A 144,179-nucleotide genomic window follows, 5' to 3' on the forward strand; every position below is an offset into this window, starting at 1 on the left:
AACCTGCTACCATTCTCACAGTAATAAAACCAGGGTCCCCAAACTTTGCAGAGTTAGGCACCAGGTAACTGTTGTTCAAGGTAAGAAAAAGTGGGCGGAGCCACCAACAGCCAATGGGTTTTAATGGGGAAATCCAACCTGCTGCCATTCTCACAGTATTAACACCAGGATCCCCAAACTTTTCACAGTTGGTCACTAGAGGACTGCAGTTTTAGATTTGAAAAACTAGACAAAGCCACTAACAGCCAATCAGATTTCACCTATGGAATTTTATTGATTTGATGCCAGGGCTTGCAAACTTTACACAGTCAGTCACTGGGTAACTTTGTACTCAAGGTTAGAAAAAGTGGGTGGAGCCATTCTCACAGTAATAACACCGGGGTGAAGCCACCAACCGCCAATCAAGTGTACCAAAAAAATGGTACGGTCTGACCCCCCCTCAAATAAAATGGTACAGTCCGATCTCCCCCCTCAAATAAAATAGTACAGTCCAACCCCCCCCTCAAATGAAATGGTATGATCCGACCCCTCCCCCTCCAAAAAATGGTACGGTCTGACCCCCCCCCCACAAATAAAATGGTTTGGTCCGACCCCCCCCCAAGAAAATGGTACAGTCCAACCCCCCATCCCTCCAACAAAATGGTACGGTTCCCTTTACAATAAAATGGAACGGCCCCATCCCCCCTGCCAACAAAATGGTACAGTCCAACTTCCCCCCCATCCACCAAAATGGTATGGTCCAATCTTTAGTCATAGGGGCTGTCATGAAATGGTATCATTATGTTGGGTTGAAAAACCCAACCTACTGTTCTTCGACTTCAGTTTATTTCTTCCTCTTTTTCTTCTACTTCATCATATTAGCACCCCCCATTTTCTAAACGCTACACTTCTTCCTCCTATAGCAGAGCAGGTTGCTTGTGCTTTTCTAACCGATCCTCCCCCCCGTCTTTTTTTGGCGCCGCTCCGAACACCCTAATTTTCCCATTGACTTTGACAGGGAAGATTTTCAAACTGCTGCCACACTTACAGCTTTGAAGCTGCATCCCCCAAACTTGAATAACATAATGAAAATGAAAACAGCAACATTTGTTGGATGAACCCAAAGTGGAAGGGGCTAACAACAGCCAATCAAATCTAAATTGCTGCCATTCAGACACTATTAAAACCAGAGTCCCCTAACTTTGCACAGTGGTTTTTACTATATAACAAAATGGTTTGGTCCAACCTCCAAAAAAATGGTCCGTTCTGACCCCCCCTCCCCAAAAAATGGTAGGTCTGACCCCCCCTTTCAAAAATGGTATGGTTCCCCCCCTCCAAAAAAATGGTACAATCCAACCTTCCCCCCTCCAAAAATATGGTACGGTCTGACCCCCCCACCAAAAAAAATGGTATGGTCCAACCCCCCCCTCAAATAAAATGGTATGGTCCGGCACCCCCCTCCAAAAAAATGGTATGGTCCGACACCCCCCTCCAAAAAAATGGTACGGTCCGACCCCCCCTCCAAAAAATGATACGGTCTGACCCCCCCTCCAAAAAATAGTACGGTTCGACCCCCCCCTTCCAAAAAATGGTACGGGCCAACCCACCCCCGTCCAAAAAAAATGGTACGGTCCAACCCCCTCTTAAATAAAATTGGTACTGTCTTACCCCCCTCAAATAAAATGGTATGGTCCGACCCCCCCTCAAACAAAATGGTACGGTCCGACCCCCCCCTCAAATGAAATGGTACGGTTCGACACCCCCCCTCAAATAAGATGGTACGGTCCGACACCTCCTCAAATAAAATGGTACGGTCCAACACCCCCTCCAAAAAATTGGTATGGTCCGACCCCCCCCTCCAAAAAATGGTATGGTCCGACACCCCCTTCAAAAAAATTGACCGGTCCGACACCCCCCTCAAATAAAATGGTACGGTCCAACAACCCCCCTCCAAAAAATTGGTACGGTCCGACCCCCCCTACAAAAAATGATACGGTCTGACCCCCCCTTCCAAAAAATGGTACGGTCCAACCCCCCCGTCCAAAAAAAATAGTACGGTCCGACCCCCCCTCAAATAAAATTGGTACTGTCTTACCCCCCACAAATAAAATGGTACGGTCCGACCCCCCCCAAACAAAATGGTACGGTCCGACCCCCTCCTCAAATAAAATGGTACAGTCCGACCCCCCCTCAAATGAAATGGTACCGTCTGACCCCCCCCTCTCCAAAAAATGGTACGGTCCAACCCCCCCTCGAAGAAATGGTATGGTCTGACCCCCCCTCAAATAAGATGGTACGGTCCGACCCCCCCCCCACCCCCGACTTCAGCTTATTCTTCCGCTTTTTCTTCTTCGTCGTCTTCTTATTCTTAGCGCCCCCCCATTTTCTAAACACTACAGTTTTAGGGGTACAACACCCAAACTCCCCACACTTCTTCGCCCTATAGCGGAGCAGGTTGCTTGTGCTTTTCTAATTGATCCTGTCCCCCATCTTTTTGTGGCGCCGCTCCGAACCCCCCGAATTTTCCCATTGACTTTGACAGGGAAGATTTTCAAACTGCTGCCACTCTTACAGCTTTGAAGCTACACCCCCCAAACTTGAATAACATAATCATGGGGTCACCCCAAATGAAACAGTGACTTTTGTTGGATGACCCCAAAGTGGGAGGGGCCAACAGCCAATCAAATTTCACCCATTGACTTTTATGTGGAAATTGAAACTGCTGCCAATCTTACAGCTTTGTGGCTACACTCATCAAACTTTAATCACATAGTTATGGGGTCAGCCTGAATGAAAATATGATGATTGATGGATGCCCAAAAGTGGGCGGAGCTGTGAACAGCCAATCAGATTTTACCTATAGACTTGCTGCCATTCTCACAGTAATAACACCAGGGTCCCCAAACTTTGCAGGGTTAGGCACCAGGTAACTGTTGTTCAAGGTTAGAAAAAGTGGGCGGAGCCACCAACAGCCAATCAGATTTTACCTATTGACTTTTATTGGTTTGATGCCAGAGTTCCCAAACTATGCACAGTCAGTCACTGGGTGATTACGTAGTTGGTTTTTTTTAAGTGGGCAGAGCCACCAATAGCCAATCAGATTTTACCTATTGACTTTCAATGGGGAAATTCAACCTGCTGCCATTCTCACAGTTTTAACACCAGGGTCCCCAAACTTTTCACAGTTGGCCACTAGGGGACTGCAAGTTTAGTTTTGAAAAAGTTGGCGGGGCCACCAACAGCCAATCAGATTTCACCTATTGAATTTTATTGGTTTGATGCCAGGGTTCCCAAACTTTGCATAGTCAGTCACTGGGTGACTACGTAGTCAAGGTTAGAAAATGTGGGTGGGGCCACCAAAAGCCAATCAAATTTCAGTGGGGAAATTTTAACTGCAGCCATTCTCACATGTTTAATGTCAGTCACTGGGTGACTATGTTCCAGGTTTACAAAAGTGGGCAGGGCCAAAAACAGTCAATCAGATTTCACCTATAGACTTCAGATGTTTAAATTTAAACTGCTGCCATTCTTCAAATATTAATACTAAGGACTTTGCAGAGCTAGTCACCAGGTAACTGCGGTTCAGAGTTAGAAAAAGTGGGTGGAGCCACCAACAGCCAATCAGATTTTAACTATTGATTTTAAATGGGGAAATTCAACCTGCTGCCATTCTCACAGTATTAACACCAGGGGACTAGATTTTTAGGTTTTAAAAAAGTGGGTGGAGCCACCAACAGACAATCAAACTTTACCTATTGAATTCTTTTGTTAAATTTAAAATGCTGCCATTCTCACACTATTTATGCCAGGGTGCCCACTGTTTGTCACTGGGTGACTTTGACTCAAGGTTAGAAAAAGTGGGCAAACACACCAACCACCAATCACAATTTACCTATTGACTTTTATTGGTTTAAATTTAAACTGCTGCCGTTCTTTAACTATTAATCCTAGGGCCCCTAAACTGCAGAATTAGCCACTGGGTAACTGCAGTTCCAGGTTAGAAAAAAGGGGTGGAGCCATAACCTCCCATCAAATGTCACAACAGATCAGATTTCATTCAGTGACTGCAACTATGTATTGAGATTGGCTAGTTGCCAGAACCATAAGGGGTGGAATCCAATTGCCCCACTATGTGTGTATCTGTAAAACAACCGCTGTAGGTAAGATGAGTAAAGAAGCCCTTGCATGGCAGATATTGGGTGCTATTTCAGCCACTTTTAAACATGTCAGTGTGTGGATCCAAAGTGAGGTGGTTATTTCTATTCTCTATATTTCTAGTTTTGGGGGTATTCTTAATTGAGAAGGATCTGGGGATTTTTGTGGGTAAAGTGTGTAACTTTAGGAAGTGTCTATTTCATCAAATAAAGTACTGTCCTGTATAAGAAAGGCCATTCATTTGAGGGATGTAAAAATAATTTTGCCTCTTAATAAGTTCCTGGTAAGGTATCACCTTGAGTTGGAGTTACTTTCTGTAGAGAAAAGGCATTGCAAAAGGATATGATTACTCTTTACATTAGTGACAGATTCAACAATCTGTCAGCAAACCAGAGGGCACCCGTTTAGACTTCAGGAACAGAACTTTCATTCAAAGCAGTGTAGGATGTTCTTTATGGTGAGAGGTCTGGTGGTCAGACACAGTACACCTTGAGACTTAAAAGGAAGTTTATTGATTCGGTGCACCAAGCATAGAATAGCAATACAGCATTCAACAGCTTCGGACAAAAGTCCGATCCCCACCCAGTTACATCATCTTTTATACCCTTAAGTAAACAACATTGACATTTTGTGATTACATTCTAATGACTTTTTTATCTCATTGGTTAATAGATTAGTTTAGATCATAAAACCATTAATTATTGGATTAAGCAGTCAAGCGTCACTTGTGGTATGAAAAAAAGGCTAAAAACATCTTTTATCTCCTACTTCCTTATTTATAACCCAATGTCCTTGAAACATTGCATGATCATAAGACATAATATCCTGAACAATTTCAGGGGATTTCCAAGCAACACAATACCTAATAGTAAGCATTTTATGTAAAAGGTCATATAAACCATTTATTTAAAGGAGAAGGAAAGGTAAAAACTTAGCAAGCTTTATCAGAAAGGTCTATCTAAATACAGTCACTCACAGAAACGCTGCACTGAGTCCTCTATCAAAAGAAACACAGGATTTCTTATGTCCTTTTTTTTGTTCCTTCATTCCCTTGGGCCAGAGTCTGCACAGCTCTCCCCCCTCTCCCTTCTCCTGCTCCCCCCTCCCATAAGAATGTGTAATCTGAGCTATCAGACTTTAGATCTACAACAGGAAGTTATAAACCCAAGCTAAAATGGCAGCTACAATCTTAAACAAATAGAAAAAGCTTCTAGGGCACTTTAGTCAGGTATTATAAAGCTTTCTGCAGAATAAATATATTGTTCTAGGTGGCACTAATGTGGTAAAATGCCAAAATGACTTTCCTTCTCCTTTCAGAGAGGCAGGGTAGTAAAATGGGTAAACCCACTGGAATTCCTAGGATTGACCCCACAAGGCATTCACTCCGACTTTTCCCTAATAACAGGGTAAAAGTCTATAGTGTAATAGTTTAATGTCTACTAAAATATTGATGGTTTCAAATAATTATTTTTTCCAAGTTTTAATATTTGTTTATAGAGACTTAATCAATGTTCTACATACTACATTATCTCTTGACTACATTATTTCTCACTGCCTGTTCCACCTACCTTTTCTTTGTTATGGAAGCCAGATCCTACGTGTCTATGATTTTAGCCAGTGACTTTTGTTTTTTGTGTGCTATATGAGTTTGAAAATAATATCTCTAATACTGGGACACACAATCAGTTACATTTTGCAACAACACTCACCTTCTATATTAGAGGGCAGGAAATTAAGTAAATCATGTGGAAATATGGGATGGCTTGATATCTGGCGAGAACTTCACCTTCAAGGTGTTAAACAATTTACACATTACAAACTACACGAGAAGTGATCACATTTGGATTTCAGAAGCATTAGTCTCCTTGCAACAGTCTTCCAGAATCTTAACAACCCCTTGGTCGGATCACTCTCCATTATCTTACAAGATCACATTACAACATGTACCTAAAACATTTGATGGTGCATGAACGAACCTCCTGAATATTTGACACTTTCGCCCTATCTAAGTACTTAACATCGATATAAAATTTTAGCTAAAGCACTAGCTGGTCAAATGGGCTTTGTTCATGGGAGACAGACAGCAGATGCAATAAGTACGCTTCTCATACTATCAAACTGGGCCTTAAAGATTGAAACACCAGCTATGCTTCTTAAGTTAGACATAAGAAAAGCATTTTCTTGGCCCTATCTTTACTATACAATACCGGAATGGCGCTTTGGCTCAAATTTTATCACTTGGAGCTCAATACCATAAACCAATAGGCAGAATCACAATAGGCCCTCACTCTTCTGTATCCTTTCCTATAGAGAGGGGCATACAACAAGGCCGCCCCCTGTCCCCTTTGCCATTTGATCTGATTATAGAGCCCCTAGCTATTGCCATAAGAAGTTGAGACCTCATGAGCACCCACTTAGGGGAACATTTACTAAGCAATTTTGAGAAAAGGGCAATTAGATATTAGATATTGGATATTAGAAGTTTTTCAAAAAATCTTCCATAATTTGTCGAGTACCATTGAGTCCTATGGAGGCTTAGAATAGTAGAGAAATAGAATAGTCAGTGACAGCCTGTCCTTGACACATTTTCAAGGGAAAGTGTATCCCATCATTGTTTTCTATTTCACACACTTTAAAGGGGAAGTTAAACCCATTATTGTTTTCCAAGAATGAACGCCACTGCTCCTAAAATAGCTGCTGGAGCAATACCTGTTTGTACTGCCAGTAAATTCAACAGAATAGCTCATTTATTCACAGTAAGGGGACCTTAAACACTCATTTACTTGACAGAAAACTATAATGTCCCTACGATAGAACACTATAAGGCATTTTAATTACTCCATTGTGTTAAAAAAATGCTGGGAACAGAGAAACCCAGAATTAAACACTCAAACATATTTCGAGAGATGGTGCACAGAATGAATAACACCCCACCTCTTAAAACTATATCACTCTAAACTATTTCACCTAAGAACGCCACAGATATAACATATATCAAATTATGGAATAAGGACCTGGGCACTAATCTGACAGAGGAAGAAAGGTTTAAACTGTGGGATAACTTGAAACACAGTTCGGTTAACATGGTCCTATCTGAAACTGGCTATAAGGTCCTTTTCCTTTGGTATTTAACTCCAGTCAATTAGCAAAAATACATCATGGACTTAATAACTATTGTATTTCGAGGCTGTGCAGCTCCAGGCACTATGGCCCACATCTGGCGGACCTGCATGGGGGTAGTTAGATTCTGGGTGAGAGCATACCTCCCAACATTTTGAAAATGGAAAGAGGGACAAAAAGAAATGCTGCGCACAGTGCGGTGAATTTTTTTTACACACCCCCTAAATACCAGGTTAATTAAAGTTTGAACACATTTGTGATGGATTTGGGGTCTTATTTTATGTGTTATTACAGTTTTGTTAAGAAAGCTGAAATTGCCCTTTAAGCTGCGAGTCTCATTTCCCCTCAGAGACCTGTTTACCTTATTAGTTACAATGTGTCTCAGTGCAGGTGGGCCTTTCTACTTTTCTGAGCTCTCTGCCTAAAGCTACGTTGTAATTAAATGTGAGAAACAATGTTTCTAAGTGCAGCTGAAGCTTAACTTTATTATTGGGGATTAAACCGGTCCATATATGTATCAGGTTAGAAATGATACATAAACACATTTGTTAAAATGGAAATCACTTCACTGTTAAAACTATCATGCTAAACAACAATTATATTGTTACAACTGCAGATGTCCTTTTGAAACTTAAAAAAAAAATAAAAAAATTCAACAGCAACTAAATGGCAATAATGTGGCTTTGTATGCGTCACCAGAGACTCAAATATTATTTGTACACAAATATGTATGAATATGTACAATGTATCTTAAGACTCAATCCTCCAAGCACTGTACACAAGTGAAAATGTACTGTACACTGTGCTCTTACGAGAGACCTAATGGGAGACAATTTATTGATTTGCGAGTCCTTGTAGGCAAGGCTGAAAAACAAAAGCTTAGAACAGAATGTTCCGACTCCTACACAGCTCAGGTAGATTCAGATAATCCTTGTCTGTGACACAGCTTCACAGGGAATTGTAAAGCAGTAGATAGAGAAAGCCTCTTGTTTAACCCTTTAATTGACGCACACTGTAGAATCTATGGTGCTGACCCACAAGATCATTGTACTGAAGATTCTACATTTCTGGGTTTCTCTTTGATTTTATTTGGACTGTCTGCTGTCAACACATAGGGGCAGATTTACCAAAGCATGAATTCGAATCCCGAATGGCAAAAATTCGGATTGGAAACAAAAATTTTGCAACTTTTTCGTATTTGTCGCAACTTTATTGTATTTTGCGAGACTATTTTGTCGCCGTCACGACTTTATCGTATTGAACGTTCGTAAACGGCAGAAAAACCTTTCCGACTTTGCATGATTTTGGAAGCCTCACAGAGGACTCAATGGCACTCTGCAGCTCCAACCTGGCCCAAGGAAAGGACACGATACTGAAGCTTGAATTAACTTTCGTACTCAGCGCAACAATACTTTTTTTTCGCGACGGCGACGAAAAAGTCGCAAAAAATATACGAAAAAGTTGCGGAAAATACTAAAAAGTTGCAAATATAATGATCATTCAAAAAAACACCGCATTCGGACCATTTGTGGATTAGTAAATGTGCCCCATGGAGTGGCACCATTAAAAAATAGATGGCACCAAAGATGTCAGCTAGAATGTGTGAGCTGTAAACTTAAGTGCTGAAAGGCTTGCACTGCAGTCAGTAGGATATGAGCCAATACCTGTATTGCAAAATGTCATCAACTTTCTAAAGAGGAAAAACATTAACACTGTTCACCCATGTGTTTTCATGCTAATGATGGCCTAGTTATACCTCGCTAGAATCCAAGCTAAAGACAATTTAAATAAAATAATAGAATTAGAAACAAAAGAAAAGGTTAGTAGTTACATCAAGTAGGTAAAATGTGTCTTCCAGCTGGGGAAGCAGGCCCATTGACTGCTGGGAGCTCAGAAGTATAGAGGGCCCCAGTGACAGTCAGACTGAAGTGCAAATGTAATAAATGCATGTAAAACAGGTCATCTTTTCCAGACCCCTAAAATGTTTTGGTTTTTTTTGTTTTTGTTTTTGGGAGCACAGAAATTTGCATGAAGGAGTGTATTTTGACATATATAAAAATAGGGAGGGGCTTCATTAATAAGGGCCTTATATGTGTTAGTAATTTGAATTTGATTGTATAGGAGAGAAGAGATATGCATAGGCGAGTGGCTGATGTGGCCTAGCATTAATAATTATTAATAATTAACAGATTGGAGTTGTGAAAGGTGATGTGTTGGAATGCCAGTAAGAAACAAGTTACAATAGTCAAGGCAGGAAATAAGAGACTGGATTAAACCCCATTAATAATGATGCTGTGACTGAATGGGCAGTTTGTTTTTTGCCTATGTACAAAAAGGGGATACATCTTACATACAAATACTGGCCAATACAAAAGGTAAAGATGGCTCTGCTCGTTACAGCTTACAATTTAAAAGATTAAGTTTATGATGTGCAAAACAGGCAAACTAATGGAGATATTTGTGGGCAACAGTATATTGATGTTGACTCGTGGTCACAAGGGAAGCATCTGCATTGTTTGCCCCTTAGTCTGGCCATATGCCAGCAAACATTTTCTCAGTTTATAGACTAAACTATAGATAAACTGATATTATGATGCCTATTGGAACGTGAATTTATGCAAAGCAAGTATTGTCTTTTCCTACCTTCCCTGGCAGCAGTAACCAAGAACATTTACTAAGCAAAATATAAAAGTACAGATTTCAAAATTCATTTCTTAAACCATTGTACTGGGTATGTGACCCGTTATCCAAAAAGCTGCAAATTATAAGGCGGCCATCTCTCATAGACTCCATTTTATTCAAATAATTACATTTTCCCCTGTAATAAAAAAGTACCTTGTACTTAATCCTAATATATAATTAGTCCTTATTGGAGGCAAAACAATTCTATTGGCTTTAATGTTTCAACAGTTTTTTTTTTTTTGTAAACTTAAGGTAATGAGATCCAAAATATGTAAAGATCCCTTATCTGGTAAACCCCAGGTCCCACAACTACAATCATTGCAGGACAGTTCAGCAGCACCTAAAATGTCAGATTTTGACATTCCTGCCATAGTTGTTGGCCTCTTTGCTATTTCTTCTATAACCTACAGCCTGTTCTAGTACATTAAGTTGTGTGAAAATAACATTTTCCTTATATGTGGTTTATAATTTTGCCATAAAATTATTTGCCCAATGCTTTTAAATTACCTATCCAATTCCCATGTTAATCTATAAGGGGGGATGACATATTTGCGCTCCAGTATTCCGTTAGTGTTAGAAATTCTAACTGGTTGAGAAAGGACAGTCGGGTTTAGTAACCTTCAGTAATTATTACTTACAATAGATGACCTATCAGCAAACATGACAAAACAGACCAATACTATGCACTGCCCTCACAATGAAATCTGTGATCTGTCCAACTAGTGAGTATCCAGGGGATTTTATCTCCCCAGCCTGCTCAAGGGCTCAATAGATTTGATTTACTTCTGTACACAAAATAAACATTTTTTTTTATTTTCTTCCCAACAGTTCTGCTAATTTGTCAATGTGTTAATTAAACACTGAAAATATTTGTTAAAGCAAATACCTGTGTTAGTTTGTCATAGTGATCTTTCAGCTCTGAGCAATAGAACCCAATTCTGCTTTATGGGGTGGTAGTGTTTAGCAGCAGCATTGAGCACATTTCTAAAGCTTTGCTTCTTAATGCAAATCACACATGGGGGGAATGGATTTGGACAACAATTTCAGTGCAGAAATTAATTGCTTAAGACAAAGTAATGGTAATATTTTTATGAAGCAGTAGCTGCCATTAAAGTTATCATTTTCAGACATTGAATATATCAGCTCCAAATCAATGTTAGGGAAAGCAAAATTTGATGCAATGTTCAATGAAATAAATAAGCACACTATCAGAAATTTCATAAGACTTTTATTGCTTTTCAATTAACCATTTCTGACAATACAAAATATATTTGTTTTATTTCTTTTTTTTTTTTTTTTTAACCTAAGCTCATCAACATCTTATAAAGGCAGTTTTTCACATCTCCAATAGAACACAGTACTAACATGTTTGCATATGCCATTAAAATAACCAAAATATAATATATGGTTCTCAAACTTGCTTTGGATTTGTTAAAGTAAGAAAGACAAATCATACTTGTTACAAAATCCCATTCGCTCCCTAACCGAGCAACCCCCCTCCCCCCCCCCCAAAAAATACAAAAAAAAATTAACAAAAAAACCTCTGCTAATGTGCTGGACATTGCTATGAGTGAAATTATGTATTATACATATATCCTAAAGGTCTGGCTTTGTCCAGAAAACCTCACTGAACAATGGAAGACAACACTTATTTATTTTCAAAACAGTAAAAAGAGAAAAGAAACCCCAGTACATTTTATACGTTTGAAAACAAAGTGGCCACTTCTTTTTAATGCTAAATTTTCAATTAAATTGACATTTTGCTAGAACTATTGGAAACAATATGTATCTCTCTTGCTTTTTGTGTCAGAAATATGCAACTCCATTTCACAAAGGCAACAAACAGGCAAGTTATTGAAAATATCCTAAATAAGAAAGGTGGTGGGGTAAAAGGCCGATTGACCTTTGGTTCAGGACTGGTTGTACATTCTGGTTACACTGTTACTAGATTTCACATGGATATTCCCATATGCATATACTAATCCTTATATTGTAAACAGCACTTGGGAAATGGGGTTGCAAATGCCTTCTTCAATATTCATTGACTTAAGCTCTGTTATACTTTATCCAGCAAAATAAAAAAATTACTGTTTTTGGTAAAAGCAATTTTCTACAAAATATAATCAAACAACTATAAAGGTGTAAACAGACAAATAAATTATTGTTCATTCAATACATACACAAATTGCACCTTTAAGTTATCTTGAAATAACTATGAAATACAGGAGAGATAAAACTGCAGACACAGCTTGCATATGGTGTAAAACATAAAAGCTTGGAACACTTTCAAAAAAAGAGAAATACTAAAAGACTCCATTTGAGTTTTAAAGAAATGAAAAACATGCAGGCAAACACCAATATATACCACCTCCAGGAACTATTTTGTGAATAACAAATTGTGGTAACCATAAAAAAATCAAATCTATTTATTGGAAAAGATGCATTACATTTAAACAGTAGTAGTGGTGGGGGGCCTATAAACTTCTAGTTGGGTGTTTTTTTTTTGTTTTTTTTTACTTCTCCTACAGAAGTTACAGTTTTGAAAAACTGATGAGGAGGTTTGGCATCCCTGTTAAACAGCACATATTACAAAATTAGAAAAGTGCCTTGCAGGCTGTTGTGGCATGTATAATCAGACCATATACAAATAAGAGAACTGGGAGATTAGGCTGGAAAGTTTGTTGCCAAACCTTTAAGACTGCTCAGTTTAAGGCTAAAGTCATGATCAAAGACTGCCACAGGTAAATTTTGCCCCTAAAAGGATTTCTCTGCTGGTGAGAAAAGGATTGACATTAGCCTTAACAACCTAAGGAGCATGTTTATAAATGTGTAAGAAGTGGCACAGAAATACACAGCCAATCACTGTGTAAAACACTGCCTATTTAATACACTTGGATCCAAAATAAACTGAAAGCAGCGCTAGTAAATTTGTTCTATGCAAGTTTGTATGCGACTACCAGTTTCCATACACTTCAAATTAAGAGCATACTTTTAGCAAAAATACTTTTAGAATCAGTGCCCCCAGAACCCTTAACTGCTGGAATTTACATACAACAGAAAGCTTAGCTTTTATCATACAACAGCTATAGACTGATGTCCCACGGAATGTGTTAGTCACCTGCGTCATATCTCCGATATCATGGGAGTCGCCAGTGGAAAAGCCTTCCCTTCGGTTTTGCAAAGTTGCCTGCAGTCGTGCGCAACTAACACACTCTGGGACATCAGCCTTATAAATAAATAAGTTGAATGCACTACTTTATACCGACGCAAAGAGTTCTACTTCGACAGATTAGAGTCACAGTAAAGGATCACTTACTTTTTCAAACATATAAGAACTAAAAAATTCCACTAACTTCTAATATCTTAAGAATGTTTTTCCACAACACCAAAATTGTACAAATACAATGAAATTATGTAAAAGTTATGCAATACTGTTAATGAGAATCACTTTTTTGAAAATATATTGCTAAACTACAATAGTGCCCCATTTTCTACTCAGTTTTCCAATCCAAAAACTGCACGATAAAAAGAACTTTGCAAGTACATTATTGGGTATTTTAGGATCTGTAAAATGATGGGTGCAGAGTTTTGCTTTTTGAACAACATAGTAAAAGCCAACCATGTTTTAAATGATAGAAGCATATCCTTTCAAAAACCAAAATTGCCTTTCTTTTTATGTAAATGCATTGTACCAGTTGCAGAAAAGTCTATGAATTATCTTTTTCATTTTTTAACTTTGTTGGTTCCTTTTTCCAAAACCACCTTTAAATCACTAGACTCATAAAACCCATCTGAACTAGTCTATCATATATAAAGGATTCTGTAGAGAATACCCAGATCCAATATCCAGAATGAAAAGGGAAAGATTGGTCATTCCCTCTAACATTGCTGCCAGTCTGGCAAAAAAAAGCCTATTCTTGTAGTGTATACAAATCATTAGATTTAAGATGTTTTTGGCTACCACAGACAGTAAGAATAAAATGTAAAATATGAATGTGTTCAGAAGAATATTGCTTAGGGCAGAAATAAACACTGTGGATAATCCTTGCAGCACTGAGGCAACTACAAACTTGCTCCATGTTTGCAAAGCATGTAGTAGATCACAGAACAGGAAAATAGAGAGAAATAGAAGACTATCTTCCTTAGCTTGAATTTGAACATATATTTTCTTATTTTCCTAATATGGGCGACCATCAGGAAATGTGATTCAAGATAACAGAAGGGTGTAGTCACAGCTGTGCTATTTGCTCATTCTGTCAGGCAAGCTAACAGTTGAGCAGTTGCACATTTTAGCTACTCATGTGGCAGACAAAATCAGGCTGATCCTATAGTCTGGTCCTTATATGAGGTGCAGACTACATACTGGGACCAATGTAGCCCCTGTGCAACGGGATTTCTGACCTAAATGATGTCTGGAGAAGCCCTGAGCACATAATTCCTGATGGCTTTGGGATGAACATGCTGCTGGAATTCTTGGCCGGGAACAGACAGACAATTTTCAGGGAGAACTGAATGGAATAAGAAGCAAAATGCAAACCAGGCAAACGAAAAATCATGAAACCATACACTACTGAAAAGACTCTGTAAAGTACAAATAGACACTAAAGGTTTAATGTATTACATGTGTTGTGTCAGCTACACTTTATCACTGACACGTCTGAACACAGACTAAAAAAAAAAATCAGATTAAAAAACGTATAATGGTAAAATAGTTTTGTTATGGAAAGAACAGGAATGACAAGTCAGGTCATTTGTGAAGCGCTTCCTGTCAAAATGGCCTTGAAAAACACTTTGGCATCCTGACAGGCTTTTAAATACACCATAAAATCCATTAAAAAATTATATAAAAGTTCCTAATGAATAAATAATTTTTGAGTGTTCTTCCTGTGCCATATTATTACAGTATGAGAGCCTGTCAACTTCTTATACAGTATTTACAGTGCTAATAATTTATGAGGTGTGCATACAGTATTTTGGGTTTTTTTCTTCACTCTGATATTTACTCATCACACATATAGACACTACAATCATACTTTCTTACACACACACACACACACACACACACACTTTGTCTTTGCCCAGTTCTATAGGGAAGTTTCAGCATCCACGTATTTCCGGGATGAGGTGTCTTCTAGGGTGATTTTCACACTCACGGGTTTATCAGGGCTGTTGAAAGTAAACATCACATTAATGAGCAATACAAATAAGTTATTAACATTAACATGCTAACTAAAAGAAAGTGATACAAAGGAACACAGCTACACAGAGAGGACTGAAAGGCACACACTTATGCATACCCTCAAATCTACCTGTTATGAGAGATAAGAGTTATTAAAGGGATTCTGTCATGATTTTTATGGAGTACTTTTTATTTCCAATTCTAAATTACATTGGTGTGTAGGCGCCATCTCAGTGCATTGTACCGGAGTCTGAGCCAGCGATACACATTAGAACTGCTTTCAGGTAACCTATAACTTAGATTTCTTACTATTGAGTGCTATTCTAGTATCTACTGGGAGCTGCTATCTTGCTACCTTTCCATTGTTCTGCTAGTTGGCTGCTGAGTGGGAAAGGGAGGGGGTGATATCACTCCAACTTGTAGTGCAGCAGTAAAGTGTGACTGACGTTTATCAGAACACAGGTCATATGGCTGTGGTGCCCTGGGAAATGAATAATATGGCTAGCCCTATGTTACATTTTAAAATTAAATATTAAAAAATGTGTTTGTGTTTTTGAAAAACAGATTTCAATGCAGGATTCTACTGGAGAAGCTCTATTAACCGATGTGTTTTGAAAAAAACATGTTTTCCCATGACCATATTCCTTTAACTGAGGCTAATATTTGTATTGTAAGTCAGGATGTGAATTGAGTTTGTGTCATTAAAAAGAATCCACCATAGCTGGAGCTCCAAATTCATTTGTCATGCTCATTTAATGGGAGAAACAAACTGATGATAGGCTGAAGAACAAGGTTCAAGAAGAGAGTGTCCCCCGATCATGACAACACTAATAACACCAAAACACAACACCTGTAGGTATTCCTGGGTCGAGGGGAGGATAAAGAAGAACAAAAAGGCACCCATGGAATTTGTTTTAAGAGACACAGCTAGGAATGTGTCAATATCAATATGAAAGGCCTATATTTACCACTTTCCTTCTCATTATTGATCTTTCTAAGCGACTTAAAGGGGACCCTAAGAAATAAATCCAAATTCTATTTTATCATGTTAGTTGCACAAATAAACTTAACTTCCACTATAAAAGTTAATTAAATCGAGCACCAGAAAGGGGGACCTGATGGCCATGCTACACAATTATAGACAAAAGGAAGTGCATTGGAGAAAGTCAGTGACATCTCAGAACTGCAGAGCTTAAAGTTACTGCAGTGCCTCACTCAGACAGAGAACAAAATAAATATATTTAGAAGTTTCAGCTGTCAATCATATATAACAGGTATGTATGTAATAAAGAACAGGATTTAAATTTCATGTTTAATTTGGAAGGGAGTTTTTATTATACAGCTTTTTGTCTGGATGACAGGTCTTTACTTCTCAGAGGTCATCTATTCAACCTCTGAGAAGTAAAGATTAAGAAGGGGTAAGAACCAGACATGGGGTGTCCAAGTCAAGGGACTCTAGGGCTACAGCTGGATTTTCTGAAATTACATTTCTATTAAATTATGGCCCCAAACATGTGCTGTAATACATAATCTACCCATGACAAGGAAAAGGTTAGGCCAAGGCAATTCTGCTAGCATATGTTGGCTTCCACAAAAAAGTCCAAAATGCTTGAGACCTGGGGTTTTCCGGATAATGGGTCTTTCCGTAATTTGGATCTCCATACCTTAAGTTTACTACAAAATTATATAAACATGAATTAAACACAATGGGATTGTTTAGCCTCCAGTAAGGATTAATTATATCATATATATATTATATAATATTATATTAGTTGTGATGAAGTACATGGTTTTATAATTATAGAGAAAAGGGGAATCAAACAATTCAGATATTTAAAAATGATTAAAATGGAGTCTATGGGAGATGGACCTCCTATAATTCTTTTTAGATAAGAGGTTTCCAGATAACAGATACCATACCTATACTTTATATTATATTTAAGCAAGTTTAAAGAAAAAAATCTTAATAGACCAATTTCATCCTTGTTTGGTGATTTTTTTTTTTATCAATTCCATTTCCTACAGTATTGCTAAGCAATGTAGCTTACTGGAGCTACATTTATACATAAAATGATTGAGACAACGAATTAGCACAAGAGTATAGCATAAGAAGAAATAAAAAAATGCTCTAACTGAGCAGCAATACTGAACTTTTCTTCTTTCACTTGATTAATGTCAAACAAGCAAGGGGAAGAAAATCCATTCTGCTGCATGCTGTGCTGTATTTAGGTCTAGGCCATTAAAAATGAAAGGGTGCCCCCACACTGTGAACCTTGTGGCTTTCAATAGAATATTTCTATTTATACTTTGACAGCTGAAAGCAGATCCTGCTTATTTGAAATGGCTTTTATAGTCCAAAACAAAAAAAACAATGTTTTTTTTTTTATTATTATTGTGTCTCTTTAGGAAATGCTGGCACCGACAACTGAAAGTATCGTCTTTTTGGGTTGTTCTTTGGGTTTTAGGAACTATACTGTATTTAGATCAGTTAGGGATCAACACAAAGCCTTCTTACATCTGCAATAAAGAGATATTGTATGTCCAAAACTAACGTATACTTGTAACTCAATAAAGGTATGGGATCCATTATCCAGAGACCTATTACCAAAGTGCTCCAAAGTCAGGATGGCAATCTCCCATAGACTCCATTTTAATCAACCAATTTGATTTTTTAAAATGGATTTCCTTTGTTTCTGTAATAATAAAACAGTAGCTTGTACTTGATTCCAGCAAAGATATAATGAATTGTTACTGGTGGCAAAACAATCCTACTGGATTTATTTAATGTTTCGATAATTTTTTAGTACCCTTCAAATATGGAGCTCCAAATGCCTTTTATTCAGAAAACCCTAGGTCCTAAGCACACACACACTTGGCATTCTCACTGACTGGGTAATTCATTGGGTTTAAGTCCTGTTAACCACGTTAATAGATGTTAGAATCCTTAAATGGACAACTAATGCACTACCATCTATTAACATGGTTAACAGAAAATACACCCAAACACAGCATTCACTAAGGCATGCTGTTGCTGTTTTAAACACGTAGAATTTCTACTTCTATATAACAATAGCAATAGTATGAAAGGGCATAATTATCTAGCAGGCCCTTGCTAAACTTTTAAACATGTATACCTAAGGTAATAATTGACTTTTGGCTATTTATTAAAGGGATATGATGTAAGAGAACTGCAGAACTACTAATGTGTGAAGTAGCATACTATTCATGAGTATACAAATAAATGAACCCAAGTGAGCCAGCTTATCAGTCATGCCAATTAGCGAACATTCTGAAAGGGGCATTAGAAAACAGACAGGTAAAACTTGAAGCTACCTCAGGTTAGGTCTGGTTACTTTGGCACTCTCAGGATTCATGGAAAGAGCCTTCCATTGAGCCGTTTTGGCCATTTCATCTGATATGTTTACAACAGAGGGGTCAAGGCTAAAGGACAAACATAGGATTTGGTTAGTAGCAAATAAAGCATAAGCATTAAAGTTTTTGTTTGATCCCGAGGAGAAAAAAAACAAAAAACAAAAACAGTTCTTGCTACTTGCTCAGCCAAAAAAATGCTGTTAATCAGCTCTGAAACAGAATGAATGCTTTTATGTTGTTAAATGCAGCCTGTAAGTACATCTTTATAAACAACAATTTTGAGCATGATGTTAGCAGAAGTTGCAGATGCAAAATAGTCTTGTCTATCTAGGCATTTAGCAATACTAAAGAATAATCTGTGACCCTGTACAGGATAACTATCTGGAACAACTGTGGAGTCAGATGCCACATGCTACATACCATAAACAATATTGATTACTTGTGGAAACTGCATGCAGAAGCAATATTGCTTACACCACCACCATTTTGGCCAGTTGCCAATATTTATATTCTTAATATATTTTAATAGTGTTTTGTTATAGTCTGTAATAATAAAGGCACAAATATTTATATAGTATATAGTTTACCATATCAATTTAGTTGGCTTCAGCTGAGCCTCTTTACTCAAAAGCTTCCTTTTACTCACAATATTAAATTACCCACAGGCATTCCAAATTTAATGGTAATAAATCTCTTAGATATAGAGATTTATGTAATAAATGGTGCCAATGATGGTACAGGTCAAATCATCTATGTCAAACAATCAGCAAGTAGTATTTACAGGTTAGCTTTTATACTATGGTTATATAGTTTATTGGTTTCTATTGGCTATTGCTCAAGATTAAACTTTTAGTACACATGGTGGGGAGCATATTTGATCCTGCTTTGTCTTATAAGGAAACTAAAATAGTCATCTTTACCTAAGTAGCTTCTGGTACTGACAGGAGTTAATAATGCACAAGTTTTCAGAAACCACACCTGTATTTCAAGTTCTTGACTGGAATCTGAAGAAGGTTCCTTCCTTCATAATCAATTTGTACATCACTCTCTTCAGCCTGGAGCATTCTTTCGGCCTCCTGAAAACCCCAGAAAGAGCTTTTAACTACTTCATTAGCAAAAGTTCAGGCACAAATACTTTACATTGACAACAGGTGGTTTAGAAAGTAGAATTCCAAGACAATTAACAGTTTGTCTTCATTTTCAATTTTGATTTAAATGTTTCAACCTCTCAGGAGATGGAAAAAAGTAACAAAAGTATATATTGCTATACAAAAACATACACACACAGGAAGCCCCTTTTATATTAAATAGGTACCTTGCTGTTGGTTTGAGAAGTATTTGAAACACAGATAGGCATTTTATAAAAAGGGTTTTTTCTTTTTGTTGTTCTGCTGAGCTTTAAAAATATTTGGGATTTAAAACAATAAACAATATTACCAGTACAATCCTCCAAAGAAAGTCAATGGCCCTAGAATAAGGGGCAACCCCTAGTGCAGTGATCCCCAACCAGTGGCTCGTGAGCAACATGTTGCTCCCCAACCCTTTGGATGTTGCTCCCAGTGACCACAAAGCAGGTGCTCATTTTTGAATTTCTGGTTAGGAGGCAAGTTAGATTGTATAAAACCCAGTGTAATTGCCAAACATAGCCTTCTGTAGGCTGCCAGTCAGCATATCAGCTATCAAATAGTCAATTATTGCTCTCATTGGCACCTCCAGGAAATTTTTTCATGCTTGTGTTGCTCTCAAAAACTTTTTCCATTTGAATGTGGCTCACGGGTATAAAAGGTTGGGGATCCCTGCTCTAGTGGAATAAGGAGGCAACTGGTAATGCACACCAGATTGTGGTCACTTTCAGGGGTGAAAGGTACATTGCAAAGAGAGGTGAAAAGGCACCGAAGAGGATTACATAAGCACAAATACTCTATTTCAGTTTTACTTCTTTTGCCTTTTTCTTCTTATCATCTTCTTTCTTCTTTTTACTTTCAGGCATCAGATCATCTAACCAGCTCAATTCTCTTTTGGTAAAGATAAAGTCCAAAAGCTTGCGGATAAAAACCAGAGCAAGGACCTGCGTAAAAAAAAAAAAAAATGCTCTGATTTCATGTATTTCAAGCACCAAGCAGTGCCCAAGACACGAGAAATACAGCAATCAAAAAGTAAAAGAATGGATGAGATTACTTTTCCCTTATACACCTAATATCTTACAACATTAGGAAACCATGGAAAGATGAGTATAACTACTTACCATCATTGGGAACACAACAGCAGCTGAAGATGCTTTAATAACCCACAGAAGTACAAGGCAAGTAAGCTGAATAACTGTAAATACGTGAACCTTCCAGAGGGGTACATAGCGCAAGTAAATTAGATCAGGCTGATGTTTGGCTGGCATTCCAAACAATTTGATTCGGTCAAAAAGCTGAAACAATAACAGATCATACATAGACAAGGTCTTCATTAAAGGTCGACGTACAGTAGAGCTAAACACTATGGCAGGCACTTCCCATATGACAGTAAGTAGAACTTTATAGTACTGAAGCAGAGGGTTTCTTTAGAATGGTCCATACTTAACTAATAATTATTGTATTTTTTTCATACATTAGCAATTCTTTAACTTGAGCTATATTTATAAAGGCAGTATGCAAAGATGTGTTTTAAAGTATTACAGCTCTGTTCTCTTTGAAAAGTATTATTAGTTGTCATAAAACTGAGCAGTGCCGGTGAAGCCTTTAAAATATATATAGATCAGAAGCCAAATAATCATGGTAAACGTGCATAAACAATAGTATAGAAAGTAAAATTGCATAAAAACTTTCATGGATTACTCTTGTTTCTAAGCACATTTGCAACATTTAAGCAGGTTTGTTCTTATTAATGTCACTACACAAATGTCCAGAGGTGTAAAAAGTATGCTTTTAAATCTGGTGTAACTTCATTTCACACACCTTCTAAATAGCTGCACCACACCTTCTGAATAACTACTCAAACAACTTGTTGCTATTTAAATATTTACAAATATTCTGTTTCTTAACAACAGTTATTGCATTTATAACTATACCCACTGACTACGCAGAGTTCACTAAAATGCACACCCAAGAATTGTGGTGTTTAATTTCAATGGCTTAATATACAATTAGTATTGTATAAATGTCTGTTTGTTTTTTATAGCACATTTCGTTTTAAAGCAGACATATAGGATAAATGAAAACGCATACTCTAATCTTGTAGGCAATTATGAATAATATATGGTACTGGTTTCACTTTGGTCTAAAAATGAATACTATCTGTTAAAATTGCCCCTTTATTGGAGCTCCCTATCCTCTCAGGTCCCGGTTTCAAATGAGGGGTGGGCGTGTCCTAACATTCCCTGCCAGAAGGCAGGCCACCAATCACAGCCCTGCAGTCACACAAGTAAAGACAGGCTTCAGTTCCCTGTCAGGCCCATCTAGCTGCTGATTGGTTTCTATCCTACAGTACAGTGTGCTGAGTGCCACCAGCGACCCTGCACAGCTTGGGAAAGGAGGCAGCAGGAAGTTGAACAGATGGGCAGGACTAGTGGGGAGAGAGTGAGGTTTTGGAGATATTTTCAATAAATCAGCCCAAAACACTTCATTTTAAAGCACATTCCTTCTATATTTGGGAGGAGTACAATTCATTGGCACAATATTGTTTTTCACACAATATGTCCCCTTTAAGAAAACATTTCTGGAGCTGGATGAAAATGTCAAACATCAAAATAGTTTCAAATGCAGGCTTACAATACAGTTTCAGAATAAAAAGTGAATTATGCCTTGCTTTAATGTACCGTCTCAAACCATTCAATGAAAAATGTATATCCACATCAGAATATTGCAAACAGAAACTGCAGTTACCTGAATGCCTTTGAGCGATGAAGCACCCATGTAAAGGAAAACACCATAAAGGACTGGCATTGGAATAAACTGTAAGGAAAATACAATATTGTTTGTTTATGTCCCCATATTAAATGTTATGCAATCATGTCCCCATTACATCATGCATATATAAAACTTTTTTGTTCATTTAACCTTTCTATTGTATTCATTCAAGAGTCATTAAAGTAAAACTTCAAAAAAAGGAACTAAGCACCAAGAGAGCTCTCCTGTTACGCACACACAGTACCCCTGCAAAACTTAAAGTATACTCCATTGCTCGTGTCTCTGCGCCTGCTTGGCAGGTGTATTTACCATACTGGCCAAAGAAAGGATTAGGAGATTCAGTGCTCTTTATTTAGCTTTATCTTTCTAGCTTCATGATTGATTATATACCTATTATGGAAATGTCTGTGGACTTAAAATGGGTGGGGCAAATATATGGGTAACACATTACCCTAAAGTTAAACATGCCATATTCTGTAATGGTTTTGTGCAGCAAATGCTATAAATACAGTCCTGAATATAGAGCAGAGGACAACATGCCAGTGGAGTCTGAAACTATAGTCATAAATGCTTACCTTTAAAACAGATGTCATGAAAACGGAGAGCCCCATCAAAACAAAGATCAGAAGCCCAGTTACTCGCTGTTCTCTTATTCCCAAGAATTTTGGCTGCTCTCCGGGGGCAGAGCATTCAGATTCCACTTTCAAGCTGTTAACATGGCTGATGGATAGAACAGTTGCAGCAACAAACCAGGGTAGCCCCATAATTGAACACACTCCAAGCATAATGGCAACCATAAAAAGATCAAGATGGTATCCACCGCCTTTCTGTAGAAGCAAAATACAAAAGAACATTAAAACAAATCTGTGTGTAGGTTCTGTAACACAAATTTCTACAGCAAAAATTTCACACAGGGTCCATAAACAAGAACTGAAGCTCAAAGGTGTTGTTCAGTTTTGAGTTTATTTTAGTATGATGTAGAGCATGGGTGTCAAACTCAATCACATAAGGGGGCCAAAATCTAAAGCACAGGCTAAGTCGCGGGCCAAAGTTTTTATTAATATACTTGGTAAGATACTAAGGGGTATATTTATCACAATGTGTAAAAAGTGGAGTAAGACATTACCGGTGATGTTGCTCATAGCAGCCAATAGATACTTTGCTACTGTTGAAATACTGATTGGTTGCCTTGGGTAACATTACTGGTAATGCTTCACTCCACTTTTTACACAGCATGATAAATATACCCCTTAGTCTTAGTTACTATGTGAGGAAAATGGAAATGATCAGGCTGGATGGGCAGACACACTCACCAAGGGCCACATAAAACAGCCAGGTGGGCCAGATTTGGCCCCCGTGTTTGACATATATGATGTAGAGAGAAAGATTCTGAGAAAATTTGCAACTGGTCTTAATTGCAATTTTTTATTTGTATTTATTTTTTTTACGTTTTGTTCAGCAGCTCAATAGTTTTGAATTTCAGTAGTTATCTGGTTGCTAGGATCATAATTACCCTAGCAACCAGGGAGTGGTTGGAATAATAGACTGATATAGTAATAGGAAAAGACATGAACAGAAAAATAAGTTATAAAAACTAACAATAAACTTGTAGCCTCACAGAGCAATAAAAAAAAAAAAAAAAAAAAAAAAAGATTTTGGCTAAAGATGTTGCACAGGTGTGGTGTCCCAGAATGCTCGGGACCCAGGGGTTTTCCGTAATTTGGATCACCACACTTTTAAGTCTACTACAGAATCACTGAACCCTTTAAGTGCCACAGAATGCAGAATCTGGGGCTGGCAGGGGGTCAGGCACTTTACTTTTTGGTAGTAAAATTTACGCCATGATATATGTATGTACTAACAATTCTGCGGTCTCTAAATGCCAGATACTTGGCATTAGGATGTTTTCTTTTGGTGCCTAATGCTATGTGGTAGATAAGGTGCTAGAAAGTGGGAGCTTTGAGGCGATTTTTAGTTATTTCATCCAAACTGCCAATTTTGGTAAAGCATTGCGACCCAGTAGATTGGAGTAAAAGGACATGGCTACCCATTTTGAATTTGTCCAAATGTGTATTTTCCACCCTTGTACGATATATGTCCATTCGGCCTGAGGGCTGATCAGTCAAATTCTGTGCCCATGAATGGCCACCTTTGCTGTACCAACCCACAGGTTCAATAACCCTATAACAATAATGACTCTTCAAAAGGAAGTGAAAGGAGATATCTCTTCTGAAAGAATGGAAGAATGCAAATTTTTAAAATAATCCAAACAACAGAAGAAGGTATGGTTATATCTGTCATAAGGGGGCATTCACAATCACCCACACGGTGTGCAACATGCAAAGAACAAAATCATCCTTTTTTTTTTTTTTTGCACTTAGCCCACTGTGAGCATAGTATCTGCAGATTGCACTCTGAATGGAACTCTGCCTGCAGTAACCAAAAAAAAAAAGCAAAACGCAGGCGAGCTTTTAAGACACAACCACTATGGCATGTCTTAAGAGTTATACACAGAACTGTAAAGGCATGTTATGCCTGTTTGACCTGTTTTGTAGAACTGAAACATCACTTTGATGTAATTACAGCTTACAGCTTGCAATTAACACATACATAATGGTGCAATATTATACAGTTTGTTAACTACTAAACAAAAGATACCTTCAGCTTATGTTCTTTCCGGTTTATAATGACTGCAGTGATCTGCTGATCCATGAAGATAAGAATTGTACAAAGCAAGGCTGGAATAGCCGCTGCTAGTAATGTCCACCAAGGGTTTTCACCCAGAGGATCAATTATCCAGCCTCTGTCTTTTAAGGTAGGCTTATAAAAAGAACAAAACAAATTAGAAGTATTATGTAATATTAATTTTACTGATCTCTCCACCCCTGATGGTCTGTGCCAATTTTCAACAAAATATGTGATTATTTTTTACTTTATAAGAATACTTTCAGCTAACCAGAACAAGTAGGAAATTAAAACACCTAGTTGTCAGTAATGGGTGGTACCAGAAGGAGGCAATCAGAATACTGATTAAATGGTTAGATAATTGCCTATAATTCTGGCTTAAGTTTATTGGCAATATTAACTGGTTGTACCAACAGAAAATAGATCTGCTTCCTTTTACTGGAAGAGATTGTGATTATGTTCCTTAAAATAAAGGTAATCAAAATAAGGCAGAATACGCTGTTTTGTTTTTTTTTTAGAAAAAACCCAGAAGTACAAACAGTTTTACAGTATAATATGTCAGATTGTATGTCATTATAGTAAAAAAGAAGACACTACTTAGACATACTGTGCAACATTTACATTTTGATACCACACCCCTGTATAGTGCAGTATGGGGCATAAGCCTTCTCCTGAATACATACACACACATTATAAAACTGAGATTCCCCAGTTCCATCTGTCTTTTTATTTTTAACACCTATCTGGACAGGCTGGCAAACTGTAACAATCTGAGTGGATACCAGTCTCAATTCATCAAAATGTTTTTGAGCCCTTCCTATGGTGCTTTTCTGCACAGTTCAGATGCAGCACAGAGCACAAATACCCGTTTGAATTGTGACTCCTGATGCATTTGTTTTTCCAAGAGCAATTACTACTAGCACTACAGTTAGTAACTGTGACCACACAGTACTTGCACATAACATCTGTTATACAGTCATACATTTCTATCTAAAATAAATCAAGTTGTATAAGCTATAGCTGAACACAGGTGTTCAGGCCAACTTAAATCTGTTTTGTAGGTAATAAAAGTACTGGGACGTACTAGTACTTCCACTTGTTAATTTTTACTATGCACAATATGGCTTTAAAGTTAAACTAATAGTGCAGGCAATGCAAACACCCTTCTAGAACCCTAAAACTACCATCATCTCAGAATGATAAAAATGATGATAATAATAATAAAAATAATAAAAAAAGAGGCAGAAAACACCACCTACCTCAAATTTCTCAGGAACATGAAGTTTAGGAGAAGGAATCCCCACCAAAAAGTCTACAAGAACCATAATCACTATTGTCAGAAACACTGCAAAGTCACTAATAGTAGAGCGCACCTGAAATGTAGAAAGAAAGAAAAAAAAATAAATAAAGTTTAGCAGTAAAAATTACCACATAAAGAAGAATATATAAATAGAATAAGCAATCTTGCAGAAGTAAAACAAATGTTTTTAAGATAAAGGATTTAGCTAAGAATTTTAGATGGCATTACCTTGGTTGGAAAGTAATTTTTAGTCTTGAACTGCTTCAGGAAAGATGACAGGAAGAAAGTTGTGAAAAATAAAATAACGGACCAGAAAAAAACATCTGGTATATAGGGGCCGTGGTGTCCACAGGCAGAGCCAATAAAGGTACCATTCAAACTCACACAATCCTGTTGGTAAAATAAAACTGTGTATGAGGACATGAATAGGAACTGTACGACAAAAATAGCTTTTTTTTTTATGGATATTAGTATCACTTTTTTATACTCAAAATGAAGCTCAAACTTAGGTCAGGGGCATACATTCTATAACCCACTTCAGTAACAAAACTCAATACTTGACATACATTTTTTATTCCATCAAAACACTGCAGACACCTTCTCTCATTTGGTGAAAGGAAAGGGAAGTGCTAAACACAGAATAGTGTGAAGCCATTTTATTAGAGATATCTGCTGACTGCAAACATGACAGCAAGCTATACAACTGCTGTGTTTACAACTCAAAGGATCTGTTTTAATATTTCTGTCAAGAAACAGTATACCTGGATTTGCAAACAAACATTGTTTATCCTAACTACCCTGCAGTTTCACAAGGTACTGTGACCAACGCTGGCTTTATATAAAATATGAATAAATGTTTTCAAATGCATGCATACTTACAGCGACAGTGAGGTTGTCCCATGGTACCTCGCTTGCTGTGATATTAGCTTTACTCCACAAAGCTAAAGTTTCATTGTTGGGGTCGAGTGGCTCAGAACACACACAACTAGGCAGATGTAACAAAAAAGAAATTATATAATATTTGTCATTTACGGTTTGGATATTTTACAAAAATTACACTTTTTTGTCAACCTTTAAGATACTTTCCTACCCAGGAACAGCACCATGCTTTCAGTTTGCAGGAAAGTTCCAAAAGAAACATTGTACAGGTATGGGGTTTATTATTCAGAAACCCATTATTTTTTATCCCAATAATGAAATTCCAATAGAGCCCTGCTTAAACAATCAAGTCACCATTTTTGTGTAACTGACTAAAAAACTATGGAAAAATGCCAGAGTGCCAAGGTAAACGTTGGAAATACAGAGGACTCAGCACTTGCAGGTCTAGGTGAAAAAAAAACAAATATATTCTTTAATATAAATAAATAAATATATATATATATATATATATATATATATATATATATATATATATACACACTCAAAAGGAATCCTGATGACGATCCTATTAGGATCGAAACGCGTTGATGCGATGAGCAATATTATATATTATATAAACACACACACACATATTTAATTTAAGTAATCTTGAGCAACATTAAAGCCCCTTATCTAGAGACCCCCAGGTCCCACGCATTTCAGTAAAAAAGAAATCTCATTCTATCAGCGCTGCGGAATATGTTGGCGCTTTATAAATAAATGTTAATAATAATAATCTAGATCTGCCACTAGGTTTTATGCAACACCTAAATTTATTTATTTGGTTACTTATCTAAGTAACCAGGACACACTTTACCTTAAAAGAGGAAATTGTGGTCATGCATACTTACGAATATTTTGTCAAAAGGTCTAGATCATTGTGCATGTTGAACGCATATTTCTCTCCTAAATGGAATAATTTCTCCAAAGCTTCATAAATAAATATAATGCAAATGAGTGCAGCAAATGCTTCTTCCGTAAATCGAGTGATGTAGCACACTAAACTGCTTGCATCAGTTGCAACCAGCAACAGACATAAGAACGCTGTCCAAAGACCAATACTTGTACGCAAGGACAAGTAAGATAGCCCATAATCTCTATTTAGAAATGTAAAAAAAAATACAAACACAAAAGGCAGTATTTTAAAATTTGTGTAAAATATTTGCAGTTATTTAACATGCCCACAGCACACCCATAACAAATCTAGTACTATTTGACTTAAAGTATTTACCAGCTTACATAATCACACACTGTACAGGAATTGGGAAATTGGTCCAAGTTTGCCCTCATTATGGTTTATCTTACAGCAATCTCTACAGTTACCTGCACCAGAGAGGCCTGTGGTCACCTAGATTTAAAATCTCCTTAGCAGCCTGGACCAAGACACTACTGACTCATTTCAAGAGGCCAAATGTGGCAGTACCAAAAATGGAAACTGATGGACTTCTGATATGCAATAGCGAAAGGGTGGACCAACGGGTGTGTTTAATAACATTGGGAGATAAATATCACTGATGATGCCCATATCAACCATTAGATTTAAAAGATCTGATTGGTTGCTATGGGCAAAATAGCTAGTGATAATATTTGAGGAGTGTTTACTAATATTGAAGATAAATATCACTGGTGATGATGCCCATAGCATTCAAACAGATCTTTGGTTTTGTTTTGTAAAGCTGGCCATACACGCACCAATATTCTCATACGAAACCAAGCTCACTCTTCTTTCACTCTACTTATAGAAAAAGGAAGAGGATTGCCCTCACTCAGCTTCCCCCAGGCTGGTGTGGTTTCTCATAACAGGAACACCAGCTGGGGTATAAAGTAAGTGACTACAATCACTGGGGGTGCCTAACATTTTGGTAGCCCCAAGTGATTGTACCTTTCCTTTAAAACTAAAAGTTACACTAGCAATCTGGGCAATACATCACACACAAACGGAAAAGAGCCATGAAAAAGTAGTAAAAAAGCAAAAGTGTTGTGGAAGATGGTATTAGATGGTGGAATACAACATTAAAATAAGAAATATAAACTTGATAGTGAGACATATCAGACAACCAGAAAGAGGTGACCAAGGACGGGGAAAGCATGAACTGCAGTTTGTATCATGGAAGCACAAAGGGTCTGATGTAGAGAAAGAATGAAATATATGGTGTGAACAAAAGTTTGGCAAAACAATGTTACTCTAAGCTGTGCGCTTGTGTATTAATATACATTTAAAGCCAGACAAACAAACTAAAAATAAAGTATATAAATAAATAAAAAATAAAGAGCCTTTAAAGGCCACTAGATTGAAGGTTTTGCCTTATTTATTTTGGAACCGTATTCAAGAATACATCATAGGAACTAAACACAGAAGTGCTGAGGCCTGGTTGTTTCATGTCAACCCAAGATACTGAAAAGTTCTGTGTACTGTGAGCCACAAAATCATAAAGAGAGACACAAACAGTACATGTATTATGCAATTCAAATTGTAAGAATGATCTCTAGTTTGAGTAAAGGTCCCCATACACGGGCCGCTTCTAGCTGCCGATATCGGTCCCTTAGACCGATTCGGCAGCTAATAGGCCCGTGCATGGGCACTACCGACTGGCCTGCCTGACCGATATCTGGCCTGAAATCAGCCAGATCTCGATCGGGCAGGTTAAAAAATCTAGTCAGATTGGGGACCGAATCGGCTCGTTGATGCGGTCCCCGGACTGACTTTGCCTATACCTGCCATAATAATTTGATCGAATTAGCCTGTATTCTCCCGATATCGCCCACCCGTAGGTGGGGGATATTGGGAGAAGATCTGCTCGCTTGGCGATCTTAAGGTGTATGGGCACCTTAAGAGCTAGTTATAATGTTTACCACATTCTCACAGTGTCTATTTATTAAAAGTGTGCACGTGCATTTACAATAAACATAGCCACACCATCCTAAATGTGGATTATGCATCTAAAATAAAGATTACTGGCTTCCAATATTTAACACATTTATCGTTAAGGGCAAAAATAGCCTGCTGTTTAGCAATAAAAGGAACAAATGAAATTTCAGAAGATCCTACTTACTTGCAGAATTTGAACAGAATCTTTTCAAAAACAAGGACAGGCCCCGTGCTGCCCAATATGGTAAGCGGTTGACCAGCAAACAGAGAATATGCAATTCCCGTTAATGACGCTCCAAAGAGAGACTCTATTGCACTCTGGGAGAAAAGAAAAAAAAACTGTTGTATTGTTTTGAAACTGCACAACAGCAAAACAAACTCACAAAACAAGAGAAAATGAATCACACGTTGTAAAGCATTTAGCTACAAATCACAATCTTCATGAGAAAAAAAACCAAATGCCACTCATACCACAAAAACTTATAAAGCTTCAGAGAAATGGAAAAGTCTTATCTCAATCAGTTATGGATATATTAAAGTAACTAGTTTAAAAATAATCTTTTGTATTGAAATAATTACTAGGTAGCTAAATTGAAAGATATTTTGGGTTTGTTTTTTGAGAATTCAATTCCATACTAGAGTGTTAATTTGTGTGTAATACAGAGAAAGCAAAGAGCTGTTAGGCAGTAAAGGCCTGTGCATTTATCACTGTCAATAAAAGCCAGCCTACCACTTACTGGAAGGCAAAAACTGCCACTCCCCACATACTACTGTTTGTTGTTCCAAGCCTTGCACAAAGGGTGGTTTGCATAAAAGAAACAGAATCTGGGTTCATTCAATAGCCAGAGAGATGCCAGGTACCTAGCAGACAAATTCTACAATAGATATAAACTCAACAGATACTCAACTCAATATTTATAACTCAGAGTTATAGAGAGCATAACATGCTATGGCCAAGCAATTAAATGGACCAAACTACTGCTTATGCCTGCAAATTAATCCATTCTGCTGCACAGGCTGAAAAATTACACAAAGCAACAAATACAAATTTGCACTACGGGCAATTTCCAGGAAAATTGTGAATTACTGTAGCCAAAATAGGGATATTAACAGGCAAAACAAAAATAAGCAGGATTCAGCAATGGCAATAACATATATAAGGGAATCTATGGTTAAACTGTACTTTGTTTTTCATTAATAAATTACACACAAAAATCCTCTGCATACAGAAAATAATTATATGTTTAATGTTTTTCTCTTTTTTACTTAGGAATTAGGGGCAATACATTTTAGAATAGACCAAATACTCTGGTGGAAATAGACAAAAAATACACACTGTAAGTCACACTGATGACCTAGCAGTGTGTAATTGCTTAGGAAAGTTTCTCAAAGCACTACAAGTGCTGCTTAAAACAAAAGCAAGGCATGAAAATGTGACAGACACAAATGAATAGAGATGACAGGACCTTTTGGCCAACACAATTGCACCACATGAAAGATTTTGATATCTTGTTTTGGCCTGTCAGTCCATAAGCTCAAAAATAAGCAATTCATTTCCCAGAGAGCAATAATTCACATTGAACCTTCCAAGACAAGTAATAACGATGCGGGTCCACCAACAGATCACCATATGCTATGACTAAAGCTTAAAATGTAAAAGACTTCAGTTATAAAATAAATGGAAATCTGGACTTGAATAATGACATTTATTCACTTTTCATATCACATTCAATATTGCTTCTAAAGCTATAGCACTGACATTTTAAGTGCTAAAATCCAATTTTGAGTTTCAGCCTATATATTATGTTTTAATTGTTGCTTTCACAAAACACTGATTGATAACGGCAGGTCTCTTTAATAGACAGCTTTCAAATGACCAAGGAGAAAAGATCAGGATGAAGTAGAAGATTTCTTTCTAAAATGATCAGTTTTATTATTTTATTTACAAAATGTGTTGATTGAAAACTATAGCTGTAATATGAAGAGCGCTGCAGAAAAAAAAATAAACTTGTTAATGAGATACAGTAACATAAAATGCTAAATATATTTTTGCTTATCCAAACAAGTATACAAGCTGATATCATGTAAAGCAAAATATTGAAGACCTTTGCAGAACTTGGTCACAGATGCCCCATTACTCACGGAACATCCTGGAATCCAGGATAAATTAGTTTTACCTCAAACCTTGTATCTTCTGTTCTCATGGGCTCCCTCAAACTTTGCCACAGCAGTTAACCTGATCTTTGGAGGGTCAAATACGGTGGGGTGGACTCTCTGAATCAAGCATGAACACATGAGACAAATACACAAGGATACCTTCCATTGAAGGTCTAAAGCCTGACCACTACCAATCTTTCTTTGTACTCACTATTCTGTTTTGTGTTGCTTCTCCCAGAAGACCTCCAAAAGTGATTACAGGAGACATACAGGCACAGTATAGGAAAAGAACGGAGGCCAGGCACTGCAGGTTTAATGCATCCTTGAAGTCACTCAAGAAAAAAGGTGCTTTCCTTTTGATGTCAAGCATCAAGCCACCAAAAACCCTAAATAGGTGAGATGAAACTCGTCAAACTGAACACGGCAGGAGTCTAGCTAATTCAGATTTTCAATTTGTAAACCATGGGAATCAAACCTTTGGGAATCAAAATTTTGCGTACATTTCCGACTTTTTTTTTGTAATGTTTTCTTAGGTAAAGTTTAAAAAAATTAAACGTTGCTAATATAATTGCTATTCTCAGCCTTGACTATATGATGCAAATGATGAACCTTAATACCCGGAGAACTGCATCCACAGTTGGAGCATTATGAGCCCAGCTTTTGAGATATATCAGTTTCTATCCCTATGCCATTTCTGATGCAGCTGTAATACTTAGCGGTATCAGTGTATCCAGCTACACAAAGTAAGAGGCAAAAGTCCAGATGCTAAAAAGTAATCTTTATTTTTCCATATTTTAGGGTTCCTTTATAATAACACTATTCAACTAAATTAAACTTAATCTCTCCCTCTTAAATTAAGGCCTACATTTGGGACACCAAATGCTTTCTTTTATTTTTGCCAGAAAGGTAACACTTCAGTATAAACAAAATGTATACCCAAGTGGTAATTTGTGTTTTAAATCAGTTTAAGCAGTATCTGCTACATTAGCCAGACAATTAGGGATAATGGCATAAAAGTAAACTATTTTGAACCAAGTCTAGTAAACTATAGCAACCAATAAGGTAACATTTACTGGTCACCTGTCTGAAAAGCAAACATCTAACTGGCTTCTAGGGGTTTCTAGACCTTCTGCCAGATTTCTTGCTCTGATTACACTACCCCAGGCGTTTCTATGCTCAATGCCACAGACACAACTCAGTGAAAGATTTACCACATTTTTTTGGTATACAGAGCTGCTGTCACTATTTCTCTGCAGGCACAAATTATCTAGATAGGACTACCTACTTCTGGCAACTGAATTGTGAATTGCTGGGACACATCATGTTTGGTTGAGAGAGAACACAAAGAGAGAACACAAAAGCTTTGATTTGTGGATTTTTATCTACATATATAATAGTCCTCCTTTAAAGATTAAATTTGTTTTAATATTTGCAATCAGCATTCCAAAATTCCCCAAGCTTCATTCAAAATAAACAATGACCTAGCCTGCTGTTTCTGCTAAGTCATCTGTTTTTGAAATGGTGAGAGGAAAGGTAATGGCACATGTAATAGTGTATGTACTATTGCTATCTTGAGCAGAAATACACTGAACTATATTGATTTGTATTTAATTTTTGATAGAATTAAAAGGTCACCATAACTACGTTTATCAAAATGCAAGAGTAGAGCTCACCACAGAAAAATTCACACATTTTCTATTCATTCCTAAGGGATTATTAGAAGCGTATTTATCAGTGGGTGAAAGTTAAGAGTTCAGCTATTTCATATTTATATTGTTGATAATACATGCCACAATGAACCCTGAACAAACTGTGTTCTCTCTTAAGTCCTCTCAAGAGGACTAGTCTAACACGTCCGTGCATGCTAGTGCATGGCCAAGATTAAGCATGTAGAGTCGGAATGAAAACTGCAAATATGGAATTATAATACAAGTTATCCATATTAAGTTTGGTTTAGTTGTAAGGCATTAATGGATGGTATAATGAACTAAGCTTTTTATTAGGATTAAAAGAAACCTATAATACAGGTTTGTCAAGGAATGCAAGATGCCTGAGCCCTGTGTACCAGGGCTGGTAAATATAGCAATAATCTAAATGTGAAAAATTGATTTTAGAAAGGTATATTCTTTGGGATGACACAAATGAACAAACTATAAAATAAGCACTTGGAATGGGAAAAAAAGACAAATTTAATATTTGTGTTTAAAGTGTTTTCCTTTTGCATTTTACTCCACACAAAATTATCTTCTGATGAACTGGTAGTACATTTGGTTGTAGTCTGTAATTTTAGACTTAAAGGAAATGTAACCCAAACACAAAAATGTAATCAGTGAACAGCCTCTTTAAAATCTTTTAATACCTGCCACTCTGGTTGTCCAGAGGTTAATAGTAAGGCTGCAGCATCCCCTTAAATCACATAGATTTCCTTCTCCTCCTCTAACCCACTTGACCCCCTCCCTCAGGAATTTGCTTTGGCAGTTGGCTACTGGGCATGCTCAGTTTTTCTCAGTTTAGTAATCTGAACACACCTTCCATTCTAGCAGCCAATGAAGAGACGGCACTGCTGGTTTCTATAGAAACTCAGCTCTAGCTCTCTGCTCCTATTTTTTTCTCCTAACCTCCCCTACTGAGTTCAGCTTAATCATTACAGTGCTCAAACAAAGCAGAAATGCCTATGTGAGCCTGCATTCTTGATGAAATGTATGCTGAATAAGGGTCTGTGTGTGTATGCGGTTTGCAGATTTAAATGTAACGGATTATGTGTCAGAGGAAAAATGGCCACTGGGTGGAAGCTGCTATTTGCTTTAGGAAAATGTGATGGTGCTGGCAAACTGAGGAGATATATGGGTGGGGGAGACGTGCCCACCTTATATACATTGTAGGACAATGTAGGCTTTACATGTTTAATGCTAAGTGACTATTCTCTACATGTCATTTTTAAATGATCTATACTATAGAATGCTTCTGTTACAATTGTGTATATACATTGTTTTATCCCATTAAAAAAAAATACAACTTGAAGGTTAAAATTAAGAATCAGTAGGATCCTGTAATAGTAAACATACCTAATATTCTACAGACAAGCCCTTAGCATATTATAACAGTGAAACTCTTAAGAATGATAAAAAAAAAAAAAAGTGGCAACTGCTCTTCTGCAAAATAAACTTAAAATGGGTAGTTCACCTTTAAGATAACTTTTAATAGGTTAAAGAATGCCTAAATCCTAGCAACTTTGCAGTAAGTCTTCATTATTTGTTTTTATAGTTTTTTTTTTTTTTTTTTTAATTATTTGCCTTCCTTTTCTACATCTTCCAAATTGGAGTCACTTACGCCAACAGCTGAAAAAAATATTGCTCTGTGATGCTACAATATCAATATTACCGTTACGATTTATTTAACTTTCTATTCAGATCCGCTCCTAATCATATTCCAGTCTCACATTCAAACCACTGCCTGGTTGCTAAGGTAAAAAAAAGACCCGACCCTAGCATCAGATAGCTGCTGAAATCCCAAACTGTAGAGCAGCTGAACAAAAAGCTAAATAAATATATTAATATTACAACGATAATGATATTAAATTTGTCTGCATCATACCAAAAGTTAATTAAAAGGTGAACAACCCCTTTAAGGGAAAATCAAGCATCATAACATAATTAGAGATATATTTTGTGCTTATGACTATAGTTGTTTAGCATATTTATCTTTTACTTTGACATGCAAAAAAAAAAAATGTAACCAACTGCAGAGATGGCTGTCTCAGTATAAGGTGCTTCCTTGACAGGGTAAAATAATGTGTGTGTACTGGCCAAGTGCATGGAGCGCAGAATTTTCTTCAATGTATAAACATTCTTTTCTTTTGGCTCATTATTAAGCAGCATAATTTTAAAGCAATACATTATATAATATAAATAAGATAACGTATGTGTAAACAACTTCAGAAAATAGTAATAAAAAAAACAAAAAAAAAAAACTTTCCTCAATACATCAAACAGGTTTCTACAGTGTACATACAGTGTTCCATGTTTAATAATAGTAATGAAAGTACAGTGGTGCTTGTAATTTCATGAAACCTTTTGAATTTCCAATTTTTCTGCATAAATACGACCTAAAACATTTTCTGCTTTTCACTTAAGTCTTACAACTTGATTACAAGGACCCGGCCTCCACCCTGAAACTCGTTAGTAGGTTTAAAAGAGCTGAAAACGGCACCCCTATGTTTGTGAAGTTGTACACATACAGTTTTTATATGTACGGCAGAAAATGCTGGTATTTTCGTATTTTGAGCTGACAAAACTCTTGAGTTAAGTACAAATGCCAAGTAGAGGCTTAGTGCCAAATTGGCATTTGTGGGTACAAAGCCTTATTCCTCACACTACTCTATATCAAACAAGTGTACAGTATGTAATTCAGTAGCTGCAGAAAGAGAACTACAATTTTTTTTTATTATATGGTCAGGAACCAGCTTAATGTTAACGAACTCAGAGTTCCTTTGACACTTGCATAAACTGCTGCCATGTATAATGTAAAGTTTTAAAACAATATAATATAGGATATGACAGAGATAAATGCACTTATTGAACATGTACATCTAGCATATGAAACAAGTCAAATATCACACAGAATCTGGAGTGGCATTTAGCAAATGGTATACAACCATAAATAGCCAGAGACTTAGGATATTAATCTGTATTTTTAATAAAATTGCATCTATCAAATAAAATCCAAATACACACCTTCCAGTCCTTTGCAGCTCCGGACCTGTGTGATGTTGCTCTTCCTTAAATGTTTCACCTACTGGAGTAGACCCATTTGGGATGGTTGGTATCTTCCTTTTTTCCTATATAGGCAATTTAAAAAAACGGTATTACATTCAACCAATTTTATCCACCCACCCACATTGGTGTGTTTGATAGTATAAGTTATTGGGCATTTCAATCATGAGGCACCATGCAGAAAATTTAGCATGCACCTAGTTTTAACCCAGATTTATTAGAACATGGAAACGTTGCATTTGCTTCTAGGTATTAAGAATAAAACTCTCTCTTGTATATTATAGCACATAACTATCTAACATGACATGAGTTTCCTGTAATGAAAATAAAATAGTACATAGTCCTGACCTGGGAGGGAACACTTTTTGGAGGCTCAATACGAATGGATGGATCCCACTCTCCTGGAGGCAGGACAGTCACCTGGTCAAGAAATTCATCAATTCCAGCAAGAAGGTCATTTCTGTCCTTTGCTTTATAAGCAACGTCATGAAATATCTGCAAAAAAAAAAAAATAATATTTTGGGGATACCTAAGGAGAAAACATTTTAGAAAAGAACATGCAAGAGTTGTTGGTAGAGCTGGACTGGACTAAGAAGCATACATTAACCAGAGAGAATGGGTCTGGGCAATATTTAGAGAAGTTCTAAATGACGGTAAGGTCCGGAGCATGTTGTGCCCAAACATTGTCACAATGTAGGTTTGTTCTTAGGTGAGAGGGCACCTTGCCCAGTTTCTGCAGACAGATGTGAATATAAAACCAAACTGCAAAAACTGGAAAAAATGCCTTTAGGTTCACATCGCCATTTACAGAGAACTATAAGAGAGGCAAAAATAGATGTACCTTAAATAGTTTCATGTGACACTTTGCAGAACCTACCCAATTAATTTATGGGTATTAACAACAGATATATCCAATATTAAACCTTCCACACAAGCACATACCTCATCAGTCATAAGGGTAGCAATTGATCTTCCGATCTCATGGTACTGTCCTCCTTTTCCAGTTGGACCCAGTAAAATAAACAAAAAACTGTCGAGACAAAGTGGGGCATAGCTAGATTAACTGATCATAATCACTGGCACAGGTTTCACACAAACAGATAATGCTAGAAAAAAATCTAGCTTCCAACGCTTAAAGGACATGTAAACCCCAAGCACACAAAAATGTAATCAGTGAACAGCCTCTTTGAAATCTTTCAATACCTGCCACACTGGTTGTCCAGAGGTTAATAGTAAGGCTGCAACATCCCCTTAATCACTTTGACTTAGATTTCCTTCTCCTCCTGTAACCCACTCGGCCCCCTCCCTCAGGAACTTGCTTTGACTTCTGGCTTGTGGGCATGCTCAGTTGTTCTAAGCTCAGATTACTAAACATGCCCTCCAGTCTAGCAGGCAGTGAAGAGATGGCATTGCTGGTTCCCATAGAAACTTTGCTCTAGCTGCATGCTTCATTTTTTTTTATCCTAACTTTCTCTCCTGTGCTCAGCTCAAACAAAACAGAACTTTTATCAAAGTTCTGCCTGTGTGAGCCTGTATTCCTGATGAAATGTATGCTGAATAAGGGTCTGTGTGTGTGTGTCTGTGTGTGTATGCTGTTTTCAAATTTAAATGTGTCTGATTATGTATTAGAGGAAAAATGGCCACTGGGTGAAAGCTGCTAGTGGCTTTAGTAAAATGTGATGGTGCTGGCAAGTGGAGGGGATATATGCAGTACAAATGATGCCATTTGGGTGGGGGAGACGTGCCCAACTGATTTACACTGTAGGCAAATGTAGGCTTTACATGTCCTTTAAAATGAATGAGAGTGCAAGATTATACTTACAATCTCTTAGCTAGTTTAACACAGTAAAATAACAGCAAACTGCAAAGTGCCTCACTACAGAAGTGGAGACCTTTGCTATACGTACACATCTTATAGTACTGAAGTGTTTACTTTACAGCTGTATTTAACTGAACCATATGCATAAGTAGAAACATATGGTCTCAAATTGTTCTTTAAGTACTGAAAGAATTAAAGAGTTAAGGAAGAAATTACCGTGTAGGAATTGGAACCTCTGTGAGTCCAGAAAGCAAAACTGCAGGACATAATCTTACAAATGCAATGATTGGCCGATCCAAAAAATCTACTTCCCCCACTAAGACATTTGATGCCTCAGCTCCAGCTGGAATTTTCCTCATGAAGTTCATGTCAACCTATGAAATACATTTTTTTTTTACCATCATACGTCAAAATCACTTTAATTTAAAGATAACAAAGAAAGGGAGTCTAAAGGTAAACTACAACTAAAAACAATTTGCCCCTATGTGAAAATGCCATCTGCACCATTTACGAGATATTGTGTGAAATACTGTACTTCATACGCTAAACTTACTGTACAAACACAGAAGTTCACAGCTTGAGTGGTGTAGATAAAAAAAGTTATAACAAAAGTGAGGCACAATGGACTGCTGCTGACATAGAAAGCACTGGGTGCGTTGTTTTGTTTATATACTATTGATGCAGAAGAGGATGGAGCTTTATAAATCTGTGCTAATAACAATGGTTTTTGATAATGCTCCAATTAATGAAAGTTAATTCCAATTAATTCCTAAAGTTCACTGGAAGTAAGGCAGTATTATCTGTCTAATTCCACACTCAACCATTACAAGCCCTATCCAGGACTTAACACCTTGTAATAGGTTTCAGTCTCCAAGTATTTGTGTTGGCTTTGAATTCCTTAAAAGCCTCCCATTTTTAGTGACAGTGCGCGGCCTTACAATGTTCATACCTGACAACTTGTATGTGATCTCCCATATGACTTTACACTCTGCCTCGCCATACCATGATGTAAGTAAGGAATGCTACTTGTCCGACATGCAACTGCCTGTCTCCTTCTGGCCCACTCCTAACCCACCCTTGCTTACCATACATTATACATATATGTATACAGGTATGGGACCTTTTTTTAATGCTAGGGACCTGGGGTTTTCCGGATAAGGAATCTTTCCATAATTTGGATCTCCATAACTTAAGTTTGCTAAAAATCATTTAAATACTGAATAAACCCAATAGGATTGTTTTGCCTCCAATAAGGACTCATTATACCTCACCAAGGTACTGTTTTATTATTACAAAGAAAAAAGGAAATCATTTAAAAAAAATTAGAATTATTTGCTTATAATGGAGTCTATAGCAGATAGCCTTTCCGTAACTTTCTGGATAACGGGTTTACGGATAAGGGTAGTGTGTGTGTGTGTGTGTGTGTGTGTGTGTGAAACTTGAAGCTAATGTCAGATGACAGTATTCTTAAGCTTAATGACACATGGCAGCCCCTCTCTACCATTGCTGTCAAGTCATAAAAATGTAAATATTGATCTACTGTTTAAAAAAAACAAAACACTTTCACATAGAAACAAGCTGCATTTCATACTAGGGCTCCTTCACAATACAGACATTGTCCAATTCTAGCACATAAATAAAATCTGTCTGTTTTGTCATGCAACTACATGCAATTTTTATGCAAGTCAGCTGAATCAACAAAAAAAAAAAATAAATCACCAGTATAACGTCAGTCTCACTATTCACAAGCAAATTTGTTTTATTTATTTTTCTTTAAAAAGCATGGCAGTCAGACTTAGTCATGTACAAAAGTTGCAGTGTGCTGCAGCTTCTTTCAAGACTCACTCTGATTGCATACTCAGACTGTAAACAGACTGTATTAAACAGACATACAGTGGTTCTTGAAAGTTTGTGAACGCTTTTTCTATATTTTAATATGAATGTGACCTAAAACATCATCTGATTTTCAAATCCTAAAAGTAGATGACAAAAACCTAGTTAAACAAATGAAACTAAAAATGTTATTTAGTCAACTATTTAGTAAAAAAAACCATCTGTGTGTGGCTAAAGTAAGTGAAACCTTATAATATAATTTAAAGGTGAAATCAATGGTGTTTTCAGTCAATGTAATGACGATCAGCTAGACTGATGAAGACTTTTTGACATTTTAAAAAAAAAAAAAAAAAAAAAAAAGGCATACTTGGAGAAAGAAAAACTGCATTCCAGCATAAAAACCTTCCCATCTGTGAAAAATGGTGGTGGGAATGTTTTGGTTTGGGACAGTTTTGCTACATCTGAGCTTGGATGGAACAATGATTTCTGAACAATACCAGAGAATGAAAGGAAAATGTCAAGACATCTGTCCATGAACTGAATCAGTGGGTCATGCAGAAAGACAACGATCCATAACAGACAAGTCGTTCTACCAAAGAATGGTTAGAAGAATAAAGTGAAAGTTTTGGACCTTGGATTGGATTAAAGTCCTGATCTTAATCCAATTGAAATGTTGTGGAAAGACCTAAAAATTGAGTGGTTCATGTGACATCCAAGAGCTGAAGCTGTTTTGATCAGTGTTGCACATCAATTTTAGCCCATTCCTCCATACAAAAGTTACAGCAAACGTTTAGTTGCAGGTATTGCTGCACAAGGGGCTCACACCCAGCACAGTGGCAGCTCTCCGTCCCATGCACCTCCTTCCCAAGACCTTGCAGAAGAGCATCCTTTTAGCTCACACACACAGAGCACCGTGGACAGGATGAGCAGAAATCTCCAGCACGCCTAGACCCCAGTAGTCTCGTTGTGAGCAAAGTCTAGGTGTGGCTGGGTGGCATGCACCCCTAAATTTGTGCTGCCCTTTGTGGCCTTGCCAGAAATCTGGGCCTGGTCACATCAAATACTGAGAGCAGGCAGGCACTCCAGATCACAAAAATAAAGTCTTTCTGTAGCTCAAGTATTGTAGTAAAATCACTGAGGTTTATTTAAATTTAAACATAATGCTATAAAGCCTTACACGTACCTAGAAGGGTACTTATTCATAGGTTCCCAAACCTTTAAGCACCACTGTATTTGCAGCGCTAGGACAGGTAAGAGATTAATTAACAAAGATGATTAAAATCTGTAATGCAAACATCATACAGTCCGTCTTCAAAATCATTAAGAATTATATTTTAACATGTGTTATATGTGGCTGTCTAGCAACCCACAGCAACTAAACAGCAGTTAGACAACTTTATTGTATTTAGGATAAAGAAAAATTCTGATTTGATTTTGGTTTTTGCGAGTTACTGGACTGGGGCCTATATTCATGTTACAAACCCTAAAAGATTAATTAATTACTTGCAAACATATGTCGGAGGGAAAAGGTTCATTTTTGCAGGAGAAGTGACTGAAATGTTTTTGTCCTGTACAAGATTCACATCGAGTTTCTTACCAGAGATGGCAAAAAAATGACATTGCAATGACGGGCAGATTTCCTAAAACATTGCGAAACAGTCTTACAGACATTCACAGCTGACTAAAATTAAAAGGAAGAACACACTTCTGGAATTATACACAAGCATTTCATTGGGTTTAAAAATGAGAGGAGTGTTACATAAAAATGTTGGTCAGAAATGTTGAACAGAAATGATTTCTGTATAAGAATTAGGTTGGCCTTTTGCGGATTTGTGTATAATAACAGAGGAGCTACAACACAAATGAGTTTTTAAACAACAAACAAACGATCGGCATTAGGTAACACCACTAACACGGCTATCTGCTGGAACTTACAGCCGACCTCTTGCGTCCCATTATTATTGTGCCACAACTACAGTGCCAGGAGGCAGGGTCCTGCCCATGGGGAAATAAAGGGCCAAGCAGAAAACAAAAAAGTTCATATAGGTAAACAGAGCTACATGTTAGAGCAAAACACTATTGCAAAGCATGTTGGGCAAGGTAATCCAATAATACACGTCACAATTTGTCATAAAAGGTTATTGTCTTTACAATGGTAGCAGTGATCTTTTGCCGGCTTATTTCAATCACATAATGAACAGGAAGTTTATCTGCAGCTTCATACAGAAACAAAATTATACATTTAGGCCTATGGCATATGGGGCATGTTCTTTATTGCCCCAAACGCAAGTGCATTGATTCTGCATGTTGCCACTAGCAAAAGATGGATTTAAAAAGCTTGCATTGCTAAATTCCACCGTACTAAAAATGCTGGCGGATAATGCCTTTATGCATTTTAAAGCAATGGCTGTCTGAGCCACTTGAAAGGCCAAACATTTAAATCACATCCAGACTTTATTGAAAAACATTTAAAAAAAAAAGTACTTCCAATTCCCTAAATTCAAAGGAAACAAAAACCATATTGGAGGACATGCTTCCTCAATTGGCAAAGTTTCTTTACAAAGTAATACTTCGCATTGGACTCATTTTGCCAGGAAATAACCATGTTACTCTTACTCTTACTATCCCCCCCCCCCCTCTTCACACAGACTTTTTTTTTTTAGACAGCTCTAATACATCAGTTATGGTATTAGAGCAAAACCTCCAAAAAAAAATAAATTTAAACTTAAAAATGTAATTTGAGTTTCCATGAAGGTTTCCAAAAAGGTTTAAAAAGTCTATTGGCAGTTGAGCTACCAAAGCCAGTGACCTTTTTCAAGCTAAAACATCACCTTATAATAACACTGTTATTACATAATGTTAGCCCAGCAATTTCTCATTTTTCAAGGCTCCATTTCATACCTTACTGAAATCAACTGTACTGTTCTCCAGACTTCCTCCTGTTGCATTCCGCTTCATCTCTGCTGTTTTGTTTGTATCCATATTTCCTGCTACAGACTGTGGAGAGGACAGAAGCCCTACAAAGACAATCGGATAGTTAGAAAAACATTATAGATTCTGTGCAAAGTGTGATAGCTCTGCAGATGACAGCACTCAGAGAGCCAATACAGGTACGGGATCGGTTATCTGGAAGGCTTGGGACCAGGGTTTTTCTCAGACAAGGGGTTTCTACACAATCGTACAGTGTTTGTGATTTAACCAAAAACATGGATTCATGCTAACTTAAAATTCAAAAGTACTACATTATGTATGACAAAAAGCAAATCAGTGAAAACGCAGGATTTTTTGCTTAAATGTGCTTATATTTCCAGATAAAAGATACCATACTTGTATATTATATTATCTTATAATATACACAGACACACATTGTAAATGGAAAGGAAAAACACTGCAGATACACATTATAAAATTTATGGGGAAATGTGAAAATAATATGGATATGGTTAATGTAAACTCTACTAAAAATTACGCTCTTGTTAAATCCAAAATTATCATACTAGGGCACGCTAGCAATGTTGACTCAGTAGCAGTGATCATAATACTTGGGATAGGAAAGGGTGCTTCCAACTAAGTACATTTTTTTTCTGCCCACAAAGGCTTCTTATTGTAAAAAGCTTTTAGTATATATTCTCTACCTACTTTTGAAGCAATGTGTGGCTAATGTTCTACTGTTTGCATATAGAGGGCCAGTTATTCATTACACAACATATTACAAAATACAAAAAATTATATGTCATCAAAAGAGTTCAGATGAGCTTTTGACATGTAGGGCCAAAAAATATAATAAAATAAATCTTTTGGGCCTAATCCAGCCTGTCGGCCTCCAGTTGGACAGCCCACAGCTAGTCTGTGTAGATATGCCAATTACTTTTGTTACAAAAACGCTCATTGTATCTGTACAAAATCTGTATTTTTTGAGAGAGAATTCTGAACTGCATCACTAATAACCCAATTCCATAAAGAGAATTTTCACCTTATTAACAAATTAATAGTCTGCAGATGGCGAGCCTATTGGCGAGAAGAACTAAGCATGCAATGTAAATTGGGATTTAATAAGGGAGGGGCTGAGTTGGTTAGAGAAGGAGAAGAAAATTCTTAAAGGAGAAAGAAAGGCAAAGTCACTTGGGGGTGACTTTAATCGCTTACCCCGTACCCAGGGCTGGTGCCCCTGTACGGAGAAAACAGCACCAGCCCGGGGTACCTGCAGCGCTTCCTCCTTCTGGGTTCCCTGCGCGCGCATGCACAGTAGAGTGAAAAGCCGAACTTTAACAGAAATGGCTATTCACTCTACTGCGCATGCGCCGACCGCTGGCATTTTCAGAAAGGAAGCAGGAAGCGCTGCGCTCCAGGTACTCCGGGCTGGTGCTGTTTTCTCCGTACAGGGGCACCACCCCGGGGTACGAGGTAAGCGATTAAAGTCACTTGGGGGTGCCTAACATTTTGGCCCCCATAAGTGACTTTGCCTTTCCTTCTCCTTTAATGATTAAGGGAATTCTGAAGCTTTACTATAAACCTTTTAACGCCCAAAATGCTTTCTATTGCATGAAAGCATCTATTCAAGTTAATTTTCTTTTAATTTTTAAGAATATTAACAACAATTAATTAACATCAACTGTGAAGTGTTTTAGAACGTCACAGTAGTCTACATCACCCAACAAAATTTAACTTTAAGGTGAACTGCCTTTCAAGCCTAAGGAAACCTTAATTTACTGGGGGTGCCAGCATGTAGACTTTAGCAATACACTAAGGGGCAGATTTATCAAAGTCCAAACGAGTACGATTACATAAAATTTGTACGTTTTCTGAAGTTTAGAACTGTTCATACTGTTAACGTTAACAAAAGTTCGACTTTTTTGTGATCCATTTGTTATTGCCAATACAGGTACGGGATCTTTGCGTAACGATAACGAAAGTTTCAGAATTCATTCAAGCTTTGGTATCGTGACTATCTTTTGGCCAGGTTGGAGCTGCACAGTGCTTTTGAGTCCTGTGTGAAGCTTTCAAAAGCTTTACAAAATGTATTGAAGTTGCAAAGTCAGAAAGGGTTTCGCACCATTTACGATTGTTTGGATACGAAAATTTAGTAACTTTCGGATCACTCCACGATATTTTCATATGACCACAAAACAAATTTTCACGCAATTAACGCACATCAGAAATTATCATATTTACTCAAAATTTTGGCCAATCGTACTTTTAAACATCCGAAATTCGGACTTGGAAACATTTAGGGGCAGATTTATCAAATTTTAATCCACTGATCAGGCACAAGTGTACGTCTACATCTAAAATTATAGAGTAAATGTTTCCTTGTTCTTTTAATTATCTATTTGATAGAATGAAGTACTGGAAGATGGACAAGAAGGGACCTGAAGAGAAGCATAAGCAAAATAGAATACATCCCATACCTGTATAGATATTTATTTGTTTTCTGGTTTAGATGTTTCTGACCCTGCCTATTAGAAAAAAGGAAGGATGGAAAATGACCAGAAAACACAGTAGTGATATACATGTGTATACATGAAGTCATTTTAGGGCTGTTTTAGAGATTGAGAGAATTTAAATGACATCCAAAAAGATAAATGTATGCACCCTGCTTTTTTTTGTTTGTTTGCATATATCTAGAATATTTGCCAGTTATGAAGAACCCATAAATTTCCTAAGAGGGAATGAATGAAAGGTTTGGTGGGTAATAGTTGGTTGTAAATTATGATACACTGGGCTGCTGGTTAAGGAAATAGAGGCTCAGCATCGCTGTGTAATAATGCTAATAAAAAAACCTAAAAAAAATCAATAAAGGCATTACTATCTTACATACACTCATATTTAGTTAGCCATTACTTGGTCCTAATCTTCACGCTAAAGAAGTTTATTGTCTATACTGGCATTCCCCCAGGAACCGGTACACCACACAGGACAAGCATAATACCCAGGAAGCAAGGGGAAAAAGCAGGGCAAACAAGCTCATAAAAAATGGATTTTGGGTGGGATAATAGCTGGTATGGCTAATAACATACAGAAACACTATATATTATATGACTATTTTTAGCAGGTATTTATACAGTACAACATTTTCTGCAGCACTGTACAACAAATTAAGCTAATAGCAAATGCCAGTTCTGGATTTTTTATTCCTCTTTATACCTAGGCAATAAGTGGTTGAAAACACTTAAAATTCTAGAATATACTATGGACAACAGCAAAATCTACCTCTGATACACAAACCTGGCCACCTACACAACCCCTGTTCTATCGCAATAAAATAAAGGGTAAAAGCAAAAATATAACTGTTAAAGTATGGTGTAAAAGACCCAAATTACTCCCATATATGGTAAAAAAAACCATATACACTTTTTGTAGAATGGGCTTGCACAAAAAAAAACACTCATCAATTCACAGTGGTGTTATCAAAAAAAAGTCTCTTTTTAGGATGAATCATGAGAAGATACAGCTTATGCTTCTTTTTCCTGTGCACATTTTGGTGGTATGTATTTATTTTTTTCATTTATTTGCTTTATTTAACTAAACTGAGACGAATCTGTATTTTCCTGTGTTTCATTCTATAAAGAGACTTTTTTCATAATACCACTGTGTTTTGACAAGTCCTTTGTTGTTATTTACCCTGGGGGGTGCAACACCTGGACCACAAATGGGGGGCTTAAAAACAAAATTGAAAAGAGCTCTTTAAGAGAGAACTAAAGCTTAAAAAAAAAGGCTATAAATGCCATATTTTATATAATTAATTTATTGCACCAGCCTAAAGGTTCAGCATGTCTATAAATGTAACGGTCCACTAATTTATCTTGAAACCTGTTAGAAGTGTCAATGCCTCACATGCTCAGTGTGCCCTGGGCAACTGTTGAGAAGCTAAGTTTAGGGGTTGTTGCTAGCGATAAGTGAATCTGTCCCGACGAATCTTTGAAATGATTTGCAAAGTTGCGAAAAATTCACAAAACAGCAAAAATGACATGCATCAAGCAGAAAATAAGGTTTGTCCATTATAGAAGCTGATTTTACAGGGCTAATTATTAAATTTGATGCTAACTGCACTGGTTGCAGAGCTGCCATGTACTAATAAATCTGTATTACTTACTAATCAGTCTTATGCGCTTATATTTTATATACACAGTGCATCGGTCCGTAAGCTCAGTAACTCACAGCAGAACAGAGCATGTGCAATAAATCAGCAGAAAAGAACATGGGGAGCTACTGGGGGCACAAATATTCACTGCTAAAGGGCTGTAATTGCCTTAAGCTGGTATAGTTAAGCTTTAATTCTCCTTTAAACTGCACATTCTTCATGACCCCCAGCAGTTAGGTATAATATTGAAATATATGAATGCTAAAATGCATCCTTTAAAAGGACTAGTGTTCATTTGCCAAGGTTTCTGAAGTGTCCTTCCATAGCAGAAAAACTTGCTTGCCAGTTATCCATTCCAAAAGCTAAACTAAAGCCTGATTCTATTGAATCAAGATTTTAATTTGGATAAATAAAAGTTGTTTTTATAAAGATTCCAGGCAGGTGTGCCTAGACTTTAGGTGTGTCTTTACTACTTTCAAGGTATATAAATTTTACACACTAGCGCACCCTGAGAATATACTATTGTGCGAGGTTAAATCGTTTCAGTATAAAGCCTGATTCTATTGTTCAGAGAAATAAATGCCTCTCTGCAGTTTACCAGTCCAATTCAACACATTTTACTTGTACATGTAGCTCTTAAAGATACATGGTTGATATTACCTGAGCAATGCTGATCCTCAGCTGTATATGGAGGCAGTAAAATTTAGGTTAATGCAAACGCACACAGGACAAAGTTAGCACAGCAACACATCCACCCCATGCATTTTGCGTTAGGCTTAACCAAAGCTGTGTGGTAACCAGCCCCTACACTTTAATGAATGCTTTGTAATACTAAAGTGAAGCAATAGATGTTGTGCACTACTTTTAATGGAAACTGCATTTATGAATTTTTGTTTTTCTTCACCACACGGTCTGAAGTCTGAGTCACATGGCAGCGTGGGAACAGATACTTGTACTGCATGATCAGCTATTAACCGACTGTGTGGGAAAAGTCCATTTGCAGCGGGACCTTGCAGCATCATGTCCTGGTTTGCCATATAACAGGCTAAGAGAAGGTTTGTGCACAGTAGTACCAGGAAAGGAAAAGCAAAGGAAGAAAATAAAAAATGCTTCTGGTCATGTAGCTTAGAAACTAGCTGAATGGAAGGAGAAAACATTTCAGCCAAGCAGGCTTCTTGGTGACGTGAGGAAGACACGCACCAATGCACCTGTGCTGCGGTTGCCATGACAGCTCTTTTTAAAGGACCCGATGGATGTTCTACCTTGCTTGTTTGGTGTGACTATCATTAGAAGCCACTGTACAGTCCGCTTCTTCCTATCTGAACAGATCACAAATCCCTGAAAAATACAGAGGCTGATCTGCAGATAAAAGCCAACATGTAAGTCCTGATTCATCTCTGTTCCCACCACCCCAAGGAACTATGAGGAAGGCTGTGCATCTATGGAAGGGGAAGGGGTCTGTCACTTCCATAAAAGTTCCCTGTGCGCAGATGGGAATTTCAGAATGAGATGAAACAATGAGTATACATGGCATTAGCAAAGAAATGCTTTTGTAGGAGGCAGTTTGATGTCTGCACAAAAAATGCATGCATATTGAGGCAACTGTGTAAGTTGGTAATAAATGATGCCAATTACTTATGCTTAAGCAATGTGCTCAAAAGCATTCCAGTGTGAGTGATTCACTTGCAATGTGCACCACACAGGCAGAGGAGCAATAGTTGCCTGAATCAATGTCACCATCATCTTGCTTCTTCATGTCCAAGCTCTCCTGCATCTCTACATCCTCCTCTGGTGGGTGAATTATGACAGTAGGGATAACATCAATAGTGGGTGGCTGAGGTTTTGGGACACAGTGCTCAATCTCCTGAGAGCCTGTAGAAGGCAGGCGATTGAGGGTAGGGCTGGAGGGTGGTGTGTTTTGTGGGGTAGGCACAGGAGTTGAACGCCTGGAGCCTGCCGGGGTCCCAGCTCTCGAAGGAGGAAGAAGGTAATTGAGGAGGAGAGAAAGGCGAGATTCTGCTCGCAACGAGTTACGGGAGGCAGAAAGGCCTTCCCCTGAAGTAAAACAAACAAAAAAAAATAATCTATAAAAAAAAGAGAGACTTTAAAGTATTTTTATACTTCTTTACTTATATTCACAGACATTGAAATCCCATGCAAAACCCTAGAGTTAGGCACACACATGCAGAGGAAAATGTATAAAGCACAACAGATCTCAGGAACCTTTGATACAGCATTTGAAAAAGCTATTTGGTTTGGTTAAATTATTCAGAGTCAGGATTTAAAATAAAAAAGAAATGTTAACATTTGTAGTGTCCCTCTCCAACACTAACATACAAATGCTAGTTTAGCTGTACTGCCATGTCATCAGCCACTGACTGACTGGCTAGCACAAGATAGAACATATTTCTCCAGTAAAGTACTTGCTAGCTATTGTGGGTATCACACTTGGAAGAAAGTACTATCTGCATGGCTGCTGAGGAGAAGCACTTGGTCAGAAGCTATTTTTTTGGTGCCTTGGCTGTGGTTCTAAGGTTCATGAATAACTTCTAGGTACTAAGGAGACAGAACTGTGATTGGGAAATAGTATACAGGTTGTTGGAGACTAACCATATTGTACAGTATGGTCAGTTCATATTGATCCAGTTAGGATTAGTGCCTCTGTAATTGTTACCATGGTGAATGGAATGAGCTGCACTTAAAGGGACAGTAACACCAAAATATTAAAGTGTTTTAAATTACTTAAAATATAATGTACTATTGCCCTGTACTGGTAACTCTGGGCAGTTTGCTTTCAAAACTAATGCAGTTTATATAAATACTCTGCTGTGTAGCCATGGGGGCAGCCATTCAAGCTGGAAAAAAGGAGAAAAGGCACAGGTTACATAGAAGATAACAGATAAGTTCTGTAGAATACAATGGTGTATCACCTGTTATCTGCTATGTAACCGGTGTCTTTTCTCATTTCTTCCACCTTGAATCGCTGCCCCCATGGCTACACATCAGGGTATTTATATAAACTACAGCAGGGTTTCTTAAGCTAGCGCACAACTTTTACCAGTGCAGCGTAACAGTACATTTTAATTACTTTGACACATTTTCATTTCTTGGATATTGTTCCTTTTAGCTAGTATATAGTGCCAAGCACATTGGCGTATGGCAGAACCAGAAACATACTGATATATTTAGTACCAACACATAAAAGCCACACTACTGTCTTAAAAGTTAGAAAAACCTTTACCTAAGTATCAGTATACCCCATAGATGAAACCTGTAATATTAAATCCAACCATAGTATGATAACAAATAGGATAAAAGTATGCCTGATATATTCTGGCTTCAGCTGAGAATACAGCCCCTGGCTGGCATTCCAACATTTGAGTAGGGTTGTCCTTAGGTAATCTAGCAGTAAATGGACTATCAGTGACATACAACATATTACGTTTTTAATTTATTAAAAACAAAAATATTTAAATGCACAAAGTAAAAAAAAAAAAAATTAAACTAAATTGTCTTTTAGAGTTTAGATGCTTAAGACTGGGGGCAGATATCTGAAAGCCATCATTGCAAAGTTATACTATAAACAAAAATCACTGGCCCAGCGAGACTGTTTTATTGGATCACCAATTATACAACATCAAATGTTATATCTTCTTATCATAGAACCCCTTTTGGCCATAACATCTTCTCCCCTTGTATGTCAGAATAAGAAAAACTTTAGTTTTCCTCATTATTTATTATTTAGTGTTAGAACAGAGGTGCTGTGTTGCAGTTGCTTCTGGCCCCAGACCATTTCTGTACATATTACACAGGGTACAGACAAGGAAACCGTAAAAAAAGCCAGGGACTTAGCAAGGTACATTGACTGCACCCCCTCCCCCCACCCCATATTCTTTCCTTTGTCGTGGCTAACCTCAAGATAAGCAAAGCATGCTGCAGATCAGTCATTTAAGAGCTTTAAGGTGGCCATACACGCACCGATATTATCGTACGAAACCTCGTTTCGTACGATAATCGGTGCGTGTATGGCATGTCGGCGAGTTGACCGATATCGCAGGAAGCTGCCGATATCGGACGACTCGCCGATCGGACAAGTTTGAAAATTTTGATCGGGCGCCATAGAAGGCGCCTGACCAAAATTCTCCCTTCAGAGCTGAATCGGCAGAAGGAGGTAGAAATCCTATTGTTTCTACCTCCTTACCTGCCGATTCAGTCCTGAATGGTGTGTGGCGGATCTTACGATGTTTCGTGCGACCGATGGTCGCACGAAACATCGTCGGATCGCCACGTGTATGGCCACCTTTACAGACCAAGTGGAAGTTAGGAAATATGGAAGCATACAAAATATTTGAGAAAACACTAGTTCCCTCACAAATACAGAGTTAAGGCAGCCATGATTAGGAAGGTATTAAGTTACAGTACAAAGATTATAAATAAAGAAAACGTATATAGTGCCAAATTATTATGCAGCTCTTTGTAGTGAATGTACCCACTACCATCAGTTCTGGTCCCAGAAGAACCTATATTCTAATTTACCTATAAAGTCACACACACAAGTGAATTTTAACAGGAGCCAAGAAACCATAGCACCCAGAGGAAAACAAAGCAAACCCAAGGAGACCATGCAAACTGCAAGTATAATTTGTGTTCTAGGTGACAATAACACCCACCTCTGTGCTACCATATCATAACATGTATAAGGCACATAAGCCATGTGTACTTTCTTGGTTTGGGTATGCCTTTATCCTCTACAATGTAAGAAACTAAGCAAAAAGGAGCTGTCTTGCAAACACTGGGCAAAAGTTAATCAGTCTTTTTTTTTTTCTAGAACAGGTGTTTTGTTGTTTTTTTTCTTCTTCTTTTAAATGCAAACAAAACAAAACAGTATATATATGAGTGTGCAAGCAAAAGTCCTCTAATTCCTCTAAAGTTCTAATACCAAAGGGTAAGAGATGGATTCAGCACTATGGTTTAAAAACCCCTAAAGTGAAATTCAGTTTAGGGAGAAGCCATTACTTTAATAGGTTTATTACTTTAATCAGTTAACAATTAATGCAATGTAGTTGTCAGAATCACATTAATACATCATTCAGACAATTACCATAAAACAAAAATATTATTTTCTTATATAACAGCATTAGAGTCATGCTAGGCAAGCTTCCTGCAGTAGAAGGTTATAAACAGATAAATCCATGTTAGAATACTGCCATCAAAACATTTTTTACTGGTGCGTCAAAAAACATATTTGAAGATAATTATAACAAGATTTCTCTAGAAAAAAATAACATTTTGCAAGCAGCAGCAATTTCAACTTGTGACTATTTTTAATACTTATAATTGTATAACAGTCAGCTCTTACATTAGCAGACATTTGCACTGCACCATGAAAGCCTGTAGTAAAATTACATTAAAAAATGTGATGACAGTATCTCAACATTAAGAGCAAAGAAATGGAATTAAAAGCCGCAGCCCAGAATTAGTAAATATAAGCACAGTCTTTGGTAAGCCATTAAAATTATTTGATTATCAAGACCGTTTGAATCCGAGAAGTTCAGGCCATAAGCTACAAGGCTGAAATGATTAGCATGTGTAAGCAATTAAATCAAAATATGAATGTAAGCAAGTTTATAGATGTCTGCAAAATATGGGCTGTTGCTTTAAATTGAAACAAAATTGGCAAGAAAGATTGTGAAAGCAAGGCAGGTTAGAATAAAATGCTTTTCACAACTAATCTCACCGTTTCGTTCATGCAAGTGAGTTTCAGAATGTTTCTTGCCTATGTCAGCGAAGGATCGCACCAATGGAATGCGGTTACTTAGCTTCTTCTCATTTTGGTGGTGATGCCTTTTTAGGAGAGCTTCTCGAACTGGCTCTCTCATGGATTCATCCATCTGACCAGACGCAGTCATGTTATCCAACAGCATATCTGCCAGACACCATTAACACAGAAACAGAACAAGGGGAAAAAAATGGAATGTTATGGATTAAATGACACAGCATTATCAGGTTCCTGCCTCAGTTCTAAAAGTCATTGTGGAAGGGGATGTAATAAAAGTTCCAAATAGAAAAATATGCGCATAAATAAGAATAAAAATATATCTTAATTATTCTCCTTTACACAGCAATTACATTGCAAATTTTAATTGTGCATAATGCACTTATAAGGAATGCTAGAAGTGGGCATAAACTTTGGAGCAAAAATAACTTTTTTTTCCACAGTTTTTATTTTGTAATTTTATTAAACAAATTAAAACAAAATGAAGTAAATGAATTCTGCTAGGTATATAGTTTCTGCTGTATAATTTACACATTATTTGTGTCAGTATTTTGCAGGGCCACAGTGGCTGTTGTAGATTAGCTTATCACTCAGGTATACCTAAGTGGGAGGTTAGTCTGGGTCTCTTGCAGAGCCTATGCCCACGCCTAATCAACTCCCTCCACCATCTCGGGTAGTTCCAGCCATTGACCCCATACATTTATGAATTTGTATGGGCATCCTCTTGCCAAGTAGACTGCCTTGTACAGGGAAAGGATGGCATTGATCATTTTTTCCATTGGGTCAAGTTTAGGGGTCTACTTGCTTTCAATGTTAAGAGGATTGCTTTTTTAGCACAATACAGCATTTGCAAATAGAACAATCTCTGGTAGGTCTTGAGAATGAGTAGCTCAGTAAGACCCATTAAGCATAATTCCAGGGAGTATATGTTGGGGATGGCAAACCTAGTGTGTATGAAAACATGATACAGCATACCCACATCTGCTTCACATTTGTTGCAAGTATCTGAAGTACCTGGGTATATTTTAGCTAGTCTATAAGGTGTTAAGTGTACTCTATGGAGAAATTTTATTCGTATCAGTATGGAGAAATTTTATTCGGATCAGTCTGTCTCTATTTGAAATTGTTAGTTTGTGGACTTGCTCCAGTATTCCTTACCAGGCCTCCTCATCCACGCCTAGGATTTTTGCACCCCATTTCAAGTGTACTTTACTAGTGCGTGCATCAGGGGACTTAACTAGAATGGCATAAATCATTATGTTCCAGTGTACTCTGCACAAAATACTCTGGCCTGGAACGGAGTCTGAAAAGCGTGCTGTAGCTGAATATATTTGAATTGCACATGGGTTGGTAGTTGATATGTAACCTTGAGCCCCTGAAATGGCTTCAGTTGTTGCCTATCCACCAAGTATTAAATTCCCACAAAAGCCAAAAGTCTTGCTTCTGGGACTGACTGTAAATGTGGGAGCTTTGAATTTCCCCAAAGGTGTGTACCTGGGGAACATGTATCTGCCCTGGGCTAATATTTTTTGAGATATATCCCAAAGATGCAAATGACTGCATTCATTGTAGTAGTCTTAGGAAAGACTGAACTCTCCCCTCTGTACAAGTGGTTGGCATAGTCCACTTTCACAAGGAGTGCCTGATTATCAATCTCTAGTGGCAGCCATCAATGCGCATCTGCCAGTTGGGAGGCATGATAATAAAGTAGAAAATTTGGCAATGCTAAGCGCAAAGGGATAAGTGTTTCCACTGTGCATATTTCGCCAGAGAGAATGCTGGGACAAAGGTAGGTAATTCTGGAGGCTGTTTAGAGTAATTTTACTGATTAAGTTAAGTTATGTTGCTTCCTATTGGTTGAAATCAGCTTGAACCTTTATTACAGGACTTGCAGCAATTCTAATGCAATATAAATCAATAAGGCATTTGCAAAAAACAGTAAAATGTTTCACTCATTACCAGGGATGCACTTCTTTCTGAAATTCAACAATTGTCCAGAACTAGAGGTACGATACAACAAAGACTTTTTTTTTTTTGCTGTAAAATTAGAGTTGCACATCTGTTTGCCAAAGATACATACATTATAGTGAAGTAATATGTGATTTTGCCCCATATATTGGTTTCCCCTTTTGCCACCCTCAGTTTAGGTGCTATTCCTTTTGTAACAAACACTCTTGCCAAACATGTTTTAATTGGTAACATCTCAAACTCACTGATATCACCCCTACAAGACACCATGAAGCCAATTTAGAGGGATATGGTCATGATTTTTATGGTATACTTTGTATTTCTAAATTACACTGTGTACATAGCAAATAATTCACTCTACAATTACAAAATGTATTCTTGAACCAACAAATGTATTTTTTTAGTTGTAATATTGGTGTGTAGGCAGCCATCTCAGTGCATTGTGCCTGAGTCGGAGCTTTCAGAAGGAGCCAGCGTTACATATTAGAACTGCTTTCAGGTAACTTATTGTTTCTCCTACTCCCATGTAACTGGAGGAGTCCCAAGCCAGACTTGGATTTCTTACTATTGAGTGCTATCCTAGTATCTACTGGGAGCTGCTATCTTGCTACTTTCCGATTATTCTGCTGGTCGGCTGCTGGGAGGGGGGTGATATGACAAACTTCAGTCACACTTTACTGCTGAGCTGTACTTTGATCAGAGCACAGGTAACAGGCGGTTGCACCCTGGGAAATGAAAAACATTGCTAGCCCCCTCTGAAATTTCAAAATTAAATAAAAAAAAAAAATCTGCTTGCATTTTTAAAAAATGGATTTCAATGCAGGATTCTGATAGAGAAACTCTATTATATGTCTTGAAAAAAAAAAAGAGACATGTTTTCCCATGACAGTTTTCCTTTAAGAATATGGCTGTAAAAAAATGCACCAATGCAGCTGGCGACAGAAAATCATATTAGATCAGTCTGCTATTAGAAGTTGTAGCAGTCTGATAAAAAAAATAAATTCTGTCAAGTGCACTGGTGCAATACACGATTGATCTTTTTTGAAATAAAACTCTGTGTTGCTGGTCTTTTTTGGATATATATTATACACATACATACACACAGTTACAGACAAAATAATTTCAATATCTACCTGACATTTCTTCAATTGTGTTGGCTCTCATATCCAGCATTATTGTGCCATTAAGTATGCAGCTTCTTAGCTCAAACAGACTGTGCAAAGAAAGAGTTGCCACATATGGCTTGCTCCACCTGTCTCCGCCATCTTCTACATCTTCTTCAAATTTGAGCCACCTAAAACAACATTTTACCAAATATTTTTTAATGCGGAGATTACCAGAGTGTGTTAAGATTTAGTATGTAAACCGTTAGTGTGGAGACTAGCCCCTTTGCTGCTAGGCTGGCCCAAGCACCTGTGTTAATAGAGTGCATCTATTGAGCAAAATAGTTCTTCAAATTAGGTGCAGATGTTTACTGACGGAACAGAATGCATTTCGCAAAAACTACACTGCATAGCATCTGTATGAGGCCAAAACACTGGCCTCGACCACTGAAATTTAGTGGGGCTCATCCATATATCCATCAGGCTAGATAAAAAAATCCCCATCAGGCTCACATTTTTGGCAGAGGCTTACTGGTCACTGCAATAGATTACTACAAAAGCAATGTCAGGTGGGCAATGGCGGAAAGGTTTTCTTTAAACTCCACATTTTAAAATACATTTTAAAAGTATTTACTATACAGATACAGAACTAAAATTGCAGTTTAGATTGTAAAAATAAATAGGCCTTATTACTGTTAGATAGAGCTTGGCAAAAATTAACTGCATACACAAATTTGTAAAAAAAACAAAAAAAACAAAAAAAAACAAACAACTTTTTCTTGGTGTACTCATTGGCTAGCCTCCTGAGATTATTTCCAAAGATGAAAGCCAAAATCTCAGTCAGATGGCTCAAAAAAAGATAACATGTGAAATGATAAATAGGCTAAATTAATGAGAAACTGTAAGGCAAGTATATATTTTTAGGAATGGGGGGTATAGTGTCTTAGGGGATATCAAAAAGCATGGGCACATATTTCATTGTTGCCATTTTAACATTTTTTTCCTAGGTTATTAGAAAAACTGGCCTCTAGAAACACATCTTCTATGATGCTGAAAAACTAATGACACGGTAGTTATTTCCTATTCAGAAATGTATATTCTTTTAGCGATTCTTTAAGAAAACCAAGGAAATAATCTTATCTGAGTAACATATATTAAATTAAGACTGGAAATTAAGAGGCCTAACACCATCACCTTGCAGTTTCCTTCCATTCACATTCCTCACCATCCCGGAAACACAATTCATCCATTTCTGTGAAAAGGTCATGAGGAATGTGCTCTTCATCATCATCTTCAGTGCCAAGAATAAACTGCACACGCTGGGAAGGGGTGTCTGAAAAGCAGAAAAGGATGAGCATTAAGAAAATGGATCACTTGTGAATTTGCTTGTAAGTGTTTAAAAGTATTGTCACATACATACAGAAGGGAGGCATTTTTTATTCATATAATGAAACACACAAATTTAGCATGGTGGGCACCATTTACAGAATATCTGAAAAGTCTTCCAATGACATACACACGGGTAAGAGAGGTTGCAGAGCGTAGTAACATCTACAGTACAGGATACTCATGACATCACTTGATTATGCAGAAGGACCAACTTTTTTGGCTTGTTAACAACCTGATGATATGACCTAAAATAATGCATGGGATTCCATGGTGTTTAGAAACCCAAAATGAAAGAAATACTAACATGTCAATAAGAACCCTTAAACCCAGAATGGCTGCTGCAGCTGGCATATACTTACAGTGATGCTTGAAGTATAAGTAGAAGTTCATGAACCATTTCAAATGTTCTATATTTTTATATGGATGTGACCTAAAACATCATCTAAGTCCTAAAAGTAGATGAAGAAAACCTAGAAAACATTGGAAAAAATGATCCAATAACGTGTGTGTGGAAAAAGTAAGTGACCTGTGCTCTCAGTATTTGGTGTGACCTCCTTGTTCAGCAATAACTGCAACTAAACATTTACGGTAACTGTTGATCAGTCCTGCACTCGGAGGAATTTTAGCCCATTCCTCTATTCGGAACAGCTTCAGCTCTTGAATGTTGGTGGGTTTCCTCACATGAACCGCTCGCTTTAGGTCTTTCCACATTTCAATTGGATTAAGGTCAGGACTTTGACTTGGCCATTTCAAAACACTCCCTATGTTCTTATAACAATTCGACTTTGTGTTTAGGATCATCGATGAGTTCATGGACAGGTGTCTGACATTTTCCTTTACATTTCTCTGGTACAGTTCCCAATTCATTGTTTCATCAATGATGGCAAGCGGTCCAGGCCCAGATGTAGGAAAACAGGCCCAAACCAGAACAATCCCACCATATTTCATAGATGGGATAAGGTTCTTATGCGGGAATGCAGTGTTTTTCTTTCTCCAAATGTAACACTCCTCAGCCAGATCTATTTTGGCTTCATGGGTTCACAAAACATTATTCCAGTATCATCCTAGTTTGTCCACATGGTCTTTAGCTAACTGTAGACAGTCAGCAATATTTGGGGGGGGAAGAGCAGTGGCTTTTTCCTTCTACCCTGCCAAACACAAAGGGGTATATTTATCACACTGTGTAAAAAGTGAGGCATTACCAGTGATGTTGCCCAGGGCAACCAATGCAAGGCATCTTATTGGTTGCTACGAGCAACATCATCAGTAAAGCTTCACTCCACTTTTTACATAGCATGATAAATACACCCCATAGAAACATAGTTAAGTTGGGTTGGAAAAAAAAAAAAGACCAACGTCCATCAAGTTCAACCGCAAACCCAACGCGCACACAGACTCATACTGACCTAACTATATATACAAACATCAATACTAATTGTAGATTTCAGTATCACAGTAGCCTTGAACATTATATAAAGCATCAAAAGAATCTGCCATCATACAATCCAAATTCCTTAGAGAAAGTCTTAGTAACCTATTCCAGCTTTATGGGCATCAACAACTCTTTTTCCCCGAGACCTTTAGAAACCTTTTTTTGTTTGAGCCATGATACACATCCAATGTGTTGTATATGTGTGATCAAGCTTTGCTGGATACCCTGTTCTTTAAATAAAACAGGGTCTGTTACTCACATCTGATTGTCATCCCATTGACAGAAAACACCAGACTCTGATTTCCCCTTCAAATATTTGTATATGTACATATGATAATCCTATGGATTCACTTACTTTTGCCACACACGTTATTGGATCATTTTTTTTTTTTCAATAAATACAAGACCAAATATAATCATTTTTGTTGTATTTGTTTAAGTTTTTTTCTTCTACTTTTAGGACTTGTTTGGAAATCAAATTATGTTTTAGGTCACATTCATATTTAAATATAGAAAATTGAAATGGTTCACAAACTTTCGAGAACCACTGTAGAGTCAGACACAAACAGGTAGAGAGGGCTATGAAAAGAAAAGGGACACAATGGGGAGAGTCAAGATTCCCATTATGAAATGGCAAAATATCATGCTTAAACAAGGCAAAAAAAATGGTTACCAACAAAACAATCAATTATGGGTCCTTGTCAATAACTTACATCTGCTAGTGGGAAATGCAGTCACCTGGATATTGGCAAGTATTTGTTTGGAACTGATGTATTAATCAGTAATAGGGGCCTATGTACGTTATCAATGGGAACCAAAAAATGCAGGTTCGATCTCTTTTTCTTCAACATTTTTTTTTGTAGTGCTCAGGTTCACAAATTATGTGACTGTGGTATTTCACAACCTTCTAGGGCAGTGCTGTCCAACTGGCGGCCCGTGACCCCCCTCTGTGTGGCCCCTCACCTGTCTGGCTGCTTGATGGCTTACTTTTGAGTACAATTTAAATGGTATCAGTACTGAGATAAACTGGCCCCCTGCATGGTTCTCACCTCAGATTCAGTCTGTAATCCCCCTGTATTGTTTAAAAATGTAATCCCCTGTACTGTTCACACCTTTTAATCTCTGCATTGTTAACCCCCTGCAGTTTTCACACCTCAGGCTGTAATCACCCACATTGTTCACCTGTACACACACCTCAGACATTGTATTTACTGTATGGCACACACAGGCAGCATAGGGTAGGCAGAGTATGGCACAAAGGCAACATAGGGCAGTGAGGGTATGGCACACACAGGCAGCCTAGGGTAGGCAGAGTATGGCACAAAGGCAGCATAGGGCAGGGAAGGTATGGCACACACAGGCAGGGTAGGGCAGGCAGTGTATGGCATGCACAGGCAGCATAGGGCAGGCAGAGTATGGAACACACAGACAGCATAGGGCAGGCAGAGTGCTGCCTATGTGTGCCATACTCTGCCTGCCCTGTGCTGTCTGTGGGAGGTGAACCTGGCAGGGGTTTGTTCTGGGAGTTTGTTAGCAGTTGAAAAGTTTTACCGCTTGCGGAGAAATTGTAGTACGGAGTCGGCCTTCTTGGAACAAGCTATTCTATTGCGTGATAGATTTTTAAATCGTGGCTACAATATGAAGTCATTATCTACGGCATTTGTTAAGGCCTTACAGACAGATAGGTCGAGTTTGTTTCTCGACAAAAACTCTAGTGGGGCTAGGATTAGGGATGACAATTACTTACCTACCTTAACAACAGCTTTTAGCAACCAATTTTACAAAATTAGGGATATATTAAATAATCTCATTCCAGTCCTGTTTAATGATCCGGATTTGGCTATGGTCTTACAAAGAGGTTGTAGATTTGTAGCACGAAAAGCCCCTACATTGGGCAATATGCTTTCCCCTACTTTATGGAGATCACAACCATTGAAGACTACCTGGCTATCTACGACGGGTACATATTGTTGTGGGGCTCGGAGGTGTGTGACCTGTGCCCATATAAAACAGTCTACCACTTTTCAGAGCACAGAGACCCAAAAGTCTTATGATATGTATTTTTATGCCAACTGTAACATACAATATGTTATTTATCTTTTAACTTGTTCGAAATGTGGAGTCCAATATGTTGGCTGTACAACTCGCTCCTTGAAAAGTAGGATACGAGAGAATATCAGACACATTGTTGCAGAGAATAGCAGTAGTCCTGTGGCTAGACACTTTTCACATTGTTGCAGATCAGATGTTTCATTTGTGCAGATTCAGGTAATAGATAGGATCTTTTCAGATGAAAGAGGCTCAGATATGTATGAGAGATTACTGCGCTCTGAAGTTTAGTGGATATTTATCCTTAACACACGTTATCCTAGTGGGTTAAATTCTATTTTTGATGTTAGCTGCTATACTTAAATTTATGGATCCTTTTCTATTTATTCATTTATCTATATATTTCTTGATTTATATCTTATCATTAAATGGTTATTTACTTCTATGTTGACTTATTAATTCATATTTATACCATATATACATGTTTTCAATTATGAAAGGGGTTTGTTTATTCTATATATCATGCGGTTAGGCTGTTTATGGTCTTTTTCCATTAATGTTTTAACATGGAGGGAGGTTGTGGTTTCTTATTGACATGATGTGTCAATCACTGTGATTAGCTATTTAAATCATCCTATGATTATGTGTTTTTGCCTATGAAGAAGTACGCATGTGCACAAAACGCGTTAGGCGTTCTGATTTTAAATGGAATAATAAAGACCTGCTTTTAAGCATACCCCCGTGTCCGGAGCGTTTGGAGTTCTTTTTCGTTTTGAGCAGTTGGAAATAGCCATTAAATGGTCCCTAAGGTGTGTAATTATGTGCTGGGGGTTGCTGTGCTATCTACAGGGCAGGTGGAGGAGGCATATGGATTTAAGGCATATGTCTTAATATGACATAATATAATTAAATCACATATCAATCATGGTTGATATCCCCGCAGTGAGGACCAAGCATTTGGGTATTTGCTGCACTACCACCATTGGGATAAAATGGGTGTGGTTAAAAAGGGGGAGTGGTCAAAACTGGCTTCCATTAGCAGCCCTTCACCATGTATGCTAGAGAAATTCCAGCCCTCGGCACCACAGAAGTTGGACAGCACTGTTCTAGGGACTCAACCCCACAGTATTCACTTATACAAAAAATGATGTTTAAGTCCCGGAAACCCCAAAAATGTGGTAAAGGGAGGACTAAAGCATCAGGCACGAGATTTGACATCTTCTGCATATAGAACATAATAATAACAAAAATAAATGTATCTGATAAAAGGAAAGCCTTGCAAAAATTTTATTTCATTTATATTAATCACAAATATGCATAGGAAGGTTAAATAAACATAGGAGATGCAAAATATATATGTAATATGGGAGATTGACCCTCAAAAGGAGGTAACTTCTTTTATACACTGTACTACCTTCCCAATTTAACTGTAAGCCATACATGGGATAATATTGGTTGCAGACTAAGCTTTGCACAAAAACAGTTTTTTTCCTACAGGTGGTGCTTACACTCACCTCAAGAACAGTAAAGTATATATAGTATAACTATATCTCAAGGATTAAGTCCCAAATTAAGTTTTACAGCCCTAATGAAATTTAACACTAATTAAATCAGGGTTTCTTTTACTTTGGGGATGGGACTCAAACAGAAAAGAAGCTTCATGACCCAACATTTGATTAAAGGAGAAGGAAAGCTAAACCTAGTAAGAGCTAAGTAAGCTTTATCAGAAAGGTCTATGTAAATACAGCCATAAACACTCACAGAAATGCTGCACTGAGTACTCTACACAAAAGAAGACAAGGAATCCTGTGCTTCTTTTGATATACATGTACTTTGGTATCTAACTTCCTTTCTCAGAAAAATCCTTCATTCCAGGTCTGGAGTCTGCTTAGCTCTCTACTCTCTCCCTTCTCCTGCTCCCCCCCCCATAAGAATGTGTGATCTGTGCTACCAACGGCTAGAGCTGCAGCAAGGAGCTACGAGACCAAGCTAAAATGGCAGCTGCTATCTTAAACAAATGGAGGGAGCTTCTAGGGCTATTTACTCAGGTATTGTAAACCTTTCTGCAAAATAAATTTAAGTGTACTAGCTTGCACTAATCTGGCTAATCCATTGGCAGTAAAATGCCAAAATGACTTTCCTTCCCCTTTAAAGTGATACTGACAGCCAATTAAAAAATTTTTTTACACCTGCTGTTGAGTTTTAATTTGTATCAGCTTTAAATTCCTTATAAACTAAATCTCCAAAGTTTTTTCCACTTCATAATTATGGTAGCACGAACTACAGACCCACGGAGCAGCCATGTTTGTTCCCCTCTTCCGGGTTTTAATTGAAATGCCTCCCAAGTGAATAAATATGCCCAATCACAAACCTGCAATGCCCCTTCTGCTTTCTGCTGGTGTGTGACAAGCTCAGCTCCGTTGTCTGTGTGTAATGGGGGGGGAGGAGCAAATGGGCACAAATTGAATCCCTTTGGATATCCCCTACACACCCCAATTCTCTTCTATGGGACACTAAGAAAAGGGGGCAACCGGTGGCTCTATCCTCGATGCATTTTACCCTGACAATTTGTAAACAATGCAAAGCTAAATATCGCTTAGCCAACCCACATCCACTGCTAATACCTCTTTTGGCCAACCCATCTTTCCCTCCTGGTATGTCAAAATAGTTTAAAAAAACAATGGGGCTCACAGGGGCTGTTTAGAATTTATGATTTCATAAACCCACTAATGCATAAACAGTGGACATTTATGGAGATTCAAGACAAATTTCATATATAAATCCATGTACATTTGGTACGACACGCCCATGAAACTCAGTCGCATGTTCCCGGGTACATCCCCACTATGCTGGAGAGGGTGCAGCCAGATGAGCACTCTATAACATATATTATGGCAATGTCCTAAAATTATACCACTATGGAAAGTGGAAAAGCTACTATCCCACATCTTTTTTTAGGGACATCCACTTAGATATTTATAAAACATTAGTTGGCAAACCAATCTCTGATAAAACCTCATCAGAGCAGCGACTTGCAAACTATATCCTAACAGCATCTAGGCTTGTCATTACATCACAGTGGAAAAATCTGCACCCTCCCAAACTAAAAAAAAAAAAAAAAAAAGATATATTAATCAAGGTGAAAGATATGAGGGAAATGGAATATATGACTGCCAATATCAGGGGCGCCCAAGAGAACTGGAAAAAGGTAATGGAAAGATAATGGAAAACATTGACTAAGGGGTATATTTATCATGCTGCGTAAAAAGTGGAGTGAAGAATTACCAGTGATGTTGCCCAGGGCAACCAATCGGCAATTAGATTTCAACGGTTAGAAAATCAAAGCAAAGCATCTGATTGGCTGCTATTTGCATCATCAGCGGTAATGTATTCTCCACTTTTTACACAGCATGATAAATATATCCCTAAGATGCAAATACCAGTTAAAGAGATCAAAAAAATGTTTTCTTCATTGGTGCACAGCAACAACCTTTCCTGTAAAGTGCAATAGTTTAAAACAATATTTACCATAATTGGGAGATTCTCTTCCATCCTCCTTATCGTTCTCTTTCTCTCTTCTTCTTCGATGATGCCTGTGACCCCTATGTCTATGTCGTCTACGACTTTGTCGGGCAAATGGCACGTGAACACCAATGTAAACAGCTCTGTGACCTAAATGCAAAAAGGTTTGTAAAAAGTTTTATTTAAAGAGATACTGACACCAGAAATGAAACCTTTTTTACATCTGTCATAACATTGTCTTTGCATGCTATTTATAATTTTGCCATAAAAGTATTTGTCCAAGCTTTTACATTCCCTATCTGATCCCCCATGTTCTTCTATGAGGGGGCGGCCATATTTGTGCAGCAGTAGGCTGTTAGCATTAGAAGCTATAACTAACAAGCTGAGAAGGGACAGTCAGGTTTTGGGAATTCAAGTAACAATTACTTACAAAAGCAAACCTAGCAGCAAAAAATGATCAACACAACCTATAGGCAACTTTTTATGTAGATTCATATTTTAAAATGTTGTTTTTTTTTCATGTCAGTTTCACTTTAAGAGTAGAGGAAAAACTCTAAATGCTGAAAGTTAAGCAAGCATCAAATTTTTTTATTTTACAAGTACACACAGTACAGTGTGTGTGTATATTTACAGTATAGTGACTCAATCCTAAGCAGCACATTATAAATTAAGGATATGTGCCACCGATTGCACAGAAAACATCATTGTAACCCACCTAAAGTTCATTGCTATTGAATAGACCCTTCAGTCTAACACAAACTAAAAGTGCAACAGCTGCACATTAATGCAATGTGCTCTGAGGCCTGGAAAACCACATGAATGGAGCCATAAGCAGACAATAAATTACAATATGTTTCTGCAAAGACACTAAACAAACACTACTAGATTTTGTATATGGGACATATTATAATTAGGATTTTAAACAGCTATGTAAGAGTTTTAATGATCTGCTTGCTTGTTGAGGTCACCATGTAGTCAGACTTTGCCCTTTTTGGATACCCAAGTCAATCCCCAGTTCTGTATCTGTGTATGGCCAGCATTATCACTATAGTGCATCAATTTGCATGAGAGTATAAGAAATTCTATTATAGAAAGAATGGAAGATAAACCAGTGCCTCTCATTTCATATATTGAATCAGTTATCAGAGACTGCAGAATTCTACCTAAAATAGTCTCTATCAACAGTACAAAAATATAACAGATATCAGGTTATAAATCACAGTAATCAAAACAGTTTTGGAAATGCAGTACATTCTCATATCAGGAGCTTGTGGGAATGGTAAAACACTCGTATAAAATACCACTTTCTCTTTTGCATTCATTTCAGGCATGCTGTTCTACCTTCAAGAGACAAAACTTAATGTGGCATACTCAATTGATACCCTATCACATATATTTTTTTGAGTATAGACTCATTAAGCACTGTTCAGTTGAACGATTTCATGCTTTCTTGGTCTGTGTTAAAATTCTCCACAATAACTAAAGCCTTATTTAAACATCTAGAAAACAATTAAAGGAAAGCTGTAAAAAACTTTTTTGCAAGGGAATGTTCCAATCAGATTAGAAAAGTGAAATGGCCAACTGAATAGACAGGATTATGCCAAGAGTTATGGCACTGACGATATATTAACTTACTAGATTAAAAAAACAGAGATAAGGCTAAGCTACCCATATTGTATTGCCTTAGAAAAGTGATTCTTTAAAGGTCTGTCAGTACCATGAAATGAGTGTCCACGCTTTTCACAGTCACCCTTTAATACAGTAATACTTCTTTTTGACACAAAAGCTGGTTATAAGTTTTCTGAGAAAAATGTTAAAAGCCCTTACTTACCCTTCTCTATATTTACATTCCTCAAGTCCTCATACTGCAGGCCTAGCAAACTAGGACAAGCTTGATGAAATCAAATCAACCAATAAAATTATTGTATGTACTTTCCAAGGGGGTCAGAAACTAGACTGAGGAAAATGTATATTCCACTGTTAGTAACTGCTGTAGGAAATAAGACATGTTCTCATTCAGCTCCTCTTAACATGAAGATACACCACTTCTAACTACTCCAGAATATATTAGCTGTCCTGAACTGCACTTACTTTCCAGCTCCTCCTTCTCAAAATTGGTGTTTACCGTAGAACTGGTCTTCCCCAAGTCCACAATAGCTTCTTCATCATGTCCCTATAAAAACAACATGGTACAAAGTCTGTTAATATATGAAAAGACTCAGAAAAGCAGTAAATTAGACTTAAAACAGTACTATATGGAAAAAATTTTTATTCACAATAATGAATAAGGAAACTTTCTTTGCAGCATTGCACCGTATTGTTTCATGATAACTGAAACAGATTTTGCTCTATAATGTAAATTAGTTCAGCCCATGGCTTCATTTTATGAAAGTTCAATCACATATTTTAGAGAAAAAGCATAGAATTTAAGAACTATAGCAATGATATATTTATATATATGTATGTGATACAAAGAATTAATTATCAGATCTATGGTATATGGGGTGTTTGACAGCCGGTGCACCAAAGTAGGAAACAGGGAAGATCAAAACACCCCCGTCTGGTACATCATCTCTTCCTGCAGAGCTATGTGGGAAAAGTATTTTCTACAACTGGCCATACACACACCAATTTAATTGTACAAAAAGTTGTGTTCCGTGTGGGCTCCAAACTATGGCCTCAATTTTCATGCCATGGGGATTGGTAATTTAATAATATCTGTGCATGTATTGCCTACTTGATGATATCCATTGTGAGTTACAATGTGTTTCTAGCACATACAACTTTTGTACAAATTGTTGTCTGGCATTTATTAATGGCCAAAACATCATCAGATTTGTTATCATACTTTAATTTTACAATTTCAATCTAAATGTTAGTTTTACAGTTCCAAGGTCCATAAATATTTGAACAGAGACAACTTTTTTCTAATTTTGGTTCTGTACATTACCACAATTAATTTTAAATGAAACAACTCAGATGCAGTTGAATTGCAGACTTTCGGCTTTAATTCAGTCGGGTGAACAAAACGTTTGCATAAAAATGTGAGGCAACCAAAGCATTTTAGCACAATCCCTTCATTTCAGGGGCTCAAAAATAATTGGACAAATTAAATAACTGGAAATAAAATGTTCATTTCCAATACTTAGTTGAAAACCCTTTGCTGGCAATGACAGCCTGAAGTCTTGAACTCATGGACATCCCCAGATGCTGGGTTTCCTCCTTTTTAATGCTCTGCCAGGCCTTTACTGCAGATGCTTTCAATTGCTGTTTGTTTGTGGCCCATTCTCTCCGAATTTTAGTCTTCAACAAGTGAACTGCATGCTCAATTGGGTTAAGATCAGGTGACTGACTTGGCCATTCAAGAATTTTCCACTTCTTTGCTTTAATAAACTCCTGGGTTGCTTTAGCTGTGTGTTTTCAGTCATTGTCGGTCATCTGTATCACAAAACACCGCCCCAAACAATTTGACTGCATTTAGCTGGATTTGAGCAGACAGTAGGTCTCTGAACACCTCAGAATTTATTCGGCTGCTCCTGTCCTGTGTCCCATCATCAATAAACACTAGTGTCCCAGTGCCACTGGCAGCCATGCGCGCCCAAGCCATCACATTACCTCCACCGTGTTTTATAGATAATATGTAAATATGTATAGTATGCTTTGAATAATAAGCTGTTCCTCGCCTTCTCCATACATTTTCTTGCCATCATTCTGGTATAGGTTGATCTTGGTTTCATCTGTCCAAAGAATGTTTTTTCCAGAACTGTGCTGGCTTTTTTAGATGTTCTTTAGCAAAGTCCAATCTAGCCTTTCTATTCTTGAGGCTTATGAGAGGCTTGCACCTTGCAGTGCACCATCTGTATTTACTTTCATGCAGTCTTCTCTTTATAGTAGACTTGGATATCGATACGCCTACCCCCTGGAGAGTGTGGTTCACTTGGTTGGCTGTTGTGAAGGGGTTTCTCTTAACCATGGAAATGATTCTACGATCATCCACCACTGTTGTTTTCCGTGGACATCCAGATCTTTTTGTGTTGCGGAGTTCACCAGCTCTTGCTTTCTTTCTCATGATGTACCAAACTGTAGATTTTGCCACTCCTAATATCGTAGCAATTTCTCAGATTGTTTTTTTCTGTTTTCGCAGCTTAAGGATGGCTTCCTTCACCAGCATGGAGAGCTCCTTTGACTGCATGTTGTCTGTTCACAGCAAAATCTTCCACATGCAAGCACCACACCTCAAATCAGCTGCAGGCCTTTTATATGCTTAATTGATAATGACGAACTTGCCAACACCTGCCCATGAAATAGCCTTTGAGTCAATTGCCCAATTACTTTTGAGCCCTTGAAATGAAGAGATTGTTTTAAAAAAAAAAAAGCTTTAGTGGCTTTACATTTTTTATGCAATCGTTTTGTTCACCCCACTGAATTAAAGCTGAAAGTCTGCACTTCAACTGCATCTGAGTTGTTTCATTTAAAATTCATTGTGGTAATGTACAGAACCAAAATTAATGGACCTAACTGCATTAAAATGTACAATGGATATGCGAACGTTTGTCCTAAGACAACTAAAATCTAAGCGTGTATGGCCAGCTTAAGGCAGGTATGGTGTTGACAAGTGGTCCTCTGCTCATAAACACTTCTAAAAACTGTGGCGGAAAAAAAAAAAAGGAGTCCAAATGCTGCTACCCACCAATGATTGCTTCCTAGTGACATGGATCAGAAGTGCATTGGGTCACCACGTATTAAAACAAATCTCCTTAAAGGACATGTAAACCCCACACACAAAATTTCAGTGAACAGCTTCTTTGAAATATTTCAATACCTGCCACACTGATTGTCCAGAGGTTATAATAGCAAGGCTGCATCCCCTTAATCACTTCCTTCCTTCTCCTCCTGTAACCCACTCGTCCCCACTCCCCCTCGGGGGGCTTGATTCCTGCTAGCTCAGATTACTAAACACGCCCCCCAGTCTAGCAGCCAGTAAAGAGATGGCATTGCTGGTTCCTATAGAAACCCAGCTCTAGCTGTCTGCTTCAATTTTTTTCTCTTGAGCTCTGCCTTACCATTACAGTGCTCAAACAAAGCAGAACTTTTATCAGAGACAGTTCTGCCTGTGTGAGCCTGTATTCTTGATGAAATGTATGCTGAATAAGGGTCTGTATATGTATGCTGCTTGCAGATTTAAATGTAACTAATTATGTATCAGAGGAAAAATGGCCTATTTGCTTTAGGAAAATGTGACGGTGCTAGCAAGCGGAGGGGATATATGCAGTACAAATGATGCCATTTGAGTGGGTATCCAACTGATATACATTGTAGGCAAATGTAGACTTTACATGTCCTTTAAGGCCTTGTTTACACTCAGGCATTTCAGCCCAATAAGTCAGTATGGCCATCATTTCCTCACTGTTTTACAAGCAATACAATGCATATGTGAAAAGCAACCCTTGGTATAATAAAAGCATATTGTAATAAAAAAAAGTTTAAAATTACACCTTTAAATTAAAGAGAATGCAAAGTAGATCCCATACTTGTATCATAACTGTATGCTATGTCAATCTAGAATACTCCAATACTACAGAAATGACATATCCTGTTCTACTTAAACCAATAATTAAGTGTACATATATGTATACATAGAAATAGACTGAGCAGAGAAACAAATGCAAGTATAAGAGATGTTGCCACATACTGTTTTTGTTTGGGTTTCAGACAGAGGCTGGCTTCTGAGTAGAATATAGCTCACTGTGCACAGAGCCAGCAAGTTTAAATATATCTTGCATGCTATGGAAACTGTTCCTCTGTAAATACTGGGATTCTCAGAATCCTGTTCCCATTTGAAATACTACTACTGTGGAATTTGTACGTATAACTACAATGGGGAAGAAGAAACACTGCTCAACACCTCACACTACTGTAATCTTCTATTCATATATTTAATAGATAACATTACTAAAGTATGACATAGTGGAGCCCTTTTAAGCCTAGTCTCAAACATACAGTTCTATAGTGCTATCCAACTTCTGTGGTACCGAGGGCCAGAGTTTCTTACCTACATGGTGGATGGCCAATAATGGAAGCCAGTTGTGACCACTCCCCTTTTTTAAACCACACCTACTTCTATACCCATATTAATGCTGGTAACACACCAAGATGCGGGGCCATACAGAGGGCTTCGGGTCCCCCGTTTGACAACACTGCTATAGAATATTGGCTACATCAACAGAACAGCTGACCTGGCATTAGCAATCTGTTGCTAATCTGTTTTTTTTTGCTTTTAAAAACCTAACAATGGTTTTCAACAGAAGATCAGACATGCTACCCTAAACATAATAAGCAATGGTAACAATTACCCAAGTTCACAACTATACACATTTAGTTCAGCTAAGCTCTAATGTTGATATTTACTGCCAGATACCTTTTTTACTGAATATTCTTAACTCTGGAGCTGACTGACTCCCGTAAATACTCTTTAAGTAGATTCGGAAACAGTTGGGATTCATTTTCCAAAGCCCGGTTATCTAAAAAAATCTCTGAATGTGGCACAATTATCAAAAACATACTCAATTAGATGTTTTTTCTTTTAATGTCTAAAAGTTTTTTTAGGCATGGTGCTCCATGTTATGGAAGGACACCTTATTGGGCAAAAAAAACACATCAAAAGCATTCTGGATAATGGTTACCATAGGTGTATTTCAGCAATCTAAAAGACTTCTGATGCAAAGTTATACACAGAAATTAAACTGAACTGAAACCCGCCTGTTTCACTTCCTGCAGCCTCCTTTCCCAGGCTGTGCAGGGGAGCCAGTGGCACTCACCACACTACAATGTAGCATAGGAACCAATCATAAGATAGGTGGACCTGATAGGGAACTGAAACGTATCTTTGTTTGTGTGCCTTAAGGGTTGAGATTGTTTTCCCCTTCTACTGCGCCTCTGGCAGAGACCATTAGGACATGCCCACGCATCATTTAATACATGGACACGGACCATATCAGATCTATAGGATGCTCCAATAAAAGGGCCAATTTTTTAAGTTAATGATCATTTTTAGAGGGGCTCATATTTTACATTATTGCCTTGCCATTTATGATATACTGTAGGTCTCTTAACAAAGAACCCTAGTGTCACAGGGAATGTTCCTCTAACACCCTTCATTACCAGGTGTTCGTTACAATACATTTGGCTTTATGCCTGGTGCACTGCTCAGTTCATTTCTGGCACTTGTAATATAGCACCAAGGCTTTTGGAGGGTTATTCTAGCTGATGATCTTTAGATGGCACTTAAGTCCTCTTAAAAATGGAATTTCACCTTGTAATTTAGCCCAGGGTACTAGACACAAGAGCACAAGTGATGTTAACAAAAGGTCAAGGAAGTTGGATATGATTAATGTGCACAAATAAGGAGAATATTCTTGTAAAACAAAACAAAAAAAAAAAGTCCAAAGTAGTTTTAAAAGTTGTTCTTGATTTGCAGCCAGTCTAGAGTCAAAGAGCTCAGCGCCACTGAACCACCAATTACGTTTTGGGCATCTGTACCAGCAGCAGCATCAGCTTATATGACAGACAAACTTCATTTTCTGCTTGATAATTTGCAACTACCTCTAAGTTCAACGTCTCAACAGCTGCTCAGAGCCCACTGAGCATGTGCACTGTCCCGGACAGTTCTAGCACAATTTAAGATGAGGCGCTCCTGTGACAACTGTAAAGACCTATATCATTACTACTATAGATATGCTGAAACTTAAGCCAGTGCAGTCAGTTTATTATATGAAATATGGAATTTCTAGCCACATTCATTTTTAGAGTTTAGTTCTCCTTTAACGAACTAAACTGAATATATGATGAAGTACAAACACATAAACAAGGGTGATAAGATAATCACATAAAGAAATATGTTTCTGTGTTTTGAAATGTAAAGAGCAAAAACACATTTGAGGACACATCAGTGAGAACTTGTGATCTTGACACTTGCACACATGAGTATGCTGGCAATAAACCGTTCACTGCAGAATGTAAATAATCTATTACTTGTGATATGAAATTAAGTAAATTACAATGGTTCACTCAATTATTATTGGGCATCTGTTTGTCACAGCAATATTTCCTTATGGTACAGGACATTATACCAGGATTAACGCTAATCATTGCGCTTTACATTACAAAGCCTTACATAGGCCGTACCATAATTACAATGGTATTTTTTTTTATAGTTTGCACAATTAATTTCTTAGTTGTGAGTTCTTCAACCTAACATTTTTTCCCCCGCCACTCATACTGTGTGTCAATTACAGATTTCACTTTGCTCTAACTGGCCAATACCAGCATTTGTCAGCAATTTGTAATGAACAATCAAGTTAGCAACGTTAGGCAATTACGGCAACAGATTTCTATCGAGGGAGGTGAAAATTGTTGTTTAGTAACATCAAAATTATAATAAACTTAATAAACGCCAACCAAACAGACTAAGGATTCTAGAATATGCAGATTGTTTAATGTTTAAACATTCAAGCTAAAATTAATGAACTTGTGCAATATACAACATTAGTTATTAAATAAGGGAAGTAGTTCACCACTACTATCCACCTAAATCACTCCTGCTTCTCACTTATTCCATATTTACAAGTAAGCAGTGCATGCATACTACCCAAAACAAACTGGAAACCAGTGTCATTCTTTTTTCAAAAATCTTAAGCAATACTTTCAAATCAAGAAAATGTTAAAGAAGAAAGGGAAAAAAAGAGAACCTGAAGGAAAATACCTTTTTGGTACAAAGCAATGTCGTGAGCTAGGCATGTAATACCAGATTAATTCCTTTGTACTTAGCGGTTGCAAGTAAGGGCAGCTATGGAAATAAATGGTGATACACTGGTGTTAAGTGAATGGCAACCTATGTGCCAGGTTTCAAAGCAAAATGTCTGTTCACGTGGAAGCTGCATGTATTTAAGTATAGGATTACCCACAGGAATGGCCCTGTAAATCTTGCTGTCACTTATCACTGTTCACAAAGGGTATGCAGGAGACTTTCCAAGAATAAACCACTTGCAATCACAGGCATCTCTCAACATGGGGACGAAACCATTCAGAACTGGCACAGCGTTCTATTGCATCATTGTTTGGAGTGCAATTTGAAAAAGAAAGAAAAAATTCCCTATCGATGTGCAATCATCCAGCTCGCAAACTCGGCTGGATGCAATTCACTTCACTGTAAGAAAATTCTGCCCCAGAGGAATAAGATTTCTAAATAAATCCATGGATGCGTGCATGCACTAAGATTCTGATTACAGAAATATAACAAATTATCTCAGTGATTGGTCCTTTAATCACATTTGCAGGAAAAGGCAGTCATGTCAAAAGATGAAAGGGTTTTTGTATGCATTTAATGTACTGTAACCATGCAATTATAAAAACCTGTATGTTTGCTTCAGTTTTTATAAACAAGCTGCTGTGTAGCCATGGAGGCAGCTATTAAAGCTGAAATTAGGCTTTAGGGCACATATTTACATAGAAGAAAATGGTTTCTCATACAAAAATGTAATATTTGTTGTAACGTAATAGTTTATTTGTAGATGCTGGATGAACAAACATTAAGGGGCATATTTATTATAGTGTAAGCCAACGTCACCGGTCATGTTACCCATAGCAACCAATTAGATTTAAATGGTCACCTAAAAGTTATGCTATGGGCAGCATTACCGATGATGTTGGCATACACAGTATTATAAATATGCCCCCAGATGTATAAACAGTATTTTCCATTTATGCTGATGTTAGTGGGCCTTTAAAGCAGCCCTCTGTAACACTTTTCATTAAAGGACCAGTATCACTATAAAGCGAACATCCATTTATCCAGCATCTACAAGTTTTCATGCTATAGTTTTAAAAAGAGAAATGAATGACATTCTATATAGCTAACCTGATATGTACACGTGCCCTATTGCCCAGCTTGAATGGCTACCCACATGACAGCACACCTTATTCACATTAACTGAAGCAGGCTAATGTCAGACTGGGAATTTTAACGGCTACTCTTAAGGTGAAGACACACAGAGCTACTGGTAGCAGCTACTTTTCCATGGCTAGTAAACACCAGAAAATATAGCCATAGACAATACTGAGAATTGCCTCTGCTAAAACACACGTAGAGACAAATTTTAAATTCATTTTTAAAAATTCATAATACAACTGCCACAAACTGTTAAAAAAATCATTACAACAGCAGCAAAGTATTTCTGACTACTGCCTTTATGCCCATTGCCAGTCAGCTGACCCATCTTTACTACGAATGATATCTCTAAGATAGCAGCCTTCATTTCAGTGAATCATTGTTCTGCATGCCAACCATTTGTTGGTTATACAACCATTATTTCCGACTATATGAAGTCAAGAAAAACAAAAGCTTATTTATACTGGTTGGTTTATGGCTTGATAACAGATATACATACAAGCTTATGTGGCGAGTAAAGACATTTGCTTTATTGTCTGGTTTACGTTTAAATTCACTGCTGCTGTAAAAACCTACATGCCAATAAGGAACACAAACTGTGCTTTCTCAATTGAGTCAGGATTTCCAAGGATGCCATTTAATGGATTTTTGAGAGTACCATTAAAAAGTTAATGTCAGCATATACCTGCAATTTCTTCAATAACAATCAAGCTACTGCACTTTTATGATAGCAATGACCATCTCTAAACATTTCTATTTAAAGGAGAACTAAACTCCCTACAAACAAAAACCCCTATCTCTTGCACTCCATTTGCCCCCTTTATGCTTCCTCCCAACAGAGTTTATTACATGGAAAAGTGTCCCTGTTTGTTGCACTATTCTGCATCTAAAGCACAGGAGCCATCTAAAAGCACAGGCGCCATCTTCTGTATCTTCAAATTTTTCAGTTCGCCAACACAGAGCTTTCTGCCATGTGCACGTTGGATCTAGTACAGAACCAGCACCAAAGATAAAGAATATTACATCTGCTACTCTGCAACTATATGTAATGTTTAAAAACAGGGATGATTTTCCATGTGGGGATTTTGCCTGTGGTGGGGTTTAGCTCTCCATTAACTGGATTCCATCATAATTATACCTTTGTTTAAATTAAAAGTTCTGTAAATATAGCAAATGAGCACAGCTATCACCGCTCTGTGTTTTCCATCATAATCCTACCTAATATACACTTGTGGCAATTTTTATTTAACAGTGTTAAGCAACCAGTTATTGGAATTTCGTCTCAAACAAATTTTATGCAAAAAAATGGAAAGACAAAGCATTAAAAGGAACAGTTCAGTGTAAAAATGAAACTGGGTAAAATTGTTAGCCTGCACAAAAGAAAAAAATGTTTGCATTATAGTTAGTTAGGCAAACATGTAATCTATAAAGGCTGGGGTGGACAGATGTCTAACATAATAGCCAAAACACTACTTCCTACTTTCAGCTCTCTAACCTCTTAGGTAATCTGGAGGGCTGGAGCGGGCAGATGTCTAGCATAATGGCCAGAGCACGACTTCCTTCTTTACTTCTCTTTAAGCTGTTAGCAGTCGGTAAACAATCAGTGACTTGGGGGGGCATATGGGACATAACTGTGGAGTTTGTGAGCATGCAGGTCTGATTCAAATGCAAACTAACTGAACAGTTATGTCTGTTATGTGCCTCCCCCCTAAAGTCACTGACTAAGGGCTCTGGCACACGGGGAGATTAGTTGCCCGCAGCGGCGCGATTTCAGTGAAATCGCGGAAGTTGCATTGAGAGGAAACTTCTGTGATTTCACTGAAATCGTGCTGAAGTCGTGCTCTGGCCATTATGCTAGACATCTGCCCGCTCCAGTCCTCCAGATTACATTTTTGGCTAACTATATTGAAAACCTTTTTTTATTTTGTGCAGTCTATCCATTTCACTCAGTTTCATTTTTACACTGAACTGTTCCATAAGACAGCAACATAACAGCAATAAAAAGGAAAAGTATGCCCACTTATGCAAGGATTGGCAAGTGTTGACAGTTTAGAAGGATTCTGGGGGTGAAGATAAAGTAAATAGGAATGCAATAAACAGGAATTAGTAAGGATAGAGTGGGCTGGATAGCAACCATATATCATAATTTGAAATATTTGTTCCATCACTGCAGTGACACTTCTTGGCTGTTTTTTTTTTTTTTTTTGAGACATCGGACATTTGAAAGTGGCAGTAGCAGTTTGGGCAGCCATGCTTAACATGCAGCTATTGCATTACTTATCAAAATGCATCCCAGCATGTAGCTGCAGAAAGCTTTTTAAATAAAGAAGGCCATAGAAGAATCACAAAAAATACTATATGCTATAAAAGGTGTATATAACCTCACCACTCACCAAAATGGACTATGAAAGCCCCTACCTGAAGTCTGTGTATTACAGACATATTGCACTAAAAACATGTAAAAGCACATTTACCAGGCATAGTGCAAAGTGCTGTTTTCCAACTCAGTTCCAGCTTTATTGTGACCTTGCACAGAGTTGTATCTGCTGTAATTGGTCACAACACATGCTACTGCATGAGAGTTTGCTTTCAATTAGGTGCAACAGGCTAGAATTTTTAGCGTCAGAATTGCAGAACCTAAGGCACTTGTGTTAAAAAATGCCATAACCATCCAATGTGAGTATTTATCAACTGCGAACTCTTAACTTTCATCTATTGATCTATAATGCCATAGGGTACACAGACTGCAGAGAAGTGTGGGCAGCATTGTAAATAGATTTTTTTTTTAACACAAAAAAAAAAAGCACATTTTCTTTGACAAGACAGATGCAGCAAATCAGTGACAAACTAAGTACAAGCTTTAACATAAACTAATTCTATTAAATGAGACATAGGGTTAAAAAATAACCTTGGTACGGGCCGTGTCAAATGGGGAAAATCAGAAGCACCTAACATTGGTGCTATGTGGAAAGCTGTAAACTGATTACACGTAGCATCAAATCAGCTTAGCTTAATTCTAAAGCGGATGAGTGTCATTTTGTAGTACTTGCACATGCCAATAGCAGTTAGTTCCCCATCTAGTATTTTGCCCTTTGTTCTTGACTTTGGAATAATTCTGATAAATCAGGTAACCAAATCACAGTGCAGATGCAACATGTCTGTTTCAGACTGAGATTATTCTGCAACATGATTTTTGTGGTTATGGTGATGGGCAAAATCACAAATGACCTGGGAAAGGGAGAAATTCTTTGCTTGTATATTACTCAGAACACAGACATTCTGTTTTCCTTTGCCTTTTAAAGAAAAGCATGCAGAACCTTTACAGAGACCAACAGTCGGTTCTGCAGACATGACGATGCAAAGAACATCAGGTATTTGCATATAAAACAGGTTTTGCACATTTGTTTTTCTTAGAAATGACGGCAAGAAAAGACTTACAGACACCATCTCTTTGCGAGGGTAGCTCCTTTCCATGCTGTCTGCCTAAGCATAAAACATGTCCTTGACTGCAGCAGTGTAATGCAATCCAAGTCAAGCCGATCTGTGAGACAGAGTACGTGACTGCTTTATGATGGGACGCTCACACAGATGCACACTCCAGCTCTTGTCCAATCCCTGAGCAGTCACATACCCAGCCTCACTGAACTGAAAGATTCAGGAAGCCTGGAATGCTTTCAAATCCTAACTTCTACAAATGCCAAAAAAGGAGTCGGAAATACATGACTTTGCTATTTTCCCTCTGTTAGAGAACAGATCTTTTTTTGCATTTTCCATTCGCTATTTTATTTCCTAGAATATGCTTGGGAAATGACAAAACACATACAGAAATACAGAGAATTAATAAACAGAAAAATGTTGCAGGCATAGCTGTGTGCCTATTGAATCAGATATCTAAAAAGCATACTTATAATAAACAGATTATACAAGGAGCATTTGTTGATAATCTGCAAGAATTTTACTGTGGGCACACTATTTTAAAATCCACATATTCTTACCAAATAGGGAATTAATGAATCCTATTTTTAGTTTGCTGCCAGTTACTCATAACATAGCTCATCAAAACTACTCTTACACATATAAAGTATGCAGTAACAGCTGAGGGCAAGTACATGACCTAAACTGAAACCTGTTCTTTCTTAATATACAGGGTTCTTGGGATGTAAATCAGGTGGAGATATGAATGAGGGCAGGCACATTACAGAATCTGACTGTTACTGATTCATAGTGCACTCAATACACTAGATTGTTAGCCAAATACGAGCAGTTAAAATGCACTTCAAACTTCCATAATTCCAAAACCAAAGGTACTCAATAAAATAGGAATACGGTATTGGTATTCACAGGATGTATTCTTTTGCAACAAAAAAAAAAAGGTACTAAGAAGGCGGTCAGATGCATCCAGGGTGCATTGCAGTGGAGCTTTTACATCCACTTTTTTAACATTTTAAGATATTTAGAGCAGTTTAACAAGGAAAGTTAATCTAATTGCTTCTCCCTGATCACATAATACTGACTCTCAGACCCACTAAGGGGTAGCAGACATTGCAGTTTTCTGTTTATTTATAAGTACCTGCTGTTAACAACATGCTCAGTGTATGTAACCCTTCCCTTGTCATTTACTTCTGCACCTGCTGCAAGCACAGGAGATTTCAGGGGGCACAATATAATACCCCTTGGTGCTCATTCATACTAAGCCTGTGGCAAGGGCATCCTTGTACCTAACGATGGAGATCACAGTGCCAGTGGCACAAGGCAGTCATGACTTTACTACTTGCCATGCAGGGCATCTATGCACCCTTCACTCACTAATTCTTCCAAACATATGCATCCCCAATTCTTTCCCATTCCCATTCTTAATTTGTCTTTCATTCATACAGCTTGCACAGGGCATAAAAGTTTAGTAGGCTGGCCTCTAGCTCTTCCCTTCCACGTGGTTGCTACTGTTTTTTTATTGAAGCTAGAAGGGGACAAAGCAATAAGTACAGGAAGTACAACACAACATCCCTGTTTTGCTGGCCATGCCCCCAGTGATTGCATTAATTGCACTTTTTATAATGGACAACTCCCCAGGTCCTTGCATAACCTGAAAAACTGTATGCCAGTGGAAAAAAAATCCCCAATATGAAGCACAATTCTTCTGGAAATCTTAATAGTATTGTGTCTATTTAATACTCATAATAACTTCAAAAGTACACACATACCACATATACATTACTGAAAAATACAATTTACCTAGAAATGAGGTTTTAATATTATTGTATAAATCCCATTATACATGCAACACACAAAGCCAAATGCAGCTCAATCAGTTGAAAAATCATAAATCAGTAGAAAAATCATAAACCCAAAATGACACCACCATGATGTTAATTAAGGTCAAAATCCAGTGTAAACTCAAGACAACAGTTTACTTTGTAATGTTCCCTGACGTCTAATGTAACACTGCCAGCACAAAATCTTAAAGGACATGTCAACCCCCAAAAAAATGTATTTCCTAATAAAAGAAAACATAATACTAAGCAGCTTTCCAATATGAATTTATTAAAAATTAATAGTGCAGTAAATATAACTGCTATAGAAAGCAGCACTTGCTGAACTTCTGGTTGTTACTTTTTAAACAATCTACAAGTTTTCTTTTGTTGGCAAAAAAAATATTTTTGGGGGTTGACATGTCCTTTAAATTGCCCCTAAACAATTTAAACCATTACAATATTATACCATAATAATCTTTTTTGCCGCCTCAATCAAACGGTATCAGTCCTTTTAAAGCTAAATATATAGAGTTTAAGGACTTATGGTAAATTGGATGCTCCAGACTTGACTTGTTTCTTTATGCCATGACATTTTTCCTTTGAAAGAAAAGCAATGGCTGCCAAAAAAGTATTTGCAGTCCTTCACAACATGTGTTTTGTTGGTTTCACTGCCACCCAGTCATTCATGCGTTTATACCTCCTGCTGTGCCACAAAATTTGCCTTGCCCCTTTAAAAAGTGTCATGAAACTTTATAAAAAGTCTTTATTTTAAAAAAAAGTAAAGAAACAGCAGTATGACACTGATTAGGAAACATAACAGGCTGTTCTAATCAAGGGACTGAGATACTTCTAACTGCTATACTGCAGTTCCTTATGTTTGAGAAATAGGCAGGCAGCATATTTTCCACACACTTCTCCCACACAGCAATGCAATTAAGTACTAAAGAGGAAGTTTAAACATGCAGAGCTGTGAGTTTCATTGTTTCTTTTAGCATGTCCATATCAAAGCCCTGGCAGCCAATGAATAACAGCTTGTGTTATGTTTTCAGCCTCATTCAACATCAGGGACCTTGCTGCCTCAGTGGGATTTGCAGTGTGCAGCATGAAATGGGTTACTGCGCTGCAGAGTTACTGATGGCAAAACTGCCAAGGCTGGAAGAGAATATAACACAGCAGAGCAAGATCTGGATGCTATTTTAAAAGGGTGGTATTCCTCATGTACAGTACATACAATAAATATAATGGTCTATGGCTGTAATCATAAAAAATGTATCATTTGTTACTTCATGAGCAAACCAGGAAACTTGAAGCTACTTCATGTTTGGTCCAGTGCACAGATATTCCCCCTGTATAATGAACTGCTAATAAACATCACAAAAAGGGGGGAAGGGGGGGGCTGTACACTAGTTATCATCTACCTCGCAAGGATCAAACATGGCGTAGCTTCAGCTAACCTATTTTGCCTGTTTAGCGCAACAAATCTCAGTAGGAAAAGGTTTGTTCAGAAGAATCCCGATTCGTTTGAACTCAATTTGAACAAGGTGGTATACTGCTCCTTAAATCTAAAAGATTCCTTTCTGCAGGGGTTGCTGATTAATTAACAATTCATATCAGCACCAATTCAAACAGCATGTTCAGACAATATAAACATATTTATGGTCACAGTGATCCCTGAGCAGTTACACACAGATCAACACCAGGAATTCTGAGAAACTTTTCTTTCCTACCCTTTCCTAAATGAGAAAAACAGACCACAGCAAGGACTTTGCCCTCCATCTAATGTCATCAGCTACATGTGATGTTTATATGCAAGTTATACAATATTAAACTAGCTGTCATCAGAAACTGTTCCACTATAGACAGTTTGTACCAGTTTGTCATTGTGACACCAGGAAGATTTTCACAGGAGCCACGGATGTTTCACATGCAAAGATAGCAGCTAAACAGTTGTTTTTTTGGCCATTTCACAAAGATAAAATGTGCCCCTGATCTAGTAACCTACTGAAACCATGTTCTAGCAGACTTCGTACCAATTATTCCATGAAATTAAATTTTTGCCACCTGGCTATAAAGGTGGCCACACACGTGGCGATTTTAGATCAGTCACACAGTCAATAAAAAAACCTCAACCAGAGACAAAATCTGCAACTGTATAGGTTTAATTAAATCTATGGCAGTTGCATGATCCAATACAGTCACTGTAGCACACAATTCTACAACATTGGCATAGCTGGGGAAATTGCATCAAACATCAGAAGTTGTCAAATTATTTTAATGCCACTGTTTTTATCTAAGCAACATCTGATATACAGTAGAGACAACTGGTTTATATACACAGCAAGCAGGCTCACAGAATTTGGATAAACACAAAGAAAAGAAAAGAAAATATTCTATGCACACAATAACTTGCTTAATATTTACTTTTCTTTCTTGATATAAGAAATGTTCTTCTAAAACAGGACCGTTTTACCTGAATGTTAATAGAGCTTGCCTGTGACTATGCCAATATCCACCACAAAGGCAATCAATTACCCCTATTTGTTATTTATTCTGCCTTTACTATTTCAATTCCCAAGCCCCATGTGCTGATGCCTGGCACATTTCCAGAATGCTCTAAGCTGCAGAAATACCCATGTCAGAGTTTAAATGAAACTGTAAGACCCCCTCACCATCAAAAAACAGAATTTTTTTTTTTTTTTTTTTTAAAAGCTCACTATTCATCCTACACTCTGCCTGCCTTACAACCAATGATCAAGTAGCATAGAAAACAGCCAACCCTAATGAATTTCTATTTGTACTGAATGATCCCAGGACCGGCAATTAGATTTTATTTTCAGCATTGTTCTGCTATATTGTTTAGCCCAGATATACTTTGTGTGCCAGAAAGAGCTTCTGGCTTTTTAAACAGTAAAACCATATGCAGTATTTGTAAGCTCATCTTCAGTTCACAGTGCCTTGTCAGAATTGGTATGACGGTAATCAGATTGATTAGTGCTGGTGGGTAAATGAGATTGGAGTTAGACTGCGAATGCTGCAAGTCAGCCTCAATATTGGCACAATTACACAGAGATGAATGATCAAATTTCTTGGATACTAAATTAATAAGAAGTGTTATTTTATGCATTTAAATAAAAGAATGTAAACCTGGATATTGTACTTTGTTTACATAGGTTTAAAAAAAAAAAAAAAAAAAAAAAAAAAAAAAAACCACACACATTAGAATGCTTTTTATGCCATCTTGATTAATCTAAAACCCGTGTCATAAAAATCAAAAGCCAAACATCACTTTCTGATCCCATGTGAAATACATGCAAGCAAGCGATAAACCCAAACACATAGCCAGGACCTTTTTGAAATAGATTTTTTACACTGTAGGCATATCAAATTCCATTTATAAGAGGTCACAAATTAAATAAGCTAAACCACAATGTGGGCAGCCATAATTCTAAAGCAGGACAGTCCAAAGAATAAAGTATACATTATGTAAAGCCCAACCTCCTTTCCCTACAGTTTAAGGTTATAATAGACCGTTTAAATAGCTGCATTTGCAATTTAGACTCAGTAAAGCAAAGTTAGCTATTGCAAATATTTGTTGAGAAATTTTAAAACTGCTTACTCAACAGTAAATTATATAATTGCACACACACACATTGGCTCATCGGTGCAGTCTTCACTACAACTTTTTGTATGCCCTTCACTGCAATGCAATTGTTTGGCCCTAGAGCCAAATGACTGCATTAGCATGATATTGCCCACCCTAGATGGGCATATCGGGGGAAAGATTTGCTTTGTTTGCCAACCTCGCCAAAAGAGCAAATCTTAACATGTATGGCCACCTTGGGGCTAATGCCCCACGGAGAGATTAGTTGCTTGCAAACTGCTATCACGGGTGACTAACCTCTCCAAAATGCCTTTCCACAGGAAAAAAAAGTGAATTGCTGGTGGAAAGGCATATGTGTATCTTTGTTTATCTGCGCTTCGCAAATTCGTGTAACTTCAGAAAACTGAAGCGATAAGTAGACCTTTCCACCAAAAGCAGAATGCTGCCACTTTGCAGACTGATTTGACAAAACTGGAAAACTAGGCAGCAAAATGGAAAATGAGGTTCAATATTGAAAATTTCAAAACTATGCACTTTGCTAGAAATAATATAAATGCAAGTTATACACTAAATGGTAGTGTTTTGGGGATATCCTTAAAGTGGACCTGTCACCCAGACATAAAAAGCTGTAGAATAAAAGCCCTTTTCAAATTAAACATGAAACCCAAAATATTTTTTTTATTACCACATCCATACCCATTATAAAAGCATTTTAAAATCCCAGCTGTCAATCATATAATGCCTGCCCCGCCTCTATGCCTTAGGCATAGAGGTGGGGCAGACAGTTACTTTCACTTTCAATTCAGAACTTCTTAGATGTCACTGCACTCCTGACATTCCCCCTCCCTCCTCACCATCTAACTGTGTAACCAGTGCATGGACATGGGTATCAGGTCCCCCCCCATACTGGCACAAAAACAAGATATTGGCAGGATGCAATGCCTGCTTTGATAAAAGTGTCCACAAAATGGCCCCTGCCTGCTTGCTGCAATTGTGAATTCAAAGGCTAAAGAAAATAAGATTAAAATAATTTATATAGTGTAAGTAAAGTTTATTTTGCTTGCCAAACACAATAGAAAACAATTTGAAATTATTTCTTAAGGTGACAGGTCCACTTTAATGGAGAAGGATCTGGGGTTTTTTGTAGATAAAGTTGTCTAATTCCAGGCAGTGTCATTCTGTGGCTACTAAAGCAAATAAAGTGCTGTCTTGTATAAAAAAAAGGGCATTGACTCAAGGGATGAGAGCATAATTGCCTCTTTTTAGGTCTCTGGTAAGGCCTACCCTAGAGTATGCAAAGCAGTTTTGGGCCCCAGTCATTAAAAAGGATATTAATGAACTGGAGAGAGTACAGAAACGTGTAACTAAACTGGTAAAGGGGATGGAAGATTTAAACAATAAGGTTAGACTGTAACGGTTGGGGTTGTTTTCTGTGGAAAAAAGGCGCTTACACAACTGATATCAGGCCTATAATTGGCCAGATGTCAATCGAGCAGGTTTTGATTTTTGGAACGGGGAAGAAGGAAGAGGATCGCTCACTCACGGGTGCCCCGGGCTGGTGCAGTTTTCTGATAACAAAAGCACTGGCCTGGGGGATCAGGCAAGTGATTACAATCACTAGGTGGTGCCTAATATTTTGGCACCCCCCAGTGATAGTACATTTTCTTCTCCTTTAAAATATATATTTTCTTCCTTAGCTTTATAAAAGCAGCAAAACACTACTGAAAGGTAAAACTTGAATATAATTTGCACATACTTAAATATATTTGGCTCTTTGGACGCCAGAGAGATCTTCTAAACAGCAGTGAATTTGAGAGCTTGGCATCTAAAGCCAGGGAGAAACATTAGCACACACAAAAAAATATCTTCATTGTATAATTACCATCCTAGTCAGGTTCAGAAGTTCATAGTTTATGGAACATGAGCCATTCATTTGCAAGCCCTCCACTCTGCGTTTTCAAAGCAAGAAATGGATTACATCAGATGAGATTTCCTTTATTTTGCTTCCTTGCCTAGGAACTAAAATGGGGGCTCGCACAGTAAATATGTCATAAGCATTTGCCATAAATCAGGCTCTGTACAGGAAATCACAAAAATTTGTTTACTAGTCATGTCAATTTATAATTATAGAATATGGTCCATACTGTTCTATACTGGAATGGTAACCACCGCAATGCAGAGCATACTTATACTTACATATTTACAACATATTTATTTCTGCTAAAAAACATTTAAACATGAAATACACCCAAAAGGATTGTTTTGCCGCCAAAGCAGAAATGCAATTAGCTCTGTATATTTACTAACACAAAAAGAGGTCTCCCTTCATAGCACATTTTACACCACTGGTACCAAGAGTGTATCGCATGAGCGAGAATTCTGAAGGAACTAAAGGCTTCAGATAATTTAAGTTTTAGAATGCTAAATTTAGCTTTGTTCTTTACTTCTTTCCCTCCGAGTACAGTTTTGTTTACAGTCTCCCAGGTGATGGATTCACAAGAGGCTACATAACAAATGGAATATTGAAAGTTGTAAAACAATGTTATTTAAAAGAGGATAAGAGTATTAAATCATTTTTTATTTATGACATAACTGTTAAATTAAGTTGGTTATTTTTTTTTGTTGCTGAGAACTGGTGGATTTTTTTCTTGCTCCTCAAACTTTTTTTAAATTGATCCTTATCGTCTAATGTCTACCTAACTGGGTTAGTCATTAAATGCTGTAGTATCCAAGTGGAGTGAGACACATGAAAATGACCTTACTCTACAACTTTTGCTGAGCAATTAAATGTAGTAGGAAGGAATCCCAACAGGAGTCTGTTTGCATCCTATAGGCCATTTAAAGCAACAGCCACACAGCTGCATCTTATAATATTACCAACTTAACCATAGCACTGAGGTTGGAAAACTAAGGGCAATGAGGAGATTAGTCGCCCAATATAAATCTTTACCGCGGGGCAACTAATCTCCTCCAAATACCTTTCAAACAGTGATAATGTAAATAGCTGGTGAGAAAACATATGTCTCCCTTCGGCTTTCTGAAGTCACGCCAAAGTTGCTCTGTGAGGAAACTTCTGGCAACTTTTCCTATTGGTGTTTTACATTATTGCTGATGGGAAGGCATTTGGAGATTAGCCGCCCGCAGTAGAGGCAATTTATTGTGGACAACTAAACTGTCATAGCCCCGCACTGTTACACTGACCAGTTTAATAAATTACTTTATCCTCACTTGTGTTGTTGGGAAGGCAACAGTGTTAAACTGTTAGACCTCCATACCTGTCAGATATACAAAGGCTGCACACTTAATCCATTTAGGCTTAGAGAAAAAACAAAGGAGATCAATCCTATTGCGCATACATTTTCTAACCGTCATTAACCAAGCCCTTGCAAATTGCCTGCAAAACCACATATCACTTATTATACGCCTATGTACATAAGTGTATAATAAGATTGCTCTAAGTGAAATGATAACAGTCATAAGGTGATATTTACAAGAAGAGTAGTGGAATCAAAATAAATACAAAAAAAAAAAAATCTGGCCTCTTGGGTCACTAGCAGGCCTACGTTCATTACTCACACTAATTGTGTATTTCCTCTATAAAAATATTAAATGTTAAATAGATAAATATAAATGAAGTTCCAAGTATAACAACTGTACAAGATTTAAACAGATGCAAATTACAACTATATCACTGTTCCTATAGCTGTTCTAAGCTAAACAAAGTGGTGTATGTTTCACACAAGTAGTATTTCTAAAGTTGTCAATGATAGCATGACTTATGATATGTGGTTGTCTAGACATGTAACCATTCTAACAGAAGGATTAGAAATTTACAGTGTGTACGTAAATTAACCGTGGTTGCTGGTGTGTGTGTGTGTGGAAGTAGTAGAACTATCCCTCACTGCAGTAGGAAAGTTTGTGTATGAAATATTTGGGTAATTAGGTTTCTATCGTCTGTTAATGATAGATGGTGGCAGCGAAATAGTTGTATTTGAGGCGGTGGTTTGTTTGGGGGTGCTTGATGTTAGTCTAACCTGTGTGAAAGTCCCGTCCTGGTGTCAGGCGCGTCTGAGTGGCGTTTCCCTGACAGTAAGGAAGGCAGAGTATGGCACACCCAGGCAGGGCAGGGAAGGCAGAGTATGGCACACACAGGAAGCATAGGGCAGACAGAGTATGGCACACACAGGCAGTGTAGGGAAGGCAGAGTATGGCAGGTTTTTGCTGTACTACCACCATGAATATGGCTATGGTCATGCGATAACATGAGTGTGGTTTCAAGCGAGTGTGGTTTTAAAAAGGGGATTGGTCAAAACTAGCTTTCCTTATCAGCCCTCCACCATGGAGGCCGGAAAAATTCCGGCCCTCGGTGCCACAGAAGTTGGACAGCACTGATCTATAGTAACCAATAGGAGCAGTCACTGGTCGTCAAATATTCAGACCCTTTATTAACGTTAAACTCAAAACTACCTCATGGATGTTGCTCCCAGTGACCTCAAAGCAGGTGCTTATTTTTGAATTTCTGGCTTGGTGGCAAGTTGGTTGCATAAAAACCCACTGTACGGTCTTCTTTAGGCCGCCAGTCCACATAGGGGCTACCATATAGCCAATCATAGCTTGTATTTCTCACCCCCAGAATATTTTTCATACTTGTGTGAGGAAGGATGTACTTGAATTTGTAGACTGTTCAGGAGTGATTTTGGTCTATTTTTCCAGGTAGCTTTGCTATGGGTTGTTCAGGTTGCTGGGATGACGTTTGTTCACTGTGATTTTAGAACACTGCTAAAGATCCTTAAGCTGGATTGAGATCAGGGCTTTGACCGAGTCATGGGAGGACATTCACCTCTGTTACATTGGCTTTGCTTTTGCCATCATTGTCCTGTTGGAAGATTAACTTTTGCCCAAACTTCAGCTTTTAGTGTCCTGAAAGAGGTCCCCTTGCAGAATTTCTGCAAGTAAATGTCATATAATGGTCCAGTCAAAGCTAGGACCTCTATTTATCGGAGAATACTGAGTAACTTAAAGCAAATCTGCCTGGAAGTATGGGGAGGAAAAGAAAAAAAAAATCCTTAACAGTGCGTATACAGTACAGAAAAAGCGGTTAGTGCAACAAAACTTGGCTCTAAAAATTGTTAAATTATGAGGTTCTACTTCTAAAAATGTTTGTTTTGGTGCTTTAAAATAAAAATCACAAAACAGAAATTTGGTGTAATTTGTTATTCAGTAAAAAAAAAAATAAAAAAAAAAATTTATTGGTCAAGGGTTGGAACACTTATGCAAGACACTCACATTTATGTCTCTCTGCAACTGATGATCAGGCTATGATTCATATTCAGTAATAAGAGAAACCTGGGACAAATAATGATATAACTGCTGAGGTTGTGGGAATTCCCACTAGTAAAAGGTGATTAGTCATCTACCTTGCAGCTCCCTGAAGCCTACACTAACATATTAGTGAACAGAACACTACAGTGCATTGGAAATAATTAAAATCTGTTGCTGTTGAAATGTGAAAGTCAGATCCTTCCGTTGTTTACAGCACATACCTATTAGTCGTCAGTGATTTCTTCTGGCTGCAAACAGCCCAAGTGTATTAATCACCATAGCAAAAATGGCTTGTGTAGCATAGCCTAAAGCAAATATTTAAAAATGATGTTGAATCCATGAATGCTGTAATCTCTAGGTTTTTTTCATATTTACATTTTTCAAATAGTGGCTAATCAAACTAACTTACTATAAAATAAGGCTCACTGTACAGAAAAATAACTACCGTATATACTCGAGTATAAGCAGAGTTTTTCAGCACGAAAAATGTGCTTAAATACTCATGCTCGGCTTATACTAGAGTATATAGGCTGTGCTGGCATTCGCGCACGCCGCACCCCCCCCCCCATGTGTACTCGAGCAGTCGCATGTGTGCGAGCAGGCGCACATGCAAGCGGCCGGGTACAAGCGCAGGGGGGGTGCGGCGTGCACCGAATAGTTTCACCATCAGCCCCCTAGTGTCATCTGCCCTGACCTCAGTCCCCTACTCCGGCTCACTACCTACTGCTCCCTCCTCACAATGCACACAACAAATACACACCTGTGTTCTGCTCAGGGGGAACAAGGAGTAGATAGGCAAAAGAGTTATGTGCCCAGCACTCCCCTACTGTTGTGCCATAAATCCTTGCCTCTTCTGCCTACCCCTAGGGGAACATGCGTGCGCACATGCGAACGGCCGCTTTCCCATATTCATTAGTGATTTGCTGGCACAGCTGCACAGCTCCCCCACTGAAAGCCAGATTGATCTATTACAGTGCATTTAAGAATGAGCATGTATCAAGTTGACTGTATATAATGAAATGGAAACCTGCCATAAGCATACTTACATTGTATTTGTAAGGTGAGCATCATGGTCTTTATTTTATGCGTTTGTGATCACAAATCTAGTTATAGATTATAGAAGAAATATAACTTAACTTATTTTTTGTTCTGCAATATCAAGCCATGGCTCTGTTTGTCTGAGGCTGCATTGGTCTAAGTAGAGCCATCTTTTCTTGTCTGGGAACTTTTCTTTTTGTATACCCAAGTACACACTAACAAGCATGGTAGCTGACTGTCAATGCACACAGGGGGAGAAATTCAGGGCATACTAAAACTCAGGGCAGAGGGCAGCAGATCACACACCAGTGGAGAAAACGCCTCCTAGCCTAAAGCTGGCCATACACGTGGCGATCTGACGATGTTTCGTACGACCATCGGTCGCACGAAACATCGTAAGATCCGCCACACACCATTCAGGGCTGAATCGGCAGGTAAGGAGGTAGAAACAATAGGATTTCTACCTCCTTCTGCCGATTCAGCTCTGAAGGGAGAATTTTGGTCAGGCGCCTTCTATGGCGCCCAATCAAAATTTTCAAACTGGTCCGATCGGCAAGTCGTCCGATATCAGCAGCTTCCTGCGATATCGGTCGACTCGCCGACATGCCATACACGCACCGATTATCGTACGAAACGAGGTTTCGTACGATAATATCGGTGCGTGTATGGCCACCTTTAGCCATCATAGCTGGTACAAATTGTACATAATCAAATTACCTTGCCTTGAGGCAAACAAACAGCTCAATCACAGGGAATCAGTAGCCAATGTAATTAATATTGTTATATTATATATATGAGTTAATTTGCACGTGCGTGCTGAATGCCAGCGCAATTCCATGTATAACAATCCAGGAACTCATAGCCACAGTAGCTGCTGCATTTCCCACCCTAGGCTTATACTCGAGTCAATAAGTTTTTACAGTTTTCTTAGGTAAAATTAGGTACCTCGGCTTATATTTGAATATATATGGTATGTTTTGTTTTTTTTTTATAAATAGTAATTAAATAAAAATACATTGAACTTGTCCTATATATAAAGTGCACTTTATTCTTAAGATGGCATTGAGAGAGAGAATATACTCTAAGGGCCACCATTTTGGGGGGGGGGGGGGAATAACAGAAAGAAATTCTGTCAGGGGCCCAGACAGACACAGAATTCTATGGAGCAGGTGGTTTCTGGGCCAGATCAGTTGTGCTGTGGTAATAACAGGTGTGGTCTACATAGAGAACTTTTTTTTTTTTTTTTTTTAAACGGACACCAAAATAGTTAGTTAAATACTTATTTGGCACATCCCCCGAGTGGCGCTGATTATTAGCCCACTGCCTGCAAGGGACCCCAGGGATCTGCCCTGCAATTTCTGACGCAGGCCCTGCCTACTATTTTCCATTGAAAAAGCAGTTACTGCTTCTACTCAATCTTGATGTAAATTACTTAAAATAGTATTTGCCTGTCACTGTAAACACTGGGAATAATTTAATCTAGAAAATGACAGCACAGAAAATGTGCATACCCACTAGCCTTATAAATAAAAGCATAGTTTACGGTGTGCTAAGAGCATATTGTATCCATGGGAGATGTTACATCTATAATACCAGGTTATAAGAGGCTCATGCCTCATACCTACATATTTTGTATGTACAGGTATATAGATTTAATGATATTTATGACTGGGGTCATAAGTGGGTTGGACTTTAAAGGAACAGTAACACCAAAAAACGAAAGTTTATAAATGTAACTAAAATATAATGTGCTGCTGCCCTGCACTGGTAAAAGTTGTGTGTTTTACTTCAGAAAGTCTACTATAATTTATATAAATAAGCTGCTATGTAGCCATGGAGGCAGCCATTCAAAGGAGAAAAGGCACAGGCACATAGCAGATAACAGATAAAACACTATTGTACTCTACAGAACTTATCTGTTATCTGCTATGTAACCTGTGCCTTTTCTCCTTTTTTCCAGCTTGAATGGCTGCCCCCAGGGCTACACAGCAGCTTATTATATAAATTATAGTAGTGTTACTGTAGCAAACACACCAGTTTTACCAGTGCAGGGCAACAGTGCATTATATTTTTATTACTTTAAAGCGGTTTCATTTTTTGTTGTTACTGTTCCTTTAACATTCAGCCAATATGGAATGTGGAGTGAGAGTTTGCCTTTGGTGCTTTAAGTCTTTGACAAAATTATGTAGAAATGAAAATGCACAGTTAAGGTGGCCATACATGGGCCGATTGTAGCTGCCGATATCGGTCCCTTGGACCGATATCAGCAACTTACCGGCCCATGTAGGGGCAACAACGACTGGCCTGCAATTGGGCAGATATTGATCGGGCACCACATCGGCTCGTTAATGCAGTCCCAAACCGACTGCGCCCATTACAGTCGTTATAATTTGATCGTTTGGCCTCAGGGCCAAACAACCAAATTAGCCTAAGTTTCCCCAATATCACCCACCTGTAGGTGGGGATATCGGGAGAAGATCCAATTGCTTGGTGACCTCGCCAGGTGAGCAGATCTTTACCTTTAGTTGCACAGTTAGTTCTTTTTTGTCTACCTGTCTTCAGACAGGCCATCAATGCAGAAAGCCCCTGAAGATGCACATAATCTAATTTCACTGCATCTGTTTAAAGCTTAAAAATATATATAACGTAGAAAAAAAAAAATGCTTTACAATATCCACCTTCTTTCTTTAGCTCTAGTTCCAATGTATTTGCTCTTTAATTTTTGTTTCTTTTTTAAATATTGTTAGGGGGTTTGCAGCATCAAAAGGTTATTTCACTCTGATTAAAATGTAATGTCTGTACTTCAAACATTAGTCCTTCAGTCTGCCACAAATCATAGATAGCGGTATGTTTCTAGTACAGCCCAATAAAAAGATCTGACAACACATCATACAAAAAAACATGAGAAAAATAATTAAACTCAAAAACAAATTCATAATAGAAATTGTTTTTTTCTCCAAGCCCTGCTTTATTCAGACACAGTAAAATATTTTTCAGAACAAAAACCATCCATAGCATCCGATCACGTACACACTAAAAAAAATTATGCATACATAGACGTGTTTGAGGCTCCAATGGTCAGACGCAGGATTTGTTTCTCCATTGCCTGTTAATCCCCACATACAGAAGTATTTAAGTGCAAAAGGTGGCTCAGCAATCAGGCAGCAAACCAGAGTTCAAATGTCACTAAACAAGTAATATTATCCAAAAACAGTCAGTAGTAGTACAGTGTACCATAACCCCAAAACACAGCTAATGATCCCTATTAACTTTTTATAACCTACTTATTTTAGTACAAATATTATATCACATAAATCACGCCTCATCATAACTCAACATACACTGTTTTTACAGTGATAAACATAACTAAAAATAAAATGAAAATGATACATGTATTGGAGCTCCCAATAGATTGTCTCTGTTCCAAGTTACAAATGAGTGGTGGGTGTGTCCAATTGGTATTTTCCCATTAGCAAAGGAGGAAATGGATGACCAATCACAGCTCTCCTGATCAGGCCCTCCTACCAGCTCCTATGATCAGCCTGGGAAAGCTGCCAGCTACAAATGGAAGAGCTGGCTGTTACTAGCAAGGTGAATAAAATAGCACAGACATGTTATTGAATGTCCAGGCATAGCTGAATATGTCATAGATTAATGTTTTTAGTGGCAGAAATTATGTCACTTAAATATTGTCACCACCTATACATTTCCTATAAGTGATGGTTTAAAACTTAGCACCAACATCATCATTATTTGTTTATATAGCAACTTTGTACAAAATTACAGATTCTGCATTTCTAGTTCTACTTAAGGCACTGCTGTTTCTGATTTTTGAAACAATGACGCAAAAGCCAGCCGATTATTATACCTGTGAAAAAACACTAACAGCATTGTAGAAAAGTGTCTTGTACAGAGAAGTGGTGACTTTTGCTACACTGTCTCAGAAGTGCATATAGGAAAGATAACATTTAACATAACTAAAACCACTGCTAATTTTTTATAAATGTATATTGGAAAGTTGCTTTAAATTACATTTCATTAGGCAATATTTTATTTTTGGGTTGGTATCCCTTTTAATCAAGTAGGTTGGACATTCCTGAGGTAGACTACACAAAGACATGACAAATCTGGGCAACTTTTTTCCCATGCAGAATATTTGTATAACTTCTATAATTTCCTGCTGACCTGCACTAATTTGGCTCCTTTATCTGATCTCTAGTGATATATTATTTCTTATCTCTAAAGACATAATATTTGCAAACATCCTCGTAAACTACATCCTTTATAAAACCCCCATACACTATAATATATGTGTAAACCAAGCTGATAGACTGTGTGTGTGTGTAATATATATAAATTTCAATCCAAATAGTGTCAGCACACACACACACGCCTTCCCATTTATGTGATACAACATGGATAGGATGTGAATTGAATAGCTAAAAACAAAAATGATTACCAGTATGCATACGTACTGTGCCATGTCAGTAGACAGCAATGCCTGGGCTGTGAGAATAAAAAAAAAAAAAAAAAAACGAGAGGTGGACGAGGAATATTTCACTGACTGAGTTTCCACATTCATCCTATGCTCCACCTGTCTGAACATAGGCAAAAGAACAGACAGTAAAAAGTAAGCTTTCATCTACAGACATCCTAGCAGGAGTGGGAGGGGACTTCTCTCTACTCCACCAATTTTTCTAGCAACACCCAAAATGTGGTTTTTAACTTCCGTGTTAGTCATTTCCATTCAAATGCACTAGCTGTTCACATAAGCATACAAATTACCAGTACCAAGGACCCCACCCCCATACTACTTGGTGTACTTTTTTTTACCAGCATTGGTATAAACCACCACGTTTAGTCCACTGACATTGAAATGAATAAGCCATCTGCATATGTATGAGAGGCAATTCTAGCGCTCTGTTCAGGAGACAATAGAATGCATTTTTTAACATAACCAAGGCATAGGCAATCTGCCACATGTTGCTTCAAACACAGCGCAACACTTATATATATGCCTGGTTAATGTTAAAGCTTATATGATATGGTACAATGCAGACACACACACACACAGAGGATGTCGCATTCAAGTGGTGAAAGCGCAAGATAACTAGTTCTTTAGGAAAATGCTGTTCTAACTGCACACCACCAGTAAAAGCTTATTGATGACTGCTTACTAACAGTTACTAAACCAAAGGAAAAAGTTTACCAACTTTACAAACATAACTTGGGTTTACAGCTCCAGAATCATTTCTACTATGCAAAGTTAAACTAATGTGCATTTCTACAATTTTCTGCTAGTCCATCCTTTAAAAATGATAAGCGCAGTATCTCTCAAGCAAGCTCTTGGAATTTCAACAAGCCCTTCATTCAGAGCCAAGGCCTTTGGGCACTGCCACCTTCCCTACCACTGGGTATATTCCCTTCAGAGTAAACACGCCACACTACCCCTTAAAAAGTTTAGCTTGTACCCAGTATGACATCTTGCTCCTTTCCATTGCATGTTTACCTGAGGCAATATAGTTTTTTCACCCTACTATCCTATTCCAGTGTAATAAACTCTGTGGTACAGAGTTTATCACCACCAGTTTCCCCACCACATTATATACCTGCCATATGTAATAGTGTAACCACACATTTGCTTCCTACAGATTTTAGGAGTGTTTGGGGAAAAATACATAAAGTCGTCTCTTAACCCAAAGCCAATATTCCCAAATCCTAACGCACTATTTACAACAACCTCAGAGAGAGCAGCCTAATATCCCCCAGGCAACATCCAGCCAGTGAAAGAGAACAATGAGAGGGCCTTAATGAGTGCTGTGGAACAAAGACTAACACGCTAGTAGAGACGCTTGTAACTAAGTGGCAGCGAGTGAGGGACTGGCAGCAGCGGGGTCACGTGGCACAGGGAGGCTTGGGGCTTCCCACACTGCCCGGGAGTTGGGCAATTCCACAGGCTTCATACAGGAAGCGTCAGGGGTTCTCTATAGCACATGTCTGGCCAAGAGATACCGCTTGGACCGTAGGCTGCCTTCCTCTCTACTTGCAGTTGCGTGTATTATTATGTCAGTATTGGGATGGGGAATGGACTCTTTATACGTGTCCCTACGGAACAATAAAGGCAAAAGATAACCGCAACAGCTGAGTCTTTTGTCTGCTCAGCCCGGCAGTATGATAGTATCTGGTGTAGCAGCTCTACAGCCGATTCAGGAGCACAATTCCCAGCAACAGCTGGCAAGGCTACAGGTTACACATCAATCTCCATACCGTGGTGAGCAGAGGTCTCATTTGTTCCCCACTCCGGTCTTCATCCATGGCCCTCAGTGTAGAGTACAGAGCTAGCCGGCTCCGGATTTAGCAGCGGCTGAGCGCAGACAGGTCGCTATAATGGGGGTGGCAGCACCGGGTCACGTGCCAGGGGAATCCTTTCTATCCCCAAAGATTGCACCATCAGGTTACTAGTACTCTCAGCCCCTGCTTGGGCTCTTTATCGGAAAGAAAAGCTGTGTCGTTGGCTTTCTCCGCCCCCCATCCTCCCTCCATTAACTCGCTCTACCCCTCCGTTGCTAACCCACTCTTTCTGTCTATATGGCCTGCGTAGCTCTTCCTCTGGCTGGGCCCGCCCCTTTCTTTCTCGCTGGGTGTCTGTGTCTCTTGGTGGCGGCTTCACCCTTCCCCCTCGCCGAGAAGGGGAATTTCATGGGTAAATTGTGTGACAGAAAAAGATGGTACTTATTGGAGTATGGTTAATAAACACAGTAGAGTTTATTCTGTTCACACGAAAACTGACAGTGTCAATCACAGATCTGCGTGCTACGCTCCAAAAATCGCCAGTTTGCGGCTTGTGTTGGCACAGACTTTTGCTAATTGCGCAAAAAGTTGCTTTTGCTTCTGATTTTGCTGTGGGAAGGAGGTGGTATGTCAGGCATGTTAGTGGCATCATTTTTAGCTGGTATCTGACTGACAGAACAACCCAGGTACGGGAAACAGGTGTCTGATGCTGCTGCTGTCAGGGAGTGTGAAATATTGCAGCTCCGGCTCTGACGCGCACAGCGATTTATTCATAGTGATATGTGTTTTACTGTGGGGAAGGCCTTACTCTAGGGGGTGCAGGGCCAGTGAGAGAATGCACTAAACCAGCGGTTCTCAACCTATGGGTCGGGACCCCTTTGGGGGTCCAACGACCCTGTCACAGGGGTTGCCTTAGAATCATCGGGAAACACATATTTCCAATGGTCTTAGGAATAATTTTATGGTTGGGGGTCACCACAACATGAGGGACTGTATTAATGGGTCGCGGCATTAGGAAGGTTGAGAACAACTGCACTAAACAATGGAGAGAAAATTGTAATTAGAATACAGAGTCAGAGATGTAGAAACAAGCTGAGAGATATATAGGTGAATGCAGAGGAAGATTTAAGCAGTTGGTTGAATTGCCAGGTGCTGAGAAGCTGCAAGACATGAAACCCCAGAAGTGATTTGCTCTGAGTCTGGGGTTGCTCTTTTAGTCTTACTAGTGTGTGTTAGTGATGTGCAGGTCAGGAGAACCTAAACCCATAAAACCTTAAAGGAACAGTAACACCAAAAAATGAAAGTGTATAAAAGTAATAAGAATAAAATATGCTGCTGCCCTGCACTGGTATAACTGGTGTGTTTGCCTCAGAAATTTATATAAACAAAGCTGCTGTTTAGCCATGGGGGCAGCCATTGAAAGGAGAAAAGGCACAGGCACATAGGAGATAACAGATAAACACTATTGTATTCTAGAGAGGTCATCTGTTATCTGCTATGTAACCTGTGCCTTTTCTCCTTTTTTCCAACTTTAATGGTTGCCCCCATGGCTACACAGCAGCTTATTTATACAAACTATAGTAGTATTACTGTAGCAAACACACAACTTTTACCAGTGCAGGGCAACAGTACATTATATTTTAATTACTTTAAAAAACTTTCATTTTTTGGTGTTACTGTTCCTTTAACTCCCCACATAAGCCCAATTTGTCATTGTAGGACTTAACCCACGCCTTTCCTCTTTCTACGCTACTTCTGTCAACACCTTAGGTTCCAGAACAGGAAAACTTCGGGAGCAGACAAAAAGCATACTTCAAGACCAAAAATGAGGAATAGAGAGCACTCTGGTAATCCAAAAACAGGCCATGCCAAAAGTTAAAAAGAATAATTCTTTCTATACCTTTGACCTGAAAAAAATCTAAATTCCCCATAGTACAGAACAAAAAATGACTGGATGCATTTGTCTCTTTTCTTATTCCAATGTCAGAAACGTGTTCTTAAATACACACAAGGTCCAAGGTATAGAGAGAATTTGTGCATCTCGGATGGGTGGTGATTTAACATATAAGATATTAAAACAAGAAGTTTTTTGGCTATTCACCCTTCATACTAGATTACCAAGAGGAATGGATTCTGATTTTGACATTTCTTGTTACTGTTATTAGATTTTTATTTTTCCATATTGATATCAACATGTTGATGTATCCAAGCTTCTACATATTCAAGTAATAGATTAATCAGCTTGTTGCATTGTCATATCTGGTCTGGGAGCCAAATAAAAAAGCTGAATAATAAAAGATTTCAAATAAAAGGTGCCACATTATAAGGGAGTAGTTCTACAATACCTGGGGCTGCTGTGGCCAACATACATTTTACTCTGTCCACAAAGCTTTCTCAAGGTCATCTGAGTATACTGGGCAATCAAATGTATAGGTATAGGAGTGATTTACATTTGTATTTATATATAGGTTCAACATACCATATATGGGTGCAAAATACATATATTGACCTGTTATATCCTGCATACTTTCTAGATGTATACCTGCCAACTGTTTTTGAAATTGGCAAATATAAGTAAAGCTGTGTTTCTTCCACTGACCCTAAAGGTGACCATAGACAGGACGATTGTAGCTGCTGATATCGGTCCCTTAGACCGATTCAGCCCGTGTAGGGGCAGCAACAAGGGGCATGCCCAACTGATATCTGGCCTGAAATTGGCCAGATATCGATCGGCAAGGTTAAAAGATTTAGTCGGATCCGACTGCACCCATTGCCACCAAGGGCCAAACGATCAAATTAGCCTACATTTGCCCGATATCACCCAACCATAGGTGGGGATATGGGGAGAAGATCCACTCGCTTGGCGACCTCGCCAAGCGAGCAGATCTTAATGTGTATGGCCACCTTTATTCTGCATGCCGTATAAGTAATGACTCACTTTTCAATTTAGTGAACCACCAATGCAGAAGTTTGCAAAATCAGCTAAAGGTCAAACAAACAAAATAATTAAGGTAATTATTTTCTATTTAAAAATAAACAATACAGCATGAACTTTAATGTAAAAAGGTTGTAACATTGTGGGTGGCACCACCTTTGTTGGTACATTAGAAAAAAAGTTATTACAGTTAGAGACAGTGCCTCCCCCTTCGTAACAAAATAAGACATCTACTCTCTAGAACAATCCTATTAATGTTTGGCTGAACTTTGCTGCCAGTCATAGGGAGCAAATGCATGTTTGCCTGTGTGGTTAGGACCCTATAAATAGAAGTGTTACCAGGTCATTTTGACATACACCTGGGGTCACTAGGTGGAAAGTTTACTGTCATGGGACAAAGGCCAGCCATATCCTTACCACCTACCCCAGGGGGCAGTTTTCTCCGCTGCTCCTTGGCTTGTGGGTCTAAATGATGAGCAATTTAGGGGTCAGATGGCGGATATTTATGTGCTTTGCTCATCCTTCCCCTAACCATACAAATGCAGTCAGCACAGTATTCATAGGGGTATGAATATTCTGCAGAACATAAAGAAAGACATTTTGCCATGTCGATGAGAACATCTCACACCCACAACTTGCAGTCATACTACTGCCCATAGTTATCACGTCACAGTGCAGACAAGTCTTGGAAGTAATCTGGTGAATATTATCCTCTCCAATATCTCCCACATGTAAACGGCCACTGATGGATGAAACAGGGCTGCTACAAGTTGAGGAGTGGCAGAAGTGTAGTAATCCAGTCATCTCAGCAAATTCAAGAGGCAGGAGTACAAGGCAAAAACATGCAAAGTCAGGACAAGATCAGAAAACAGAAATCAGGGATAAGAATAGCCTCAGCATCAGCACACAGGTAATGATCACTTCACAAAGCTAGAAGGCCAGGGCATGCTTTGTTCCACGGGGCACATGCACAAAGCATCAGTCCAGATGCAAGTCCACATCTCCATGTTCCATGCAACAAAGTTGATACATGCCTGCAACGAAACCTGCACATCTGAAAACCAAATATTTCTGAGCCCCTGCTGAAAACACCAAAGTCTGCACCAGCACAAAACATCTCTGGAGCGTGCCCAACAATAGTCCATGCAGATTATCAAACTGTGTGCACACAAAGGCTCATATACATGTGGTAGGTTTTTGGGCTTTTAACCTTTGTGAAATTTCTGGCATTATTTCACAAAATGCCACAATGGACTGATTTATTAATCCTCGGCTTGCTCCAGTTTTTTTCCAAGGTGGGTTTCTTAAAATAAATAAAAAGCTTGGCACCTAAAACCTGCCAAGCTTTTTATTAAAAAAAAAAACAATTGGCAGCAAGCTAAGGTAATCAGATACAGAAACCACACATGAATTTAGGAACTTACACATGGTTTCAATAGCCAGTTGCTTGAGCATAAATAAATCAGCCCCTAAGGGTGGATCTAGAAAATTAAATATAAATGAATGTAAATTTTGGAATGATTTGGCAATAATTCTGGTGCTAGGATTAAGTAAACCATGCAAAACATTTTACAAAGCATGGATTCAGTGGGCAACTGGATATATGTGCACCAAAATATCTGCAATGACAGGAGAAATTGCCAGGTATGGCAATATTTCTGGTGCAAGCAGTAATCGCATGCTATCACATTTTAGTAGAAGCCTAAGGGGCACATTTACTAATCCACGAATCCGAATCCCAAATGGGAAAAAATAAGATTGGAAACAAAAATTTTGCGACTTTTTCGTTGCTGTCGCGTTTTTTTCGTATTTTGCGAGATTGTTTTGTCGCCATCACGACTTTATCGTATTTTGCGCAACATTTTCGCCGCCGCCGCAATTTTTTCGTATTGAGCAATTGTAAACGGCGGAAAAACCAATCCGATTTTTTTTGCGACGGCGACGAAAAAGTCACGGAAAATATATGATAAAGTTGTAACGGCGACGAAAAAATCGCGAAAAAGTCACGACGGCGTCAAAAAAGTCGCAAAAATACCGATCATTACGAAAAAACGCGTTCGGATGCTTTCGGTCCGTTCGTGGATTAGTAAATCTGCCCCTAAGTGTGGGTCCTGTAAAGCAAAATGAAACATGAAGCTTTGCTTCCCTGGCGAAGAGGGTCTCATCGATGTATGATTGCCTCAGTGGTTCATCATTGCCAAGGAGGGCAATAAAATACTATAGATATTCACTTTAGATAATTAACATTTGTCCTTTTCTGTTGACAAGCACATATCGGTTTTTAAAACATACTCTCCTGTTCAGTAAATACTGTAAAAGGAACTGTGGCCCAGCTTGAGAAAAAGTCTTATCTTTCAGCATGTCAGTCTTTCAAACACAAGACCAGGGCTGGAACTAGGGGTAGGCAGATGAGCCTACATGCCTAGGGCACACCAGTGTGGTGCGCCCTAGGCATGGTACATCTACCTGCCTTTTTCTAGTTTGTTCTGTTTGAATTTCCAGGTCTGGGTGCACAGAGAAAAATAGGCTACAATCACCCCAAAACTGTGCTGAAAGCTAGTGCATATTTACCTCAAAAGCTTTAAAGCTGTTATTGCTGCAAAAGGTAGTTCTACACAATATTAAAGGGATTGAATACTCATGCAAAGATCATATTTTAGGGACTGAATACTTATGCAAAGAGCATATTTTAGGGACTGAATAGTTATGCAAAGAACTGGGTAAGGGGTTTAATAAATTTACAAACCATTGTAATGCTGCAAGTACTGTGTGCACACTCTGAGAAAAGGTACATAATGTGTAGCCATGTAGCCAATTGGGGGTGTTACTTTCTGTTATAGGATTGCTGAACCTATTGTATGTATGCTGTTGATAAATTAAAGGAGACATATCCTATAAAAAATAACAATGTACCAATGAATTATACTCCTCTAGATATAGAAGGATTGTGCTTTAAAAAGTTGTGTTTCTGACTGATTTATTGAGAAATTCATCCAAAACCCCACTAGCCCCGCCCATCTGTTCCACTTCCTGCTGGCTGAATTCTCTGGATGAGCTGGGGAGCCGGCGGCCCTCCGTACCCTGCACTGTAGGATAGGAACCAATCAGCAGCTAGGCTGACCTGATAGGGAACTGAAGCCTGCTGTGCTTGTGTGAGTGCAGGGCTGTGATTGGCTCACCCCCTCCTACTGTGCTTCTGGCAGGGACCGTTAGGACACGCCCACTCTCCATTTCACACTGGACAGAGAAGTGATAGGATCTATAGGGAGCTCCAACAAAGGGGCCATTGTTACAGATAGGGTTAATGTTTAGCCCAAAGGGAAACCAGCACCGGATATTATTCATAATTGCCTACAAAATAAGCATTTTTCCCCATTTATCCAATATGTCTCCTTTAATCCTCGCTGTGAAACTTGCAAGTATTTAGTATACTTCAGTATGTTTTGTTGATTCTAAAATATGGAGCCTGAGACATTAGTGGTCATTAGCTATTAAGTCAGTTATGCTGGAATGAATGTAAAAACCATGTGTGTAAAAAAATTTCAAACTACTTATGAAATTGCACTTCAATTACTGCACTTGCGGTTGTAAATTTTCCTTATTGTTTTCAAAGACATATTTAGTAAAGGGGTCTGGGGAAATAAATTTTTAAAAAGGGATAAGGTAACCATATACAAGTACATGAGGGAGCTAAAAATAGAAATTAAATATAGAACAATTAAAATTAGTTTGCTAGGCGAATCCACTTAATGGTCACTGTCATTACAATAAATATGTACCCAAATTATAGCAAAGATCCATAATTTTTTTAAATCTAAGGTTTTATTTTAAATTTTATCTGCTCTTTGTATAGCTTTTGAGATATAAGTGGTTAATGAGCGTGCTTCCCTAAACCAATATTTTCTCCTGCTGCAAACTATTCAGCCATGCTCTGTCAGTAGTACTTTGCAGATTGCTGACTCAGCCCATTGTAACAGGTGAATAGCTGTCAGTATATCACAGCATAAGTATGTTGTTTCAAGCAAGGAATTCACAAAGAAATCATTAAATATCTAATACCTAATTATAAGAATAAGTTATAGATTATTAATGAGATAATTATGAAATGTTTTAAGATTTAGCATGTTTTTGCTGGGTGGTGGTGTTCTAATGGTCATGCTCCAGAAGCACAGTAGGATGTGTCTAACCAATCACAGTTCTGCCTTCAAACAGGGAAAGATATAGTGCAAATCCATGTCATGTGCAGGCAAAATTATAGCAGCATGAAATCTTTTAAAGGCGCTTTTCTTTCTATTGGCTGCTTTGCTACCCCTGTTCTTAATCATGGCTGTAAATGGTACAAAATATTCTTTAACTGAAGTGGAATTTTTCTATATATATATAGCTCTTATTACTCAGTCACTTTTCAACGGTGAAGTTACAGTTCTAAACACGGTTAATTAACTTTTTGCAAGAACATGTATAATACAGCAAATTCCACTGACACAAAACATATCATTAACCAGATTTAACAGACAGCATGTACAAATACTAATCCTTGGCCTACATTAGGCTATATCTCTAAACCCGTGAACATATCTTAAAGGAAAGATCTATAAACTTCATTCACCCAAGACACCATAAATCATACTCTACAATGAAATTAGAGTAGCTCTTTAACCTTCTTTAATACAGGCAATTTTACAGCATGTACCAGTGCTACATGACTGCATTATTCTCATGCCATACTGATGGTACATGGTGTACTGTAGATTAAACTGCTTTGCTTTAGCTGGCACTAATGCCAGTGTCATCTGTAGACAGTATGGGAATAGTGAAACCGAAGACTATAAGTTTGTTCCTTAGCGGAACCTGCAGTTTCCATTACTGACCATTGTTTTACATACTAATGATCTGTTATCTCATTAGGGGTAAATGCTTGCACTTTAGCGGCTTATTTTTTATTCCGGTTTAACAATACTCAAACTATTAATGAATGAAGTGCACTGGGATGCAGATAGTTTACACTTAAAATGAGGCCCTGAGTTTTATTCTCCCTGGTAAGCAACACAAAAGGAAAGGATAGTCAGATCTGTAGCAACCTTGCAAAGGCTATTGTGTTTTAATAAAGTACTACCCCGGTGTTGTAATTAAGAGTTGCTGGGACCAAAATAACTTTGGTGCCACCAAAATAAAATTACTTATTTTTCCTGGATCCTTGCACTCCCAGCAGTCACATGGTCTGTTTGCTACTTCCTACCATTTCTCCCTTACAGTCATCCTCAACCTCAAGGTGATCCTTAAGGCCCCCCAAAATGTAAAGCTGAGTTTGCAAAAGCACAAGTACAGCTATGCAATATAACCACCTGCAGCCACTAGGAGTTGGTCAAATGAGAAACGGGACCACACAAATGTGAAATGGCTTATTATGGTACTATGGAAATGGCCCTATAAAATGAAACTCAGTTTGTGTCAGGAAAATAAATAAAGACAATGAATATTGCTAACAAAGCCTCAATATCTGCATCACTATTTTAATACAGCAGTACAGCTCTAATTAAAACATACTTTTCTGCTGCAGCAGCACTATTTTGCTGGACTTTTGAAAAGCCTGCTAAAACTAAAAAGAATTATCTTGTAGTTATGTCTAAAAACTAACTAGTGCTCTTCAAGAATGTGAAGAAGAGTCAGTGATTGGCTTGGAACTATATTTGCAGACCAGTGATGTACTCTATATAGTTGCTCTTCACCCTCTATTAAAGGGAACCTGTCAGATTTTAATGGTTTACTTTTTATTCTAAATTACACTGTTTACATAGCAAATAATTTACTGTACCATTTAAAATTTCATTCTTGAACCAACATATGTATTTTGTATTCTTAGTTGTAATATTGGTGTGTAGGCAGCCATCTCAGTGCATTGTGCCTGATTCTGAGCTTTCAGACGGAACCAACGCTACACATTAGAACCAGTGGCATATTTATAATAAGGCACCAAGACCAGTGCCTAAGGCGGCACCTAAATAGATTAGAACTGCTTTCAGATAACCTGTTTCTCCTACTGTGGGGTGCTTATCTGTAACAGATAAGATTAATTCCCAGATTCATACATGCAGGTATAAGCAACTGTGTTTTAGGCCCTAATGCTGCCCCTTGTGAAGCATGGAGCTACTAGTAGCAGCTACATGTCACAGCTAGTAAAATAGACAATGCTGATCATTTATTGATAATTGTCTCTATGTATGTTTTAGCAGAGGCCATTCTCAGTATTGTCTATTGCAGGGTATTTGCTGGGGTGAAGGGTGAAGACACACAGAGCTACTAGTAGCAGCTCCTTTTCCATGGCTACTAAATGCCAGAAAATACCCTGTCATAGACAATACTGAGAATTGCCTCTGCTAATACACACGTAGAGACAATTATCAGTAAACAATCAGCATTGTCAGCATTTAGTAGCCTTGACACGTAGTTGCTACTAGTAGCTCTGCGTGTCTTCACCCATAGGGTGAAGACACACAGAGCTACTAGTAGCAGCTACTTTTTTAAGGCTACTAAACTCCAGAAAATACCCTGCCATAGACAATACTTGCTGAATTGCCTCTGCTAAAACACACAGAGAGACAATTATCAGTTAATGATCAGCATTGTCTTTTTTAGTAGCCACGACAAGTAGCTGCTACTAGTAGCTCTGTGTGTCTTCACCCTTAGAGCAGGGTACACGGGGAGATTAGTCGCCCAGCGACAAATCTTCGTTGTTGTGGCCACAGCAATGCATATGCCATCCCACCGGCAATTTACATTGGTGGGATGGCATTGCGGGGAGATTAGTCGCCTGCATTAACAAAGATTTGTCGCTGGGCCACTAATCTCCCAGTGTACCCCTGCCCCTAGTAGCCTTAGTAGCTCCATGTGTCTACTGGCTAACTGATAAGCAAATGAAAATATAGCCTTTATTAATAAAAAACAGTCACTATTTAATCAATTGAAGATAAAATAAGCACCACTGGGAACATGATCTAAAGCACGGGGTGTCATCAAATAAAAATAGTATTATTCCAAATATATCTGTTTTAACCTACATTAAAAAAACTCACGAAATGTAAAATAATCTTTAAAAATTCTGCAATATACTTTACATTTTATGGACCATCCTATGGTTCATTAACAACATATATGAAATTTGCAGTGACAAAATGCCCAGTGTGTTCAGGGGCACTGCTGCCATGAGGCGAGTTTAGAAACTCAAGTTATACCACTTCTGGTAACTTTAAGAGCCATAATTTACTATGGTGCTCTCTTAAAAAGGAAGCACGGGGGATTTAGAGGGGCCTGCATCGGCTAAGCCACCTCAGTTTTTTTCCCCTCAGTTGCTTAGCATTTTTAAGGAAAACCTTAAATTGGAAAAACTCAATCTTCCCAGAAAAAAAACACTTGATCGCAATAAAAACACATCCAATCCACATTCCAATCATTTTTATAAAAATGCACCTCCCATTAACTTCTATGGAATCTCACCAAAAAAAATCCCTTTAATCTCAGCCCTTGATTTCTCACCTCCAAACAGCATTTCAGCAAATAATACTTTCATATATAATTACAGTGAATAGAAATGAAACACGCCTAGTGCTAGCCTTACAAATACGTCTCCTGGAGCGACACCTAGGAATATTTTGTGAGGACTGTTCAGTCCTTATCTGTAACAGATTATATTAATCTCAATGTAGGTATTTTACAAGCTAACTGATAAGCAAGTAAAAATGTAACCTTTATTAATTATTGATTTAAAACAGCCACTTTAGAATCAATTAAAGATAAAATAAACACTGCTGGGACCAAGGGCCAAAGCCCTTGCTCAGATAGAGTCATTACAAATATATCTGCTTTATCCTACATAAAATTAACTAAATACATCTAAAATAATCTAAAATACAACAATGCCGCAACATACTCTACATTCTATGGACCACATTGTTAATTAACAACATCTATTATTTTAATAACATTTTAATGAAAGTTAAAAAGGCCACACTGTCTCCAGAAGACTGGCTTGTAATTATGGTAACAAATGCACACTCATGCTGACAAGTACAAGCAAATTCTTTCCTGCCTATAAACCCTATAACCCTATGCTCTAACTCTTTAGTGCGCCTAAAATACCTCTATTAAGTATGTAAAGTATGACTTTTTCAAATAGTTATCTATTTAAAAAGTATCAATCAGTCCTATGTGCATCTGCATTGGGCTGCATAACTGGTCCCATACCTGTATTTGACAACTGCTAATCATGTTCTAGAAATTCAGCCGAAAGCTGGCCATGCACTGAAAGATCTGCTCTTTGCCGACCAAGCGAGCAGATCTTTTCCCAAAATGCCTTGAGGTGGGTGATATCCAACTGATCTGATCATTCAGTCTTCAGGGGAAACAGTCGGATCACATTGAGGGCATCGGGATGAATCAATGCACCAATGCGTCTTTATCCCAACAGGATTTTTAAGCCTGCCCGATCAATATCTGGCCTATTTTTGGCTGGATATCGGGTCAGGTAGGCCCACCTGAGGGCCCCATACATGGGCCAATAAACTGCTTGCTAAGCGGCTTTTATCATCATCATCATATTATCATGTACCTTAACTTGGGAACTCATAAAAGATACAAGAACTGTATAGGCTTAATACAAATCAAAGCAGTCAGTGCTGGCTGTATTTTGAGTTGCAAATTGAGGTGAGCATATATGTGTTTTCTCTGTTAAGACCAAAAGAGACTATTTTCAGTCCTGAGGTCCTTAAAACAGCCTCTAGTAGTTTAGTAGGTCTGTTTCATGAAAAAGGGCACCTTTGTACATGGTGTAGGAATAATATAAAAATATAAAAATAGCCTAAAGATATACACTTTGTCAAGAATTAAGATTTTTATGCTCTAGCTATTTATTCATGTAAAATTAATATACTGTAGTTGCTTACATTTAGTGGTGTAACTAGATGTTACTGGGCCCCATAGCAAATTCAATATAGGGGCCAAAAACATTCATCTATTCTACGAAGATACATTTAAATTGGTCATTAATCAAGGACCCCTGCACTCTCAGGCTCCCCTACAACTGCAGGGTCTGTTTCCTCTGTAGTTACACCCCTGCTTATGCCTAACAGCCTACCTTTTTGTGGAAATTTACACCAAGCATTTAAGAATTGCCTGGCTGATTTCTGATACCGATTTAAAGGGATTTTTATGGTGTACTTTTTATTTCTAAATAACACCATTTACATAGCAAGTAATTTATTCTAGCATTTAAAATGCATTCTTGAACTAACAAATTTAGTTTTTTAGCTGTAATATTGGCGTTTAGCCATCTCAGTGCATCGTACCTGAATCTGAACTTTTAGAAAGAGTCAGCACTACACATTAGAACTGCTTTCAGATAACCTATTGTTTCTCCTACTTCCATGTAACTGGAGGAGTCCCAAACCAGACTTGGATTTGTTACTATTGATTGGTATTCTGATATATACTGGGTGCTGCTATCTTGCTGTTTTCCCATTGTTCTGCTGATTGGCTTTTGGGGAGGGAAAGGGAGGGGGTGATATCACTCCAACTCAGCTCAGCAGTAAAGTGTGACTGAAGTTTATCTGAGCACAGGTCACATAACTGTAGCACCTTGGGAAATATGGCTAGCTCCTTAATGTTTTGTACCTTTAAGAATGTTGGGTAATGTAGTCCTCATGCTTTCCACTGCAGTACAGAGAAACTAGTGATGGATTGCAGCCTGTCAGCCATCTTGATAGGAGAAATCTGCAGGGTGCCTGCTAAATTGTGAGTTGCTTTTAACCCCTCTGCCAGTTAAGAGACATTGCCAGTTATATAACCAGCTATTATCCTGCCAGCCATTGGAAGGGAGACATGGGTGGGTAAGTGTTCTGGCTCCCAACACCTTTTCTCTCGCTAACTCCATCCAAGGGAGCTACAGCAGCTTGTGGTCGTAGCTTTTCCCTTGTAGTTGTGTCCTCCATTGTTCTAATCTATTTCACCTTAAGTAGTTGTTGAGTGGGTAGAGTGGTAATTTGCCAGTTAGCGGCACAAAGTGTCTTAATCAGCTGCATTCTGATTGGATCTTTCTTGTGTCTTTTCCAATCTGAGTGCAGCTCATAGGCTAAGCTGCCATGTGCGTCGGTAAAAAAAATCTGCTTGCGAAGTCCAGACAACGGCACAAAAGAAGCTTTAGGTTCCCCATTGGTTGATGTCTTTATGTCATGTGTGCCTCAGTGTGATTGGCTCAGGGCCTGTACCTTGATTTACGGGGGGGGGGGAGGATATGCTGAACCCTACCCTACCCAAACTACAAGCATACCAAAGAGGGAACACAAAAACCCAGCACCTACAGATCACAGCCATTGCTTTTCATGTGGTATGTGACGTTTTCTAAAAGTGTCAGTGCCCTTTGAGGTTCTGCATTACCAAGTTACTAAAGTAATTATTTAGATAAAGGTTTGCCTGTGTGTCATATGTAAAGCATGTGCACAACTACATAAATACATATTATACACACATTAACAAAACCACTCATTTTAGTTAACAATGTTGCTTGGGGGAGGGGCATAATCTAAAAAAGGATGAAGAAAAAAAAAGAAATGTTAAGTGTTACGCAATAATCAAAGCTAATGTATATACACTGGGTTTAAATAATCAATTTAAATGGAAAAAACTATGCAGTAATTAACCATTCAGCCTACAAGTCAATTAGTTTTACTTTTAAGTCAGCCGCTGTATGGCAACCTTTACCCTACCCAAACAGAAAAAAAAACACCCTCGACCTATGGTGCAGCTCTCTTGACAGACAGTGAAATTGACCAATCAAGACACAGATGTAGGCAGGAAAGGGTAGAGGAAGACACTGCAGAAAAAAAAAGCTGTAAACTTTACCTAAGAGCCTCACTAGCGCTGTACATTTGCTGCAGATTTCATCCCACTTTTACAAGTACTATATTATATATGCTCCAAAAGATGACTCACTAGCTGAAATTAAATCATTTTTGTAACCTGGCATCTGTAATATCCCTTGTTGTTTCAAATTTTTTTTTTTTGTTTTTTTTCACTTCTACATTTTGTTTTACTTTTATCACTGTTTTGTTCATTTCTAGTTATTTACAGTGGAACCCTTATGAGTGCATGGCTAGGAAACAAAATAATGCTGTGTTTTAGTGCCAAAGTTATAGTGTGATGGCATGCCTGTATATCTGCCATCAGTACCCACTGAACCTCTCTGCATATAATGTGCTTGTTTTGTAAATACAGACTGCATCTCACTGCATGCCTGTATATGTGCCTAGGATGTCAGTACCCACTGCCTTTCTTGCTATAAAACACATTTAAGCTACCATACCTGATTACAAACACAAATGGATGGAGAACCCATCACAGAAGTGCATGTATAATTACTTTTACATCCTAAGCATTTTAGGGTGAAAAAAAACTTTTGCACAGTTTCCCTGAAAGTCAGTGGGAACTGCAAGAAGTAGTTGGCAGGTTCATTTTTATGCTAGTGGTGAATACACTAAGGGGCTGATTTACTAACCCACAAATCCGACCCGAATTGGAAAAGTTCCGACTTGAAAACGAACATTTTGCGACTTTTTCTTATTTTTTGCGATTTTTTCGGCGTCTTTACGAATTTTTCGTTACCAATACGATTTTTGCGTAAAAACGCGAGTTTTTCGTAGCCATTACGAAAGTTGCGTAAAATCGCCCGATTTTTTCGTAGCGTTAAAACTTACGCGAAAAGTTGCGCCTTTTTCGTAGCGTTAAAACTTAAAAGGTGCGAAGTTTCGCGTAAGTTTTAATGCTACGAAAAAAGCGCAACTTTTTGCGCAAGTTTTAACGCTACGAAAAATCGCCAGATTTTACGCAACTTTCGTAGTGGCTACAAAAAACTCGCGTTTTTACGCAAAAATCGTATTGGTAACGAAAAATTCGCAAAAAATACGAAAAAAAACGCAAAATACCGATCATTACGAAAAAAACGCAATCGGACTCATTTCGACCCGTTCGTGGGTTAGTAAATGTGCCCCTAAGTCTTACATTAGTTTTATGTCAGTCTATGTATGGCCCATCTTTAGCTTCTCCAAACAAAAAATTCACCCTCCGCCTATGTCTATTTGCATTTTTGAAAAATGGATTTCAATGTAGGATTCAGCTGGAGAAGCTGTTTTCCCATGACAGTATTCCTTTAAGGATTGTGTGATTACTCTTTCACATTGTGTCTGCCCTGCCCTCCAATCTGCTATTCTAAATTCATGTTCTGGCTTGATTCTGTCTTTGGTTATTCCTAATTTAGATTTCTCAGCAGAGGTACTCCTAAATCTGCTACCCGCCACTTCTGTTACTCCACAGTTGTCACTTCTTCCCAGAGGAGTCGGGGCTGGCAGCTAACAAACGGAGTCGAGGAGAGGCTATGGGTCAGAACCAGGGAATCCAAGAACAGGACTAGGAAGGGCACAGGAGCTGGGACAAGGCAGGGAGCTGGAACAGGACAGGGAATTAATGATACAAAATAGAGGATCAAGGAACATAGAAATCAGTGGCAAGATCACAGCGACAGCTTAATGGCCAAGTAAGGTGCAATGGTCAAGGGCAAGCTAAAAATGGGCTTAATTGATAATGGACAACACATAAGGATAATGAAATAATGAGGTAGGTGGAGGAAAGGGAGCAGGCTGAGAGATTACAAGAGGACTGGAAGATCAGTAGGAGAGCCTGAATAAAAACAAATCATAGAAAGTAATAATAACAACTAGAAAGGGAAGTTTGAGTACAAATTTCATGTTGGTTTGAAAAACATGCAAAGTCACTGAATGCAATCTGATTGACTGTTGTTGGTTCTGCTCACTTTTACTAACTTTGAACTGCAGCCCACCAGTGATGAAATATGCAAAGTGTTCAGAACCTGCCATTAATGTTGTGTAAAAGACAGCAGTTTAAATATAAACCAATTAAATTCAATAAGTTAAATCTGGTTGCCTGTTGGTGGCTCCACCTGCTTTTTCTAACCTTTAACCATAGTCCCTTAGTGACCAACTGTGAAAAGTTTGGGGACACTGGCATTAAATATGTAAGAATGGCAACGGTTTAAATTTACCCATTTAAATCAATGAGATAAATCTAATTGGCTGTTAATGGCTCCTCACACTTTTTTCAAATCTTGAATTATTGTCACTCAGTGACACTCTGCAAAGTTTGGGGCCCTGGCATAAAAAGTATGAGAATTGCAGCATGTTAAATTTAAAAAAAAAAAATTCAATATGTAACTGGCTGTCAGTGGCTCCACCCACTTTTGTTTTTTTATCCCTAAGTAACCAACTGTAAAGAGTTTGGGGGCCCTGGCGTTAACACTTTGAGAATGGCAGTAGGTTCCATTTCCCCATTGAAAGTCAATAGGTAAAATCTGATTGGCTGTTGTTGGCTCCTCCCACTTTTTCTAACCTTGAAAAGTCACTCAGTGACAAACTGTGCAAAGTTTGGGGACCTTGACATTAAACATGTGAGAAAGAAATGTGATTGGCTGTTGGTGGCTCCACCCACTTTTCAAACCTAAAGCTGCAGTCCCTTAGTGACCAATAGTGAAGAGTTCAGGGACCCTGGTGTTAATACTGTGAGAATGACAGCAGGCTGAATTTTCACTTTAAATTCAATAGGTAAAATCTGATTGGCTGTTCATAGCTTTACCCACTTTTGGGCATCCATCAAATATATTTTCATTCAGGCTGACCCCATGACTATGTGATTTGAGTTTGGCGAGTGTTGCCTCAAAGCTGTAAGATTGGCAGCAAATTACATTTTTCCATTAAAACTCAACGGGTGAAGTTTGATTGGCTGTTATTGACTCCTCCCACTTTGGATCATCCAACAAATTTTTCCACATACATGACTTGGGTCCAGGTGTACTCGTCCGCTGGGCCCCCTAAAGTTGGGAAGAGCAAGGCAAGTGCCTAGGATGCAACTGTAGGGGCACACCCACCATGAGGAATCTGTGTGCCTTTATGCTTTTTTTGTGCATTTTTTTTTTCCTCTTTTACTTTTAAGTTTCAAATGTGGGTCACTGACACAAGCAGGCAAAAAACTATTGCTCTGTGGGACTGCAATCTATTATTGTTGCTTTTTATAGTTATCTTTCTGTTTGGACCCTCTGCTATTCATCCTCCAGTCTTTCATTCAATCCACTGTCTGGTTGCTAGGGTTAACTAAACCCTAGAAACCATATAGCTGCTGAAATTTATGGAAACTGATAAGACAAAAAAATACTATAGACTAAATAACTCTTAAAGCCCTTGCATCTGCCTCCTTCTTAAACAGACCTCCTATTTATAGTGGAAGGGGCACAACTCCTTCCAACCAGGTCTGACCACTAGTTAGGGCCCCTCCCTCTTACAAAGACATTCCCCTTAAGGTGTAACTTAAAAAAACGATATCAGCTGGTGTAATCCATTATAAGAGCTTATCCAACTATAAAATGACACATTTTCAATATCTTTGTCAAAAAGGTTACTCGATATCTACCGTAGTCTTAATTATTATATTCTTATTATAAAAGACAACAGCTGTTTAAAAACCACATAAAAGAAAGTATTACTAGAGAGACCTAGAGACCTAGACCTAGAGAGTATCACCGACTCTTTTTCTGCATGGGATCTTACCCAACAAATGTATTTGCATTTAATTCAAGGCAACAATATGTGGACTTCCTGAAACTTCCTGGTTCTGATGAGCAGAGAAGAATCTATTAAGTTAGAAGTAAATTGAGAACCCATGTAATAATGACCTGCTGAAAGGCTGTTGTTTAGGAAAGAAAGGTGTTTGTTTAAAGGCAAATAAGGAACTCTGAAAAAATTGTATTGTTTCCACAAAATCAGGAAACTATGTATTTTTGTAATTAAAGGAATAGGCAGAATGCCTCTAAGCAAATGTAGTCTTAGCAAAGGTGTTTTAGGTTTATACTGTCCCTTTATATAAATACATTTATATGAATCCTTCTTATTCTTACCCCACCTCAATTACATACTGAATCTAAAAAAACTTCAGCCATTGTGGTATATCATAGATCATTATTACTGTTAGTACAAATTGTGGGGATTTCTTTCTAGTAAAAATAATGCTCATTTGGTTTTTCCAGTAACTCTTGAAATATGCAGCTTGAAAACATATTTAGCCATTTTTAAAGTGACTAAAACAGGATGTTGGACCGAATCTGTGTGTTTAAGTTTCATCCTGTTAGGGCATGTCATTCCTGTTATGTGTGATGACCCGGGAACTAGACTGACATCAGAGTGACTCACTAAGGCTTTGTATTACACACTTTCAAAACACAAAGCAGAACAGAATGGGAAAATAGTTCCATACCGGCTTTTCAAGAAGTGTTCAAATTAGTAATGAAAAAAATGCTGATCCAAAGCACAGAGAATAGTCCCTTGAGAGAATATTCTGTGCTAATAGATGCAAATAAAATTGTTTGTAGAGATAAGAAAATAGTGTTTCTTAGAGCTTAAGAATTGTCAGACAAGAATGATCATAGCTGTGATTTTGTTGAGATTAACCAGTTACATAAGCCATATCTGAATAATGTCTGTTAATTCTGTGGGCGAACAGTCTTTAAGTGCAGTAAATAGTTTTTATATGTTTTTCTCTGTCTAGGGGATTATCAAAATACTGTTTATACAAATAACAATTCTATGTGAAGATGTTTCTTAAAAGCACAGTGTAACACTGTAACAAACACTGTAATACACATGTATACTACAAAGGATAAACAATGTTCAAAACCCTAAGGGGGAATTTAATAAAAGGCACTAAATTTGCCCAGGAAAAGTAACCTACAGCAACCAAAGAGCAGGTAGAATTTACTGGTCACCTGTATAAACGCAAACATCTTTTTGGTTGCTATGGTTACTACTACTTGGCAAATGTTGTGCCTTTTATTACATATGGGGAAAAGGCTGATTTTGGCCTTGATTCAACATGATATCAGTGCATCAAAAATATAATAATTCTGTGAACTCTGAAATTCACTTTTAAGGTGCAATAACAGGTACAAAGCATGGGCTACATTCTTGACCTCTCTGATTCAGGCAAGTTGAGAACCTTGCCTCAAGGTCCCACAAGTTCATATATACAGGTATATGTATATATGTAAAAGATGCTGATGCCTTTATTTGCATATATAAATATATATATATGTATACAGTATATATATAGTGACATGCCATCTGCCTGTACACTTAGTTTTTGATGGAAAACTAGCTTTGGTAGGCAGGGTAGCAGAGGATCAGGAGCACAGAGACAGGGACACCACTTCTTTGGGCAAAAACACAGGTTTATTTGGGGCACACTCCTCTCAAAATGAACATCACAGTTCATCAACAGTTCAAAATTTGTTCCCTCTCTGGGACTCTCACTTTCCAGGGTAACTCTCACACTCTGGAACCTTTTCCCGGGGCTTCTCAACATTCCCAGTTTCCTTCTTACAAAGCCTTGTCGTTCTGGCACTCATACACATGGTCACGGCTCCTTCTGTGCCTTGCAGTGGCAGGCAGCACCCTCAGCACCTCTGGGAGTTCCTCACACAGGCAGGCAGCCTTCCTGCCCTGTGCCCTGCTCTGCGAGACCTTTCACTTTGTTACAGCTCCCTCTGCTCCTTGCAGTGGCAGATGGCACCCCCAGCCCCTCTGGGAGTTCCTAACACAGGCAGGCAGCCTTCCTGCTCTGTGCCCTGCTCTGAGAGTGAACAACTCTGAGTCCCCAACCTCACATTAACACTCAACTATGCTGTGTAATTACACAGCCCTTTTATTTGCTACTCACCTGCAGCTTAATCAGGCAGCTACCTACAGCTGGTCAACTGAAAATACTAACTGGAGCATGGAATGGAGGACCTATCCTACTCACCCTCCATTTACTCTAGGACTTACTCCGGCTTTTCCTAAGCCGCTTACCTGAAAATGTATACATTTCTATACACACACACATATATATATACATTTGATTCTGATTATATTGTTTTTCAAAGGAACTAATTTAAAATAAAGTTATTGTTTTTGCCAAAAAAATACATATATGTATATGGTTTAAAGAATGATGGTAAGAAAAAATGGTTATAGCCACTGTTTACATGTCATCTGTTAGTCATGAACCTGTTTGCCTATTCCCACTGCTTATTCCAGCCTTATGTCCTACACTTTGCTTTTTAACCTGGTCTGCCATGCTTTGCACATAGTAGTTCTAAGCTAGAACACTGTGTTGGTCAAAATATCTCCCACAATGTGCCCAGGTGTGCCATGCGTGACACGTGTGCATTTTGAGTCACACTCCTGAGCATGTCCATAGTATGCCAAGTATTATCGCTGCCAGTTGATTTCCAGTGTTGAAGAATTGTCTGTTCAGGCTTCCTGTCATAAACATGATCATTGTTGACAGGTAATTTTCAGCCTAGAAGCACTGGCCTGTGACACTTTAATAGCAAGCAGTCAAAGTAAAGTAGCAAATAACTTATGTAAGAAATGAAAAACATGGTAATTAACCCCTTAAGACCAGAATGTCCCCCTCTGGGGATTACCACGCTTAGTGAACCAGTTCAGGATACTTCCCCTGTTATTACCCCATGGGCATGTATATATTAAAACTTAACCTTTAACCTTTTTAATTTTATATTGCCCAACTCCCACCACCAATTTTTCCAATTTCAAATATCAAATACCACAGCTTTAATTTAACTAAATGTATTATAAATATGATGATATGTTGGCACATGGCTCCATTTTCTCAGCTTGATTTAAGGTCCACACCTTTTCACCTTCTTCTAAGCTATTTAGAAAACATTACATTGTATCTCTTTGATCATTTACTTACTTGGATGATTTACCCTGTGTTCAGCTTACTGTGGGTGTACTCTACAACCTTAAACTAATTTGCATTTGCACATCATAGACCTTGACTTGACCATCCCAAAAACAAGCATGCCATTAGATTTTTTTTTCCAACTTGATTTTATTAGGTTTTAAAATACATGTAAACCATAATAATTACACAGCTTACTTTATCAATATCTCCAGAAAGAAAAGTAAAACATTGTAACTTAATAAATATAAATTTCAAACGGTAGCTCCCAAACAAAAAAAAACCCTGGGCACATCACATATAACTATAGAGTATCAAGACCAGAAATGTTCTTCCATATTTTTTGAGCTTCCTGTATGAATCTTCTTTCTGAAATATTTATTGGAATGGCCATTTCATATTCTATATTACTGCCAATTTCTCTCATCAGCTGGGAAATGTTTGGAACCTCCTGTTTTTTCCAATGCCTGGCAATTAAAAGTCTGACTGTAATGGATAATTGAAAAAATACTATTTCCAGAGCTTTGTTAGGAATTTGTTCAAAACAAATATAAATGTTAAATAACACCACTTCTGGAGATAAAACAAAATCTGATATTCGATATCAGAGAAAATGCTGAAGTCCAGAAGGATTGGATAGTAGAACAGGACCACCATATGTGTAATATATCTCCTATTTCTTTGTTACATCTCCAACAAGTATTAACAGTTTGTGGATAAATCTGTGACAATTGTAAGGGGGTTAGGTACCAATTGTATAAAATTTTGTAAGAGTTCTCTTGATGTGTTATGCATTTCGTATATCTCTGAGTTCTGGTTATTGCTTGTTGCCAATCTTTCATAGGAAAGTTTTTATTTAGACATTTTTTTCCCATTTCTCCATTGCAGGGATTTTTGTCCATTCTTTGGGTCTTTTTAAAAGGTTATAGATCCTTGCCAGACCTTTTTTCCTTCTCTCTCCCAGAAGAATTATTTTCTCAAAATCTGAAAGTGATCTTAACTTTCTTTGGGGAAGAGATGTTAAGTATGTATGTATTTGTAAATATTTGCAAAATTCAGATTTCTCTAGATTGTATTCTTCCTTTAAAAAAGTAAATGTTTTAAGTTAATCCATATTATATAAGTCTTTTAAATTGGGAGAACTTTCTTTACTCCAACCTTTGAGATCTGTTTTCAGAATGGGTTCCAAAATAGAAATTGGTGCCAACGGAGAAGGAAAAGGAGAGTATAATGAATCAATTATGCTTTCTCTCCAAATTTTGACTGCAAATGCCATTAGATTTTAATGAGTAAGCTCTGACCCTCATATAAACTGATACTGTTGTTCCAACAAAGGAGCAATCCATATAGGATGGTGAAAACTTTGTCATTCAAGTGCATGATCCTTAGCCCATCTTTCTTCATTTATTATCTGTAGGATATGTAGACTTGCTTCTCTGGCTGGAGATCATAAAGCTGCTTTGTGTAAGAGCTGGTTACAACTTTACTGGTTACAATATCTGCCCTGGCATGTGGATTACGTATATTATATACATAAAAATCCTGCAACTACTCAATGATTCCCATGCTCAGGCTGATAAATCTTTTTTATTCAAGCATGTGTGCCAACAGAAGGTGTTTCTTGCTGTCAATAAGCACTTGATCATATGCTGTAAAATACGTAAGCCTACCCTCTGTTGGCACATACTAGAATAAAAGAGATTTATCATCCTGAGCATGGCACATACTATGTTTTAATAAAACAGACTTATTTATTTAGTAAGTGAGATTGTTTGTGCACCAGCATTAAACACACCTATACCATAGATTGTAAGCTCTTTTGGGTAAGTCCCTTTTGAGTTCTTGTATCCGTTATCAGTTGTATTTTTGTATGTAATTAATATGTTCAGTGTATACACCTTTTTATTGTTAAGTGCTGTGGAATATGTTTGCACTTTAGAAATTAGTTGTAGTAGTGGTATCAATAATAATAATAATAATAATAATACTGTTTGTTTTCATACACAGTTTCAATCTCAAGAGAAAACCACAAATAGATTTGTAATTTTGCAGCTGAGCATGCAGATGTCCAGGTACTTTAATGACCACTACAGTAAACCCTACTGTAGTGCACTGCTCAATGGCATTTTACTCAATTGTTGCTGGACTACAAATCCCAGCATACTTTAACATGTTGTTGAGATTAAGTCATGCTGGGAGCTGTACACCAGCAACATCAGCGTTGTATTCTTAAAGGAACAGTAACACCAAAAAACTAAAAGTGATTAAAAGTAATTAAAATACGATGTATTATTGCCCTAAAAGTAAAAGGTGTGAGTTTGCTTCAGACACAATGCTATAGTTTATATAAATAAGCTGCTGTGTAGCCACGGGGGTAGCTATTCAGATTAAAATAGGGCTAAATGTTGCAGGTTACATAGCAGATAATGGATAAGCTCTGTAAAATGCCATTGTACCCTACAGAGCTTATCTGTTATCTGCTATGCAACCTGTGTCTTTCCTCGTATTTCCAGTTTGAATGGCTGCCCCCATGGCTACACGGCAACTTATTTATATAAGTAGTCTTTCTGATTTAAAAATAAAACTTTTACCAGTGCAGGGCACCATTATATTGTAATTGCTTTAAAAAAATTTGGTGTTACTGTTACTATTAAAGCAATGTTGCTCAGTAAATCCTACCTGATCTGTGTAAATCTTGCTCCATGTTATTTGTTGCTGCAACTGGAGTTGGAAGCTTTAATGGTGGAACTTAGCTTTAATGTGGAATTTAATATAAGCTTCATTGTACAGGTATCGGACCCCTTATCCGGAAACCCTTTATCCAGAAAGCTCCGAATTACGGAAAGCCTGTCTCCCATAGACTCCATTATAAGCAAATAATTCAGAATTTTAAAACTGATTTCCTTTTTCCATGTAGAAATAAAACCGTTCCTTGTAATTGATCCCAACTAAGATATAAATAATCCTTATTAAATGCAAAACAATCCTATTGGGTTTAATTAATGTTTTAACGATTTTTTAGTAGACTTAAGGTATTGAGATCCAAATTACAGAAAGACCCCTTATCCGGAATACCCCATTCTAGATAATGGGTCCTATACCTGTACTGCCTGTGGAATAATCAAATTACTTTTCAGTATCCAATGCTCACAAAGCTGCATCTCTTCATGTAGGATTCAGATTTTGATTGACAGTTAGGGCTAATGCACCCTTTTGGTGGGCTACATTCAGGATTTGTGTCAGAGTCAGTTATTTCATTTGTTAGTGTCGGAGTATATCATGTGATTTAGCTTTAAGACGTCTTCTGGACTAAAGGGGTCCCCCTATGTGTATCCGACTTGTCAAGCAAAATCTCACTCACTTCTGCATGAAGAGAGAATGATGGCATTCAGATTGCAAAGAGGAGGATAATGAATTGTAACTTTATCATTTCAGAAACACAGAATTTTTTAAAAATATTATATTAAGAAAGTTTATTATTTTCATTAGATAGAGCTTGAATTTGCATTATAGTTCCCCTTTAAACACACTTTTCCCAACACTGAACAAGTTTGTCCTTACAGTGTAATATCAAAAATGTCACAATAATCACTCTATGTAAGATAACAGCGCAATGATTGGAATAGTGCTGCTTATCAGCATTCTTGGTGCATTCCCTTGAATCTGTAAATTCATTTTTGGTCATTTGAATTTTCATTGGTGATTTTTTTTCCATATGTAATTAAGTTTTTGGTTGACTTCTATGGGGAACTAGGGGGTGCAATGGGACAACTCTATGGTTGGGTTTGTTATCACTTTAGGAAAAGATTTATTGATTTTACTGCTTTTAGGCTGTTATCTTATATATGAAATAAATTCAGTGACAGGCATGCAAATTGTCCATATCTTTATAACATTTAAGATGCGTCACTTATGTGTCATTGTGCAGCCTTCTGAAAGGGATGCTTCCTGTTGTCAGGCTATTGGAAATTTCTAAATATATAGGCTGAACTTTAGTCTTGTTGTCCATGTACACTTCATGTACTAACCTCTAATGTTTAACACTTCATGTACTAATTTTTAACATTTTTAAATTCTTCAGATTAGACAGGATTCCGGTGAACAGTTTCTCCTTTACACATGGATGCTTTTTGTAGAACATTTTGTGCCTGGGTCTCCTATTGTTTGTGTTAGGATGGTTTCAAGAATCTGTACAGTGTTGCACAGAGACACATATATTACATTAGGCCAGTTATTTAATCACTGGAATTTGTTTACTGGCAGAATCCTTTACAAGCAGCAGTTTTCCACTCAGCAACCCTTTTATCCAATAATGTCTAAAAGCTGCCAGGTTAAAATACTGTATACAAAATACCTTGGAAGGCTCTTGACCCACTGGTTGAACATCCCTGACTAGTCATGTGTGGTTTGGTCCGCAACCCACGGGACCTGCGGGTTTACCCTTAGGTCAGGTGGGCTAAGGTTAAAATTTGGGTGACCATTGCAGGTTTTGGTTGGGTGCAGGTCAGACTGGAGAAGAACATTTTTTCTCTGCTCTTGAAGTTTCCCTCTTGAATCTTAAGGTGCGTGCGTACAGAGTGGAAAGATTGTGGGTCCTACAATGACAACATTTTGCAGGTTAGGGTCAAGTGCTGGTTAAGGTTTTCTGGGTTAGGGTCAGGTGCAGGATGAGTTTGTTCCTGACCCTCAGATCACTATCCCTAATCTAAAGAAAAATATACAGGTAAAAAATGTACCTGGAGGGCTTGGAACCTGTTGTTTTCCAAATAAGGGATCCAAATAAGGGATCAAGTACAAGGTACTATTTTATTATTACAAAGAACAAGGAAATCATTTTTAAAACTTACAATTATTTTCTTAAAATTCGGAGATGGACTTCCCATAATTCGGAGCATTCTGGATAATGAGTTTCTGAATAAAGGATCCCTTACCTGTACTATTGAAAAAATCATTATGATAGCAAGCAAATGTATTTTAAAACTATGTAAATAGGAAACAATGTAAGATGAATATAAATACACAATGTATAGAACAGGTAAAGGACCTTTTATCCAGAATGCTCGGGACCTGAGAGTTTCTGGTTAAGTGATCATTCTGTAATTTGGATCACCATAATTTAGGACTACTAAAAAATGATTTAAGCATTAAATAAACCCAAAAGGATTTTTCTGCCTCCAATATGGATTAATGATATCTTAGTGAGGATCAAGTACAAGGTACTGTTTCATTATTACCCTCATGCACTCTGCAGTGGAACCTATTCCTGTTCTATTTCTCTGTCCTACCGTATCTACATTTTACCGCACATGTGAACTTGCTCTTTCAGCGGCTAGGGTTTAACTTGACTAGGGTTTAACAATAATGAAAAAGCCTAGGGCAATTACACGAATGCTGGATACATTGATTCCACAAGTGGCAGAGCTCAACTGGCTTCCTATCTTCTGTGTCTGCATGATGTACAAGTTAGGGGATGGGTAGGCAGTGTGAGAGGGAATGCCAGTGTGCGTCCCCCTACCCCTCATGAATACAGTGCTGCTGAACAGTACTCGGAGTTAACACAGGTCCTTACGCAAAAATCTAAAATGAAAGAACCTTTGGCGAGATAGCAGGACAGGATCCAAGAAGCAAAAAACAAGGCCCCAGAAGTAGTGATGAGCGAATTTTTTCGGCAGGCGTAGATTCGCAGCGAATTTCCGCATTTCACCATTGGTGAATTGTTTCACCACTGAATAATTTGTCACACATCAAAAAAAGTTGCTTTGCATCAAAATAGGCGCAGTCGCATCAAAATGGCCACAGTCGACAAAAAAAGATGCAGGCGACAAAAAAATTGTGCAACAAACACGTTTCGCGGGTTTTTCACCAGTTCGAAAATTTTGCTGTCGTTTTGCAAATTTTTTGTTGAAGCGAAACGGACAGATTCGCTCAGCACTACCCAGAAGCACTATGCACAGTTTCTCATGTAAGCAGTTGCTTTAGCTTAAATATATTTTGTACATTTCAACAAACAGTTGTGCTATCTGTAAAAATAATGCAATGAATTGGAAAGTCCCGACTCCCAAATTAGAAAGAAGTCAGAATATTAGTTTAGAGAACCATCAAGCAGAGATCATGTGACTTTATACCAAAAAAGGGAAAGTTTAATAATAGCCCCTTTCCATATAATTTTAACCTTGCTAACAAGTGATTACTAACACTAACAGCTGATTCCGCATATGTACTAATCAACTGTAAAAAATGCAATTGTGTACATTAATAAATGTCCAGTAACTTGTCTCTAATTAAAAATATGTTGATGATATTTTTATAGGGGTACAATTGTCCTGAAGCTGTGGATGCTGATTCCAAGCTTTGTGCACAACTTCAATAAATTTCCTTCTCTGATTGGGTGCATTGTGACCTTCCAAGTGTGATGATTTAGAAAACACTTATCTAATGGTAACCATGTCCATACAGATCACAAAATAGCCATAAATATAAAAACCTATAAATGGTTTAATATTAAATTCTGTAAGTTATGGATTAATGTTTGGAATAAGATCTTCAAATCTACCAATATATACATATTGCTCAGATCAAGAGATGGGAGTAAATCAATCAAGTCTACATCAAGAGTAAATTAAGGAAAAAGCAGAACAAGACATATATGACTTATAAATATCAATATATGACTAGATTTTCCACATGCCAATCCACACTCACAAGCACACCCTGGCCTTTCCACTCTGTTCCACCTGATGCACAGTATTTAGAGAGACGTCGGCACTCTCCACCTTACATGGTTTGCTACTATTAAAATCAGCAGGGTTTATCCCGCTAAAACAAATCCTGTTGTGCCGGTATTTTGTGCTATTTAGATTTTCCACATGACCTGTCTGCTCAACTGCAAATAACATCCAGGTGCATTAGAACTGAATCATATTTGATAGTTTTCGGGAACTGTCCACACATGTATTTTGCAATGAAACAACAGTTTTACATGCAGAATTTTCTGCTCCAGTGTAAAGATTGAACTGCAACCATATTGACAAACCTCATTTATTAACTATTTAGGGGCAGATTTATCAGATATCGAACTGAGGAATCCTTTATCCCCATGTATCAGATGTTCATGGCTGTTACAAACATTGTCAGATTCAGATTAGTCCATGCAGATACCTGTCTCACCTCCACATTATGCCCTGGTTCCCTGCCCTGGTGGGGATGATGCCTAAAAAAATGCTTTAATGAGTGTGGAGGGGGAAGGGCTGTGAAGTGTGGTGGAAGAGTGACTATAGAGGAGCTGAGGAGCAGCCTGTCACCAAGTTGTAGAGAGCAGAACCGGGGTAGGCAGGGGGCACCCCCCATTGCACCCTAGGTACGTGCCTCTTCTGCCTATTCCATGTTCTGGCCCTTTGACTGCTTTGACCAGTTAACCTCTATTCTGTTCTTTGGAGTGATCACCTGTCCTTGCCCAGTGCATGTAGAATAGATTGTTTCATTACTAAATCTTATTAAGTGTTAGTTAACTTTAACGGAGCAAAAAATATTGTTAAAGGGGTGGTTCACCTTTAAGTTAACTTTTAGTATAATATAGCATAGCCAGTTATGTGCATCTTTTAACTTGGTCTTTATTATTTAATTTTCATAGGTTTTTTGCCTTCTTCTTTTGAATCTTTCAAATGGGGGTCACTGAACCCCAGTAGCCAAACAGACTATTGTTCCATAAGCTACAAAGGGCCCGATTCACTAAAGTGCGATTTAACGTGCGCTATTTTTAGCGTGCGTTAAAAATTTTATCGCGTCTTAATTTTCTTGACTTTTCGCACAATTCACTATAAGCATACTCGCGCTATTTTACGCGCGGTATTTAATGCGATAATTTTGTCACGATAAATAGCGTGCACTGTATTTTCCGCATGCACGCTATTTATCGCATTCGCTAATTGTCGCGACATTACGCACGCGACAATCGGCAGCATAAAACTGGTGACATTTTGCCCTGGGAGAGCACAGAGTGCTAGAGAGGTGCTGTATAAAAGTTTATTTGCAAAAAAAAAACCCAAAAAACCAATAAAAATATAAGTAAGAAAAAAAGAAGTGCTAGAGATAATAAAATGGGGGGGGGGGGCATTTAAGAATATTTAGCCAAATACTTAGGGGTCCGTTTGCTAAAGTGGCTTAAATTAAGTGGGAGATTTTAGACACAGAATAAATGGCAAATATGTTATGGGCACTTTATTAAACGGGGACAAATATAATATTGCAATTTTTCTGGCAACAAAACATTGGATTGGCAATTATCACACTCGCCAGAAAATACGCTACGTACTAATTAACGCAAGTTTTACTATTCAGCAAAATGGGCTAAAGACAAAATTGTTGGCAGAATATTTGCAAACATTTAACCCATATAGCATATTGATGCTGTTACTGATAAATGTAAGAGTGTAGGGGAAACTACATGAAAGTATAGAATACCATATCAAGGAAGGAAAAATAATGAGACATTACTCAGTTCAAAAGTAGAAAACTAAAAACTTTTACTAATGTCCCTCTTTAGTTGATCCACTTCCCCCCAGAGCTGGGCCAGCTCGGCCTTCATGTTGGCCAGGTCCTCCTGCACGGATGGTCCCTCGTGCGCAGGAGAACCTGGCGCCCAGCGCTTGGCCTGGGGGGAGTCTGGGGCCTGGGGGGAGAACTCAAGGGCCTGGGGGGAAACTGGGGGAGGAATCAAGGGGGGGGGGTGTCCGGGGCCTCGGGGGCGTATTCGGCCTCGGGGGCCGCAGGTCCTTGGGCCTCGGGGGCCACTGATCCTTGGGCCTCGGGGGCCACTTGTCCTTGGGCCTCGGGGGCCACTTGTCCTTGGGCCTCGGGGGCCAGTGGATGGGCCTCTGGGGCCGGTGCTTGGACCTCAGGGGCCGCAGGTCGGGCCTCTGGGGCCGGAGGAGGTCGGGCCTCAGGGGCCGCAGGTCAGGCCTCTGGGGCCGGAGGAGGTCGGGCCTCGGGGTCCGCAGGTCGGGCCTCGGGGGCCGGTGCTTGGGCCTCGGGGGCCGGTGGAGCCTGCTGGGCCACAGGAGCCTGGAGGGCCTGGGGTTGGGCCTGGGGAGGAGGCGCCAGCTGAAGTTCTGTGAGATAGTATTGCAAGATGTTATTTTGTGTAATAAAAGAATCCAGGTGGATCTACAAGTTGGACTGCATAAGTCCCAGGGGACTTAATGAAATGCCCCCACAGACGTTCTTGTAGCGGAACCTGGGGTAGCAGGAGTACCCCTTGTGCCCAGTGAGCTATGCCTTACGCAAGTAAGGACCCTAATGAGCATAGACCCACGAGAGTATGGACCCCAATGAGTACAGCCTAGCCGTGTAAAGGGACAGGCGCGATTGGTATGTGGTAACAAATAACCCTAGACAATGCAGCTTCCCCAATGCTCGCTTTGCCTACTAAAAGTAATGGACTCTGTTGGGCGAGTACACCCCCCTGGTTCCAACCGGTCGGGTTGTACCCCCACCTGTCCTCACTCTTGGCGCATTGTGGAGAAAGTGTCAACCGACACGCATATAGGCTGGCCGGCCGGATGGGGTATCGCGGCTGTGTACCAGCGCAACACTGCTAAGGACAAAATACCACGGAACCTACGCGCACACTACTGTCCCACTAACGGTGAGTTATAGTTCCACACTGGCTGGTCTCTGAGCCTGCTCATAAGCAAACACTACATTTTGACGTTTCTAGCGCTGGGCTAAAACTGGCATGAGGGACCCCAATAATGACTCCGTACACATGCTTGGTACAAACTTTACTTTATTTTTACGTTTTGTCTTATGTCCGTATGGGTTTCACCAGGGGCGATTCTGGACATATTGCCGCCTGAGGCGGCTCCTGGATGCCGCCCCCCCGCTCCCCAGCGCTTACCTTCTGAGCGCAGGAGCGGGAAGTGCAGAGAGCGCAATTGCGCTCTCTGCACTAGAAGAGCCGAATTTCCGTTTTAAAAACCGGAAATTCGGCACTTAAAGTTACCAGGGGCGGCAAAAACTCGCCCAATGGCAGAAGCGCCCCTGGGTTTCACACTTAACTGTTTATATCGTCTTTGTGTACACATGGTTACCTAGCAACGGTGCCTTTGGCGCCAAATGATGTATTTAAACACTGATTCAAACGCTGTATGTTCATCCCTGACGAAGGTTCCAGTAGGGAACTGAAACGTAGGATAAATAAAAACCTCACTTTTTGCATTTACTATTTTGTTTTTTGTTGGCTACATTGTGTAAATCCTTGCGAGTGCCGTCACTCTGTCTTTACTATTGTTTTTTTGGCTCTGGCACCCGGGTATCGTTTATTGATTGAGGGAGTGCTCCCTAACCTGTATATATTATATATATATATACATTCATACACCATCATAAATAACGGGGCCCCTCACAACAACATTTTTTGGGCCCCCCTCCTCCCACGCCCCCAATGGCCCCTCCCCCTGTGAACCCTCACATCAATACAAAGGACACACAGACATTGTTAGCCAGGGCCCCCTAAAACATTCGTGGCCCTTCCCCAAATGACTCACACTATGGGCCACTCCCTGCTGCTTCTCCCCTGCTTTAAACTCATTTATGCATATGTATTTGAAAATAGATGTGTATATATATATATATATATATATATATACAATACGAAGTGCTGGGAAGCTGCACACCATAAGGAACAATAATACCTGGGCAGGGGCGGGCCAAGCCGATTCGATCGGTCATTGCCTCCGCCGCTAATGACAAGCGGCGGAGGCAATGACAAAGTAGCGCTAGGGGTAGGCAGGAGAGGCTCCTGCCTGGAGCCCCTCAATTGTTGCGCCCTAGGCAGCTGCCTCTTCTGCCTACCCCTAGTTCCGGCCCTGTACCTGGGTGCCTGTGGCAAAACAAAATCTAGACAGGCATGGGGTGACGGCACACACAGGATTTTCACAAGGAGTCACAAAGATGTGAAATAATATTCAGAGGTTTATTGTGACCAACGTTTCAGTTCCTCACTGGCATTATGGTTGAACGTGATGGACGTATGTCTTTTTTCAACCCAACTTACTATGTTACTATGTCACTTTCATCATCCCTGACATTTCTTACATTTGTACCTTTAGTTCAAATTACTTGCTAAATCTTTTACTGAACGTATACTGTAAAAGCATAATAAAGTACAATAATTACCTTCCGCAATTTCAGCAACCAGATCTGAACTCCTACGCTTCAGGTCAGACCACAGACGCTGGAGCTGGCGGAGGTCCACATCAAGGGCAAACCCAGCGAGCAAACCTTCTCTTAGCTCGCCCAGGATTGCCCTCTTCCTCTCGTGGACCCCAGCGGCGGGTCGTCATATCCTGAGCACAGGAGCATGCTGATAATATAGCGCCTCTCCCCTGGTAGCAGATAAGAAACCCCAGGCATGATCCTCTCTGTAGTGTGGCTGCAGGCTCAATGACACAAAATGGCCCCAAGTCGCACATGTCACGAGATTACAAAATCGCCACAAAATGTCCGCAAGTTGCGAGATTACAAAGTTGCGACAAAAAAAATCGCCAAAATATACATAGTAATGTATTTTGCGCTACAGTACTGTATATTATTGCGACAACATATTTACCGCTATAGTACTGTATATTATCGCGACTAAATATACACCGCTATAGTACTGTATAATATCGCGACTAAATATTTACCACTATTGTACTGTATATTTTGGCGACTAAATTTTTACCGCTATAGTACTGTATATTAGTAACGAAATTCCATACATGCCAAGACTTTAGTGAAATTGAGTAAAAAGACACATACTTGAATAAATAACACTGTAAGTCCATATTTTATTGGCAAAAACTCATTTACTGTACTTTTCTATAATTTTTCGCCTGCCTGTAGTAGGTGTTAATTTTTGCATAGCCGAATGCGATATTTAGTGCGCCTAAGTTATAGTGAATCATGCGATCGTTTTCTTTTCAGCGCGGAAATTAACGCATATGTTAAAACTAGTGCGAGAAATACCGCATGCGAAAATGGCGACTTAACGCACGCGATAATACTATGGTGAATCGCGCGCTAATTATCGCGACTTATTTAACGCAAAAAAGCGTTTAGTGAATCGGGCCCAAATTGTCTTAGAATATTACTCTCTATATCATCCTAATAGTTAACTCAAAGGTAAAAAACACTTTAAATGCCTGATAGCATTTATTGACACTTGATAAACTGGGCTACTAGATAATAATAAGTATTGCTTGATTCTCACAGCACCAACAGATACTTGCATTATTAAGGAGAAAACAGCAATCCACATGAGGGGGGTACAGTCATCTGTAAAGAGGGCATAACTAAGTTAGGTGTGTATAGTAGTGATGTGTAGGCCAGCCCGATACCCACAGGTTTACTCACGGGTTGGGCGGGTTCGGGCCGATCTCGGCACATCACTTGCGGGTTGCGGCAAGTTTGGGCTGAGCACTTCGACTAGCTTTCCCCACCCGTGACCCTGTACTCCTGGCTGCCTCTTCTGGCTTCTGAATTTATAGGCATGCGCGCCTCACCCCTTTTGTGACATTATTGCATGGCGGGCACAGGTCTATAAATAAAGGGCAGAAGCCGCATTGAGTTGGCAGCGGGTGTGTTAGGGGCGGGTGCAGGTCGAGTTTTTCTCGACCTGCACATCACTAGTGTATAGGGCATGTTAAGTAAGTGTAGTATGCATTTTTTTTCTGTTGAGTTTTGTGGAGGTGTTTAGTTTAGAGGACATTTTTCTACATTCATGCACTTGGCTACACATACAGATCTGTGGGCTTAGATCACAAAGCCACATGCATTCTTTATTTTGTTGGTTAGCCAAAACCATTGATTTTTTTCTGCTCTTAATCTTGTTTACCATTAGTGTAACCATTAGTGTGAATCACCTTATCTGGTACCCATGTGACCGTGCTAAGCACTTTCCTTATTGCTGGGTAAACACTAGCCAGTGAAAGAGCAAACTCCACTGCAGAGTGCAAGTAGGTGGGTGTGACAACCAAGAGTAGGCATCCCATTGTTTAAAAATGGGTCCTTGAGTAAGTGACAGCTTGAGAATGGAGTGCAGACTTGCAAGTGGTGTAACAGACATATATCGCTTCTCGGCCTTTTGGCTAAGATCAAGTGTAGTATCTGTTCTTGGCGTGGGGGGGTATGCATCCTAGCTAAAGGATGCATGTTGGGGCCCTCCTCACTGCTGGGCAGAGAGGCACTTGATCCTCTGGCCGGGGGCCGGAGCGCATATTGAGCCTGAGTTTTAGCGCCCCAGGCCTTGCAAACCTGAGGTGCCCTACTGCACTGGGTCACAGGCAGCACGGGTATAAGCGCATCCTCACTTTTATGCCTTCCACTATGCTCTTATGGCCTTTTGGCTAGGGTGTACAATTAATTCTGGCCATTAGGCTGGGGCAGGACACCTGCACCTTTTTATGAATTTTACCCCACCCCTATTTATTTTTTAAAGCACTTACACACTTTTTGCACTTTACTTGGACCGGGTGCTTACCCCTCGGGGCTGCACTGATCTAGGGGAGGGATGTGTGGCCTTTTGGCTCCTTCTCTCCCTGAAACTGGCCCCTGGAGTGGGCGCAAACCATTGATGGGAATTATTCGGAGGTCCATTGATGTCCGGACCTCTTCTCAGCTTCGGCTTGGAGGGGGATGGATAAAGGGACTCCCCTAGCTTTGCGGCGAAGGGAGTTCGAAGACCCTTGCCTCCCTCCTGCACTATGTGTTGCACTTTATTTGTAGCACTTTTTTTGCACTGGGTGTAACTTGAAGCACGCTCAGGCTTCAATAAAAAAAAAAAACAGGCATAGCCATGATAGCAGGCTGTAAGCCATTGATCAAAACAGGAACATAAAATAAGGGATACCATTTACTGTCTAACTTAGCTTTACTGGGGGAGGGATGGATGTGAATAATATTTAATCTCTGGAAAGAGCTGTGTAATATATTAGTGCTATATAAATAAATAATAATAATTATTCAATATATATATATATCATGCCTGAAGCAGGAACCTAAGAGCTCATTTACATCCAGAAGTGCAGTTACAGTGCCCACACTGTAGTCAGTTGTGTGTAAAACCACTTTCATAAAAGGTAAATGTGGTTCTTGCACCCTAGTATAGTTGCACTTGGCGCTGCTCAGTCCTTTCTGCCTTCAGTTCTGAATTAAACACTGCTGCACTTGCATGCCAAACACTGGAAATTACGCCAGGCGGACTTTTGTGTCCTATTTGTGTCAAAATGCGTGTGCAGTTGCAGTAATTTTGGTAAATGGGACACAATCGCTCCAAGCACATTGCTCTCTTTTGAGGATTAAAACACCAACTATCCCCAATAATTCATTTGAAAGACCCGCACAAGCCTTACAATTCTGGGCACAGAAAAAAGAGTGCCAGGTTGCAGGATCAGAGAAGCAGATTCAGTATAGCTCCTTGGTGCAAAAGGGAGCCCCAGAAGCACTTACCTTTACTACCTTGTTAAAAAACTTTTTATTTTATTTTTATTGTATCCTACCTGAAATACTATGTGTATTGTCCTCTGAATGTTGTATGCAGTGCTGTATTATACAGAATATGTAAGTAAAATATCCGTGAGGAGGCACTCATATATAATTACCAATCACCCATGAAAAATTGACAATTTATACTTATTAAAATTATTAACATTTAATTACATGTAAACATTGATGTGGTAAATAAATCTTTTCCCACCGTCTGCAAATGATGGATCCCTTTTAAGTGCTATTGATTATGAACTATAGGCAAATTGAGGTACAGTGAGAAAAGTGAATTTTCCAGCACAATCGGCATGTTATTTTTCCACAATGCACTGTTTTACCTCACAATTCTGGCTTTGTTGCGGACACAATTCCCTCGACACAATTTTGCTGAGCCTACTGTGTGCTGTGCCTCTTGACACAGGTAGTTGAGGTGGTGGTAGCTCCACGGTTTGCCTGGAGCTCAGTTTATGGAAATGTAAGGAGCACATTTTGACTCAAGAACCTTTAATTAAAGTGATTTTATGTACAACTCACTGTGATGAAAAGCACAGGTTTCCCAATGCACTTGTGGATGTAAATGAGCCTTATTATCTTACCATTTTGGATATGAGCTAACCTTTGATTTCATTAAAGAAAGACATACAAACTAAACTTATCTATGGCTTCAGGAAATAGTGGCTGTTCTGTGTGCTTGTTTGATAAAAGGCATTCATCAGTTAGTAAATATTATTTGACATATTTATAGTTATTGTGTAATCATTCTTAGTCACATAAAGGATATTCAACTAGTTTCCATTAGTCTTTACAATATTACAATATTATTTTTTGCTATATATATTATTGTTATATGATGCTATATAAATAAATATATGTGCGTATACATACATATTATATAATATGGAAGTTTCATTGCGTGTGTGTGTATACATACATATGATATAATATGTAAGTTTAATGTTTCATATTCCACCTTCTCAGCTCTGTGTGTAGGAGGTTTCCAAATATGTTTCCCTTTATTTTGTGTAAATTAGAATTTAGTTTCTTTTTGAGCCATACAGTGGAGTGCCTGGGTTTAATACATTTGAGATCTCTCTCTTTCTTTATATAAATGTAGGGAGGTAGTGCACTTACCCCCTTCCCGCAGCTGTCCCATGTTGGGGAGCAGGCACTAAGCCTGTGTCTTCTTATGGAAGCCAGCATGTATGTTGTCAGCAACTGCCCATTAATCAGCTAAGCAGTTATCTCAGAGATGTAGGAAGTTGCAAAGCAGCCTGGGAGCCTCCAAAAGGAAAAGGAAGCTGGAATGCCTGGCAGAGAAAGCTAGAAGAAGGAGAAAGTAAAATATTTGGCTTAGTTAATGTCTATTGAGACATTTAAGGTCCCCATACACGGCCGATAGAAGCTGCCGATATCGGTCCCTTGGACCGACTCAGCAGCTTATCGGCCTGTGTAGGGGCATAAACGATCGGACTGGCCGACCGATATCTGGCCTGAAATTGGCCAGATATCGGTCGGCCAGGTTAGAAAATCCCGTCGGATCGAGGACTGCATCGGCTCGTTCCCCGAACCGACTGCCCCATTGCCGCTTGCAGAATTCGATGGTTTGGCCCCAGGGCCAAACGATCTAATTCACCGACATGCATCCCCGATATCGCCACCCGTAGGTGGGGATATCAGGTGAAGATCCGCTCGCTTGGCGACATCGTATATGGCCACCTTAAGACTGTTTATTGAACATTAAGACTTTTAGTATTTTCTAGAATATCTTATTCCTAGTAACTTTGCCATTGGTCTTCAATATTAATTTATAGTTTTTTTTAGTTATTTGCCTTCCCCTTCTACCTCTTTCCATCTTTTAAATGGGGGTCACTGACCCCAGCAACCAAAAACCTATTGCTCTGCAAACCTACATTTTATTGTTATTGGTACTTGTTATTACTTATCTTCCTATATATTCCCCCTCCTATTCATTTTCTAATCTCTCATTCAAACCAAAATTCAAAAAAGACCCTAGCAACCAGATGTTGAAATACCAAGCTGGAGAGCTGCTAACAAAAAGCTAAATTACTGAAAAAATAAAAATTGTCCCAGAATATCATTGTCTACTTATCTTACTAAAAGTTAATTTCAGGGTGAACTACCCCTTTAGTCAACTGCATTTCTGTTGTTTCGGGGTTGAACCTTTCAAACTTTTTGGCTTCCCCTTTTCTTTGTTGTAGCCTCACTTCGTTTTCCCCCAACCCCGGTGTTTCATTAATTATTTAATTATTATTTATTTTAAAATGACATGGTTAGATTTTAGGTTTTGCACATAGAATGAGTGAAGGAGAAAAGGAATAAAAGACCCATTACTAATGGGGCAGGGTAACAAAGGTAGGGAAAAACTTGAGGGGTAAAGTAATAAATATTGAGATGTTTATCTAGTTACTAATAGCAATGACTAAACATTGGTTGCTAATATCTGATTGGTTGCTATTGGTTGTGTACGGCACTTTAATAATGCTTTTTTTTTTAAGTAATTTGCTTGTTCAGTGCTCCCTCAGTTTGCATTGTGAAATTGCTATATATGAAATGCAGATACATGCCACAGGGGTTAATGCATTGAGGCTTGGAAGGCTGTGTGCTGATTACCCATACACAGTATGGCTGCTATGGATTACTAGACCAGCGGCAAACTTTGCCACATTTATTACATTGCCTACTTATTGGGCAATATAATAGATGGTGCAGTGTTTGCTTAGCTCTAGTAACAAATTGCAAAATATCAGCTGTTTCCAAGCAGCTAACCAGTAAATGCTACCTAATGACTGGTTGCTATGTGTTACTAGACCTGTTGTCAAAATCTGAATCTTTTATTACATTATTTCAAAATAGGATGATGTTAGGAAGCACCAGGCACCCAGCTGGATAGAACACAAAGTAATATTTTCCCCTGATAACAGGATAAAAGGAAAGTGTTAAACAGCTGTAAAGAATTATTGGGGCATCTTCCAAAGGAAACCAGTCAATGTCATTTCACAAAAGCCAAACATTTAGCAGGAAATGATAGTGTGCTCCCAGTCAAAAGTTTTGCAGACCTATACAGGAAGAAATTCCATGACTCTAAAAACATAGTTCCACTGTTCAAAGAAGCCTCTCAGCTGTCACTAAACAGATTATAAGAGGAGAACTGAGATGGGAAAACTGACTTCTCCATGAGAAAATCGCTGCTCATCAAAATGCTACTCACTTGGACAAGGGAAAATAATTTGACAAATCAAAGAATGTCTATGTAGAAGCACTCCATTTGAAGCAGGTAGCTCACTTTAACTCTTATTGTGAAGTAGACAGCATTATTATAAGATAAACTCTAATTGGACTTTATTTTTTATTTTTGTGCATTTTGAATTTCACCCCACCCCTTGTTCACACTGCATTTCACGCACAGTCACTTTCTTTTACTTGTGTCACGTTCATAGGGGGTAATGGTGGAGGGTCTAAGTTACTGGCAGCGATTTGGCCTTGGTCGCGGCCCCCCCCCCCGTCCCAATATGCAGTAGTTTTATGCACCATTTACTGCAGGGAAATTGTGGGACTGCAACAGCACTTTCAAGCATAAATGAGCCGTATCCTTTATTAGGCAAAAAGTATCTTTTTGGGGAGAAGTACCAAGTATGGGCAAAAGTGCCATCACAAAATAGTTTAACCTCATTTTCTGTTACTTAGATAACCAAAAATACTATTTAGCCTTCAGTGCTCTATCTGTGCTTCCACTCTGTAACATTTGTGTAGAAAGGACTATCATAGTTTCATTTATATTGTTCTCATGTCCATGTAATGGTTGGTTTTGTATTGCGGTACCACACTGACACCATGTGGTCACTTATGTTTATGTTCTTTGTGTACGATCCACTGCTTTCTTTGAATATTCTTTCAAGTCAAATTGCAAATGAGTCAAATTGCAAGTGACCACCTGTTACTGAATAACAGATGGTCAGTTCTATAATAATATACAACAAATATAGAGTGGGTAAAAAGATACCATAGTGTTTTCTTGCACTGGCATAAGCTATTTTTTACAGTTTTTTAATTATTTAGCTCCCTCTTCTAACTCTTTCCAGCTTTTAAATGGCACTATTGCTTATTACTTATCTTTCTATGTAGGCCCTTTTCTATTCATGTTTCAAACTCTTCTTTAAACCAGTGCTTGGTTGCTATGATAAATTACACTCTAGCAACCAGATAGCTGCTGAAATTACAAACTTGAGAGCTGCTGAACAAAATAATAAACAACTGAAAAACCATAAAAAATGAAGACCAATTGAAAATTGTCTTAGAATATTAATGTCTGCAACATACTAAAAGTTTATTTGAACTACCCCTTTAAACTTCAATTTTAGAAAAATGGTCAAAAATAAAAAGTAGAAAATAATTGTCTTTATTTCTGGTGTAGTGTCTGAAAACACCTGAAGGAAAAACTAGTGTTTGGCAGATAAACACCCCATTTAAAGGGGTGGTTTACTTTGAAGTTGACTTTTAGTATGTCATAGAATGGCCACTTCTAGGCAATTTTTTCATTATTTATTTGGTATCATTTTTGAATTATTTGCCTTCTTCTTCTAACTCTTTGCAGCTTACAAACAGGGGTCACTGACCCTAACAACCAAAAAACTATTGCTCTTTAAGGCTACAGTTTTATTGTTACTTTATATAACATTTTTTTTCTACTGAGGTCCTCTCATAAAAATATGAGTCTCTTATTCAAACCACTCCCTGCTTGCTAAGGTAATTAGGACCCTAGCTACATCATGCAGAACTCAAAGGTTAACAACCTTTAACATAACCTGTCTAGCCTATCTGTTGCCCCAAAATTGTCAAAAAGGATTGAGTTCTTTAAAGGACAAGGAAAGTCAAAATCTATTAAGCACACTATTAAATAGTACTACTATTGCTGTATAAAAATGCTACAGTATATTCCTGGCTTGCCTAATGAAAGAATTACAGAGATACACATACTAGAACCTACATACATGTTTCAGTGAACGGCGCCGCCATCTTGTCCAGCATGTCTGTATGGGCTATTGCTGAAAAAGCACAAGCCAGCCACCCCCCCCCCCGATCCCCGCTCCTGCCACAAACCCTCTGCCGCTCCCCGCACCTGCCACAAACCCTCCCCCCCCCCGGCTCCTGGCACCTGCCACAAACCCCCCCCCCCGGCTCCTCGCACCTGCCACAAAAACCCCCGGCTCCCCGCTCCTGCCACAAACCCTCTGCCGCTCCCCACACCTGCCCCCCGCTCCCCCCACCTGCTGGGTCTGCATGTCACAGAGTTCTCCAGTCGCTGCGTCGCCATTGCAACCAGGCGCTCCTGCTGTGTACGCATGCGCCGCCTACAGTCCCAAGTCGCCAAGTCTGGGTAGTAGCATTGCATTATGGGAATCTTCTCTACCCTGCTCAGCGTTTTTTTTTCCTGTTTGGCTTCTGATCTTCTGAACAGGTGAAATATGGGGAGACTTAAGGGCACTATTGAGACAACTGAAGGTATGCCTGCATTATGAGATTAACTCTTTATTAGTCTTTCCTTCTCCTTTAAGAAGGGTTTAAGAGCCAGATTAAAGGAGAAGGAAAGGTAAAATCACTGGTAGGGTGCCAAAATGTTAGGCATCCCCCAGTGATTAAATTTGTGTACTGCTTGGGAAAAGTAACTGTTTAGGGATTTAGGTAGCCAAGTTTTTTGGGGTTATTTTACTTAAGCAACAGAACTGGTCTATATGAGTCTTCTTGACCTATCAGTTGACCCTTTTGTGGTTGCAAACCATCTAGGTCTTAGCAAAACCATCAGATGGAACCCACCCTATAAAACCTTCACAATATTACTCTATATTTAAACTTCCGTAGAGAGGGCATATATATTTGAGCCAGTGGCTCTCTCACATCAGTAGGAATTGTGTTTACAATCTAAACCAGGAAAGGACAATGTTATAAAGGTGGAGAATGTCTAAAGAGAATTTGCCTTTAGTCCATGAGCAGGGACCATTATTTTTAAAAGGAATTTGATTGTTGGCCTGTTGACTGAGAGTCTTCCAGATTAGGCAACTGTGAGTGAGGCTCAATTTCTAGGATATTGTATATAAATGGAAATTTTAGGAGTGATCATTCCTTCACAGAATTCCTTTAGCGTTGCATACAAATGAATAGCATATCTCCTTAACCAAAGTGTTTTTCTCATGGATCCACTTGCCTGTCAGAATGCTGTACCGTGTTAGATCAAAAGCTAAAAATTTAGAGTAGGTGAAACCTTTGATCGGCTAACTGAGTAGATTAGAAAATGCAAGCTTTTGGGACTCCTCAGGTCCCTGCTTCAGGCATGGTATAGATGGCTCTACATATACTGACTGGAAAACCCTGCATGGCACAAATGAGTGCCAATAGGGGTGAAACCATTCTGCAGTTCCATAAACATCTAATAATATGATAGGAAATAGAGTTGGTGTCCAGTGACATTTGGGTGGAACAACATTGCTACATAAAGGGGCAGATTTATTAGCATTCTGATTTTCGTGGTTTTTGAGTTTTTTTTTTTTTTAAACCTGCGACTAAACTAATTTCCACAAAAACCACAAATGTCTAGACATTTATTAAAAGATCAAAACACAAATGAAAAGTGAAGCGTGAAAACTACTTTTCCGTATTGTCGCACAAATGCAAGCATAAAAAAAAACATGAAAAACCACTAAAACCACAAAGGAAAGAAAGATCTTCCAGTTGTAAAAAGGACACCTGCCATTGACTTCTACACGATCTCGACATTTTTGTGAAAAAATCGTGGGTTTTTTTCTGCAACAAAATAGTATTTGGGTGCAAAAAAATACAAATTGTGAAAAAAATTGAACATTAACCCCAAAGTGTGTTTAAGCACTGGTGCGCAACCATAATATAGTCAAATGTTGCTGTACACGTATTGGACCAATTATCCGGAAACCCGTTATCCAGAAAAATTCCAAATTACGGAAAGGCCATCTCCCATAGACTCCATTTTAATCAAATAAAATTTTTTTTTAAAAATGGTTTCCTTTTTCTCTGTAAAAATATAACAGTACCTTGTACTTGATCCCAACTATGATATAGTTAATCATTATTGTAGCAAAAACAATCCTAAATCCTAAAAACTTTTTTAGTAGACTTTAGTGGGGGGCGTTTCACTAAAGGTCGTTAACGCTTAACGCATAGTTTTATGCGTTAAAAAGTGTTCGATAATTAAGTACCGATTCATCAAAGTTATTTTGCATGCGTTACTACTCATATCGCATGCGCTAAAATCCTGGTTTTTATTTCTATCGAATTAAGGTAATTATCGAATAGAAATAATACTAACGCATAATTCACAAACACATATTTGAAGCGTTAAAAGCATAAAATGTGGAGATAATTACTGTGAAAATTAATGCCTCCCAGGAGTTTTAAGGGAAATGATAATTTTCGGAACGGTACGTGCTTAATAGCTTGTGCTAATATCACGTGCTACGAAATAATGCATAAATATATTGCATGGTTTAAAATAACGCTTAAAAATCTGTCATCGCCAGATACATAACGACAATAACATCGCTTCTTAATTCAGACAAGTGTCCTTTTAGTGAATGGTTCTTTAATTCTCAAAATATAAGAAGTGATAATATTTTTAACGCATGCTATAAATATCACCCGTTTTTTCGGCCTTTAGTGAATCGGCCCCTTAGGCTGATGCCACACATAGCGTATGGCATATATTTTTGGCAAGTGGAAAAACGCTTGCTGAAAATATGCGCCATACGCTCCTACATGTGCCTGCACCCGAATGAATGAAATACGCTCGGGTGCAGGCACATGTAGCCGATTTACATATAAAAATGCGAGACTTTGCATTCTCTTGCATTTTTATGCGGATATCGGCTACATGTGCCTGCACTGGAGTGTATTCCATTCATTCTGATGCAGGCACAGGTAGGGGCATATGGTGCGTATGGCGCATATATATATATATGCCATACGCCTGGTGTGGCATCAGCCTAAAGGAAGGTAATCTGGATTACGGAAAGACCCCTTATCCGGAATACCCCAGGTCCCGAGTATTCTGAGTAATGGGTCCCATACCTGTACTAGAATCCCAGCATAGGTTAGGAAATGCTGGGAGCTGTAGTAGAACAACATCAGGGTTGTATTCTTAAAACAATATTGCTCCATAAAACTTTCTCCCTGCCAAAGGCTGCATTAAAATGCAAAGTAATCATCCAATAAGAATCACAGCTGATCTGTGTAAATATGGCTCCATGTTCTTTGTTCTAGCAATTGGAGTATGTATTACATTTCCCTTGCACTGAACAAGTATGTGTTTCTTCCCTATGTTTGATTACAGTGTAATATAATGAAGCCAAAATAACATAATATCTTGATATGTAAGATAATAGCAGGTGCTGGACTACATGCTGGTAATGACATGCTCATTGGTGTTTTGCATCAGTAATTAGGACAATTTTACAGTGGGTGTAGAAAACCTTTAACAGCCCAGTTATCCCACCTTTCTAAATCTTAGATCAAACATGGCTGGCTCCAGTGCTGTAAAGCAGGGGTCCCCAACCACTGGGCCACGGACCGGTGCCGGGCTGCACGCATTAAGGTGCAAATAAACGTAAAACCACTCCTGCAATTCGTGCTGTGTGCATCACCACCCCCCCACCCTCAGTCCGTGGAAATTTTTTTCTCCTTGCAACCGGTCCTTGTAGAAATAAAGGTTGGGGACCCCTGCTTTAAAGTATAGTACTATAGTGGGCTGTGAAGAAGAAAGTGCTGTCCAAAACAGCTTGGCCATTTTTACCTCTTGTTCTAATACTTAGTAATAATGATTTAAATAATGAATATAGTTTCTTTCTAGGATGATATGAAAAAAAATAATATTATGGGACCAGCTAGAAAAAAATACCTTTAAACCCTTAAGAATAAAAACAAACTATATGATTTAAAATATAACTTTATAAATTAAAATATATTATTTTTTACTCTTTAAAATGAGATCCTTCTCCATTGAAATCCCTAGGGGCTTAGCAGGCTGGAGAAACAAATCTGATCTAAAAAGACAAAGCTCTGAGTTTTAGGAGCTAAATATTACTGAGCTGCAAAGATCTGCAGGTACAGCCACAGGGCCACAGGGCATACTGTCTGCTGCTGAGTTATTATCTGTGACATATAAAAGTACAGACTGGTTTGCCTTTAGCATAGAGAAAATGTATGCTGCCTGTGGGTAGCAGACAAATCCATGGTGTTAATGTACCCGCTTGACTTATAACATCAAGTCATAAGGAGAGCAGCAACTATTGCTCCGTCGTTATAGCCTTCAGAGATTTTCTACATCTCTTTCTCTTTTTGGCATATGGTGAAGATGACTGCTAAGTTATATAAAGGGATCTAACACTTTGCATATAAAGCTGCCTTTATAAGAAACCAGGAAACTCAGCCAAAAAATGTAATTTTATATAGGGAAAGAAAATAGAATTCCAACATGCAATCCAATGTACATTCGTTTGAATTTGTTATTGATTGTATTTGTAAATTTAATTATTAGTGATGAGCAAATCTGTTGTGTTTCGTTTGCTGGAAAAAGTTGTGAAATGCAGATAAATCCATGAACGTCAACAATTTGCAAAATGCTTTGTTTTTCGCTCTTTTTCAAGCAAAATGCATTGAAGTCAGTGGCGATTTTGCACACACAGTTTTCTCTCTCTGCATATTTTTGTGGTAACATTTTACAAGGTAACATTTTGCCATGGTTTTGAAAAAAGATTCAGTAATGAAGAAAAAACAAAAATCCATACCTGGCTTAAACATTCTGCTCATCACTAAAGGCAATATTTGTCTGTTTATATTCACTGCACTGGTGGTTTTGACCCCTGAGAAAATGAAAATGATTACTTGAAGACTTACAGTAATACAGTATCTGCTACATTGTTTCAAGGATCAGAACCAGGAGTGAATGCAAAGAGCAAGAAAGGACAAACAAGTATTGCTTTCAATGGCCATTACATATACAAATACCTTTACATACCTTTACATACCCCTGAACAATGCTTCCCCTGCTTCATCTAAATAAACCATTTTCATAAAGTATATGCATGTATGTATGTGCCATTGGGTAATTATAAATAGAAAATTGCCATTTTAAGTTCTAATGGCCAAAATTCACAGGGCACCCAATATTAGGGGACATCAGCCAATGAATGGACACAGTTCTGTCTTTTACTCCCACACTTCTTCCTGTTACAGTTAGAGCTGCATTATTTCCTGTCAGGAGGTCTCTAATGGAGCACACAGCCCATCACTAAATGGTAACTCAAGGGAAAAGATGTAATAGGGTAATACTCATTCTGGACGTATCGTTTTCCTATAAAGTATACTAGAAAGTTGCTTAATTACATTATTATATTATTGATGCAAAAAGAATATTTACTAGTGTGGTATATTGTAGATATTATTTCCTATTCAGTGGGCAATAGTTGGTATGTATAATGTCAGCATTAGCTTTAGAACAAAGGATCAGTCAGGTTTTGGCACTGGTTAACACCAATGCTTTTTTTGATCATTTGGAATTTTCTTTCCTTTTGGAAGAAGATGAATTTTGGCAGTCAAGCTGGAGGTTCCTGAGACACTGCAGTGAAACTTCTTTCTTTTTTTTTTTTTTAAACATTTTATTGAAGTTTTTCAATAAACATGTAGGATGAATAATGACAAATAATTTAAATATAGGTTGTACAACAATAGTCACATTCGACAGTTTGTCCTTCAAAAAGATAAGAAATGAAGAAAATAGAATGCTTACAGAGAAACAAAATAAGTAATTTAAATAGAGAAAAACAAAACAAATTACAGTGAAACTTCTATTCTTAGAAAGTGCAACAATGACCCGTGGAAATGTTAGAACTAATAGGAGCTGGGATTTAGGGTTAGGTGTAAAGTTAATGTAAATCATGAGTGACAGGCAGCCAAATACAAATCCTGTAGGAAGCATGTCTGCTACTAAAGTGCTAGTCCCATTGCTGACCAATATACACTTACTGCACACCTTACCAGATTTGATTCTAATGTATTGTTGCAAAATATTTTATATTATATGTGTACGTGCAACATTTTTTTATAGGAACCACAGTGCATTGCTTGAGTGTACACCAGCATACGCACAGCATTGATCCTCCTTAATGCTTGCTAAGATGAACCATTTTGTTTTGATAGATTCAGCAGACTATAAGCCATAAGCAGCTTCAGTTCTAATCATAATAATGGAAAGCAATATGCTCTTGAGCGATCAATCATGACTAGCGATGCCAGCATGGATTCATGGCGTATTTTTTTGTGAAACAGCACAAAAATTCACAGCGGAAAACTTGTGGTGTGACATAAAATTGTCACGTGAGTAAAAAAAATGACACGTAAAAAAAATTGTCGCGCACGTCAAAAAAATGACACACACAACAATTCTTTTTGATGCACGTGACAATTTTTTGACATGCGTCATTTTGCCCATTTCGCTAGTTTTTTGCTGTTTCGTGAATCTTTTCAAAGATTTGCAAATTTCTCAGTGGAGCAAAAGGGGACAGATTCCCTCATCACTAATTATAACTGCAAATACAGTGTGCAATGCGTAATTTCAGACACAAATTGCCATGGTTTTTACCCACAATGCAACCACGAGGGGGACCACTGGAGCTACCACAGGTGTTCTGAAACAAAAAAATATCATTTATGATACAACCTCTTTACTATTGCAGTATGCTGGACAACTTGGTAACATTGGTACAGAATTGTGGTAGGTAAAATTCTATTCAGTTAATATTCACTTACCTGATACCACCGGCCTGGGGTACATGCAGATGAGCGATCCTCTTCTGTCTTTTTTCTTCCCTCCGGCTTCGTTTGCACAGTAGAGTGAAAATCCACACTTTAGCAAAAAATCGAGCAAAATGAGAACAAAGTAAGAGGATCGCTTGCCTGCATGTACACCAGGCTGGTGCAATTATCTGCTAATAGAAGCACTATCCCGGTATCAGGTAAGTGATCTTAATCACTGGGGAGGTGCATAAGTTCCCTTCTCCTTCTCCTACTTGCACCTACTTTTGCTCTACGCTTTACTTCCTTTGTATATTGTATGCTAGTTGCCTCTGCATTGCGGAATAGTACAAATAGGTATAATGTCCAACCCAAACATCGCAATTCCTCCAGACTTACACAAGGCGCAATTATGCTGCAATGTATAATATATATATAGGGACATGCATGCAATTTTCCCACTTTCTATGCAGCACTGCATTTATAAATGAGCTCTCATATGCTTCCTTGATTAGGATTATAGCAGTGGT

At 38.3% G+C, this 144,179-nt stretch overlaps 1 protein-coding gene and 1 pseudogene across 11 annotated transcripts; one reads left to right on the plus strand and one right to left on the minus strand.

Annotated features, from left to right (window-relative positions):
• Positions 1-11,147: 11,147 nt before the first annotated feature.
• On the minus strand, positions 11,148-96,805 carry slc4a7 (solute carrier family 4, sodium bicarbonate cotransporter, member 7). Of its 11 annotated transcripts, none has more exons than XM_031903913.1 (27): positions 96,483-96,804; positions 67,148-67,229; positions 65,063-65,206; positions 57,859-57,997; positions 56,695-56,855; positions 53,594-53,743; positions 49,540-49,872; positions 43,638-43,753; positions 42,672-42,731; positions 39,120-39,277; positions 38,027-38,114; positions 37,433-37,579; positions 37,046-37,149; positions 32,524-32,698; positions 30,340-30,473; positions 28,138-28,383; positions 27,248-27,353; positions 26,597-26,758; positions 26,328-26,441; positions 25,042-25,203; positions 22,959-23,210; positions 22,360-22,428; positions 20,733-20,906; positions 20,424-20,555; positions 19,466-19,563; positions 18,449-18,556; positions 11,148-15,102 (listed from the first exon to the last, which is right to left on the minus strand). In XM_031903913.1, exons 1-27 carry the CDS (start codon positions 96,528-96,530, stop codon positions 15,021-15,023), a joined length of 3,744 nt encoding a protein of 1,247 aa, XP_031759773.1. In that variant the 5' UTR covers positions 96,531-96,804; the 3' UTR covers positions 11,148-15,020. The 11 variants fall into 11 exon arrangements, with proteins under 11 accessions (XP_031759773.1, XP_031759771.1, XP_031759772.1 ...); XM_031903911.1 differs by having other exon boundaries at positions 53,555-53,743; XM_031903912.1 differs by lacking the exon at positions 96,483-96,804 and adding an exon at positions 78,441-78,591 and having other exon boundaries at positions 53,555-53,743.
• Positions 96,806-130,401: 33,596 nt separating this feature from the next.
• Positions 130,402-130,498, plus strand: LOC116411808 (annotated as a pseudogene).
• Positions 130,499-144,179: the final 13,681 nt, after the last annotated feature.

Source organism: Xenopus tropicalis, chromosome 6, assembly GCF_000004195.4.
Source record: "Xenopus tropicalis strain Nigerian chromosome 6, UCB_Xtro_10.0, whole genome shotgun sequence".
In the NCBI taxonomy this organism is placed as follows: domain Eukaryota; kingdom Metazoa; phylum Chordata; class Amphibia; order Anura; family Pipidae; genus Xenopus; species Xenopus tropicalis.

What these genes read in the sequence shown, in the direction of transcription:
- slc4a7 (XM_031903911.1), bottom strand. Translation starts at nt 96,530, where the DNA reads ATGGATGAAGACCGGAGTGGGGAACAAATGAGACCTCTGCTCACCACG. An exon ending in CTACCCTTATGACTGATGAG is followed by an intron (nt 37,580 to 38,026) that starts GTATGTGCTTGT and finishes TTTTTTTTGCAG; the next exon opens with ATATTTCATGACGTTGCTTA. An exon ending in GTAACCAGACCTAACCTGAG is followed by an intron (nt 15,103 to 18,448) that starts GTAGCTTCAAGT and finishes TACTTTCAACAG; the next exon opens with CCCTGATAAACCCGTGAGTG.